Consider the following 144,179-nt stretch of genomic DNA (forward strand, 5'->3'; position numbering starts at 1 on the left):
TGTCAATGGCCGCTAGGGAAGGCAAGTTCACCTTAATGGTGTTGGAATGGCGATGAACGAAAAATCCACAGTAGTTCATAGAGCCCAGTGCGTGATTAATTGTAGCTTGGACATAACGCGGAGGGCGGCAGTTATGTCAAAGAGCAATGTAGGCTTTATGGTGACACGGAACTGGTTTGTGGTTGGTACTAGCACCTTTGAAGGGGTACTCAGGGCGCGTCTGTTGAGGCGGTAGAGACGCATTCGGCAGGGGTGTCTTAGGAAGGGTAGGCACAACTGGTGCAACAGGCGCAGTTCCTTGAGGCATTTGATGAGACGTCAAGACCTCAGTCGGTACTATTGATGTCGGAAGTGAAGGCGCTAATGGTGCCATCACGGGTCGCGTTTCTTGAGGCAGCGTGAGATGCATGGAGACGTTGGAGCAATCCATGTCAGTCGTAGCGTCGGGAGATGCTGTCAAGGGAGGGTCCATAGATGCCGAAGCTTCTATCGACGTCGTGGTTTGCGTGGCTGCTGCAGACGAAGCAGGATCTATGCCACAGACGCGTAGCAGGGACTCGCTCGGCAGTGCCGAGCTAAGCCTAACTTGCGCCTGGGATATTTGGCTTGTTTTCCTTACTTGACAATTCGCCCACCTTGTTGGAAACCTCTCCAGAGGGGTATCCTTAACTTCCGTTTGCACAGAAGGCAATTCGCATCATTCGAAAGCCAACAAAAAAGAGACTAAACAAGAATAAACACAGAGCTCAGGTCAGCACGTCTCAGCTTGGCGCTGCCTGGTGTACTCCCTTTTAATCTGGAGCATCTCACGTATACTTTGTCCTAAAATTATCAATCATAATCAAAATATTTTATCATTCACGAAATATCGTTTTAAACAACAATGCCATTTGCCAAATGATGAGCACTTCCAGAAAACATCATTTCATATATTTTCAAGAAAGAAAGCCCCGTGCGTAAATACGGGCAGCAAAGCAGAACAACCGCTGGAAATAATACTCCGTATTTCTTTCTCCTCTTGCTCGGCAAAGCGTCAGAACAGAAAGCTAGGGATCTATTGAAAAAGCACATCGCTTTTGGTGATCCATGCATGATCCTCAAGATAAAGGTCTGCAGGCAATAGCTGAGCTGAAGGATCTGCACAATCTAGTTAAGCTGCTGGCACTCGTGGAGTAAATGCTTAAGCGGAGAAGCTGGAAATAGGAGTGAATGATTTAAAATGAGGAAGTCATTGGATTAGTTTGGTTATACATGGCGTCCAGTTTTCTCAAATCGAAGATCTGATTTTAATGAAGTTCGTCAGACAAGAGAACTTCCCCACTTGAGTCTGAAATAAGCAGAAGCCTCTCATAGACTCCCTTCGTGGCCAGGCGAAATCCCGGGGATAATTGTCTGTTTTATTCATCTCCAGCAGACAGAAAAATGGCTTCACGAAAGCAACAAATTGACAGACTCGGCTGCGAGAGTATCTCTCACGGATACCCTTATTCAACTTAACAGGCTGCTTTCTCGACAAAGAATTGGGATAAAGACAATGGTTTCAATACTGCTGGCACCACAATGGTAAAGCCTCAATGCGGAGAGCTAATGGGGATCATGCATGTTATTAGTGCAGACGAGGACCTGGCAAAATTAGTCACCACAGTGTTAATTTTATATGGAGCAAACTTGAAATGCAGTGCTTTGCACATTTAGAGGTGCGCTGTAGAAGGCTTCTCCCAGCTAAACCGCGGAATCCTTGCATTTCAACTTTCGCACGGAAATGGCATTTTGTCGTTAGTATATTTTATTATCAAATTAGTTAGGGGTACTTACCTCCTTTAATTGAAAGAATTCGGATGTTTTTACTATATGCGGCGGCGATGACGCAAAATAAGCAATCGCCCCAACGCTAACACAAGATGCGATATCTTGTGCTGTTTCCCCCAACTCTGTCACAACAAAACAAAATGCGACGGAAGGTTGCTGCACAAGATGGCGCCACCGCTGTCGTTGGGGCAATAGTCTCTTTTGCTTCGTCGCCACCGCATATAGCAAAAACATCCGACTTCTTTTGATTGAATCAGGCTAACAATTTTGGTATTAAAAGGTACTCACGACAAAATGCCATTTCTGTGCGAAAGTTGAAATGCGATGATTCCTCGGTTTAGTTGGTAGAAGCATTCTACAGCATGCTTCTAATTGTGCAACACTCTTTTAGCATGATCGTTTTTTCACAACCACGTGAGTTATGTTACATTATTAGTCATCAGCATGAACTGTTGTGCATATGGCATTGAATTGTTCACATGTTTGTTCGTTCTCGAAAGCCGCCGGCATGCGGCTTTATCACTGCGAGTCTAGCGCCCAGATCGGTCCCCTATACGTTTTTATTCATGCTCGTTGTCACTAGACACAATTTCATCATTCTTTATCGCAGAAGATGCACGGATATTTTTCTCAAACATTCCAGCCACTCGTGTGTGTTTCTACAATGCCTCCGGTTATCCTAGTCCCCATTGTAGGCTTTATCTAGATGTTTCTTCGCCACCTTTAATAAAGCATTGATGAGGCAACGGTATTAGTGGATCGACGATCGCCGAGCGAGCTCTTTGCGATTGCCACCGGCGATTGTCCAGTTTTTTAGGGGGCGTAAGTTCGCCTAATAAAGAGATTATTGCAGCGGTTTTAAAATCCCCCTCGATTATGTCTACGGCCTTGTCACTACCACGTGACATCTGACGGAGGCGGTGGCCTTCATAATCTGGACACCTCCTACAAGCAGGGACAATCCTGCTCGTGCTGCCTCGGGAGACCTGCCCTCCGCTCACTGTGCCAGCCACCGACTTCTAGGGCTCCAACATGAACACTGGTTACCACCGGGCTCCCCTCCATCCAGGAAAGACGCCTGGACAACGACCGTGGCCCGGAGCAGAGCGTCGTCCCTGATATTCCAGCAGCTCCGGCAGCCGCCAAGTTTCCCTGACACTCAGGGAGAAGATCCGAAAAACTGGCTGGACCAGTACGAACAGGGTTGCTGCATTTAACAGCTGGGACGACGCCTTAATGATTCGAAACGAGTCCTTCGCACTGGATGGGGCTGCTTGATGAAAACCAAGAGTCCTCCCTAGTGACATGGGAGGTTTTCAAGGACCTAGTTAGGTATTTGCCAGCTTCGTGAGGAAGGAGAGTGCTGAAGTGTTCCTTCAGTCTAGAGTGCACTTCCTAATCAGCCATTACTTGCCTACGTTAAGGAAATAAACGCCTCTTCCGCCAGGTCAACCCAAACATGACTGAAGATCAGGAAGTCACATTTCTAATGCAAGGCGTCAAAAAAATGCCTGTTTGCATGCAGCCTGAGAAACCAACCGCAAACCGTGACTGAATTTAAAAGGGTAGCATCCTCAATAGAATGGACCCCAGACGGCTAATCTCCACAGTAATGCCGGCGTCTTCAAGTGTTCTCTGCAACTGCGACGCCACAGCTACAGGCGGAAGTACCCTCCATGACATCAATCGTGCTGTCGTAGGAGAACTGTGCCACTTTCTACCATCGTTCCTACAGCCCAAGGTAGTGAGGCTCGCACACATCGTCCGTGATGAAGTACAGCAGGCGCTTGAGAATCCTACCTTGATGGATACAATACAACAACCCCCAACTGTGAACTACGCCGCTTGCGCACGCCGTCCTGCACCAAGGCATGACCCAGAAAATTACCCTGGATGCGAAAAAGCTCCTCCTTAACGCCGCTTCTGGGCCCCCGTCCGCTAATCCTACGAGCACCCTTCTAACTTCAGAAATGCCACGCCTGGAGGACGTCCAAAAATTGCCCGCTGCGCTTCCAATGCAGTGAGGCCGGCCACATTTTACACCACTGCATCTACAGACGCATCGGCCCGTGCAGCTTCGCAATCGACGCCCCACAACCCTGTCCTAGCGAACGATCAGAAGAAATCGACAACTAGTTGCACAGAATAGAGTCACCAAACCGTCGTTAGCGCTGCCCATCATCGTACAGCACCCGATTTGCATCACCGGGCCGCAATCAGGTCTAAGGAGGGTCTCCTAGCCACCGTAGAGGAACCTAAAGACAGGAACCTTTCTATGTGGTTTTGCTCAACGGCGAAAAGACCAAGATCCTCCGCCATCGACTACGAGTGACGATGACGCAGCCGTTACACCATCGCTCCACACGACGACGTCAACCACCAACCTATCGGAGTTGCTTTCGACGCCGCCGTCAAAGAAAGTAACAACGGTGTGCCCCTGCCTCTACCACAGTTCACGACGGAGCAGAGATTGGTTACCCAGGCAGACACGAAACCTTGAAGGGGCTATAGATAGTCGCTCGGTTACTGTCGTGGACACCGCAGCTGGCTATTGTCATCAATAGATAGTATTACTCCCAGCTCAAGAAAGTGACGACCACTTGGGATGGCCCGGTAATCCGCACCGCCGGCAGTAACCTCATTACTCCGCCCGTTCGATGCACCGCAAGAGTAACATTAAATGATTTTACTTATCCTACCTACTTCATGATCTTACAGAACTTCTCGCGTGACGTGATTTTTGACATGCATTTTCTTAGCAAAGATAAGGCGACCACCGACATTCGATCAAGGCTCATCAAGGTTCCGGCGGACAATGCCATACCTAATACGACGAATTCTATGCAGCATTTTCCTCTAAACGTCCTCGACGGAAAATCGACCGTTAGTTAAATTGGCAAAAACGGACAGTGAGGAGCTTTTAGAGACATATAATATGAAGTTACTTACGAAACGTGAAAGGCATGTGACAGTTTTTGCTTCATTCGGAATAGTTAACGTGTTATTCGTTAGGATCTTAATTATACCCAGATCAATTACTACCTTGAAGAACTCAATTATTTCCGTACATGTGTATCGTAGACAGATATTATTCGGACGTTCTGCCATAGAAGTTAGGAAAACTAATGGATCTAAGAAAGACCTTTTGGCACATTAGAGATTTGGGACGAGTGATTCACATGAATTGTATGCTACATACTGAGCGCAGTCAGAAAGAAAAATAATATCTAATTAACCAAAGCTGGATTTTTATGGCAAGGTTTAATTTCTACAACGGCTTAGAAAGAATTACGGTTTCAAAGGCGAGATAGAAGTCAATAAACATGGCATAAATTTGGTAACCACTGTCTAGGTTACAAGCGATGTCATCAACTAATCCAGATAAAATTGTTACAGTGCTAAATCCTGGTATAAATCCAAGCTGAACGTTAGAAAAGATGGTATTTTTTTCCAAGAACTCTGTGATATGGTTGTAAATGATTTGTTCGAGCATTTTGCATGATAAGAAAGTTAACAAAATGGGATTGTAGTTGCCAAGATGTTATTGCCGGATGTGAATAAAGGAAGCTGTATTGTCAACTTTGAATAGGCAGGATCATTACTAGACACGAGAAATTTGCTGAATATATTATGCAAGTCGCGAGCTGTACATTGGAAATATCGAAATAAACATATTTGAAATGTCATCAGTGCCAGCTCATTCCTTATTATCCAAAGCTAGGATAGTATTTAAGATGCAAGCTATAGAAATATAGACAATAAATATTTCATAATGCTAAAACCATGGCAAATTATGACTACCATCTGGAAATCTTACGGTAAATTATGTTGAAGGCGACTGAAAGTTTGTTACGGAACTGAATTATTCAGTTTGGTTCAGGAATGTACTCAATAGAGTAACCTTTTGTAATTCTCCAGTCCAGAGCATTTTCAGTTTGAGGTGAAGCATTCTCTTTGCACTCCACGAAAAAAAAAAAAAGCCTTTTACACACTATGTTGAGGTACAAAGTTCTTTTATCCTTGTTTAAAGGCAATGAAACTTTCTGAATCTTTTACCGATATTGAACACCTACGCATTTTCGCCTGACGGAAGGAATATACAATATCAAGACTTATACATAACAACTTAGGGTTTTCAATTAGTTCTAGAAAGGGCAAACCGATCAATGCATGTTTTAACATTCTTTAAAAAACTGAAGAGGGCATCAGCTTCATTTGTAGTACTCGATATCAAGATTTAATTAAAGCTATCAGCCCGAAAGTTGACAATGAAAACGGGGTCCGCGTTTTTGAAGCAGCCAAAGGAAGAAAAAAAGCTGCATCAAAGATTGACATGCAAGAATAAGGCTCGACAAGTCATATAAATAAAGCAAAATTAGCAATATCGAAATGAAACTTTGATTTTAAAGAACTTTTTATAAGGACCTGATATACTGAGATCCCTGATATAAGAAAGCAGGAAAAACAAAGAAGCAAATAATATAGAACACTCACTCCACATGAAGTTCAAGCCGACAATTTGACTTCGACGCTCAAGCGCCTCCTCACAGATGCTATCATCTATGGTGCCAGTGCATAGGAAAAAAAGGAATTGTGCAAATTCCCTTAGTCCTCCTGTCCAAGTTAGAGCAGCGCGTTCGTTGCTGACAGCATTAGAGTGATATGCCAGTCGCGACCATAAGCAACCATGGGCGACAAAATGTAGGGTAACAAGATATTTTTTCCCTAATAGTTGGCACATGTTAGCGCGACCACTCAAATATAAACGCTAAAGACTGGTCTGTGCCAAAAGACACATAACAAAGCGGCTGCGTTTAACCAACATATAATATTTATGATGTTACTAACCAAGAATATCTCAGCGCAATAAACTTCGTTCGCCTTATTTAAATTTACAGCAATGTTTTCAAAGAAAGTTTCGTAAGAAATATCTTCACTCAAGGAACTGTATCATAAATAAACGGCGTGATTGCTCTGGATTTAGGGCACTAGACTACTAAGCCGGGCTACTCGTTTTTGTGATCGACCGTAGCCGCGCTTTTAGATGTAGGCCAAACGCAAAGCGCCCCGGTATTGTGTGATGCGAACAAGATTTAAGAACCATGGGTAGCGGAGGTTAAGTAAGTTGCAGCTTTCCACTACTCTTTTCTGACAGCCTGAGTCATTTTCGAACAAAATGGACACCAGACGAAGCTACTACAGGAAGGCCATAAAATATTATGTGCGCTGAAACCTCGCCTTCTCTTTCGTGTCCATCATTTCGGACGAGTCGTTTAGTTCTTTTTCGAATATTTCAGCCATATATCTGCCCGCGTATTACCGCCAGTGATCGCTTTGCCAAGTGACTGTATTTTGTTTTTCCAGCACTGCTGGCAATCCATATACTTTTCGTTTTCGAAGCGTTATCGCGCGTTAAGAAATAGCCGTTAACATAATCAGTTTTCGTTGGCCCGCAGCCTTTAACATTTAGCTGTCAGTGTCATTGGATGTGCTGCGAAGAGCGGACAACGCTCACCTGCGATCTTTGATTTGGGGACAAAGGCTAGCGAATTAATATTAGCGACTGGCTGCGGCGGTCGCTTTTCGATGGAGGCCAAATACAAGGCGCCCGTATATTGTACTGTGTCAATGCACGTCGAAATGCCCGGTGCCTCCACTGAAGCGGCTCTCATACCCTCAATTGTTTTGGGTGTTAGCCGCACAAACCAACCAACCGAATCTCTGAGAATGATTAATGTCTTGTGCAATATTGCGGAAAAGAGAACAGATTCATTTAGCGCACTAGAAAAATGATTTATAGTGTGAGATGTCCGAGAGGAAACAATGAGCAAAGATAACCTTATACATATTACAAATAAGTGCATTAGGGTAGTTGCCACGTGCTATGAAGAAATTAACATACTGCGCTGCTGCGTCGTGGAATTCAAAGATGAAGTAGGCAAGCTTCTAATTCGCTAACATCTTTTAGGCGACCGGAAAAAATGGTCATGGAGATATTTTCTGGAAGTGGTTGGAAATTTTTTATGTCACCGAATTCAGATTTGTACCCGAGCTTTCCCTACGTATGAGAGATCGTCTGTGGTCAGTAGAAGCCAGGCTGTTTATCCCGCCACTGCCGGAAGGAAGGCCGTTGTTTATTTGAAGATAAATCTGAACCGTTTTTCATATTTCTCCAACCTATTGCAGGATGGACGTAATAAATGACCAACTTAATAATGACTTTTTTCTGGCTGTTTAAGCGGTGCGAGAGGCGTATTCCACGTGAGCGTTTCAGGGGTGCCATGATCGGACTCGCAATTTGTGTCTCTTTTTTATTCGAAAACGTTGTAGCCTATGTCCTATTGTCGAAAATTCTCGGCAAAATTTACCGGTTAGAATACATTGCCGTATACGAATGAATGTGAAAATTTTAAGGGAGTTGTGCAGTAGACTAATATGTATGTGCTATGCAGAGTGAGATTGATCGCTTGTATTATTTATTATTTAAACTGTTTGATGAATTGTGCGTTTCGTTCCAAGCGGCGTCTTCTGTGAATGTTTCCGTGAAACATATTTTGTAGTATTGTACAAAAAGATGATTCGATGCATGTGACATTAAAAATAAGAACTGCGAATTATTGATTAGTTATCCAAGGATGTAAATACCACATGTAAATAAGTAGTTAATAATGTATTAATGCAGCGATCAACGTCAAAGGCGGACAACTGGAGCATAAAGAAATATTCGTAAATAATTGAAATATTTGAATTCCTTAAGTATTCAATAATTATTTCCTTCATGAATAGAATAATTTAATCAAATAATTTTCAATCGTAAGATATTTAAGTCAGACGACCTGGTCACGGGACAGTAAAGTTGGACGAGTATGACCCGTGACTATGAGAATATCTTGTGAGAAAGTTGTTTTACTGTCAAGCTGCATGAAAATGTCATGTGTCTGAGAGTATTGCGTGAGAAGGTCACGTGACAGTGAAATTTCATGAAAATGTCACATGGCTGTCAGAAAGCCACCCGACAGGAGCGGCGGCGCACCATCTATTTCCGCAAATGCAGGAGCACTGCAACGGACGCGAGCCAGGAAACATCACGCGTGAAAAGTGACGGTCCACCGTCTAATCCTATACTTGCAAGAGAACTGCGTTGACGAACGCGAAAAAAGGGAAATTTTGACTCTGTGGCATAGCCCTAACCTTGCTAATAAAAGTTAAGCAAGGATTGCGCGATGTACCGTGTTCCGCAGCAACGATAAGGGATTCGTATTTCTCCAGTGCAGATTCAGCAATCCCCTAGGATATTTTTCTCAAAGGCATCTTGACAGACAGTAAAAAGCTAATCTTAACCAGAATATAGAAGCAAGCGTTGACGTCATAAATGTCAGGCAAAACTTGCATCTAATCCGCAAATGTCGCCAATACATCTAAGCCACGTTTCGGAAACTGATGCGACTCCATTTCTCGCATATGCTCCTCACATACTAGCAACTCAATTTAAATTCAATATGTCGCAACACTAATGGCACGTAGTCTTATTTGCAAGGCGGGAAGGCATAGGAAGGCAAATTGCTCTCAAATTGTCGCAGCAAGTGTCACAGAATAATTCGGTTCGTGGAAACCGGTGCTGAGTTCTGACCACAGAAGCGTGATTAAAGCTTCCTCTTAAAGCAATTTGAAACATTGGAGATATCACTACATGATATTCCCAGCCATGTGCTTTTTTTATCAGGGTATATTCGTTGTCCTCGTTCTGGTGTCTTCACTTCCACATTTAACGGCATGTAAGTACGTTTGAAAATACCAGAAAATATGAAGTGATTTCTGAACACTGTGCATGAGATACTCTCTGTGGTTCAAACAGGCACTAGATCTATTCATGTAACATGACAATTATCGCTTCATCCGTAGCACTATTGACTGATTGTTTGAAAGAGGTTATCAGAGCTTCAATTTTCTTCTACCTCTCCTCAATCAAATCTCAGCGGCCGAGTAACTGAGTGAAATAATCTAATCGCAAAGAACTTAGCCTGTGAGCCTGCGACATGTGTGACATTACAAGAGCGTGGGGCATGGTCGCGTTGATAAGCACAGGGTTTGGGAATCTAAACCGGCACTGACAGATGGCGGGTACTGTGACGTCACGAATTATGCCATACATCGAAGTTGTAAAGAGCCCTTGCAGACTGAAGTTGACACTGCTGAGCACCGAATGGTTAGTGAAGAAAAAGACGTCATGAATCATAACGTGTCCACGTCAGCAAGCGCTGATTGCGGCAGCAACCTACGTTTGATATTCAACCTCCAGAAACTTTTAAGTGGGTCCTAGGACGTCACAAGACATCGCGATATATCTGAGCTGAATGTGACGTGGCTGAGCCCTATTGCTTGCCGAGGTATACTGTCAGAATGAAACATGTGGCATAGCTATGGTTGCAAATAATAAGCTTAGTGGCAGTTCACATTTGATCTCCAAGCTAAAGAAAGTAAAAATAAAACTACATCATAATCTCAGCTTTCAGCGCATTTCTGGAAAAACGCTGGCGTTCAATTCATCTGCACTCCCACGAGCGATTTCACTATGGAATAGTCTTCAAGATGCAATCGCCTCTGAAGTTGACTGGGCGTCGTTTCGAAACGCACTGTAAAAATTGCTCACGAACAAAAAAGGCTGTGTCCTTGCTTGTTATTCGTCTTTTCCATGACAGTACTGTATTTTGTATTATATATTATCTTGTATCTTGCCGTAGCCTGTGATTATTTGTTTGTTTCACTTTTCACGTGCCCACCTTAATCATTGCTCCGCTTTAGGACCCTGTAAGGTATATTGAATAAATAAATAAATATTAGGCGGGTACAGTGATGTCTCAAGACTATGCGATATATAAAGCTGGCAGGAGCCCTTGAAGACTGAAGGTGACGTTACTGCGTGCACCGATTGTTTGCTGATGAGGTATGTGACGCCATGGAATATGTAGCATGGCTATCTCTGGGGTCTCTGGTCTGTTCCGTGCACGATTGATCTCTATGCTGCAATTACTTTTAGAAGCAAAAACTGTTAGCTGAGTACTAGGACGTCACAAGACCATGCCATATATGTGTGCTGGCAGGAGCCTTTGCGGACTGCAGTTGACCTGGCTGAGAAACATTCGTAGCTGAGGTATGTGACGTCATGAAACAGATGGTAAGAACATGTCTGCAAGTGCTCAGGGCGATGGCAGTATGCGCTTGAAATCCAACCTTAAATAACTATTAAAAATTAGGCAAAGATTTCAACCTTCTAAATCTAAACCACCAAAGCGGAAGCAGTGGTACGTTTGGCTCGAACCACCACTCTGTGTCTTCCGTACGGCAACCTCTCGGTGAGCTACAGCCACTGCTTTGTCGAATTAGCCCAGTGATCTTCACAACCTCTGAGATGGAGACAGTTAACAAATTCTATCGTCTGGATGATCTATGACGACTGCTATCATCAAGTTATGGCGAGCGTTTGCGATCCCTTTGCACCGGCTAATGAAATTTAAGTTCAATTTAAACCGACATTAAAAGGTCCCTCGTTCATTGCCATGTTTCAGCCCCAACAGGCATGACATATTCATATAATGTAATCAGTCACCTTACCTATGCCAATCGGGGAAGCGTCTGACCACCGAGCTCATGCGCCAGACAAAGGCAACGCTGTATTTTCATTTACAACAGCAGCGAAAGCGCGAAAGCCACTTATCTAGCTTAGCTGCGGTTGAGTGATGTCATGTTTTTCATTCAAGTAGGCAGAGGTGAGCGCGCGGTTACCGGGGGTTCGGCGGCGGTGGCTAAGTGACGTCATAGCTACCACGTGGATTCTCTTCGGTTCAAGGCATATCCTCTATGTTCCATGCCTCGGCATCAGCTCCGAAATGGCCGTTCAAGCCAAATCAAGGCTACCAGCGCCCCTTGCGGGCGAAGTGCGATGTGGTTTCCCACTTTTTACGCATTCGAGGGCAGTTTCCTTAAAAATTATTTCTTTATTTAAGGGAAAGAATGTATGAAGCCACCAAGCAGCTGTAAGAGTTGAACGCGGTAGCCTTGAAAGACAAGATATTGAATAGGGCGTGCGCTGCGGTCCGCGTTCACTTCAATCTCTCTTCGCGCCGCGCGCGTACTTCGCGCGATCGCCGCGAGACGCTGCTCGCAGCCTTGACAAACAGTGGGATGGTCGGCAACCACTGACCTTGGCGCCGATAACCAGGAATGGGGAGCAGAGGAAAGTTCAAGGTAAAACACGCTCACTCGGAAAAAAAACTTTAGCTTTTACATACCATAATGTTTACTCTACAAAGATCACGTAAGGCAGCAAAGGAAGAAACCTATTCAATATCTTGTTCAAAATGACACGTCGTTGAATGCAAAAATAGCTGTAACAGAGCCATCAGTAAAGATGCGGCAATGTTGACTATAGCAAGAATGGATGTGCTCAAGGTTGAAGTATTTAAGTGCGGGTCCTGCGGTGTTGGATTTGGTTTTCATGCTAAATATAGTCGTCCAAATGTGCTATGAAGCAAACCTTCATAGTGGGAAAGGTAGCGGGACTGGGCGTTGATATTGCGCAGTCAGTAGATGGGAGAAGAGTGTTGTCATACTTTGCTCTGCTGAAAATGGATGGGTAGGTTCACGTGCAAGGCACAGCTGGGCACGTAGCAGCTCCTGCGGTATCAGCATGGCTAAAAGGTAGACGTCTGCTCTCCGCCAGAGCACCCACTGTGGAGGCGTTCTTTAAAAGACCAAGGAACACTCTCAAAGCTTTAACCTGCATGGCTTCAAGTAGTTGTTTGCGTGCCTGCTAGAGGCCTTGAAGAACAGGGAGGCTCTAACGCAGAAGGCCATGAAACGTCGTGAAAATAAAATTGCTGCGCACTTTTCGGGATATATAACAAGACTAGCTGGTTTTAGAGTAATACAATGCGCCCTATTGCTTACTATAATAGAGCATGCACAATGCACCTGTTTCTTCCGAAGCCCCATACAGAGATGGCATCTGCGTAGAGGAAGATTTCAACAGTAGGTGGAAACGAATTGTCCAGACCAAGAAGGGAGATATTGAAGAGGGTTGGACTTAATATCCCTCTCTGAGGCACGCCACGAGGCACACGATGTAGATAATTGTCACCTTGATCCGTTGACATTTAAACTTATCTATCACGAAGCTATATAGAGACTTAGTTCTACATTTGTCCACCAATACCAATCGAACGTAAGGCTGAAGGATCGCCTCATGCGTGACACTATCAAAAGCTCCTTGAACGTGAAGGAAGACAACCATGATTATAAACCGCTCTGCTTTGCTGGGCCTCACACATTTGGCAAGAGCAATAACGTTATCAATACTGGTTCAGCCTTTTCGGAAGCACACATTGATGACTGTAACTTCCCCTATTGGTCAGGGTTCAACTGAGGCGAGAATGAACTATTTTTTCCAATTTTCCCTACACAACATAACAGTGCGATAGGATGGTAACCGCTTAAGTGAACTGATAGCTTGCCAGATTTAAGGACTGATATGACGTGCGCAGTCTTTTAGCTCTCTACAAGGCTGTCGGCTATCCAAGAGTTGTAGACGGTAAGCAGCTGAGTTTTGGCATTTTTTGTAGGCGTGACAGCCAAAGGAACAGGATAAACGCACTAATCAGGGAGGCATACAAATTGGCTCTGAGATTGCCACCATATGTCTCATACATCACGTTTGACAATCTGGGAGTGAACTGTGCATACAAAGACAATCGCGAAGCTATGCTCGATTCGCAGATCAGAAGACTTAAACAGACGAAAACTCGGATATCCCTTTAAAGACGACAGTAGCGAACAAACCACAAACATCGCACCAGGAATTAGGGACAGTTTGATGGTCAGACCGCTGCCCAGGAATACAAAACCAGCCAGCCATGACGGCAGAAAGAATGCTAGAGCCAAAGGCCTTGGCAAAAACCAGAACAAAAAAAAATGTGATGCACGTCTCCGCAACAAGGCAGAGAGGCGACCGCAACCGCGGTCACTGACTTGCGAGGCATGCTCATATTTGAAAAACATTACGAACCACATGCATTCAGGCGGTGGAAGATGTGGTAATAGCGCTAACAATCCCAGAAGCAAACCGAAGACATCGCAGTTACTGGATAATCTCGCACTCACAAGCCGCTGTCGAAATTTAGTCACATAACAAACAAGTCCATTGTCGGGTGGCCGGAAGGAACAGACCCAAATAGGCAACACACGATTGCTTGAGTCCCCAGTGTTAAGATAGAGGGTAACATTATAGTAGGTGCCGTCGTCCGCGGTATCACTAGATGGGTGGCGGAGCCTTCTGCAGAGCCTTTCACAACACCAGAAACATGTAGAGGAACAAACAGAGAGCGTATAGAGAGACGTTGCACATAAATCGCCGATAGATTCGCAAAGTCAGGATCTTTCTTGTCAGCAAGCAGTGGGCGATCGGAGCTGTTCTTTGCTGTTCTGGTCAGAAGCTTTCTTTGCTTACTATTTGGCCCTTAAATAGCAGTTCCTCGTTGATAAAGCGGCACCTTTCTGATTTTACCATTAGCTGCGATGGCCTGACTGCATCCAGCCCTGATCGACGTGTTTTCAGGTGGTCGTCAAAATTAGAGGTGAATATAATGATGTCATCCAAGTATACCGGACAAATCGGCCACTTAATGACAGGAAGTATAGTATCCATTGTTCCCTGAAATGTTGCTGGTGGGGAGAAGAGGCCAAATTGCGTTACCTTCAACTCGAAGAAGCCATCTTGTATGATTAAAGTGGGAATCACATGTGAGCGAAAAAGTGAGCGACACGACAAGGCGGCGCGGCGAAAGTGATCATGGTTGGCTCCGTCGCCTACTGGGGAAGATGCATGCACGCGACAGCACGAACCTAGCGAAACGGCGACGACGCTCCGGTTAGGTTATGTGGCTCGCATAGTGGCTTAGTACACCGCAAAACTATTGCCAAATGCATCAACAGTCATGACAATTGCAAGTTATTTTGCGATAACATGTCAAAGTAAAAGGCATTCACAACAAACCGTATCGAATGTGTGTTAACTTGCGCTGTAGTCTGTTCGAGTAGTCATGTGACCCCTTGTTTCTTTTGTTTCGGTTGCGATTAGACGTTCTTTGAATCCTTAGCTATTCGTACAAATCGAAAAGTTTACGCGGTAATGCACAATCACGATGCAACACAGCAAAATAAAGAAAGCATGTGAAACGAGCGGCGGTGACGTACGGTTACTTTCGGGCGAACGAGCGAAAGTTTCTATTTCGGCAGATCCGAGCGACGAGCCACGCGACACATGCATATTTGTTCGCGCGAAGGTTTCGCGCGACGCGTGCAGCCGTCGCGTTCGCATGAGTTTTCGCGTACATGTGATTCAGCCTTAAAGCGGTCTTTTCGCAATATCTTTTATCCATTTCAAATTTAGAGTAGCCGCTCTTAGGATTCATCGATGAGAAAAACCTTGTGTTGCAAGCAGGTTCCATGTGTGATCGATGCTGGCGAGGAGCTAGATATCCTTCTTCGTTACATTGTTGAAGCGAAGTTTATATAGGCAGAAGCGCAGAAGCAAAGTGTCCCGTTTTTATTCTTCGCCACAACGACCGACTCCGCCTTGGGGATCTTTGATGGCTTAATGACACCATCATGAAACATTTAGTGTTTGCTCACGAATAGCTCGGTCTTCTTGCAAGGATACACTGTAGAGGTTTTGGCTCAGACGTCGGGTGTGTACGTCCATTATAAGGCGGTGCTTGGCAACTTGTATTTGTTGCACCTTCGATGCTGACGAGAAGCGTTCAATTTATCCTTGAAGAAGGACGCGTATCTGGTATTGTATGCTTTATCGACAGCGCTAAGTTTATGTTGATCATAGACCGGTTGCTTGGATTGAATGCACAATTTTGGAGTTGGAGTTAAAGTTTATTTCTTTCTTTTACAAGAAAGGGGAAGCCAAGGCAAAAGGCGACAAGCCTGACTGGGCCTTGGCTCCCAAAACAAATAACACATTTTCTGGTTAGTTGTAACAGCGAAGACGCCAGGGATGTCTTATTGGTGGTTGTGAAAAGGGATCGTCGTGCCCTTAGTAAGATGCCGCTATTTTGACGTTATGTTTGTTACATGACCTGAGCTTGTCCATGTCGCAAATGGGCATCCAATTGCGATTCGCCGTCCATGATCTAAGAGCAGGTCTGTGTTCCTTTCTATTGCAAGTACTGTGCCGCAAGTACTTCGCTCTTAACCGTACAGCCACTGCATCTTCATCGTACTTCTCGAGCTCCCTTGCAATATAGGTGCGAGGCAGTTCCTCCGGTGGGGCTTGGTCTTCATTTCGTCCAACAGATACCTGAGCAGGTTCCACGACTTCCCATTGTGTAGTTGGCCGACGACTGCATTGCATAACTCGTCCAATTGCTGGCTATTGAGCGTTCGGCAGTGCTCCTAGATGTTCTGGTTGACCTCCACTGTTTTATTTCTGAGTCTCCTATTGAGCTTGTGTGCCTTCCACCCGGTGAGAACCAAAATCTTCGCCTCGATGAGATGCGCCAGGTGGCTGTCCATCTTGTCAGTTTCAAACTCTATTTCGACGGTCTTGGTTGACGCTTTGTCGTCTGCAGCCGGCGAGCGGGTCCAGGCTTTGATGTCCGTGATGGTATCTCTTGAAGACCGTTTCTGGTCTCGTTTCGTTCTGAAATCTTTTCAGTCGGTCCGTTGGAATTTTCACCTACTGCCACGCGCCTTGCCCAGCATTTCAACGCCACGCGCCTTGACGTGCATTTCAACGATCATCTGGTCACTCCCCCAGGGCGGTCGATGTGTTTTTCTACGTAGTGGCCGTCACCGCGGTATTTCGGTTGAACGTCACGTCCAGGGTCGTGTCTTTGGTAGTGGAGATACCGATTCTTATCGGGTAAGCCGGGTCCGTAGGTAACATGAAGTCGAGTTCCTGCGTATCTTGCCCTAGTTGTCTTGCCTGGGTCATGATGTTGGGGCTGTAGGAAGAAGGAAAAGAAAAGGCACGGACCTGCTACTGGCTTAGCAGCTGAGCCAGAGAACTGTTTGCTTTATAGGAAGGGAAAGGCGCGGTAACTGTCTTACTTGTTTTCGGTGGGCACCTCAGCCGCGCCGTAAGGGAAGAGAGGAAGGTGAGAGTGAAAGGGAAAAAAGAGAAAGAGGAGCCCTAGTGGAGGGCTACTGAGTAATTTCGACCACCTGGGGATCTTTAACGTGTGCCCCGCACCTACTGGAATGCCGCTACATTCCTCCTCTTTTCTGTTGCAAGCCCCGCCGGGGTGGGGCAGTGGTAAGATGCCCGACTACTGTGGTGGTGGTGGTGACAAATGTTTATTGGTCAAAAACGGGAAGATGTATCCATCGGCCGGATCTATGAACATCCAGCCCTTACAGATACTGGGTGGGGTCCCTAGTACGGGACCCCAGTGGCGTCGGCCGCTGCCCGGGCGCGCTCGACCAAGGCCTTTTGGGCCTGCAAGTCATAGCAGCTACCCTGGTTCGAACCCGACCTCGGCGGCTGCGTTTCGATGGAGGCGAAACAAAGAGCCGTCCGTGTGCTGTGCGATGTCAGCGCATGTTAAAGATCCCCAGGTGGTCGAAATTACTCCGTAGTCCTCCACTACGACTCCTCTTTCTTTCTTTCCACTTTCACTCCCACCTTCCCACTTCCCTTACGGCGCGGTTGAGGTGTCCACAGAAACCAAGTGAGACTGTTATTGCGCCTTTCCCTTCCTATAAGTCGATCAGTTTTTTTTCTGTTGCAAGCGGAGTGGCGGAACAGCTCCGTGTCCGGTGCAACTGGTAGCCATAGCAAAGGCGCATGCGGAGTAGTGGCCTCTGCCATAATCCGCGAAATACGCTTCTATTAGCCTAGTGCAGCTTTCCTTACAAAAGCAAATACCAAACTACAGCTAAGCTGATTTAAGCCATTCTTTCGCACGTCTGACCAGGTTTAACCACAGTTGGATCTCTGCTAATGTTTCTTATACTTCGACATCAATTGCCACTGTGATTACAGTATAATGAGGAGGATAAGGCAGTTTGCACGACAATAAATTTAGTTTGATTTGGTTTGGTTTGTAAAGCAACATCCCAAAATGATTCAGGCAATGAGAGACGCCGTTGTGGAGGACTCCGGAAATTTTGACAATATAGGGTTCTTATCTTAACGTTGCTGCTGCCAAGGCCAGCACTCTTCAGCGAGAGCTCAAGCTTCTGCAGCTTCGCCGTTATTATAGCGTCGCCTTCGACAACGTCTTTTTCAGCTCTTCTTGCAGGTTTTCTAAAGGTTAAAGTATAATTTCTAAAAAATAATATATATTATTCAACAATATTTATGATTTATTATTATCTCCTTATTACTCCTTTGTGTAGCTGTTGGATGCATTAGAATAAAACAAAACTGGTGTTGAATATTTTCACTTGAATGCAAAAACAACTATTCTCATGCTCTTCATCTCCCTAGAGCACGCTTTAAATATATACAATTCCTTGAATAAATTATATTCAAGTCTCGCGTCATTGACAGGTGAAGTCTTCCCGAAACTGTATCAAGACAACAAATCTGAAGGCCTTGTAACACTTATCATTGATGACAACATGACCCTAAGCCTGGAAGAGACATCACCTATACTGAAGATAGTAAATGTTGTTGTCTACAACAACAATTCGAAGGTTTCGAGAGAGGTAAGAAAGCCAGCAATTTGAATTAAACAGCAATTATGTTGCATCAAACTTCAGTCTTTCTAACTATTCCGCGTCACGCATGCACGTAGCACTAATATAAAATCCTAAATGATGTCGACAAGATTTGTACTGTTGAGTTTTAATGCATTGTTCGAAATACTTTTTATTCTATGGGACACAATTCAGTATTTTATGCCTGCACGCACATAGTGCCGTAATACGATTTTTTGTTCAGAACGTGATGTATATTGAACATAAAAAAAATTGGGTCTATTTTTATAGGTGGTCGCACCAGGATAGCCTGGTGCTCCGCGCTATCCTCGGAGCAAAGACGAACAATGACGATGTTTGGCACGTATTCATCCCGCAAGAAAGCGGCCGCCGTGAACACTATTTAGATTGCAGAGGGGCGGCGTGCACATATATATGGCTTGTAAGTGCGGGAAAGGGACCATATCTTTCAAGTGTCGCACTGATCGATGAAGGTCTGCTAGTGAACGAGGCGGTACTTCATGTAAGACATTTTTTACAATACCGTGTAAGCTCAATAAAGCGTTGAAGAAACGTCTCGCACAAGCAGGTGTGCAGACTGGCGTACAGAGGACCTGAGATGAAAGGAAACGATCGTTTGGGCTGGTCAAACAGCATTCGCGTTCCTGTATTGAGACTTCAGTGTTGAGGTATGCTAATGCGGCAATTGACCAAGGGACAAGCAAAATATTCGCGAAGAGACGTATTTAGAGAGGCGTAAGAAAATAAAAGAATACATCCAATACTGAAAAGGCTTGATTGCCATATAAAATAGCTAGGAAAAAAGGGATATATTCAGTGGGGGGCTCAACTGCGTATTTTTTGGCAGAGGTGACGAAAGACAAAATGCTTTCCCAGCTATTCTCAGGACTGATGTACGTGGATATCGTGTCGCACAACGTGCTGTTAAAACGTTCGTTCCTTTACGGAAATGCCATATCTGGACTAATAAAAGAATCCCGATCAGGTATATGAGGAATTAGGCAGATATGGTATATTAGGAGAGATCTGGGCCAGATAAGGCATATCAGAACAATTCCTGATTTGGAGTACCAGATAAGCCTTATCTACCCAATTCCTGATTTAAAAATGTAGTCCGCCTGGCATGTAGGTTTTGAAGTATAGATCTATATGCATAACACTTTATTACAACATACACAGGACAGTTTCAGTATTCCAGCTAAATTTCCCGCACGCTCAATCAAGTTTTCCAAGGGAAACCTGAATTTCCCCTTTCATTTCAAACCTATAGGAAAACAGCTTTGAAACCACAGGTTTTCTTTCTTCCCTGCCTATATTGAATCGCTCAAAGACGGGCCTGAATTGCGCGGGTACTGAGGGCCAAAGACATGCTCAACCGTTAGTAAACAATGAGATCATACTTTTTTACGCGCGATACTATAACAAACTAATGAGGTATCTGAACAGAATAATGGACCTACCTGTCTACACGAGAAGCTAAAGTGAAAGACATTAACCTATTGAATTAGATATTACATTTTTAATCTACTCTTGTACACACAGAGCTTTAACCAGTAAATGCTTTTAGTTTGAGCTGGTTTACTTGCGAAGCTAAAGAAAATGAAAAACGGCGATTGAAACCGAACAAGACTATTGAAATCGAATTTAAAGGTTTGTCGATACCCGGAAAAGGTACCGCTAAACCATAGGGCGATAAACCACATACTGCTGGGACTGCTGCTAATACCTAAAACTTAGCAAAGTACATATAAGCTGTCAGGAAGTACTGATGTTACCTTAAGCAGACTGCAGTACAAAATGCACGAACGCGCCTAACTCGTGGTTGCTTTTGAAATTAAGAGAGAAAAAAAACATGCCCGGTGATATTTGTCATGACAGCGACAGCTCTGCCCCTAAACCAAATCAAGCACGAAGCTACGTAGGTAGTAAAAAAAATAATAATAATAATTAACAATGAAGGACCCTATCCACCCAATGAAATTTGTCAAAATCGCTAGCGCGAAAGACCAATTAGCAACGAAATGTACGGAGAAATATCGCAATCACATACTGGCAATTGCCATACAATTTACTGATTGGAAATATAATTTTCTATCAAAATAATAAAGTGAACAATATCATGATGCTAGCAAGTGCTAATTCCCGACAAGAAGTCTCATGCTCACGGTTTTGGTGATCTGGCATGAAGATGAGGCGACACAATGAGGGTGCGATCTGCTGGGAGTTTCTACACAATGGTGAAGATTAGGGCGGGGCCACCCAGGGCAGAAGGCCCGAAAAGCTCAAGCGACCACCAGGTTTGCTGCCGAGGCTAGGGAGGCAGCTTCCATCCGCACTGGGACACAGTAATTTCCTCTGTACCAGCGGTCAGACTGAAGCTCGTGTAGGTTTGCTGTCACATTTTTGTTACATGCACACAGCTGATAGCGAACAGTCGCTGCCACATACACACACACCAGCATACACAACATGCAGCACGCTTGCCAGCCGCACCGAAATACGATGTCTGCCACCGAAAAGGAACGAGACACCAAAAAGTGCTGACGCGCACGGAGTTGAAAGGGGGAGGGGACAGAAGCAAACACACACAAAACGGAGAGCTCGCGGCCTCAGCGGTAGAGCGTGGCATCTACGAGGAGAGATTAAATGCGAGCCTGCGACGCAGCGACCACTGCTGTCTGAGAAGGAAGAGGGGAACGCTGGAGAGGATGAGTCACTCTCTACCCAGCACGGCCTGCGACGCAGCGACCGCCAGCTGCCTCTTAGGATGAGTCACCGTCTAGACAGCGCGGAGGGGGCGGTATACTGAACTGCCATCACTTTCTTGATATTTTGAATCGCTCAACTTAACCGACCATGCTTTGTGCACCAGACTGCCGCCACATATTAAATGAAAATGCGAGTTAGTAGGCGGAAAGAGGAGCATTTAGCTATAACCCAGCGCACTCCTGGGTTAAGGAACAAATGGCATAATAATTACAATGCAGCCAAATATGCAGAATAATTGAAATATTGAGAGTCGTAGCTATTTTCTCAATTGGATGCAATCATGTCAAAACTAAGATGGCCACATGATGCAAATATTGGATATTTGCAGAAGGTAGAAGAAGCTGGGCCATATATTGCTAATATACAGTCATTATGGCACCTACATAATTAAGGCCCCAATGAGGCTGTATAAAGTCTTGTTGACGACATGCATATGGCCCTGGCCTGTCTATATAAGGTCATGATGACTCCCTATATGCCCTTTATCAGGCCACATAAGGTCCCGAGGATACCATATATGCCCCTGATCAAGCCATATAAGATCCCGTTACCCGTTTAGATATGGATTATATATTACATGATATGGCCAAATTTGAGTCATATAAGGACAACGTTTTGCACACATCATCATTATCATCAGCCTGATTATACCCACTGCAGGGCGAAGGCCTCTCCCATATTTCTCCACTTTGCACACATATGTGACCTTATCTGGCCTGATTTTTATTTGATTTGCCCAGATAAGGTCTTATTTGCTGCCCTATATATTTGTATATGGCAGCTGATGTTCCATATCTGCTCCAGATATGGAAGTTCCGTAAAGATTGACGCCATTGGTATAAAGGTGATAGCTGGAGGATTTCTTGCAGATGATGTTGACTGAGCGGAGTACTGTGTGACAGGCACATCCGAAAACTTGAGGTAGCCTAACGAGGCCGATAAAATCCCCGGCTAAAACGGCAAGAGTACGGAAAAAAGGAAGATGCGGATTTCTTTCTGTTGCTTGGGTCGAAGAAAAATGAAAACAGCTTCAAGTTTTTTGGGATCAGGGTGAACAACCAGGTTCACTGCTGGTTTTGGTGGCAATAGCGCTGCTTGGTAGTGCACTGATGCAGAGCTTATACAAGGGACGTGATAATTGTGGTGAATTTTGGTTGTACTTTGTTGGGCTGGGCGAAATTCGAAGAAAACATTAAATTGCTTAGACAGCAAATAAAAGCGTTCTATTTCAATCCGCAAATCCCTGTGTCGACCGGCACTAAAAGATGGCTTGAGCATCGCGGAGTTTGATAGGCGTCACAATTAATTTGTAGTCTGTGGAAGGCTGCAAGGTAGTCAGTTCTTCTCATGTTCATGCAAAATAACTTGCGAGTATCTCGTACATGAGCCGAGACTAAAGAAACGTTCATCTTCTTAGATGCAATCTAATGCTAATACAATGCTAGGGAAAGGGTAACCATTTTTGTGGGCTAACTTCTTAGGTGCCTGGGTAATCGATTCAGAAACAGACTCAGCTACCGGCGTTTCTAACAAAAACAGCGAGAGTACCAAGATCTTTTTGGCAGCCGGAAAATGTGCGAGGACATGTCAGCAACTTGACTTAAAATTACTTCGCATTATGATAACGAAACATAATACGGACATTGGTGAAGAATTGCATAGCAATTAGCTTGCATCCGATTGATCCAATTGAACGGTATAGATATCTGCTTATTCTAATTCAAAACCACGGCTACAAAGGCTGTCAAGTGCTCAGGTGTAATATCACTGTTGTTGGGGGCCGCCAGCACTGCATAAGTACGCCAAGTGGTCGAATCAGCTCGCGGTGAGAAACAGTGCAGCGCGTTAAAAACTATAGGGAACCGGTAAATCCAACAGTGGCGTCTTTCGTCAATAGTAGTGAATTTGGCAGTACTGCCTAATTTAATTCAAAGCGATGGCTACAAAGGCTGTCAAGTGCTCAGATGTAGTATCAATGTTGTTGGCGCTCGCGAGCAATGGGGAAGAAGGCCAAGTGGTCAGCTGGCGGTGACACAGAGAACAGTGCGTTAAGGACAGTAGGGTCCCGGTCAAAGAAAACGCCAACAGTGGCGTCTTTTGGCAATAGTAATGATTGGAGCAGTAGAGTTCTGCCGCATGACAATAATGCAACCACTGTTGAAACGCGCGCCAGTACAAGCAAGCTCTATGCCGTCGTATGTCCATTGTGAGGCAGGCATAACTAAGGATTCATCATCGAGATCTCTGTGGAAGGTAACAAAAATGCCCGCCTCACATCTACAGAGTACACTAAGTAAACTTCACCGAATACACATTGGACATGAATATCCCGTAATGCGGGGAGATTTTTATGGCAAGGCATGAAACAAGGCATAGCATACAAGTCCCAGGGCAAGTTCTTGCGATGCGCGCCCGAGCGGTGGACATCAAATGCAATATGATGCTGCTGGTACTGGACATGAACAAGCGCTGTGGATTGTCACGTTGGATTTACGAGTTTCTTTGACTCCATGCAGTAGTTAACCAATGTATGGAGTTAGGTAGAACGTCTTTGTCTTCGTGTTCGCGTTGTTTAAATTAATAATGAATAAGTACCAACTCGCCCAATAAAGTATCTTGGTAAGGAAAAAGATGGTTTGCACGGTATGAAGAAGACCTGAACAAGGGTAAATGGGGTACGCCTCAGTTCGCAGATGAGCTAAGGTTTCGACAAGTGGACTTGTCTTCGTCTGAGACAAGTCCACTTGTCGAAACGTTGGCTGATCTGCGAACTGAGGTGTACCCCAATTACCCTTGTCCAGTTCTTCTTCATATAATGTATGGAGTTGTAACTTCATATAGGCGAGGACAAGTGAGATGAATGACGGAATTAACAGAGCCCATGTCGATGATTGTATAAACACGCAGTTCTTCAATAGTAACTGTCAACATGCTCAAGGAGCATATGGAAATAATTTCAGAGTTCATACTAGAAGCAGTGTTCCTTTGGAAAAGTATTGGTTTTATTTTTCCGAACTGGGAGAGATTTCAGAGGTGGGAAGAAGCTGTTACGGTCGTTGAACTAGAGGGAGCAGTATTATATGCTTCCTGGGATGCCATAAGGAAGGCAAAACGACTGAACAATGAGGTAAATAGAGCGTAAGTCCATTCCCCATCATGCTAGTGGCGAGTATGAACACGGAAAATGTGTCCACCCATCCCCCAGTGCTAGAGGGCGAGTGGATGCCAGGGTGAAGCATAATGAGTCTGTTTAAAATGGGGTGCCATGGCCGCTACGTGACCGAATACAGGCGCGGAAGAACATGCAGACCCAAAATGGATGAGTGCGAAGTAATCCCCGCTTAGGTGGGGAGAGAAAGGTGAAGTTAGAATACACAGCAGCAGTTGGCGCAGGAGAATGCGGGCAGCTGGTAATATTCCATTATACTGTGCAAATACGTATCCCCTGGTGTTGCATTGCGGACTCCAATGATTTGGTGGTCTGCCCGTACAACACACCCGTATCCTGTCACGCTTAGTTCAATGTAGGGTCCGATCAACAAGGACACTATCATCAATTGGGTTTGTTGGAAGCGGCATGATGTAAGCTTTTGGATTCGTTGACAGTTTGAAGTCACTTCTTCGTTAAGTACACCCGAAGCAATATGTCATGCTGTATGGCTCTTTGGGGCATGTCTTCTTGAAATCAGAAGAGTATGGAATGATGATCACTAGGTGTTCCGCCAGGACGTTTCTAGACAAAATCAAATCCCGGGAACACTACTAAAGATAAAAAGGTGGCAAAGAAGGTGGGCCAGTAGTTTATATTTTACTCTTTGGCAGCATGTGGCGCCAATTTCCAACCGTCCCTATGTATAGTCACTTTATACATCTTAAAAGCGAAAGTCCATTGATACCAGAGATTTGGCTCAGGTTTCTATCATGGAAGTAACCTTGCAGCTGTTTATAGTTACTTCAATGTTCGCAGTACATATTCTTTCATTACTGGGCCGCTATTCTCTACAACTTCCCATTTTGTTCAAATTGCGATGTATATGAGACGTGTGCAGCAAGCCCGTGTTAGGTTCCACAAGCACACAATCCCGTTACTCAACCTGAAGAAAATAAAAAAAAGCGGTAAGCAGCGTTGTTTGCTTCCAGATGTTGGCGCCAATTAGGAAATATGAAGATGCTCCAGATACCAATCTACTGCAGGACACTCCGCGATGCGGACGCCTTCAGCGAGTGAGCTTTGTTGCGGCGTTGCGTTCTTAATGCATCCTGACGTACATGCGGTCGGACACTACTCAGCAGTTATGGATGGTGAGGCCGAGAGTGTTTACGAGAAAAAAATGCAGCGTTAAACCTGGAGAGCAAGAACACCATGTCATCCGTTCTACTATATCCTCCACAGCGCGAATTCCTCTTTCATATTCCTCGAATAACCCGATCCATGTACGAGCCGCATCCGCTTGACCCCTGCGATTGTATTACCTAATCCACCTAGCAAGCTCTCTGCCCGCCCCTGATGTGCATTCCTTCCCTTGGACTTCAAGTGTTACCCCCTGAGACCACTAGAATGGGTTTCACTAGAATGTCATTAGCCCTAGACATTTCTCTGATTCACTCTTCACGCTTTTTTTTCTTAACGTTAGCCCAACAATGTTCTCTTCCATAGCTATGTGCGTTGCCCTGAACTGCACTGCGTCCTTACCACTGATTCGTATCACCTGTCGGTGACAGCGCATTTGAAAGTGTAGAAGCCACGCGCTCCCATGTTCCCTTTCATATTTCTTTTAGCTGTACATTACAGTGCTTTTATATACGGATCATCTAGGCCATGATTTCGCAATGCTTTCATGACTGCTGAGGTTTAGATGGAGCCAAATGCTCTTGCGCAGTCAATGCACTTTATGCGTAAGGAGTGGATATGTTACGAGAATTTTTCTATCATCTGGTTGGCAGTGCGGATATGATCGACTGTAGAGTACCTTTTCTAAAACTTGCTTGATTCTTTAGTTAATGGAAGGTTATGTTACCCTTAATTTATTAGCGATTTTCTTAGTGAATACCTTCTACGCAATGACCAATAAGCTGACTGGTCTTTAATGGTTCAAGTCATGTGGGTCCCTTTATGATTTAGGATAAAAATAGCGTTCTTCCATGCTTCCTGTACCGTCGATGTCACCAGGAACTGTGTATGCAGGGTGGTCAGTGTTCTAGCGCTATATTTCCTCGTGCTCTAAGAAATCTCTAGTTACCTGATCCTCCCCAGCTATTTCCCTCCTTTCATATCTCCGAAAAGTTTCTTAACCCCGTTCTACGTCGTTGGTGGAACGTCTGATCGCTCTTAGCTATTGGCAATTGCATTATGGTCCTGACTACTTTAGCTATTTGTATGAGTCAGTATATAAACAGAACTCCTCAGCGACTTTGAGTATATTGTCCATATTATTGACGACAGAGCAAGAACGGCACAGTGATATTATCCGCGGGCACCCAGGATAGGCCTCTGTATTTTGTGGACCTCGTCGTTGTGCTTCCGGACTTCGACCCCTTGGACTCTGGAGGACTTTGCTCGCCCGTTCTCCCCCCCTCCCACCCGTCCCTAACCCAGTCCCCTGAATACTAAGAGTGCCGCCGTTCGTTCAGGCCGGCATAAGTCGTGTCCAGTAACCCATCTCCCTCATCATAGTCATCACCACCAGGTGGCTGGGTGCAGTATGGGAGCGGAAGGCTGCAAGGATCCTAATGAAAGTCGATGACATCTGCATTCATTTATCAGCGACATTTTAATGCAGCCACTAAAACTTATATTCCTTGTTGTTAAAACGGTAAAATTCAAGCAATGAAGCGAGATTGTTTTACGGCTGTGTTCAAAAGCAAGCACAAACTACGAAATATCAGTTAATAACATCATATGATTAGAACGTATCCTCAAACGTACTGTGGAGCCCTTACTTTTTGTTAGAAAAGTTATATAATGTTGAGCCGGCTTGCATACCTGAGCTAAATATTAATAAATTACATCTCATGTCGCAAGTAATGCTGTGCCAGGGAAATGACACACATTGGTTTATTGAAAAAAAAAGAGGCTATCCGCAATATTACTTGCTTATTCGATCCTAGGAAGGCCTTCATTCTCGTGAACATTGAAGTGATGCCATAGTGGTTGGCAAAATTCTGCAGCTACCATTCACGCGGGAGAAAAGCTCAGCCCAAGTATGATGCAATAAAATTTTGTCCTCTGCATTCAAAGACAGCCTCTCCACTAAGCACCATAGGCCAGGCGTAGCCCTGTAGTTGCTGTACGAAAGCACTTATGTATCTACACACTGGCAGCTCCTTTCAATTCGTGGAGAGTGAATTACAACATGGTTGTCCATAATAAAGCAAAGATTTATTGCCAGGATGCCAAGAAAGATGATGTCGGCAACACGAAAATGCCTTCACCTCCTGCTCTACATAAGGGACAGGAAGGAACCTAGATGTGAAATGACGGTGGGTGGCGATGCCAAACTACGGCGGGACATTTGTTGTAACACAAAACACTTGTATTATTTGCGTATTGCAAGTATAAAGGTTTTTTAATATATCCGTACCCATCAACTATAACATACAACATAATGCTTAAGCACATGTCTTGAAGCAAGAATTTCACAATGTCGTGCCATAGTATTTTTAGATACAACCAGGTGCGTGACTCGTTTTCATACTTCTCCTACTAGAACATTATGTTCTGTTTTCTCTTTCTCTACTGAGGGCACCTTTTTAACATATCATGATTCATCCACCAGTTGTCTTTCCAAGTGCGAATTCTAATCACTATGTTTTCAACATGTTAAATTCTAGGTAAACACCAATGAACTGAGAGCAAAAACTTACGTGGACTCTATAAAAGACGCTGTTGTCCTGATTTCGCTGGACAAGGGTCTGTGCGTGGTATGTGCACGTGTTGTTAAACCTTTATGTTTTATTTTTGTATTTACTCGTTTCTTAATGCCCTCACTGTGAGTAGTGCAATGGACAATTGAGTAGAGATACAGTGGGCATTTTGAAATGCATTCGAGCGTGTCGGAGTCCCGCATCAACTGAGAAACATTTTGTGTATAGTTTTGAGAATCACGGTCGTCTGTACGTAGCGGTGAGAATCCTTTAAACGTTAATTAGCTTGCACTTTTCATCAAACGTTCTGTATAGAAATGTGTATATTAGTGTAACTAAATAGGCGCTATGAGCGTGGTTCATATTTTTATTAAAACTTCAACTTGGGCTTGTTGAAATCATTTTGTTAACGGTCAAAACATACGGACATAAAGAATACGGTACAAAAGAGACACCCGCTAACATGTTGATATTTTTAAATGCATGTTAATTTTTTTGATGTTTTTGCAGGGATGTATTTGTACTTGTATGTGCTTACCTTTAATTTCGTATTGTATTGCAGTAATATTGATAGTTGGTTTTCCGTCGGAACTTCACTTTGATTTTCTATTCATCGCACTTATCTGCTCGCATTTATAGCGATAGTGTACGCGGGTCATATCAACCGTTCACTATCACAAGTCGCACTAGTAGAGGTACCACTCTGAAGACTAAATATTATCTGAGGAGGCATTTACTTTGCACCTTAAATCAGAAAACAGAAAAGAATACATGTCATAACGTGACGAATAGCAGGCGGCATATAGTCAACCATAAAATTAAAATACGGTTTCATACATTATGTTTGGAAGCTTCTTTTGTTCTCAAATTGATGGCGAGAAGGCCTTATGCCTGCAGGATCGCATGTTTGGGATTTAGAGGGAATGAGCATCAGGAATATGTCATATTATCTTTCCATTTGGACATAACCCATTTTTCTAGCTGATGCTAGCGCAAAGAAATGAGTACAAATAACTATCGTTTGGTTTCCATGCCAGAGTGGAACTCCTGCGGGATGGCTACACTTTGTCGATGTAGCCATTAGGGTTCAGATATGATGTAGCATGTCGCCTAATAGAACTCGTAACTGGCAACCGGGCGCTTCTCGGAGTATTGGCCCGGCCGCCGTAGGCACGCTTAAAATTAAAGGAGTAAGGAAACTGTTACTTAATTTCTCGAGAGCCTACACCAGCCAGTAGTTTTGACTGCCTATGCCCCTTCCCCGGAAGTGGGCGCCTGTGAGCTGTCCACCTTTCTCTCTTATATCCAAGACAGACTGCTCGGCCGATGCTGCAATCGTTGCACGACGCACCGGAAATGTTTTCGCGCATAAGCAGCAGTGCTCGCATCCCTATACGCATGGAGGAAGGAAAGAACTTAGGAGAGGCCCTGACGTCATTTTTGTGAAGCCGGCGCGGCCGCACCGTGACCGGACGCTGCAACGTCTTTCCTCCTCCTTTACGCTCCGCATTCTCTTTCTCCGCGACGCTCACGTACCTAGGGCCCTTAGCAACGCTGTTGCTAGTGGGCCAAGTTTTCAAAGCAACGCGTCGCCGTTGCTAATGGCCCGACTTGGCTAACCCTAAATTTTGACGTCACTTCCGCCACACTTTCTCGAATGCATTGGAAATAGCAAGGGTCTCTCCTATGTTCTTCTTTCCTCCATGCCTATACGCTTCGCCGGTTTTGAGGCGCCGAACTGAGATGCCATTTTGTACTCGGTAGTTTAAATGCTGAAGATGCAGCTTGACTGCACTTCGACTTCGACCTGGTGCAATGGGCGCGTGTAAGCCTCTCTTTGAAGCATCCGCAAGGCTTACGCCATTAACCACGTAGCTTTATTAAGCATTTAAGAATGCGTGCCGGTACCTTTATTATTATCCCAGAGTCCTCTTCAAAGTTCTGGGTTTTCTTGAATAATAGAAAAATGCGGCCAAAACATATTAGCCCATGCCCTATTCAGAAATTCGCATTGCACCAGGCTTCACTTCGGCTCAAACACACCCTAACCTAAACCAACGTCGGATTATTTAGAAAGGTTAACAACGTTAAAATTGTCATTTACTATGCCTCGTTATGCTCCCGTCCGCCAAAAGCATCCCTTGCGAACAAGATATTTAATAATTTTGTATTACCGCTTTACGGCACAGGCAGGGTAGCTGTCAGTACGAACCTAGAGCAGCAACAAAGTAGATATTGTAACACTGCTGCCAAAAAAAAACATTGGTGAAATTTTAGTGCCTAAATCGCTGTTGAACGTAGCGCGCGTCCGAACTTGGAAGGCCTCTTGCTGCCTAACTGCTGCAATTCTATAAACAGTTAATATAAGCTATACTGTATGGAACTTGTTAAAACGAATGCGTGGGCAAGTTAGTGTGCCGTTTCGAGAAAAATAGCGCGACTTAGAGGAGGGTGGAAGCAAGACGCACACAGAAGAGCGGATATTCGCAATGGAAGTTTTATGACTTCGAACGTGGGAATAAATCAGTCAGGCTCCAAACAACGAGCAGAAAACATAGGGAGGACCACACTTGTGCATCGACGTGAACATTTGAATAAACCAAAAAGTTTCATCCCTTGCTTGTAGCTGCAAATTCTGATTCTTTGGCTGACAATGCAACGACGCAGAGAACATGGAAGAAAATGAATCTTGTGTTACTATCTTAGGGTTCTGCTGACCTCTGAACGACCTGAGCAGCTAGGCACTTTCAGGACTCTATGTGCCTACAATCTGCGATGTTTATTACGAAAATAACTGTCTGCTGTTTTGTGTTTATTCAGTGGATTTCTGTGCCATGGAATGTGCAGACATTTTGCTGTACTTTAGGCCAACTTCGACGAAACTGAACTTATATTACAGGCCTGTCGTGATAGGTGTCTCTAAAACTAACTGTAATAAGGCTCTATGCTTGCTGGGAACGTGGTTCTGTAGCTATACATGTTTTATAAATTTTGTAGGAAACGGCGCGTGCAACCAGAGGGCGCCGTGTATATGCCATCATCGCCTAAAGCGTTGTCTCGGGCTCCCTGCCGTACACAAGCTTGAACGGGGTTGTTCTGGTTGTCTCCTGGATGGCCTTAGTACACACGAAGATCACGTAGGGCAAGATGACGTCCCAGTTCTTGTGTTCGGCGTTGTACATGAAGAGCATACACGCTATAATTTTATGCAGACGTTCCGTGAGTCCGTTCGTCTGCGGCTGGTAGGCGGTCGTCCTCCAGTGTCTTGTCTGGCTGCATTCCAAGATGGCCTGAGTAAGCCGCCCCGCTGTATATGATGTTCCCCTCTCCGTGATGAGCACTTCGGGACCGTCGTGTCGCGAAAGAATGCGCTCGACAAAAGCTTTGCTTTTTCTTCTGCGATATCATTAAGCAGTGCCGTTGCTTCAGCGTAATGGGCAAGGTAATCGATGGCAGCGATGACACACTTGTTGCCTGTATATGAAGTAAGGAAATGGCCGAGGAGATCCATTCTAATTAGCTTATACGGCTTTGTGTGTGTGTGGAGAGGGGGGGTATGGGTTCATAAGCCCAGCAGGTCTGACTTGCGTCGCTGATACTCATGGCATGTTTAGTGCGGCGTCAGCAGGTAACCGTGGTAAATAAAACTTCTCTAGGATTCGATGCAGCTTGCGAGCCATTCCGAAATGTCCTGCTGTCGGCTTATCGTGGAGGGCCAGCAAAATTTCTATTCTAAGTTCCTTCGGCACGACAAGGAGATATGTCGTTCTGTTGGGTGCGACTCTCTTCATTAGGACGTCGTTGCGCAGCGCGAAGGACGACAACTCACGTCCGAACACATTCGGGGAAGTGGTCTTGTCGTCTAGGTAATTAACTAGAGCTTTCAAGTCAGCGTCCGAGCGCTGCTACTGTACAAATGTGCTGGCGGGTACCAGTCCCAAGAAGGTGTCTGAGTCGTCTTCCTTCGGCGGCGCATCAATGGTGGCTCGTAACAAGCAGTCTGCATCGGAATGCTTGCAGCCAAAGTTACAGACGACTGTGATGTCAAATTCATGAATGCGCGGGCTTCATTGCCCGAGGTGGTCGGAGGGATATTTTAAGTTGGCGAGCCAGCACAGAGCATGGTGGTCGCTCACAATCCTGAATGATCGTGCGTACAGATAGGTGAGAAATTTTGATGTGGCCCAAATCCTGTCGACTGCGCCAGTAAAGTTCCGAATGGTGGTTCTCTGTGCACAAGCGGTGCGCCGTCAGAGACGGTAATGTGGTTCAGCGGATGTTGTTTTTTTTTGCCAGAGGCGTCCCGTCAGAGACGGTATGAGTGAAGACTTGAAGGCAGGGGTTGACGAGAAAAAAACTGAATATTTATACACACAGCAGATACTTACAACATTTACGACAGAGATCTAAGGTGGAACCGGCAAAAAGGGAAATATTCCCACCTCGGCATAGCCGACGATGCAGAGCATCAAAACCTCTCCCGGAACCCCGGACCGTGCCCTCGGGCTTGGTTTTAACCCCCTTAGGTCCAGCCCTAAATTCTGTCACAACCAATCACCACAAAACATCGACCGTATTGGTTGGTTCTGATGTCCAGCGCCCCCTTCAACTTTAGGATGACTAATCCCTCCCTCTCCTAAACAAAAAAAGGAAAGGTAAAACTCCTGGGGTCACGTCCTTCCATTGGGCGCTTCATGAATGAGCGTCTCACCTGCCCCCGCGCGGTCGAGACATCGCGTTCAACCCGGTGTATCAAAAAAAAGGAAAGAAAAGAACGGAGCGTTCTTGTCACGACCCACCTGTCGTCACGAGTGCGTTCGCCACAGCGTTCCATCGGGGCCCACGCTCATCTGGTGCCCGTCGGTCCCTTACAGATGGGACGGCATTCTTTCTCCGTCATCGAATACTTGGACTCAGCTTTCGAGAAGGGACGGCTGCGTACGCGATAACTTTTGTCTCTCTATTTTTTCTGACGCCAGCGGGCCATAATACGTGGCGTGTAAGCCGCATGGGCGATGAGCTTATTCAAAAAGACTTCTTGACTTCGGGTGAGGTGGGTTCTTCTCGTAAGAGAAAATTATTACGTGCCCCCACTGAACGACTCTAACCTGCGGCGGCATATCTCATTTACTTTGGAAATGCCCTGCTTTTTCTACTGGACGCCCCGAGATCGAACCCTACCGCCTGAACTACCGTTCCCTTCTAGAAACTGATGCAAACACACAGATGATATTTGCCAAGTATGGCTCGCTTAGTGGCCTGGTTAGAGCAATGTGATTCGAGTGACGACCTAAATAAACAATGAAGATTATGTCTACTCCCCTTTATCCCCATCCATGGCCATGAGCCTTCCCATTCAATAAAGGACATTCAATCAATCAATCAATTTTTTCTGATTAAGAACAGTGCCTAGGCCAATGCTACTTGTGTCGGTATGAATTTCTGTCTCCACATTTTCATCGAAGTGCCCAAGTACAGCAGAGGACTAAGCGGCGCTTAAGTTCCTTGAAAGTATTATATTGCGGCACTTACCATTTAAAAGGTATATCATCCTTTGTAAGCTGCGTCAATGGTTCGGCGATGTGTGAAAAATTCCTGACAAGTCGCCGATAGTAAGCGCACAACTGAAGGAGCCTGCGTACAGCTTTCTTGTTGGCTGGCTGTGGAAACTGTGCGATCGTAGCTGGTTTCTCCGGGTAGGGGCGAAAACCTTTCCTGCTAACGACGTGACCTAGGAATCGCCGTTCGTTGCAGGCAAAGTGGAATTTCTCTGGTTTCAACGTTAGGCCTGATGTCTTGATTGCTTCGAGCACTGTCCGAAGACTTTTCAAGTGTTCTTTTAAGCTTCAGGAAAAGACAAGGATCACCCAAGCACACCAGACAAATCCGCCACTTCAAGCTCTTGAGCACAGTGTCCATTACCCGTTGCAGCGTTGCTGGTGCGGAGCAGAGGGGAAATGGCACCACTTTAAACTCGAATAGGCCGTCCGGTGGGATGAATGCAGTTTTGTCTGGAACAGTTTTGTCGACTTCAATTAGCCAATAGCTGCTCTTAAGGTCTATCGACATGAAGTATTTAGCGTTGCATAACCGTACCAGTGTGCCGTTGATGCAGAGGAGGGGGTATACGTCTTTTTTCGCTGCGATATTCAAGGGCAGGGTTTCGATGCAGAAACGAATGGGGCCGTATTTCTTTACCAAAACCACTGGCGCCTCCCAGGAGCTCTTTTATGGCTGGATAACGTCGTCCTGAAGTATTTCTTCTACTTGATCACGGATATGACCTTTCATTCTAGCAAGGATACACGGTAGGGGCCTTGAAGCAGAGTTCATCCGTGACGATGCTGTGCTTGGCCAAAGGAGTTTGTCGCAGTTTCGAAGCTGACTAAAAGCATCCGCTGTAATTTTGAATAGCTCTAATCTGATCTTGGCTACATCAAGGTAGTGCTGCATTCACATTGAACCTGGGATGGTGGCTTTGCTCAGCTTTGTCATTCGCGGGCTCATGGGGGAGGGCGACGACATCGCTGACGTCTGCTAATTCGTCCAGGAAGGCGACCTTTATTCCCTTGCTGTGATGCCGGTATATAAACAATGTAAAAAGTGTCATTTACGAAGAATTCAACCCCGCAAAATGTATCAGTAATGTCCCTTTGTCGCGCGTAACATAACACAATGAAATATTACAGGCATATCGCGCGATTCCAAGCCACGTCCGTATATGTATCTGAATCATGCATACTGCCAGCTAGGTCAAGGAAGTCATTTGTTTCTTTGCTATATGGAAGTAAAACACTGACTAGCTTAACTTAACATGGCAGCATTTTAGAGCACGTCGTACAATGTCACATTAGATCTCGCTAACAACGTCTACAGATGCCGATATTTCGAGGGAAACACAAGCGCCACGAAAACGCAGTCAGTCAGGCCGTTAAACTCTGGCACCAAACAGAAAACATAAATCATAGCAGGAAAGCTACTACTCCTTGAAGACAAAGTTTTGAGAAAGGCAGCAGATTTGTGTTCATCCAACATGCCACCCTTGGATAGGCTAAAAATGTACTAGTTGCAAAAAAAAACCAGTTGCAACCATGGTATGCGAAAATATTTATGTGTTAGCACTCTGCTTGGTGTGCGACCAGATCTGGATTGCTGCTTGTTATACATCTTCTGACAAGGATAGATGTACCTTGCGACGATGGTTGGGAGGTTACATGCCTACGACAGGCATACTGCCGGGTTTCTGGAACGTCCCGTGCCGTTTAGTGGGCTTATGTTTCTTAAATAAAAATGTCACAGCATAGGGGAACCCAAATTGCTGTTCGTTGTGTGTATTGCGTGTTTCTTTTCTTTTCGTGCTCCTTCACAGCTAAAAGAACAAACAGGACATTTCGAATAAGTTTACGCTACTCTATGTTGTGTTTGCAAGGACGCCATTAATGCGCGCAAAAGAAGCAAAAAAGCTGCCGTCTGTTCCTTTCAGGCCTGTTATCAAAATAAGCTGCGCCAGATTCCTTTCAACCCCACCCCTCTTGAGAGCAAGGCTAAGTGTTGTTCCTTTTAAAAATACATGGTCCGCCTCAACGGGTACGCTCCAGCACTTGAAGCTATGCGCCCATTCACTCATTGAGCTGTATAAGACGCCGACACTGAGCAAAGGATTGATGCACGCTTATACGGACAAGATAGATATCTTCGGCGCCTTGGGATTGTGGAAAGGGCACAGAAGTCTCAAGAATAGGTTCTCATTTCACCTACACTAAGAATACTGCCTCCGCAGCTGTATTCGAACCGTTGCTCTTGCGTTGGATAGCGGAACGCCCCGGCCTCTCTACGGGCCAGCTCTAGGAGCAAAGGAAAACGTGTAATCCACCTGGTAATGTTTATTGAAGCATGTAGTGCATGTGACCCCATTATGGCTTCATCATGCTCTGACAGCAAAATCATTTACTCTGTCCTCGATTGTGTGGAGAATATCATTATCCCAAATAAAGGCCGGAGTGCACAACAAAGAAGGCATTGTGTTCCGTTTGATAGCACAAGGGCAACTGAGGTATTATGCATAGGAAAATATGAAATACGCGTCTCTAATAAAGGCTTTGTAACTTCAGCTTAAACGCATTGCAAGTGATACGCTAAAGTAACTGGTTTCTCTGAATAATATTCTTGTCGATATGCTTTACCGAGATATCGAATATAACAAAACGTTTAGTGCTACATATTTTGTCAACTTTGCTGGCATATCTTCCGCCGTCGATATACACATAACATGTAGCACCAATGCATGCAACAAGTGTGAACTCTTAATGCTCATGAGAACCCACATCGAAATGCTAGATGGCTACTGTGCCTGCTAAATTGTGTTGCACATCATCTGTTGCGCCGAAGGCCCACTCAGGTGTCTTCTATGTCACTTGTAGCCATGGTCCCACGGCTCAATTGTATTTTGCTACAAATTTCTATAAACAAACAATGTCTATTGCACTGGACCGACTGTGGTTTTCGAACAGCCAGAATAATTCAGAAATAAAGGAGGATCCGTGTTGCTTTAACTACGCCAAAATATTTTGTTCGCTATAATATGGAAATTCAGCTTTTTGCAACCGACATTATTTCAATCTCAAGACGCTTGGCAACTCACCTAAAAGATGCGGGAATAACTTCGGCTTTAGCGGCAGCGTTTCGATTTAGTTGAAGAGACGGTAGCACTGGTATATTAAACAATGTCAGCGCATAAGTTAGAACTGAAGATGATGCACGATAACACAAGCAGTCCACTGCAGTGTCTCTTATAGCAGACATTGCGCTTCTGAACGTCTAAGTGCGTCAAACATATTTTACGACGAAAGACACGAAGAATGACAAGTAGCATGACGTTAAGAATCCACCGACCCGAAACGCCACGAACACTCGAGAGCACATTCAAAAGACAAAGCGCACGACAGACCTTATCAAAGGACCCGACCGACCCGAGATGCTGACTAGACAACGAACCCACTGACCCAGTACAGCACTACACCTGAAGACATCACCCCAACCTGTGCCGTTTGATGCGCGCCTGGGACGCAGCTGTCAAATCCCGACGACTATTGCAGTGAAAACTTCCCGGGCCATGATTCATCGGTCATCATGGCGGCAAGCCATTACCTTCTTTCGCTCCTGTCTTCACCGATCCACACCTGATCGTCATGTCATAAACCTGATCGACTTGCACTTCTTCGTCCACCGATCGGGATGATCACTCGGTGGCCGCGCGTAGTGTTACGGGCTATGAAGAAGCGGGCACTGGTGTGGGCAGGCGCGCTCGCGATAGATCCGCCATTTTCATTAACGTCATCTGCCATCGCGATCTGCAATGTGCCGTCTCCTTTCTTCATCGGCTTCCCGCCCCCTAATATTTTGGTGGGAGGCGTGGGTACGTCATCATCGCTCATCACCTTTGCCTGGAGGAGGAAAACCTTTTATTTTATATTTCCTTATCTTTCTGAGTAAAGCCCTCAGTCCAGGGCCCATGTGCCGCCTTAATCTTGCAGGTCCGCCAGGACAGCTGTCGCTGGACTTGCGGGTTGGTGCTAATAAAATGGTCTCAGGTAGGAACAAATGCATGTTAGTTCATAAGTCCATCGGCCACTGCAATTTTCTCGGCCCGCTCGATTAGCCGGCGTTGTTCGGTCAGCTCCGTGCGGGACAAGGCATCTTCCAAAGAGAGGGTGGGGTGAGTTATAGGTGAAATGCCGCCGGGTGGTTTTGAGCAGGCCCACACAGAATGATATAGTGTTGGTCGGTGTTGTTGGCAGGTGGAACATTTTTCTGGGTAGCGGTTGAGGAAGAACAAATGTTTGCGGTTCAGATTTCTATACGTGTGACTCTGCAATTGTCACCATGCCAGAGCTTCGGCCTTGGTGAGTGCATGGTGTGACGGTGCCAGTGTTCTTATTTGTGTACAGCAATATAGTGCATAGTGGGTGTAAGACTGTAGAACTGTGCGGGCATCCTCTGTCTACTTCCCCTCCGCTTCCGTCGACAGAGCCCGGAAGGTTGCTGCTCGGGAGCTTCGGTGCCCTGTGTGTTCTTGCGCCGTCGACAGCGGGCTGCTGGGACGACGCATCGTATGGCGCGGTTTTCCAGCCAGCCGGACCCGACGCGACATCGCAGTTCCCCACCCACAGCCCAGTCTTCCACCTTGACCACAAGACACGAAGAATCAGAAGTAGCCCGAAGTTAAACCCCACCTACCCGAGATGCCACGAACACTCGAGAACACATCAAAAGATTTTGACACAGCACACGACAAACCTCACCAAAGGACCCGACCAACCCGAGACGCCGACCAGACGACGAACCCACTGACCCAGTGCAACACTACACGTGAGGACATCCCCCCCGCATGCGCGCCTATGGCCCAGCCGCCGAATCCCGACGGCCACTAAAGCAAAAGCTTCCCGGGCCATGAATCATCGGTCATCATGGCAGCAAGCCGTTACCTTCTTTATCTTCTGTCTTCGTCTACCGATCGCGATGATCGCTCGGTGGCCTTGAGTAGTGTTACGGGCGATGAAGAAGCGGACACTGGAGTGGGTACGTGCGCAGGCGCTAGAACAGCCATTTTTCATTAAAAGTCATATATTTTCAATAAAGGGCATATAAAGGGCACCGCAAATTAACTTTATAAAATGATTGTTTACCATAATCAGGAAAACAGGCAGCTTCTTGAAACGATTATAATTCGCAGGTAGGCCGCAACAACGTCCAACACATCAACAGCTACTAGGCTCATAGTTGAACGCAAACTATATCTGTGTCTGAGCTCTGACGTGGCAGGCAGCCAGTGTAAATCTATTAATGTTTGCGCCACGTCAAAAAAGGCTACGCACTTAACTCTAGGGAAGCACTTCACAGTGTAAAGAGATAAACGCCGAATCTTGTACTATACAGCAGAAATCCCCCTTCAACACTTTGGACACACGCAGCCGTTTATAATAATGTGGCGTGCTCTTTCACGTAAACTGGAAGTGAAAGTGCTGTGCTAAGGCTATGCGGGTAATCAGAGCTGAACACAAGCCACTATTGCGTCATATAACTGTATGCGGATCGTACGTGCCCCTAAATAAACTTCGAAAACATTACCTGGCTCATTAGCGTCGTGTCAAGAAACCCAGCAGAGCCTGACTACGGAGCTGATTAACTGAGCATGTCCGCACGAATTGACATTTTAGAAAGAACATCGTGCCACTGTTATAACAGAACCATCGTTCTTCCGTTCTCCAGCCAAACGCACGCACCACTCTTTCGTAATTTCGTATTTCTGTGCATCAGCGCCGAAATAAATCAGATAGCTTTTGGACGATTAGCAATAAGTACTCACGGGTACACAATGAGCGAGGCGATGATGTGCATTCGGCAGGTTTCTAAGCATAGGAAGTTAAGACTAAAGTAATATATCAGGATGCGTAAGGAAAACAGACAGAACAGGTGAGCAGGTCGATAAGGTCTATAACAAAAAATGGTTTACTGAAAATTGAGTAAAATTTTGGAATTGATCAAGTGAGTATACAGAGTACAAGGGCGGAAAACAAAAGGGCTTTAAACTGCACCTAAAAGACGCACAAGGTAAAAATTCGATAAATTTTATGTAACAGAAGAAGAGCACGGAAAGCGGCGAAGACAGGTCAAGAAGGAATCTACCATAACTAAATAGGCAGTGCCCTACTTGATTAAGCATTTTTGGGTGTTTGGTTTGCCTCCTGTACGGGCAGTATACAGAGAGCAAGGTGAGAGCATTGCGTCACAGTTTCCGAATGCGCATCGAGCCATCAGTTCAGGTTTTACCTTCCAAAGAACGCAGAGATATATTAGTTGTATATAAGGCTAGTACTTACTGAAGATCACAGCTTTTGGTTTTAGAGGACACGACGGGCATATGGCCTTCTCCCATATGACTCAGGTGATACAAATTTGGTCAAGAGGGGACTTGTTATCTCTTCTTTACGGCAGGCGCTGTGCAAGACCTGTCCACACTTGATGGGGGACAGCGTTTCCCTAGAGATGGATGGTTTCCATATAGCGGATACCATACAAGCCTTTTGGTATCTCCAGCTAAATGCTGTTTAAGGATCATGGGACATCGGGTAAGAGAGCGTAACGAGAGTGAAAACAGGAGACCGGTTGGGGCCCTGTCCTAAGTGTGCCGAATTACTCATCGTGTTAACAAGATCACGAGCCTATTTGATGTTAGGGTGGGGCTGTCTGCACATGGAAGTCAAACAGTTTGTGTTGGAAGGCGAGTGGAATGAGCGAGCCCAAGGAAGTCTGCGGCGTGCTGTGTAAGGAGCGCCTTGTCAACTGCTGCGAAGGAGTGGTGAAAAAGAGTAATATAACATGTGGGATGGCGTACGAGGGACAGACTGACCGATGCCTGAGCATAGACCGATGAAGTGAGCACAGGAATGCGTATGAAGCATTGTCGGCTCCAAGGAACTTGGGCACTTACTGCTCTCGTTGCTGAAAAGATGGCACAGAACAGGATCGAAGGATGAAGCTTTGTGCGGCCAGATTCATGCGCAGAAAGGTGAGGGTTTGGTGAAAAGAAACCTTGTAGAGAGAGATTATCTAAGCCTTAAAAATGATTTCGGCTCATTAAGGGGAGTGCACAGTGTGCAGTCAGTAACGCTCAGCTTGAAGCAAGTGCTAATTCTGCGTCTGGACAAAAGGAGGCGATAAGTTCATTTTTCCTTTTTTTAATTATTGTTTTCATATTATTGTTCCTTAAAAACTTAGTCTCCAAATTTTTTTTCCACTTTTCTTCCTTTTCATATGTTCCCTCGTTTCTTTTTCACTTAATATTTTCTTTTTCTCCATACTAGAAATAACGAGCCAGGCAGTAGTGTGCGCAGCTTCGGTATGGACGTCTTTTTGTTATCTCTCTTGTGTATGTGATGGACAATGCAGCATCAGAAGTCATCAAATTCGTTTAACCAACTAGCCCGTACCCAAGCTTTACTGAGTACTAGCGTGCTAGGAAAACTTGCCACTCTGTATGCGTAATGTCTGATGACATCGATGGTAGCGGAATCATAGATGAACGGTAACATTATCCTAATTCTTGAGAAAGGAGATATTAAGGATTTCAAAAATTACGGACAAACCAGCTTACGCGCTGTTACGTATAAGGTGTTTACTATGGTAATCGCTAGCAGAATCAGGATAATCTTAGAATCAATCAAGCAAAAGGTCAAGAGGGTTTTCAGATAGGGTACTCCACTATCTATCATAGCCATACCATCAGCCAGGTGATAGAAAATGCTCGGAATATAACCAGCCCTATATATAGCTTTCATTGATTAAGAAAAAGAATTTGACTCAGTCAAAACCTCGCTGGTCACGCAGGCACTGCGAAATCAGGGAGTTGACGAGCCATATGTGACAGTACTTGAAGATATATTAAGTGGCCCCACAGCAAACATTGTTCTGCATCAATAAAGTGACAAAGGTGTTAGGCAAGGAGACACGATCACCCCAGTACTACTCAGAGCTTACTTGAAGGATGTATTTGGACTTCTAATGTAAACAGTTCGGGATAACGTTTTTGGAGAATACCTCAGCAATCTGCGATTCGCTGATGCCATTGCACTACTATGTAACTCAGGGGATGAACTGCAAAAAAAATGATTTATGACCTATACAGGGATAGCAGAAAGTTAAGCTAGAAAATAATATGCAGAAGACAAAGGTAATGTTGAACATACTTGACAAAGAACGGCAGTTCACTATATGTAGCGAAGCACTGGAAGTTATATACGAATAAGTCTACTTAGTGTAGTAGTAAGTGCAGATCGAGACCATGAAATGAAAATAACTAGAATAATATTGTGATGGAGCGCACTTGGCACATACCTGCAGGTTATGACTAGCAGCCTACCGGTATCACTGAAGAGGAAAGTGTATAACAGTTGCATCCTTCTGGTACTGACATATGGGGCTGAAACATGGTGGTTACCGGATAGGCTTTTGCTTGAGTTTAGGTATGTAACGTTAAATTGTAGGTTAAAGTTAAGAGATAGGAAGCGTGCAGAGTGGTTAACAGAAATAACTCGAGTTAATGACATTCTAGTGGAAATCAAGAAGAAAAAAATGGCCATGTAGTGTGAAGAGAGGAGAACCGATGGTCGCTTAGTGTAACAAACTGAATTCCAAGGGAAGGAAAGCGTAGCAGGGGCGGCATAAATTTATTGGGCGGATGCGATGAAAAAATACGCAGGGTTCAAGTGGAATCAGCTAGCACAGGCTCATTGTTAGAGAAATATGAGAGAAGGTCATCGCTCTGCAGTGGGTATAATCCAGCTGGTGATCACAATATCGTAGAACATGTAGCTTCAAAAATAAATTTAACCTAGATTCGTAAACATAACTGAACATGTTATACTCGAAAGCGATGGTTCCAAGCGGATCTCAATGCAGTAGAAGTCAATCTCTCCGAGGACTAGGGATTTAGAGACACTAGTGATTAGGTGACTGAATCTGCGGTGCATGTTATCAAAAAGCAATTAGTAGATTACCGGTTGAAGCGAAGTAAGATTACTGTAGTATAGGGATAATAATTTAGTGCATGAAACATAGAAATAGCTGTTGGATGTATAACAACATTCCACATATGGGGAAGAATACCAGTATAGTGAAAACTACCGCCACCCATTTTCAAGGGTGACACTTTTATAATCCATTCATCCACAGAGGCAATAAGTGACAAGAAAGAATAAAATTTAAAAAAAAATGGATCCAAAATCCTCTTCCGGGGTACAATTAATGGAGAGCAAAGGACGCATTCTGGAAATCTTCGCATGTAACATTCTGAAGAAATTGACAAAGAATCTCCTGTTACACAGCTAATTAGAGTCATGTAGCTAGGTAGACACAAAGTACAACAGAACAGAAATCTCGTGCAGCTTTTGCAAAGAAGTAGCAAATGAACCTCGAGCGTCAAAATAGTTTGGTTTATAGGGTGAAACGGTTAGATACGCAAAAGGAATAAATAAACGAACATTTCGCAACACAATCGACAGCAGTACAATAAATATTTTCGCATTAAAACAAATATGCAGACTTAAGTTGCCCCCCCCCCCCTCCACACCTCCCAGAAAATTTTGTGCTACACGCATGGGACTTTGTATACGATCTCTATACACTTCTTTGTAAATGAATTGAAGTTCAAATTGTTCCAATGTATCTTGCCTCAATTGTCTTTTTTGAAACAGTTGCTACATTCATGTTGCTCAAGAATTTCAAATAGTCCGTTGCGTTTGATAGTCTCCTGCATACCGATCGCAAAAGAGAGGATGATGTTTGTTCGTAAATCTATGTGGAAAATATTTCTATCGAAACATATCTGCATTGCGAAATATGTATACCAATGGCTCACAAAAAGGTTTTTCGGCAATCAATCTTTACGTGACATGGGTTATTGTCTTTTAATTTGCGAGATGAACCAACGTTTTGGTGCTTCTGAGCTCCATATATATTCAATTTACAGAGAGGATACATTGGAATAGATTTGGAAATCGTATGCCACGACGACGGTACGCCCGATGAAGAAGGCGCCTTTCCTCATCGGCTAACTAGCAGAGAGCAAACTCCATTTTTACAGTTCGGATACGGCATTGCTGATGATGAAGCCGCAAATAATATCTTCGGTGAGTGCGATGTCGCTACTTTCATTTACGTTGTCTATAAGTTAGTAGTACGGAGCTCCGATATTTAAATTTGGTGCGAACGTGTGGACATATAACTGAAGCGTAGGCGGAGCTCACAGCCAGGAACTTTTACACCTACATCTCACAAACCCATAGCCATTGAGAGGATACAGTCATGACTTAACTAAAACAAAGAACAATTGTCATCAAAACGCCGAAAGGCTATTCCATGGTGCTAAATCCGAATTCATAATGATCAGATGACATGATGGAAAGGGATAATTTATTTATTAGCTTTAATTCTATCTACAGGTATATACTTATACGTATGCTCACCACTGTAACTGTGTCTAGGTGTCACCTCAGTGTGTAAAATATAAAAAAAAAATTAACTGTGCATTAGCATGTGGTAAAACCTTGAGTACGCGAGAGCAATCTGCATGGCTGTGCTTTGGTTCGGCTTGAAAGTCGAGGAGGAGGAATCAACATTTATTATGCCCGAAATAATTCGGTGGTGCATGCAGGCTGGGTGATTCCCTAGTTGCGGGACCCATATCTTCCCAGCAGCTCTTGGCTCCTGTCCGTCAGTGCGAGCTGGATGGGTAGGGCGGGGCTGGATAACAAGGTCTCCCATCGCTCAAGGAGTTGGGGGTATTGGCGGGAAGAGGAGGAGGGGTGGTCATGTGTTTTATGCATTCTGCCAAGACATGCGGCAGGGTGCCTTTTTCATTTTTGCAAAAAGGACGGAGCATATCGTGTTCCGCAGGGTACATGCGGTTCATCAGTACGGGATGCGCAAGCGATCCCGCCTGCGCTCGACGCAGGATCGTCTGTTGTTGCCTGGTGAGTTTGGGGTGTGGCTTTGGCAGTCTGCACCTTTCCTCTCGGTACATACGAGTTATCTCCCGAAAGCTGGTAACCGCATTGGGAAGCTCTTTCGGCTCGTGCTTGTCCCGGATTGACATTTCTCGGGCATGGTAGTCTGCGATGGTGTAGCCTGGTACCTGCGAGTGAGCGGGGACCCACACGAGCACTATGGCTCTTCCCAGAGGGTTGCACTTGGATAGAATGGCTCGGGCCGCGGAGTGAATTACCCCTGTGCGGAAGCTTCTGTAGGGAGTCTTTGAGTCGGAGAACATGGTGGCACGCTCGGCTCTGCGAGTGCGAGGGCCACGGCCGCTTGTTTGGCAACTGAGGAGTCTGTTGTTCCTCGGTTAGAGCTGAATATCTATTTTGTAGTGAGATCCTGAACTCTTCTGCCCTCCCCCTCACCGCTAATTCGTTGATGGGTTTCTTTCTTACTAATCTGTTGCCTGCCTTCTTCAGATTTAGGCTAATTCGGGACCTCACCATCCTGTGGTCACTGCATCGCCCTTTCCCGATTACCTCTACATCTTGCGTAATGGCGGGGTTTGAACACAGTATGAAGTCAATTTCATTTTTAGTCTCCCGTTAGAACTTTTCCATATACATTTCCGGTTCGTCCGTTTGCTGAAAAGGTGTTCATGATTCTTAACTCATTACGCTCTGCAAACTCAACTAGTAACTCCCCTGTGCTATTCCTAGCACCAATGCAATAGTCCCGTACTGCCTGGTCTCCTGCCTGCTTTTTCCCTACCTTGGCATTGAAGTCACCCATTAGTACAGTATAGCGAGTCTTTACTTTTCGCATTGCTGATTCTACATCTTCGTAGAAGCTTTCAACTGCCTGATCATCATAACTACATGTAGGTGCATAGGCCTGTACAGCCTTCAGTTCATACCGCTTATTAGGCCTAATTACGATGCCTGCCACCCTCTCATTGTTACTATAGGATTCATCTATATTACCCGCTATATACTTATTGACAAGGAAACTTACTCCTAGTTCTCGCCTCTCCGGAAAACCTCGATAACGCAGTACACTACAGTATATGCCTTATTCGGCCTCCTAACCTCACTATGCCCTATGACATCCCATTTCACACTCTTTAGTTCCTCTAACAGCGCTGCTAAACTGGCTTCTCTAGCTAGGGTTCTAGCGTTAAATGTTGCCAGGGTCAGTGTCCAATGGCGGCCTGTCCAGCGGAGCCAGGAATTCTTAGCACACCCTGCTGCGTCACGGGTCTGACCACCGCCGTGGTCAGTTGTTCCGTAGCCGCTGGTGACTGAGGGCCGGCGTTTTATTGGACTAATCATGGGAGGTATCGGCCAATTACTGCACCAGGGTGGCGAACTCCTGTTCTGGCGAGGGTTTGCATTGCCGGAGGTGTTCACCGCCATCAGGTCGCACCCCAAGCCTGTTAATGCAATTCCATCGACAGGCTGATTTTTTCTCTTTTCTTTTCCGGTGGAAAATTGCGCGGCATCGGGATTTGAGCCCCGGTCCTCTTGCATGTGAGGCGGATGTTCTACCGCTACGCCACCACGGCACTCCTATTCCTACAATGGGACAGAAAAGGAACTCCTTGAAGAATTACAGGCACGCTATGTGGGAACACCTACCCCTGAAGCACTCCCAGACGACCACGGACCGCCAAACTTGGACCTGGATAGACCCTTAGAAAAAACAGAAGTCAGGGCTAAAATTGCTCGCCTTAAAGCAAAGTCAGCAGTGGCACCAGATGGAGTGAGCAACGAAATGTTGCGAAATCGGGACGACGACTCAATCGCTGCCCTAGCAAGATACAAGCAAGATTGCTGGTAACTAGGACGACTTCAAACCATATGGAAAATAGGGCACATTGTTAGGATCCACAAACTCCGCAAAAAGCGACAGATTGTAAATCTAAGACAAATTTATTTGAAATCGTGTGCGGGGAAACTCACAGAACACGTCATCCTGAGAAGTCTACACAGATACATAGACGACAATGGAGTCTACCCAACCTCTATCATTGTCTTCAGACCTGGTCTGTCGACCCAGGACATTGTGCTGCAAATGCAACACCAGATCATCCAAGCGCATACTAAAGACACGCGAGTTTCCGGGGTCTGGAATTAGCAAAGGCCTTCGATAATGTCAAATACAAAGCAATACTTGAAAACCTACAAGATCTCTGCGTAGGTGAAAAAAACTTACAACTACGTAAGAAACTTCCTCTCAAAGTGAGAAGCGACCATCCAAATTGGAGAACTCAAATCGGAAAAATTTACACTGGACAGCAGAGGAACACCCCAGGGCTCACTCCTCTCACCCCTGTCCTTCAATTTTGCACTCATCAAACTTCATCAAAGCTACAAGACATTGAGGGGCTAAACCACAGCCTCTACGCAGACATCACACTCTGGACCACGGTGGTAGTGGTGGACAAATTGATGACATCCTTCAGGCAGCTGTAAAAACTGTTGAAGAATACATAACCCCTAGAGGCCTGAAACGCTCTCCCGAAACGTCCGAGGTTCTCGTGTACCAGACACCCCGCAGAAGATTGCACAAATAACAACCGAGAATCAAACTAAAAGCAGACGGAATTCCCAACCACATCCCCAGAGTGGACAAAATTAGAATCCTAAATATGTGGCTGCAGGAAAATGGTCGTCAAGGAGCAACTATAAAGAAACTCGAAGACTGCGTTCAACAAACTATACGTCTAATTACACGCATCGTAAGTCGCAAGTCGGGCATGAGAGAAGCGAACCTCCAATGACTTGTACATGTGTTTGTCATTACCAAGATCACCTACGCAGTCCCGTGCTTACACCTTGCGAGCTGCGAGAAGGCTAAGATTGAAACAGGCATCAGGAAGAGCATAAAAACAGCTTTTGGTCTCCCCATCAGTACGTCAATGAATCGAATAATGAGGCTGGGACCGCACAATACGCTAGAAGAGGTGACAAAGGCCAACCAAATCTCCCAGTACGGTCTCCCCATCAGCACGCCTACGAACCGAATAATGAAGCTGAGGGAGCACAATACACTGGAAGAGGTGATAAAGGCCAACAAAATCTCCCAGTACGAAAGACTATCGCCCCGCCGGGGCGGGGCAGTGGTAAGACGCCCGACGACTGTGCCAGAGTACCCTGGTTCGAACCCGATCTCGGCGGCTGCGTTTCGATGGAGGCGAAACGAAGAGGCGTCCGTGTGCTGTGCGATGTCAGCGCACGTTAAAGATCCCCAGGTGGTCGAAATGTCTCCATAGCCCTACACTAGGGCTCCTCTTTCTCTCTTTCGGCTTTCAATCCCGCCCTTCTCCTTTCCCTTACGGCACGGTTCAGGTGTCCACAGCAATAAGTGTGACAGATACTGCACCTTTTCCTTCCTCTGAACCAATTAATAAAAATAAGACTGTCAGAATCCCGGACAAGAACCATACTGCTGAAACTAGGTATTCGATACGTAAGCCAAGGGGACCAGAAGGCGGATGTCCCGATGGAAGTCAGGAAGCGACTAAAAATCCCCCCCTCCCGCTGCCACGAAGTCTACAGCCAGAGCATCACGTGGAAAAAGGAAGAAAAGGGGCGAACACGTTGCAGAAGATATAGCAAGAAAGACATTAACACTTCTTTTTGGGCGAGTTGGTACATATTTGGAAAACTTTGAAAGAGCGCAAACACACACGACCACTAAAGACAAGAGACGACACACAAGCGCCGACTGTCAACTGATTATTATTGGAGCAAGGCAACACCTATATACAAAGCAGCTTACATAAGATAAGAAGTTTCGGTAACGCACGTGCGAGCAAGAGACACTGGGAAAAACTCGAAAAACCAAAAATAACAAGATGCTCAAGGGGTGAACATATTAGTCGCATCTAAAAAACAGACCTCAGCGTTTCAAAGAGATATCGAAGGCTTGCTAATGCATCTGTTGCCATATTTCGTGATATGAAAGGCTTCCAAGCTGAGACGTGCTGTCTTATCAATGCTCTTGCCGAGAATCTTCGTCTCATTAAATCGGGCCACGCAACCATTGCAATCACTAATATGCGCAACTAAATATGCGTACTTGTCTTTAAAATTCTTAACATTTCTTGAATGGTCCCCTAATCGATCATTGATGCAACGGCCGGTTTGGCCGACATACACCTTCCCGCACGTCAAGGGAATAGCGTAGACCACTCCCGTGGAACAGGTCACAAACCGACGTTTATGAATAATTTGGCACCCACCCTTTTTTTGGCCACAGATGCGGGGGCATAGCCCTCCCAGCTTACTGGGTGCCGAAAACACAACCGGCACACCGTGCCTGTTGGCCACTTTTTTTAAGTTGTGAGTGGTCTTATGTAGGTACGGCACAACCAAAGGTTTTTTGGCCTTTTCCCGATTACAGCCGCTCTTTCCTGTTCCATGCTTGAACTTCTGGAGGAGGGTCTCACATACAGCAATCAAGATCGAAGAGGGGAACCCCGCCGCTAAAAGTCGGCTTATCTGATTAAGGAAGCTATTTTGCATTCGATGCGGGCACGATTTCTTGAGAGCAGATTCCATGCATTGCAATGCTATCCCTCTCTTCACAGTCTTGGAATGCGCCGAGTCATATGGCAGCAGATCTTTTTTCGCTCGAGGGCAATAAGAGTTTTCCTCAAAGTTTCAAAGTTTTCCAAATATGTACCAACTCGCCCAAAAAGAAGTGTTAATGAAGTATCTTTCTAGTACAGTGGGCCCTTCATTTTGTGTTCCTTCACCTTCTTCTTTCACGGATCTTCTGCTCACCCACATCGTCAACGCAACGTGCCGGGCAAGACGATACGTTTTCTGTCTCCGCCATGGACTCGTCCCGGAAGAAGTAAGTGCCCTTTTTGGACCTGTAAAACCGTCGCGGGGGCACGTGAAAAGACTGTGCAAACTATTACGCTCTGAACTTTGGCGGCAAGTTCGGCTTTTCCAAGATTGGCTTCATTTGACCTGCTACGCTGTGCACCCTGACTGGCTCGCCGCGAGGAAATTGGCGTTGCTAAGAAAAAGAGCTGCGCAACTGACAGAATACCACTGGAGATGCCTCCTGAACCTGTTGCTGCCATGTTTACACAACAAGAAGAGGACACTGGAAAGAAGAAAAAATAGTGTTACCGTGTTGGGGAATGTATGCTTGCCTGAGAACATTATGCGCCTGCTGCAGAAGGGCCCAAAACTTGGCTTAGAGCCCAGTGTTTCTGCGCACGAACTGATTGCTGCGAACAGGAAAATGGCCCTGAAAGTTAGAAATGAGGAGGATCAGGAGCGGTGTCTTCTTGAAGGCGTTGACTGTCTGAGAAGGTCTCCGCCAGCTGATCATGGCGTGCACAATGATAGAGGGCTGTTGAAAGGCGTAGTTTCACTATTTAAAAGAAATAACCTCATGCTTGTACAGGCTGATAAAGAGACTGGTTTTGTTGTTTTGCAAAAGGGTATGTACAGTCAGAAAGCGCAAGCTGCAATTAACAAGAATTTTATATCTGTCAAAAAAAGCGAGGATATTGGATTTGGTTTCTCTGTAGATGTAGAAGATTTGTTCTATTCCGTGCCTCAAGGCGAACTAATGCTGGCCGTAAAAGATTGTATTGAAGCTAACGGCGACGTGTGTTTCCAGAATGCGACAGGTTTGACTGTGGAGAGTTTTACTGATCTTTTACAGTTTTACTTGAGGTCAACTTTTATTGTTTTTGACAACCTGCCTTATTTGCAGCGCGATGGGATTTGTATTGGTGCCTGCGTGGCTCCCACCCTGTGTGACATTTTTTTATCTAAGGTTGACAAAGCTTTAGATAAGCATTTTAATGTGGGAAGGATTTTAAAGGTTTTTAGATATGTTGACGACTTTTAGTGCTTTTAAGAAAACAGACTACCTTCACCTACCCCTCTACAGTAGGTGAAGTTTTAATAGCTTTCAAAAAGCATGGACTTGGGCTAAAGTTTACCCATGAACTACCTGACTCATCTGTTTTACAGTTTTTAGATCTCGAACTAACATTATGCGAAACACACGTTTGTTGGTTTTACTGCCCTCGAGCGAAAAAAGATCTGCTGCCATATGTCTCAGCGCATTCCAAGACTGTGAAGAGAGGGATAGCATTGCAATGCATGGAATCTGCTCTCAAGAAATCGTGCCCGCATCGAATGCAAAATAGCTTCCTTAATCAGATAAGCCGACTTTTAGCGGCGGGGTTCCCCTCTTCGATCTTGATTGCTGTATGTGAGACCCTCCTCCAGAAGTTCAAGCATGGAACAGGAAAGAGCGGCTGTAATCGGGAAAAGGCCGAAAAACCTTTGGTTGTGCCGTACCTACATAAGACCACTCACAACTTAAAAAAAGTGGCCAACAGGCACTGTGTGCCGGTTGTGTTTTCGGCACCCAGTAAGCTGGGAGGGCTATGTCCCCGCATCTGTGGCCAAAAGAAGAGTGGGTGCCAAATTAATCATAAACGTCGGTTTGTGACCTGTTCCACGGGAGTGGTCTACGCTATTCCCTTGACGTGCGGGAAGGTGTATGTCGGCCAAACCGGCCGTTGCATCAATATTCGATTAGGGGACCATTCAAGAAATGTTAAGAATTTTAAAGACAAGTACGCACATTTAGGTGCGCATATTAGTGATTGCAGTGGTTGCGTGGCCCGATTTAATGAGACGAAGATTCTCGGCAAGAGCATTGATAAGACAGCACGTCTCAGCTTGGAAGCCTTTAATATAACGAAATATGGCAACAGATGCATTAGCAAGCCTTCGATATCTCTCTTAAACGCTGAGGTCTGTTTTTTAGATGCGACTAATATGTTCACCCCTTGAGCATCTTGCTTTTTTTGGTTTTTCGAGTTTTTCTCAGTGTCTCTTGCTCGCACGTGCGTTACCGAAACTTCTTATCTTATGTAAGCTGCTGTGTATATAGGTGTTGCCTTGCTCCAATAATAATCAGTTGACAGTCGGCGCTTGTGTCTCGTCCCTTGTCTTTAGTGGTCGTGTGTGTTTGCGCTCTTTCAAAGTTTTCCAAATAGCAAGAAAGACAGGACGTGGTCTATTTAGACGCCGCCGAGTATGAGGACAGGCATGCTATGGTCGCGGTAGTGCCAGGTGAACAAAAGCTAAAAATAAGTAGCTCGGTTAGAGCCTGCGATTGCCCTTGCAATAGCAGGGACAATGGCTACAACAATTATAAATGATTCGAAAACAGCATTATGCATATTGTGAGCGCAACGCGTGAACTTTCACCTCTTTCATCTGTATAGATCCATCATCATTATCATCATCATCACTGACTGCTGCTCGGAGCATCGCGCGCTGTGTGCCAGCTGGTTCTGGAATAGAACAGACGTTTTGTGCAAGTGTTGTCTCACAAGTGGCGGAGGTGCGATTCGTATTCCCCACCTCTTGCTTTAGACCCGCCTACCGTTCTCCCTGGAGCTCCGTTCAGGCCTTCGCTTGCGTCCACGGTCCTGTGCTATGGATGAGGGCAACGGTGCTCGCTCACCCCCGGCGTCTCCTCCTCCTACTGCGGCTGCCCCTGCCTGGACTGTCACCAGCCGCCAGCGCGATCCCCAAATCTTTGCTGGCCTTCGCGGTGTAGATGTCGACGACTGGCTCGACAACTACAACAGGGTCAGTGCATTTAACCGCTGGGATGACGCTCATAAACTGCTAAACGTCGTCTTCTACTTGGCTGATGTCGCCAAAACATGGTTCCTCAATCACGAGGATGACATCGCTGACTGGCCTACATTCACGGACCAGCTAAAGAAAATTTTCGGCACTCCGGCTGGTCGCTCAGAGCAGGCAAAGAAAAAACTTGAAGCTCGTCTCCAGCAGCCCGGCGAGTCCTATACGTCATATATCGAGGACGTTCTGGCCCTTTGTCGCCGTGTCAACGCTTCTATGCCTGAATCTGAGCGTGTCCGCCACTTAATTAAGGGCATCAACACTGCTGCTATCAATGCCTTCGTGTTTAAAAACCCGTCGTCCGTATCTGACATTACATCCACATGTCAACGTCTGGACCAGCTACAGTCCTGCCGCCTCGTGCAAGACCCCAGTGATGGTGGCTCCCTCATAGATGGAAATTTGCGGTCCCTAATCCGCACCATGATCCGGGAGGAGCTCTACGGCCTCACCAATCCATCTGCAGTATCTTCAACTCTTCCGCCAGCAACGGTGAATTTGCGCAGCATCATCAAAGATGAACTGACGAATTTCAACTGCACTGTGGCACCTGCCCCACCTCCCATTGCCTCCCAATCTCCCTCGCCGCCTCCCAACGCCCCCCAACATTCCTTGCCAACCTATGCCGAGATTACTTCACGGCAACCCACTCCGCCTTCCCCGACTTGCTCAGCACCCGTGTGCGGTCACGTCGCTGCCATGGCACCATATCCTACAGCACATCGTCCTGTTACAGCCTGGCGCCCCTCCCGCCCTTTGTGCTACTATTGTGGGATACGTGGCCACATTGCCCGTGTCTGTCGCCGCCGCCAACAAGACGAGCAACGGGGTTATGTTCCCTTTGAACGTGCCCGCGTGCGCCAGCCTGATGATTCTGCACTGCCCTACTCAGACTTTTACCGGCGTTCTTCCTCTCCTCCGAATTCCACGAATGTTTCACGGCCCTCGCGTCCTTCCCGACTCCGATCCCCTTCGCCTTTTCGCCGCACGTCACCGCTTCGTCCTGCCTCGCAACCCTTCCAACCTATAACGGAAAACTAACCGAAGCAGTTTTTGGAGGGAAAGCTGCTTCGAGTTCGAAATCTATAATTCCTCCGGGGCGACCGTCGAATATGTTAGTAGTGATTGTTGAAGGATTGTACGTTGAGGCCCTCATCGACACCGGCGCCGTTTATTCCGTCATGCATTTCTCTCTGTGTTCTCATCTGCGCAGTTATAACGCCATACATCGGTCCGCCATTTCGTGGAGCTAATGGAACTCTTATGAAACCCACCGGCCAATGCACAGCACGTGTCCTCATCGATAACCAGCGGCATCATATTGAATTTATTGTGCTCCCCACGTGCGTTCATCTCATGATCTTGGGGTGGGATTTCTTATCGTCGGCGTCCGCCCTCATCTCTTGCCGTGAGCGCCTTATTCATCTTGCGGACCCCGATATATTACCGACTTCTGATTGTTCACCACCACACGTCTTCGCAGCAGTTGATTTCGTTTTGCCCCCAGGACGCGAGCAGCTGATCATCGTGGCATTGGACTACCATCTCGATGGCGAAGCCTTCGTTATGCCCGCTCCTCGGTGGACCTCCGACGGCCTAGCTCTTGCCTCGTGCCTCACCTCCTTCACCCGCGGTTGCGCGGTCGTTGCGGCCCTTAATACAACCCTCCAGCCGTTCTTACTGCCCACAGGAGCCACAGTTGGGTTTATTTTTGACTGCGATCCCGTTCCCCTCAACACACTTTCCAGCGCACCACCGCCTCCTGCCAAGCCTCAATTTTCGACATCCTCTGCTCTCGCAGCCGCCATCAGCCCTGACCTTACATCCGAGCAGTCCACAGCTCTGCTAGACGTCCTCCTGCGGCCCCGAGAGTCTTTTGATGTGTGCGCCTCAGCGTTGGGGAAGACCTCCGTCACCTCTCATCGCATAGAGACGGACGGCTCTGCTATTGTTCGACGAAGGCCGTATCGCGTTTCAGAAGCAGAACGCAAAATCATTGAGGAGCAAGTTGCTGACATGCTTGCTCGAAATGTCATCCGACCATCCACGAGCTCTTGGTCCTCACCTGTGGTCCTCGTTCGCAAAAAAGATGGTTCAGTCCGCTTCTGCGTGGATTACCGGGCACTTAACAAGATCACGCGCAAGGATGTTTACCCTTTGCCTCGTATTGATGACGCATTAGACTGTGTCCAAGGCGCTGAGTATTTCTCCAGTCTCGACCTCCGCTCGGGATACTGGCAAATTCCTATGCACGATGCAGACAAGGACAAGACTGCCTTTTCTACCCCCGACGGTCTCTACGAATTTAACGTGATGCCTTTCGGACTCTGCAATGCGCCGGCCACCTTTGAGCGCATGATTGATACCGTGCTTCGAGGCATGAAATGGAAAACATGCCTATGTTATCGCGACGACATCATTGTCTTCTCGTCAAACTTCACTCAGCACTTGCAGCGTCTCACTGATGTCCTCACGTCCCTTGCCCAGGCGGGGCTTCAGCTGAATACCAAGAAGTGCCACTTTGCCAGTAAGACCATCAAAGTACTCGGCCATGTCGTCAGTAAGGCAGGAATCCAGCCTGATCCCGAAAAAATTGCGGCTGTCGTTAATTTTCCTCGGCCCCAACGTCAGAAAGATCTTCGCAGCTTCCTTGGCTTAGCCTCCTACTTCCGCCGTTTTATTCGGAACTTTGCAACAATTTCTGCCCCGCTACATACGCTCGTGTCTTCCCAAGTGTTTTACACCTGGTCCACTGAATGTGAAGACGCCTTCAAAGCTCTCAAGCAGGCACTCACTTCCACCCCTGTGCTTCGCCATTTTGATGCTGACGCGCCCACCATACTTCACACAGACGCCAGTGGCCACGGTATTGGCGCGGTTCTCTTGCAACGCAACGCAGTGTCTGAAGAGCAAGTCGTCGCATACGCCAGTCGTACGCTTACTGCAGCTGAGCGTAACTATACTATTACCGAGCAAGAGTGCCTCGCCGTTGTTTGGTCGGTTCAAAAATTTCGACCTTATTTGTATGGCCGCCACTTCACCATTGTCACAGACCATCACGCACTCTGTTGGCTGTCATCGCTGAAGAACTTATCGGGTCGACTGGGCCGCTGGGTACTACATCTTCAAGAATACACCTTCACCTTCACTTATAAATCTGGGCGAAAACACCTCGACGCTGACCCCTCTCCCGCTGCCAATTGCTACCTACTGACGCGGCCCCACATACGGTCTCCTCTCCCTGCTGCCATCCGAGTCAGCCTTCTGCTGGCCACCTGAATGTTGCACCCATCGCTATAGCTTCACTCGAGAACAATGCTGATTTCTCGTCCCTGCAGCTGACTGACCCTTACTGCCGCACAATCATCGCTCGCCTCCGTGGAGAATCAGTTGTCCCAAACAGTCGCTTGCGCCGTCAGCTTCGTCGGTTCCGATTTCACCATGGAACACTTTATCGCGACGTTTATCACCATACGGGTCAACGCTGGGTACCCGTTGCCCCTCGCTCCCTTCGTTTTAAAATTATGGAGGCTTACCACGACGACCCCACTGCTGGACATTTAGGCCACTTTAAAACTTACGACCGTATCAAGAGCCGCTACTTCTGGCCTGGGCTTTCTGCCAGCGTCACCAAATACATTTCATCATGTCCGTCTTGCCAGCATCGCAGGCGTTCAACATCCCTTCCTGCTGGCCTACTGCAACCTCTACCTTGCCCATCTGTGCCTTTTGACACGGTCGCCATTGACTTGTTTGGTCCTCTCCCTTTGACGTCAGACGGCAACCGTTTTGTTGTCACTGCCATCGACCATCTAACGCGGTACGCTGAAACCGCACTTCTTCGCTCCGGTGCCGCCTCTGAAGTCGCCGATTTTTTCCTGCGTGCGATAGTTTTGCATCATGGTGCTCCTCGTATTCTCATTAGCGACCGTGGAAAGACATTTCTTTCTCAAGTCCTTGAGGAAGTACTGCGCGCAGCCAACACCGTCCATAAGACTTCTTCTATCTACCACCCTCACACCAGCGGACTCATCGAGCGGTTTCATCGCACTTTGTCCGACATGATATCCATGTATATCGCTCCTGATCACCGGAACTGGGACAACGTTTTACCTTTCGTCACCTACGCCTACAATTCCGCTGTTTAGCGCACTACTGGTTATAGCCCTTTCTTTTTAGTTTATGGCCGTCAACCATCGACAGTACTGGACACTACTTTCTTCTCTGCTCCCTCTACGTCTGAATCTCTGGGCGAAGAGTTTGCCACTCGTATGGCCCAGTGTCGCCAACTTGCCCGTTTGAACACTGAAGATGCTCAACAAGAACGCAAAGCCCTCTATGATCAACGCCATCGAACTCCCTCCTTTTACCCCGGTGATGTTCTCCTATGGACACCAATCCGCATTCCTGGCTTGTGTGAGAAGTTTCTCCATCGTTACATTGGCCCTTATACAGTACTCCAACAAACGTCTCCGGTGAACTATCGCGTTATTCCCTCGCACACCGTCGCAGATCGACGTCGTCGCTCCGAAGAGATCGTCCACGTCTCGCGCATGAAGCCCTATGCCCGTCGTCCCTCATCCCTGTAATCAGCGACCAGGGTGGCCGCTCTTTTGTCGGGGGGATTTGTGTGAGCGGAACGCGTGAACTTTCACCTCTTTCATCTGTATAGATCCATCATCATTATCATCATCATCACTGACTGCTGCTCGGAGCATCGCGCGCTGTGTGCCAGCTGGTTCTGGAATAGAACAGACGTTTTGTGCAAGTGCTGTCTCACAATATTTATTAAGGGAAGGGTCTTTCCACAGGCAAAAAATATACTCATAACAAGTCAGGATGACAGAATAATCCGGCTAATATGGGCACCAGTACACTCCCAGCTTCAGCAAAATAAGGCAGCTTATAAGGTTGCCCGCAGTCTCACCTTCTGGGTAGGCTTTGATCCTCAGTACAGCCTTAGCAGGGACAGGCTAGGCAGCTACAAAGAGATTACTGAGCACTGTCTGCTAAACAGGTTAGGATACCCACCGGCAGATAGGACCCTAAATAAGATCCAAGAAAGCTTCTGGAAGGTGCTTAGAAATAAGGGCTTTACCGAACCTAGCTAAGCTAAGTCCGTGGTACCTGGAACAATGCTCAGATAGGTGCAAACTTTGTCAGGATAAAACAGATCTGGTACATATGATATGAACGTGTCCAGAAACAAAATATGTAAACAGACACTCAACAACCGGAGAATTTTGGGAAACTGCTGTTGAGCTCACACACTGAGACTCAGATGGGTGCAAACGGACTGGCTAAACACGCCGCCCGGGTCCAAAGACTCCAGGCATTCTTGTAGGCGGATAGGTTGACGCTGATCCTTTATCTGTTGGCGAAAAACGTTTTACCTCCAGCACCAAACATCCAGTATGAATTTTGAGTAGAGGAAGGTACCACAAGGCATGTTGGTCCGTGATAACAGTAAATGGTCACCCAAATAATAAGGGTGGAATTTCGCAATAGCCCAGACAAGAGCTAGGTACTCCCTCTCTGGTATAGAGTAATTTTGTTCCGCAGTAGATTGTAGGCGGCTGGCATGCGCAATCACTCTGGTGCGGTCGCGGTGTCGCAGAGCGACGATAGCTCCAATGCTGTGATCACTTCGTCAGGGTGGAGGCAGGTAGGGGTCGAAGGGTTAAAATGGGCCACGACGGGTGGATTAGTGAGAGCAGCAATACGTGCGGAGAAAGCGGCACCTTGGTCAGGGCGCCAAGAGGAATTTGCATCTTTTTTTTAGTATAGCGGTGAGAGCACGAGATAGGGTTGCCAAGTTCTGGACGAAACGACGAAAATACCAACACAAGACGAGAAAACTTCGAACATCACTTGATGAATGTGGAGTGGGAAAAGTACGAACGTCGCGAATCTTAAGGGGATCAGGCTGAACACCAGCAGCATTCAACAAGTGGCCAAGAACTTTGATTTCACGATGGTCAAAACCTCATTTCTTGCGGATGAGTTGAAGGCCGACGCTGCGAAATAGCTCGATAAGGATAGAAAGGTGAGAGAGGTGGCTGTATAAAGTGGACGGGAAAACAATGACGTCGTCTAAATAACCAAAACAAGTCGTTCACTTGAAGCCGCGCAGCAATGAGTCCATCATCCGTTTAAAAGTTGCAGGGGCGTTACATAGGCCAAAAGTTATGACTTTAAATTGGTAGAGGCCGTCAGGAGTGACAAATGCTGTTTTTTCGCGATCTTGTTATTCGATGGAGATTTTGCAGTATCCAGAGCGAAGGCTTATGAAGGAAAAGTAGCTGGTTCCATGTGAACAGTCAAGTGCATCGCCGATGTGCGGAAGAGGGTAGACGTCTTTTCTGGTCACCTTGTTGAGGAGGCGATAGTCGACACAGAATCTCCAGATCTGATATTTCTTCTTTTCTAGCACAACAAGTGACGCCCAGGGACTGCTCAAAAGCTCATTGATGTCAACGGCCAGCATCTTGTCGACTTCATGTTGAATCGCCTGACGCTCATAAAGATAAACATTGTACGGTGACTTGTGAATAGGAGCAGCTTTGCCAGTGTCGATGCGGTGGGTTACAACAGACGTTTGGCCAAGAGATCAGGGCCCAAAATAAGAAATCTCGTAGTAAGAAAGCAACAGCTTGTAGAGCGTGTCGACAGAATCGGGTTGCAGGTCGCCAGCAATTATGCCGTAAACGGGATCAGGCTTAGAAGGGGACGACTTCTGAGCGGCAGATGCCTTGGGAGGTGCAGAGTGAGTGTCGGGAGTTAGGGCTGAAACTTCACAGTCGAACAGCGGGGACAGTTCAGCGAGAGGAATTCCATCAAAGAGGACTTGGGGTGACAAACGGAAATTCAGGACTGGGAGAGTGGTATGACTCCAAGATACGTGTATAATAAGATGTGGGAGGATGACGTGACACTGCAGGACGACGTCTGTAATGTGGCACACAAGGCAGTATCCATCGGGAGCGGGCGGGAAAGGGCACATAAGAATGTAAACAACAGCTTCAGGACGGAGGCGGGAATACTTTGCTGAGAGGTGGCGTGGAGAGGTCTCTAGAGCAGAGGGGAATGTCCAGGCGTAGAATGCTGGTTGAGAAGTCAATAAGGGCTGAGCGAGCGGTCAAGAAGTCAAGGCCAAGGATCAGGTCATGGGGGCATTCTTGAAGGACAGGGAATAACACTGGTGTGTGACGACCAGCAATGGTTACGTGGGCAGTACACATGCAAAACACAGTAGCAGGGATACCATTCACAACGCGAACAGTGGGCGAAACTGCTGGCGTCAGAACTTTCTTCAGGCACTGACGAAACGAGGAACTGAGAACAGAGAGTTGGGAATGAGTGCCAATAAGGGCAGAGACAGGAACACCATCCACAAGGACTTCAATTAGGTTAGATTGTGGAGCAAAGGTCAACAGAGGTTTTTCAGTCCGGGTCGCAAATGCAGCGTTATCACCGGGAGCTGCAGTGGCTAGTCTTTCGAAAACCGGAAAGCGTAGGACGATGAAGAACTGCGACGATGAAGGAAAGCGGGAACGTCAGGTTTGCGTTGAAGGCGACAGGCTGGAAGCACGAACAGATGGAACAAAATGAGCACGGGGGCGGGCCAGATTGGGGCAAGGAACGGCGCGGTGCAGATACACCACTGCGATTAACAGAGTAAAATGGACATAACGGCAGGTACCAGTAGATACGGTAGTGACGAGAAATATGACTAACATCGGAACAAGTGAAGCAGATTGAGCGGTCGTCAGCGTTAGGCCAGTCAGTAGGATTGCAGGAACGGTATCGAGGCATGAGGCTGGGGTTGGAAGCAGCAGCTATCATAGGAGGGGCTCAGTCTGAGTCAATAGTGTCCCGAAGGTGGCCACTAGAGTTGCCCATATTAGCGGCCTCCTGGCAAACAACAGCAGGGATAAAGGATACCGTACGCAAGGTGTTGTCCGTTCAGCTGTGATAAGGACAAAGCGGGAGCCATGGCTTCGAGTTTGCGGCGGACTCTTGAGGTCGAGTTATTCTGGTTGCGAGGCTGACGGAGAGTGGGCAGGTGAGTACAGGGCGAGCTAGCAGCTGTTTTCGGCAGGTGGTCAAAACGGTTACACATGTGTTTGTGTTTTGTCTGCTCGAAGCGCGGCTCACCTGATGACCAGACTCCACAGTAGAGCAGTCCTAGCACAGTAGGAGGTGGTAAGTGTCATTGGCTATGCCCGTTAGTATGTGGGCCGATTTGTTCTTCTCAGTCATGGACGAGTCGGCTTTCCTGCACAGATATAGGTTGTCTCTTATGTAAGAAATATAGGATTCAGACGAAGTTTGGGCGCGAGATGCCAGGCCTTTCATGGCAGCAAGGCAGCGTACAATGGGTTTGCAGAGATCGTGAAGCTTCTGTTTGCATACATTCCAAGATGTCCGTTCGTCTTGATGCGTTTCGAACAAGACGCGCTCGGTGCCGATCAAATAAAATTGCATTTGCCAGCATGAGCATTGCATCCCAGTGGCTGTGTTTGTTTACTCGTTCGTAGAGGGCCAACCAGTCGTCCACATCAACGTCGTCGGTCCCGCAGAAGGGGCCCGAGTCCCGGGGTTGAGCCATGACGACTGTTGGGGCGGCGGCCGTAGAGGGGATGAGGTCTGTGAACATGGTGACTCTACCGGCGTGGCGTCCACTGCGGAGATCCAGCCTGTTGTACGGGATCGATGATTTTACCTCCACCAAAGATGTTACGAGTAGAAATCACGCAGCGATGGGTAATACCACTCTGAAATCGATGGGCACCATTTAGATGCACAACTCAACCCCGAGCGTCATCTTCGTCCACACACCCAGACAACTTGTTCATCACTTGCTGAATGCCAGCATGGTACACCATATAACAATAATATCCACATGGTATTCAATATGCAAACAATGTAACTGTTTTGTCTCAACATTACTACTACCGGAAAGAGTATGAATGATATTTCCCCCATTGGCAGTATTTTCGTGCACATCGTTGCGTACTGATTTTTCAATGATGTAATCATGCGGAGGTATTCAAAGCATGAGGAATATATTTTGTGCGTACAAACTGCAGGGGCCAATACACCCCAGATACACGGGCAGATTTAACCGCAGTTTGCACGAACGTGGTTGCGTGAAATCGTGGTTAGCACATGCAAAGCGGCGTACTGAACCACAGGTAGGCCACTAACCGCGTTTTTCATGAACCGAGTTTGACGACCTCAGTTTGCGTCGCCAACCGATGCCATGGCGGTTTTGGTTGACGGAAGCTGTTCGCCGCGAAGCGTACAACAAAGTGATCGAGCAGTCTGTTTCAGCAATCTATGTACTCATTCGATCGCTAATAACGTTTGAAGACCGCCACATAAAATAGTGTCTACTGTGCGGAGCGACGTTTTCGGTTTGAACCGTCGACGCAACGACTGCATACGCAGCCCCTTCCAGCAAGATGGTGTCCAATTGGTTTGCCGAAGCGGCCGTGAATCTTTTGCTTGCATATGTCCCGAGATGTCATCTCGTCTTCGTGAGTTTCAAACCAGACGTGCGAGGTGCCGGTCAAATGAACTATGACATGTTCGAGCATGAGCGTTGAAACCCAGTGGTTTTGCTTGCTTACTTGCTCGTAGAGGGCCAACCAGTCATCCACATCAACATTGTCGGTCCCGCGGATTGTGCCCGGGTCCCATGGTTGAGCCATGAGGACAGCTGGAGCGGCGGCCGTAGAGGGGAAGGCATCTGTGGACATGGTATAGGTACCGACGCGGCAGCCACTGTGGAGATCCAGCTTCTTGTACGGATTGATTATTTCACCTCCACCAAGATGTTACGAGTAGAGATCACACACCAGTGGGCAACACCACTCCGTAATCGATGTGCACCGCTTTACCACTCAAATACGCACTCAACACCGTCTTCGTCAACTGACCCAGGAACTTCGTTTTCATTTGCTGAATGCTAGCATGGGACGCCAGATAACAATATATTCAATTTGAAAAGCTCCAGAAACTTATCGACAGTCGCTGCATTAAAACTGAACATTTGATTTCATTTCATTGGTGCAATGCTTCTAGAAAACAAGTACAGCTAATAAAATTCCCGAAGCGTGAGAAGGCGTTTAGGAGCTCGGATTCCGGATTGGCTTCTATTGAAGATGGCTTCTGGTTTAACCTGAAATGAATCATGTAGAACTAAGTGCACGACATTTAAGCGAAACAGTATACATCGCATAGACAAGGAATGAAGGCCCGCGCGATGTACGTTTAGTGCCCGTCTGTTTCTGATGTAGATGAAGCGCGCGAACTTGAGCTACACACATTATATTGTGGTCACGCCGGTAAGTACATAAGGAAACCATGAAGTGTTAGTGTAGTCCAGTGTATGACTTATAAACCTTTGAGGAAGAACAGTTTTTTCACAACTTTTTTGCTATGCACTGCACGTGCGTTTCCCGGCAAAGTCAGAAGTGAATACAATGACCAGATATCTGTATTCAGAGACAGTCTGTAGCGCTGTGTTACTAAATTCCTCAGTGAAACAAACTGGATTTTTATTATTTGTTCCGGACATAGAAACATTATATTCTTTGTTCATGATCAAGTCCCAGTGAAAGAATCTAAGACACTGTTTATGTTGACCTACTCAGAATTAATTTTAATTTCGTGGTAAAGAGTGCTATCTTCCTCGAACGGTCACATTTCTACGTTAAGTAGGTCAGTTATACCACTAATATAAACCAAATATATAAGCAGCCAGATCATAGACCTTTCGAGGACATCACGTACTACATGAATAATACCGGAGGTACGCTCATTAAATTCTAATCCTTGATAACAGTCAGTTAAAAAATTCCTGATTCACTGTGTAACAGAACCATCTACAGTTAGTGTTCAGTCTGTATAGCAAGTTTCGATTCGGATCCCCAAAGGACCGCTTTGGAGAAGTCTAGAAAACTAATGTCAAGCACGATCGTCCTAGAATGAAAGTAGTTCTGTTATTGTGGATACCCCCTTCCAAATCCTGGCTGTCAAGGGTGCATCAGCTTCTCAACTTCTGTGTTTGAAAGTGAAATATTATGATAATGTGTTCCTACATTCAGCACATGTATACGTTAGAGGGATTGGTTTATAATATGTTTGGAAGTTTTTATCACCCGATATGTCTACAGATAATATTTTGACTATTTTCTACACTGACGGAATGCTGCATTCGCGAATTGTTTTTTTCTTTAAAACAATAGAACAAATTTTTATTGCAAGGCTATGGGTAACATTTCAGAAAACTATTAGGAATATCATCAGCGCGAGTACGTTTCTTTTGTCAAGATTTAATGCACAGCATAGTGCACCGGCCTCTGAGACTCCAGGATTACTGACACGTTTCTCGTGGTCATATTGTTGTGGCGGAAACTGGTTACAGGGAGATTATGAATTGTGAACATAGAGTAAAATATTAATTGAACAAATCTTCTCTAAGTTTGCCGTTTTCCGATATTATCGGAGTACTTGTATTTGCTTTGCGTTCAGATAAAGGTAAATGTTCCTTTGCAGTGTTATAATTAAGTTGCTGACTGTAGTGTTGCAGAAGTGTTCTTTTGCACGTCTTGTTGCATTTGCTAACTGCCCATGTATAAGTAAGGAGAATCATTTCTTTCACCAACAAGAGAACAAAAAATGACACCGAGGCCATGTTACTAGGTCTCTGTATAAGTCTTCTTTGCTTTGTATTTTGCCAAAAAGGTGGGTTTGTGTAACTCCCACAGAAAAGGCAAGTTCTGCCCTAGAACAAGACATAGTAGCTGCCTTTGGAAACTGAGAAGCATTTATATCCTCGGGTTTTCAATGTTTTCGCAAAGGCATCGTCTATTTTTTTTTGGTTTACCGCTCTCCTAATTTATCTGAAATCGATGGTAAATGTCATCATCATCGTCATCATCATCATCATCATCAGCCTGACTATACTCACTGCAGGGCGAAGGCCTCTCCCATATTTATCCACTTAACCCGGTTGTGTGCTAGCTGCATCCACTTGACCCCTGCGAACTTCTTAACCTCATCCGCCCACCTAACTTTCTGCCGCCCCCTGCTACGCTTTCCTTCCCTTGGAATCCAGTTTGTTACCCTAAGCGACGATCGGTTATTCTCTCTTCGCACTACATGCCCTGCCCATGTCCATTTCTTCTTCTTAATTTCCACTAGAATGTCGGTAACCTGAGTTATTTCTCTGACCCACTCTGCACGCTTCCTATCTCTTAATGTTACCCCTGCCATATTTCGTTCCATAGCCCTCTGGGTTGTCCTCAACCTAAGTAGAACTCTCTTGGTTAGCCTCCACGTTTCAGCGCCATAGGTGAGTACAGGTAAGATGCAACTGTTATATACTTTCCTCTTTAGCGATACCGGTAAGCTGCTAGACAAATGTAATCAACCCAATTCCTGTTTCCTCAATTCGAAATGCCACTGGCAGGTTACTCCGCGTACCTGCAGTACGCTGCTCGTAATTATTTAAACCAAACTTGAGGACTTCCATTTATCTCTCTTCTTTCCAGTCTGTGTCAGCAGCAATTCGATATTAGTAATATTATTGATTGCATGAGTCTTTTTGTTTTCAGGTAACATCGCCTCCAGTCTAAAGAAGCTTGGTACGCTTAAAAAACTTATTCTCCCAATAAGTGAGCGTACTTCAGAGACAAATGGTAAGCGCTGCTTTAGCACGCACTGTAAGGTAAATCAATCAGCTCTCACTGAATGTATGCATATGGGCTTCTGTATTATGCCAATAAATATGCTCCCATTACGCGTTTCCAGCAATTCTTAACCTGTTTCCAATCTGTCACCTATACCATAGGCAGTACCATGGTTGTCACCACTATTCTCCTCTGCAAAGTTTAATTTTATCTAAAATATCTACACCCGCAGACTGCTGCCTACGCAGGGATATCTGCGGAATCATGTTTTTGAGGAGTCATGCTCACGTAGCCCTTCACCTCTGCTTTCCCGTGCGTGGTAGAGTCATGTTCAGAGAATGGGAAAACGTAACTATTCAGCCAGAGAGGAGTGATTGGATTTTCAAGACCCCTCGTTTGAGGCAACACGTCACATGTCGTCACTTTCCTCACACAAAGATTCCTGCTGCACCGACCGGGCAAATCAGCAGTCACTCGCTTTCTTCAGGTTTAAAGTTATTCTTTTGCTCCCATTGCATTAATATCTTCCCAACTCCAATTTCGTTCTTTCTCCAGGATGCAAGGCTTAGCCGTGTGTCGGTAATCGCCCTGAGCGGAGCTGTTCTTGTCATATTCTGGAGTAAAACTGGTATGGATGGGACTGTGCTTTTATGTTGATATCATGTCTTCAAGTAGGGATGTGGGTATTGTGGCGGCCGCAGTGCTTAGCCTGAATTAAAACCTTTTTAATTTGTCCTCTGCTTTAACGACGATCTTCCTCGGGGATTAGAGTCCAACTGACTGACCGCAGCGTTTCGTCGAAGGAGAAAATGCTTCTCAAGTAGCATATTACACAGTGAACAAGAAGCAAATCCAGCAAGATATATCGCCATTCATTATTGCTAAAAGTAATAAAAGGCTAACCAAGAGAGTTCTACTTAAGTTGAGGACAACCCAGAGGGCTATGGAACGAAAAATGGTAGGGGTAACATTAAGAGATAGGAAGCGTGCAGAGTGGGTCAGAGAAATAACTCAAGTTACCGACATTCTAGTGGAAATTAAGAAGAGGAAATGGACATGGGCAGGACATGTAGGGCGAAGAGAGGATAACCGATGGTCGCTGAGGGTAACAAACTGGATTCCAAGGGAAGGAAAGCGTAGCAGGGGGCGGCAGAAAGTTGGGTGGGCGGTTGAGATTAAGAAGTTCGCAGGGGTCAAGTGGAAGCAGCTAGCACAGAACCGGGTTAAGTGGAGAAATATGGTAAAGGCCTTCACCCTGCAGTGGGTATAATCAGGCTGATGATGATGAATAAAGATTTACGGCCTAGTAACAAGATGACAGAGCTTCCCAGCCATGAAGTGCTTCAGAGATTCATGAATATTTCCATGTATTTAAACTTTGAAACATTACCTTATTCGGGGATATATTGTCATCCATCACACTTCAAAGGGGACTTAAAAAAGGTTTCGGCCACATGGTTATTTAAATTTCCGGATCTCAATTAGGCGTAATGGCCTTTGAAGCAGGGCGGTGGAAATATTTCGAAGGTTGTAATAAGATCAATTGTAAAGCATACTAAGCAGGCATCATATATCTAACTAAAATGTGCAATATTCTAGCCCCCTCAGTAAAAGAGCGTCAAAGATAGGTTCCAATCATTTTGCATATGAGAGTATTCAGTTGAGTTATCCGAAGGACAATTGAATGCACATTATAGAGCCTCTGTGGACCCCATGCCTGAATACAGTACGCTCTGACAGATAATGACATTAAAAAGATCAGAGCAACAACTAGATGTGCAAACTTTTCAAGAATCGAGTAAATTAGAGCTAGGCAAGACGGATACATGAAGGACAGACACATGCGCTGACTAGCATGCCAAATAGTTAATTTTTACAGGCGAGGCAGCAAGATAAAATAGACAGCAAGAGAAAACCACAAATGGAAAGCGCACAACCACATTACAACATGGAATGATGCAAAGTCATTAATTTAGATAGTCATGTTCTTTAGGAAATAAAGCTATTGCCGGGCTGCTGATGTATGTGTCCCTAGCCTGTCTATATTGGAAGCCTCAGAAATTAGCCTCGAGGTTTCATTTTTATATATGGTGATGAAATTAGCATCCTTGTGATGCGCTTCGTAGTGTTTACATTCTTCCCAGAAGAAAGAAAGATGGTTCCTCGGTGACTTGGTTTTTACATCTTTTGTATGTTCTCATAGTCTATCGTTGATGCAGCGTCCTGTCTTACCGATGTAAAAATGGCCACATGACGTCGGAATCTTGTAGACAGCATCAACGGAACAGTATACAAACGTCGTCTGGTGCTTCTTATGGCATCCTCTTCTAATGTTTCTTTCCTCGTTCACTCGTTTGCACAATCCGCACAATTTTTGACCTCAATACTGTCCCTAGCTACGTGAAACTTCAAATAATGCAATGCAGCACAGAATGCATGTCCTTGGCGTGCCCTTCATGCTCTGTGATGTAAGGGTGGAAAATAGCAGCGACTATGTTGTTCTCGTCGCATACCACTCTGTACCACACTGAGACTTGAGCACTCGGCTATCAGCAGTTTCTTATTTGTCCTCTGTTGCTTAGCCGTTGATACGTATTACAGATTTTCCCAATTTAGCCGAACTATATAGCAGATGTAGGGAGATCGTACAGTTACTGAAGGAGGGCAGTGCGAAGAGGTGCTTCGGTACAACAAGCAGGAGGTTTGGATCAGCAGGGTAAAGATTGCGGCAGTGTAATGTACCACCGCAGAGTATGAACTAAACCAGGAAAGTCTAAACCAAAGATGAAGTCATTGGCAGTTGTCCTCAGAAAAGTGAACTGTACCGGTATACTGTGGCCGGCAACTTGGCACCGAACGGCATACAGCCTGTCGACATCAGTCAGTCCACCATCCCCGAGATGCACATGGGTTGCCACAGTGTGCAAAATATGCGTTGACGGTGGCGAAGGGCAGCACTAACCACCGACATGTGCGAACCAGTCAACTATGTCGCGCACAGAATCACCATCGACAGCAACATCTAGTAAGTTCAGTAGAGGCGTCAATTGAAGATTTCTGTGCAGGGCGTCGATGCAGCGTCATTTCCGGGGCTAGACCGACTAGTTTCTGGATGTGTAGCCTTCGTACGAGGCAGCAGCCGAAAGTGGAGATGGCTGTGATGAGTAAGCACGGAAAACGTCCAGCTATGAGGAGCGTGACAAACACCGAGGTAGATGAAAGAAGGATCCGGGCGGGTCGGAGAGAAATCGGTGCTGTAAGGAGAATGCTATGAGCGGCGGAATTGTCGCGAAATATGGACAAAGCGGAAACATTTCAAGCAGATCGGTCGGTCATCTGGGGTACGCCCTTCTTACGGATTGCGGTAACGTTATAGTAGTAGGAGGGACGGAAAATGGCGATGAGGTAGATGAGCTTGGTTGGCTGATGATGGCGCGAACAGTGGAATTTAGATAAAATGTGGAAATTTTCTGCCTCACACGGCATGCATCAGTGACATCGCAGGGAGTATGGTGTCGTAGTACTCGAGGGGGGGGGGGGGGGGCTAGGTTCCTAACGGACGAGTATAGACACCATGTCCTGACGTGGCTCGAGTCCACGGGCTCTCGAGATGACGGTCGCTGTTCAACGTAGACAGATGTATCTTTTGTTCGGCAGGCGCGAGAGCCTTTGGGAAAAGCGGCAGCTTTTCAGGCGCTTAAAACCGCAGAACTTTTCAATGATAGCGTCAATATAGTGGATGAACCCTTGCAGACGACCAAGGGAAAAGGTGTATCTTTGAAGCCGTTGCGACACGCACAGCAATTTTTTGTTTCGATGAGCTGCCGATTTTGAGGCCTTCCAAGCATTGCTCACAGCCTTTTTTTGCAGATGTCTACAGTAGTTAGATGTACTTAGGGATTTCATACCATTTCCTTGAAGTGCCATTGAGTTGCGATTACGTTGGCTATTATAAAAGCGCAATCCCAGCGAATGTAAGTGCTTACTCTTTCGTACAGCCTCAACCAGTCGCCGACATCAGTGCCATCAGTGCCGAAAAAGGTGCCAGGGTCGCGAGACGGAGCCATTATCCGGAAAGGGGCGTTGTTGTTACTCCGTAACTCACCGGTTTGAGTGATGATGACCGTCCCGGTGTGGCAACCACTTCGAAGCATAGTTTTGCAATGATCGTGCCTAGAAACTATACCAAAATTTTATGCAGTTCCGAGCTATATACAAGACAAAAGACAATTCATGTAGTAAAAAACGACTGCCCACTACAGCAAAGCAGAGAGCGAGCATTGTGTTTTCTTCGCCTGCCTTCTTCGTCGCAGTATATAATGCTATTTTCTATATGTTTATCACAAAAATCTAAAGTGCCCTTACAAAATTTTGTTAGGCCCCAGAAGTTTTTAAAGCGTTTCGTAAATCTTTCTTTTTGAAAAATCGCCCTTCAAACAGACAAGGTAAACTTCAAACCTTGCGCGGGATTGATGTCTCATTTTCCGCAGGCCCTGTGAAAGGAACAATAGAATCTGCTGTAGTTGTCAGCGAAGAGCTGGCGTCTACTTTTAAGAACAATGGTGAAATCGACATCCCCGACATTCTTGTACACTTGAGCCTTGTTTTCATCAGAGTAAGTTTATTTCATGTGTTTCGCTTGTGCCGTGTTTAAACAAGTTTGCAAATTCAATTTTGTTCAAAAGTTCTTCAATAAAAATAATCTAGAGGCAAAGTGTGATGCGAGCAACTGCAGAGCGAATTTTTTTGCAATCTCAAATTAGTTCATATAAAAAACTATGCTAAGAAGTTTAAGCGATATTTTAGGATATTAAGCGTATTGTAAGAAAGCCGCTTAAGCCTTCAAATATTCCAGCGGCACCCCTATTCGGGGAAACGCCAGATAGCAAGCATGTAAAAACTAAACATGTTTAAAGAGCAGATAAAGCTACATGGTTCTGTACAATACAAATGATTTCAGTGATCGCTATTTTTCACAGAAATGTAAATGAGGTAGGCTACAAGAGTGTTCGGTTCTTTAAATAATTTGTTCCTCTAATAATTGTCACTAACATGCTGAAGATTCGAATAAAACGAAATAGTGCTCTTCGTCTAAGTGTTTTGCATGCAGTAGATTTTATTGCGAATCTCTTACCTGAAGTTTGCGCTGCCTATTCACGTTTGGTCATCCGTGTATCGCTCTATGCAGAACTCTCCCAACGTAATCACCGTAGTAAGGAATGGTAGTAATAGGCGTGAACAGTCAGCGTACAGACTAGTACACAAAGCTCTTTAGTATCCGCGCCGTTGTAAACAAGATCCTTGTAATCGGCGTATTCATAAGCTATATTGAAATATTATGCCACTGTTGCAAGTGGAATGTTATTTTCAACAGCAAGTAACAGCTTCAATGTTTTCCTACGCAGCGGACACACGATGTCAATTAGGGCGCACGATGTCAAAGAAGACGAGCAATGCTTTTCGGCCACAATCCTGTCTCGTTCTGTCTCGATTAGAAATAGAAACCTTGCCACTTGTCGTCATAAAGAGTTTTTTTTTTTTTAATTGCACCGCCGGTTGCAACGTGCAAGTTTTCAAAAAAAACAATGTACCTGATTGCGAGAAGAATGAATAGTTTACCATGAACATAACCCGAAGAAAGGAGCATTTGGTAAATAATAAAATTGCGGGGAAACATTCGATTTGATGATTTGATAGATTTCAATAATTACATTATGCTGATGCCTGCATCATATTTTCAAAATGTAACTCAGCACAAAGTTTTCCGGGTTGGAATTTGGCAGAGAAGCGGCAGCATTCGAGTCGGCATGCAGCATAGCCTACAAAACCAAAGATGCACTCTGCAAAACAATTGAGAGGCGCTTGACTACTCTCAAAGACAGATCCTTCTAGAAGTACCCTATCCCACAGCTATCATATCCGCCTTTATGTGTGGCCGACTTTGTTCCACGTGCGCTCATCAAGTGGTGCGCCTACGTTGCATCGATGTCAGCGCCGTTGCATCGAGGCAACCTACGTGCTCCTATGCCAGCCCGGCAACCTTTGTCAGGCACGGCAAAGCCACCCCTAATACAGGGCTCCTCACTTACTGCGGCACAGCTCTGTGGGGACTGCCTCAGCGCTCAGACTGATCAAGTTATGCACAAAAAAGAAGCATATAGTGGACTATTTCGTCATTCAGCGGAGCCTATAAGAAGTTAATTAAAGTGGCGTTGTCTATTGTGTTGTGTCGGGTTTGATGGTGCATAGCCGCTGATTACTACGAACCAAACACACGGTTTGGCACCTGATAGGTCTTGCTGTTGTAGCATTATCGGATTAAAATAATAAGAAGAATATATTTGGTAGAACGAAGGTTTTAAAACACGGCGACCACTTTTTTTGTACGGGTCACAAGGGGCGGGTAGTATGCGCCTACAGAAGGAATAATCATGCCCTCGTTCATAAACTGCCTACACTTTGCTAGCCATTTCGTGAAAGTGCAGTCAGGCCTCTTCAATACCTATAGGTGGCTGATAATTTTCTTGAGAATAACAGCACGACCTCTATTTGGCACGCAATATTAGGCATTAGTGCTGCACAGGGGGGGGGGGGGGGGGGGTCAGATCACTCATTGCATTACTCTAAAGGGCATGAGAGATGTGCTGCTGCGGCCTCTGCACGAGGATTGTACGGAACGGCGGATAACATTTTAAGATAATGGGCAGTAAAAGTACTACTAATTAGGAAAACGAAATAACGGACAAGCTTGCCTCTAGTGTTTTAGCAAAACGACTAATTGGGACAAGAAAGGCTTTCTACAATCAAAGTAACTCTACTGTACACAATATCTGGGTTGTATTCGTGTTTCCTATGTCGAACGAGAAGCAAATGCCTCTTATTGCACGCCAAGTTGATTCTGCCAAATTGTATACTTCTAACATGATTTCGCGGCCACTTTTGTCTTACATGGAGCACGTGGGTGATTTCTACGCGACATATGCCGTAATCAGCATCTGTATCTAGTTCAAGAAGCGCTAAGTTATCGACATGTACACTTGTTATTTGACGCTGTATATGGCGAGCATTGATGTCTATCATGAAAACTTAAATTTGGGCTCGCTAGACTTTTTGACACCGTTCAATTTTACATATACCGCTGTTCCCGGAAACCATAAATAAAAAGATAATTTTCGTTTTCTGATACTTTGTCCTGCTGTGCTCGGCATCACAATCGTGTCCGTCTTGCAATGCAGAACACTAGCACAGACTTCACCAATGTTTTAATGGTATTAAAAGAAGGTTATGAATGGAATAACTCGGAATAACTATTATATCTCCACGCATATGTCGACTACTTATTGCCAGTACCCAGTGATATTACCAGCGACGGTAAAGCAGCCACAGGGTCTGGCGCGAAAATGCGCAACAGGCAGTTTATTTATGAGGTGGGAGGCCGACTTTCTATGTCGCTATAATATCGTCAAATATTCTATATACAAGGTACGGCGTTTTTTAGAGAGGCTGTTTTTTGTTCATAAAACAGCTTCATTTTGGTCGGACAGCCCCTCTTAGAAATGAACAGCTGTGTAACGTTAGTATGTAAACTTAGTCTGTCATGAAGAGTAGGGTGTTCCAGGCAGCAATGAGCATTTTGTGCACATGAAAATGCGAAGCTAACTACTGAACCGCTCTTGCCACATCAGCATTGCCGCTATTAGCCCACAGACTAATAGGGTCCTAGAAATTGTTTTGGTAAGGTTACTACTCTAACAAAATAAGAGGTAAATGAATAATATCAATTTAAGAGACCCAATGGTAGATACACAAAAAAATTCGTTTCATCCTAAAGAAAATATATGAGCGAAATATACATTCTTTAGATTCATGCTCCTTTCTAGAGTTAGCCAAAAACTTAGAACCTGAGAGAATAGAATTCACACAGTGAATCACGCTGTAGCCAATATTTACGTGGCGCATTTACTGATAATCTATGTCAACCAGCAGGGAGCGACTCATGATTGCGGAAGCGCAAAATATTCTGCAGCTCTAGTGTCGAATGAATTTGGACAACCAGCACTATAGGTCAGTCGACTCATGGTCGCGAAGCTTTAAAGCATATGCTTTTCTAGGGTATATTTCATACCTGGCACGCAGTAGTCTGCGTTACCTGCTCAAATCAGCTGAAAAGTTTTTCATTTTGTTTCATACACCACATTCACTGTTAAGTGTTGAGGTAATGCTCACTCCAGAAGTACAAACAGTTTTGCAATGTTGTCACATTCCGTAGAAATGCTGGGGATGTTAATTAGCCATTAAAAATCAGAAACCTTTATCGTGCCATTCATTACTTACATGGGTAGGAAATATTTAAAGTCACCATGTTTAAATAAATAAAGAATTAGCAAAATTCATAACAAAATGAAAGGCAGTAGCTTGAATAGAGTAAGGAAAGTACTGTGGCCACGTTTACATGAATGTCTGATTTAACGTATAAACAGAAGTTGTCACTTTTTCTGCCAAGGTTAACCAAATATACTGGAAAGCTGATACGCACATTTTGGACTTACAAGTCGTCATCACTAACGTCTTGGTATTGCAGGTGAGTGCAACAGAGGCTCATTTATCTTTTTGAGGCTATAACAGAAGCAGGGTTTTAGCAGAAATGTAATATAAACCGCAATTCTCAAAATACAAACATCCTTGATTGGTCCCCGAGAGACCTGTGCTACTCTACACCGCGCATCACGTGATCAGACTATGCGACTGTTCGCGATAGCTGAGCGTTTAGGGGCTATAATACTAATAGTGAATAAGTGCGTCTCACCCTGGTCGAGGGAGGCTTGTTTTTAATGAAGGAAAAAAAATCACCACTTAACCATGCGATGCTCAGTGCATTTATACTTGCATTTTGACGGAAAAACCAGTGCGGTTTGCTGTAAGAGATCCACGGCAGGAGATGTTGAGAGCCGTTAGAGCGCCAATATCTCATCATACCATATTATACCATAAAATACTTTAGCTCATAAAGAGCCCTCCTCAAGAAGCCAGAAACGTTGGCCAGGGTGCGCGATTAATCAAAGTGCGAGGTACCTGAGTGGGACCAATGGCTTGAAATTATTCCGACAATTCGAACTGGTCAGAAGCCAGAATACAGTTTACCTCTAATAATTGTGCTTAAGGCGCCAGTTTCGTTGATCCTTGGGTTTTAGGTATGTGTTCGTCGTAGCTTCATTTTACAAGAGTACAATTATAGAGTACATTATTTGCTTTCAATGTTGAATCAAAAGTTTTTGGGCATTAACTGACCTCTGCAGGATACGTGCACAACATTTAGGTGATAGGTACAAGGATCCGATTATGTGGAAGCAACTACCACTCTGGTATGTCGAGAAATCCAGGTTACACTTCCATGCCTGGGATGAAAATGTTTGGATTAGAACTAAGGCGACGCTTTTTTCAAGGGTGAATAATGCTGGGAATAAAGTGAATAATGAATAAGGTAGTAATAATGTTGATTATGGCCACTCATGTTTTATAATGGAGACATTCCGTGAATTCGCGGTGGATTTTGCTGCAGTAGGGCGTGGTGGTAGACTAAGATAGATAAGCAGATAGGTGTGGTATAGGGATGGGAAATGTTGGAATAAGTAAAAGTGGAGATGAGTTGCGAGGTTCGTACTTCGGCACATTTTCGAAGTTTCTCGGTCCCTCTGGGAATTCAGAATAAGATGCAGCCGGTTGAATTTGGAAGAGATGTACAATTTTTTTACTTATTTACACTAAATCAAGATTGAGATCAATATGATGGCAGAGTATCTTAATGTCACATTTCAAGCTTTGGGAATTCTCCATGTACCTGGAATCCGGGTACCTGATTACCAATTGCGTTCGCTTGCGAAACGCGTCCACGATAAGGCGGCGCCTTACCACTCTTGCCTGTTTTTCCACAGCGACGCTTGTGGATTGATGGCTCTTTGGAATTTGCACAATCTTCGGAGTCGACGTAGGTGATGTATGCCCGTCCTTTGCTGGCCAGTTGTCAGTCTTGCGAGATCTAGAGTGTCCAAATGCCGCGTCATCACCAATTGACGATTTATGCGCCTTCGCCCCCGGTTCTGTCGCTACACTTCTTATGACGCAGCTGCCGTTTCCGAGGACAGAGGTCAGCAAGCAGTGTCTTCCGAACGCTAAAACTGGGGGGATGGTTTCTCGACCGCAAAAGGACGCAGGAGGCTTCTGGACCGCAGAGGGTTCGCAGGTGGCGGCTGGATTGAAAAGAAAGAGGAAACGGACGGACCGCCACCGGGAACACGTGCGCACGACCAAATCACTTCTCAGCACGACATGATAGCGATTAAACGTGAGAAAAAACACACACACAACCTGATCATCTCCAGCAATCAGCTGCGATTCACATAACTCCATCGGTTTGATGCGCACTGTCGGAGTAGCAGCAAGCCGAGCCCAGCACCTCCCCAACAAACGTGCTGCATAGTCTTCAAGCTTGCTGCACACAACAAATTACAAAAGCACGACGCGTTGCCACTTTTTCACTTGATGACAAGACCCCTCGTCTCCCCCCTCCCCCGACCCAGCGACCAACAGCTCCCTACCTCTTACGAACTCAGGTCGCAAAAATGGACAATGGATCGTACCTGATTCCGTCGTTGGAAACCAGACGTGACTTAGCGTCGGCATTTGCGTTCACAAACCGCTTTTTTTACTCCACTACCATGCTTTTTCTGGAGAGCCAGAGTGCCCAAATAGTGAGCGCATTTTCACAGCATTCTGTCTCTACTTCGGAAACGACTTCGCTTGAACTACTCTTTCTTCGAGAAGTTGTTTGTATTCTGTGGGAGTGTTGAGCCCATCTATTCCGGTCGATAGTTTGACGGTCAGTGCAAATACCAAAGCTGATTGTGCACTGTCGAATGAGACGAACGGTACTCCTGCTACTTTGAGAGGCACATATGCTAGCTCAGCATTTTCTCCATCATAGACAACTCTCCTTAGCTTTATTTGCGAGCCGGCTGCCTCATATTTAGGCCCTAGTTGCAGGCCTAATAACAGTCAGTTCTGAACCAGAATCAATAATAGCATTCAGTCTTTGGTCCGAATTTTGAGCATTACCTTTGTGAAGCAGCTCATACCTGCTCTCTCTTTCGTGGATTCCGACGTCGTTCACGGCAGTTATTTCCTACAAAAGAGCCATCACTTTAGCTAATACAGCGCGATATCTAGGATTGTTTTGGGCTCTGTTGCCAGCCAGATCGCCTGTCGTTTTGTGAGGACAATTCTTTGCGTAGTGATTTGTCTTTTTTTACATTCAAAGCAGCGTCCATTCCCTTTGTTTACAAAATAATTGTCCCCTTGACGAGGTCCTGCACCGTCCTGCTCTTTCTCGTTATCACTCGGCTTCTTGAGCAGCAGACACTGGTATGCCTCTTACGCTCTCGTCAAAACTTTTCGCCAGCTTGGCGACTTCACTTGGGGAACGGAACTTCTCACTCACTGACAACTATATGGGTCCTTGTCTCAGCTGTTAATTACTGTTTCAACCCGTATGTGATCAATAAATGCTTTCGTTCTGCAAACGCGGCAGCCTTTGAGGATGTTCAAAATAGTTTTCTAGCCGAATTTCGAATGACACCACGTCTCAATTGTTTCTTCTGTCGACCCCACACACATCCTTCTGTACTCTGCCGCTGATAACCATAACCCGTTTAAAATGCTTTGCCTCATTCTCTCATAGTCCTCTCTAGAGCTGTCAACGTTCAATAACACGGAAAGTTGAGCTAGTTGGTACATATTTTTAAGGAATAACAGCGCAGGTGTTGTCTTCTTCCTTGTCCTTCGTCTCCGCGCTGTTATTCCTTAAAAAAGGCTGCCAACGTAGAAAGCAATCAGCGTGCCCTTTCATTTAATTCTGGCAAGACAAGCCCAACTAGCCTCTTGGTTGGGACGTCATAAGAATCAAGAGTCATCTCCACATCCTCAAACCATCCGGCCAAAAGAACTCCCTACATGGGATCGATACTAGTACTCCCTTCATTAATGATGTATATTTTAGCCGTCTATCTACCTCCGACTAACTCGCAGCTAACGCTATATTGTTACGCTCCTCGGGGGAATCAGCATACTCTTCGGCTCTCAAAGTTTCACTTTCCTGAATTAGGCGCTGCTTTTCGTTTTCTACTCGTCCAATCAATTTTTAATCGAAGCTCCAGCGTTTTTATCTGCAGCTGCGACGCTGTTTGCACCGTGGTGCTATTCGGCCGCGTCAGTGGTACCCACCCGCGTCACTGGTCACAGCGAACTCCTGCAAGATTTAATCTCCGTTCGACTCCACATCTGTGCTATTAACCTCCCTGTCCTGCAGGTTGTATATGGCATTATCAACAACTGCGCCCGACAGAAAACCAAGAGGTACTCGCCTGATTTCTGAACGGTGGTTTCTCTACTTCCAGATTGTAGAAGGACTCACGATTTGCAGGCCATTAGCTTCTCAGTAACGTTCTTGGATTCGCCGTCTACGCCACCGATCCTGTCCTGTGTCTAACGCTACTGCTCTCATTCGGCCACTGTTGAAAAATACTGCTCGACTGCGCCGGGTGAGATGTGAGCTTCGTACTTCGAGATTGCCATCGATGTTTGTAGGTTCCCTACCGAAGTGCAGTATAAGACGCAACCGTTTGAAGCTGGAAGATATAGACAATTAATCTACTTAGAGTGAGCCAAGATCAAGATCGAGATAATAGGATCATCTCTTGAGGCCATATTTTAAGCCTTCGGAATTCTCCAGGTATATATCTGAGGAAACGTTATCCTTTCCTGATTACTAATCGCTTTCGATCACTAGACGCGCCCACGATAAGGCGGAGCGTTCACACTCTCGCAAGTCCTTGCACCGCAACGCTGTTCGGTTGATGTACACCATCACTCCTTGGAAGTGGAACATTTTTCTTAGCCAACGAATAGGGTGTATGCTCGTCCGCTGACAGCCCGCTCAGCTCTTGAGTGAAGTTGAGTGTCCAAATGGCCTTGAATCCGCCGACTGCCGATTTATGCGCCTCTGTCCCCCGTTACTGTCGCCACACTTCTTATGACACAGCCGCCGTTTCATAGCACATGGGTTAGCCAGCAGTGTCTACAGACCACTAAGGAGGGGGTGGCGGGGGTTTCCCGACGCAAAGGGGCCCCGGCGGCTTCTGGACCGCAGAGAGTGCACCGGTAGCGCATGGAATGCAAAAAAGTGGCAACTGGCAGTCGCTGGACACACGTGCGAACGACCAAAAGATTTCTCAGAACAAAATGTAGAAGACTAAACGCGGACACCAACAAGTACACAGCATCCTGACCAGCAGCAACCGGCTGCTATTCAAACAAATCATTCGTTTGGCGCCAATTGCCCGAGTCACAGACAAACCGAGCTCTACAGGCGCAATTGTATAGATTATTATGGATTATTATTTTGAGAACTTTAAGCGTTTTCTCGTTGAATAGAGTTAGGTTGCTGGGTTAGGTTGCTGCTTGACAGATCACAGGAAAATGGTTTAATTAATGTAAATAATTAGTAAAATTTAAGCAGAGAGCCTTATAATCAATTGAATGAGTATAAAAAATTACAAAATAATTTATATTATGGCTTATAAGGTGGTCGAATATCCGGGGCAGTAATACTAGTGTACAAATATATTTAGCTACAATCGGTTGTGATAAGTTCGATAAATATGATTAGGCTCATTTGGCCTTGAGTTATGGGTTGCAGGTTAAAGATGGGTATAACAGTGGAGTGTTTACCCAAAGATGGTTAGTGAAATTGTGGTTGACTACAAATTAAATTCTGTTAAATTGTGGTTGATTAAAATAAAGATAGCCACTGCTTTCGTCTTTACAGCATTCTATCAGCCTTGAGTTCCTTTCAATTTCACTCTATTTTACGGATCTTTTCAACTGTATATTGAGGACGCATCCTACAGACATATTTGTGTTTGTGGCTGTTTGTAATGGACATATTTTAAGAGCGATGTCTATCCGCAGATTGCTAGTAATTGTAAATATGGAGAACTAAATTATAAGGACAGCTGAATTTCTGTTACTTTAGGGTGTATCACTTACTCATAAGAAAAATATTTTCCCTTGTTACTTTCAAATCAATGCTCTTAATAACCTATGTCCTGATCCATTGACGAGGCGAAGAAACTGCTATATTTGCACCGTGGTGAATTTTACTGGTCACGCTTTTCAGGAGTGGACAGAAATTGTTTTGTATCGGCGATATGACAAGAAAATAATGGCAAGCACGTTATATCAGTTGAAAGATTTCATTCGGGAAAATCCTGTGCTGGAGAAGGATGACGTGGTTGTGTACTTAAGCAGGTATGTTCTCATTCTTCATCAATCGAGGTATTTAGTAAATGATTGATTAACCAATTTGTGCCCCATTATTTCGCCCTTTCTACATACGTTTGAAGAGGGCATTTCGGCTATCCTTTAAGAAATATTTAGTAAAACCCACATAACTATTTTTGCAGTACATTACGGGCATTTCTAACGAACCAATAACTTATGGTAAATGGCTCCAATATCTCACTTGTCCTACTTGCCGCTTTAAAGATACTCACCAGCAAATATAGTGAAAACAAATTAATTTCCTCAAATGGGCTGAGAGGATAAAAGCATTGTTCAGCCTGACATGGGAATCCTGAAATATGCTACCAATTCTGTAGCGCAAGTTACCCCGAAGAGATAGCTACAAGCAGATTTATCAGCAAACGAGAGACTCATATTTGTCCATATTTTAACACAGCCTATAAACATTAAACCTTCAATTATATTCTCATTAACTAGCATGTCCAAAATAACTACTTCATTTTTCCGGTGGATATGAGGAGTTTTAATTTATAAAGATACATTATGGAGCCTAAGTGTTTTCATGAGGTAATGCGATAGCACTAGAGGGTCGACCACTACCGCGCTAGAATCGTGTACTTTCATCAAAATGTATCTTTGCAAAATACTTCGTTTATCTTCGAGACAAGTCAGATATGCTAAACATTAACCTAAAATCATATACAGCGAAAATAAATTTACCTGGAATGTTCACATGTTGATGACGTCTTTTTATAAGTATTTTTAGATACAACGTAATAAATATGAAGTTGCAGAGGATGCGCCGATGCATGGCCTCGGCGTGCGGAGGCTGTAAGGACGAGCCAATATTTTCTGCGCTATTTGGCATGCGGCCAGAATATACGGACCGTTCAACCTCTCCTTGATCCGCGCCGCCTCGCTTGTCAGACAATCGAGACGTCCAGCTGGGTGCCCGAAGCGCGAGTCCCCAACAAGGCTAGCATCAACAAAGGCCGTAGACAGGCGCTTTTCTCTGGTTCCCTCTCTCCTCTAACGTTTGTTTACACTTGGTTAAAATATACTGTCAAATTCTAACCTCTGTCCTGTCCGGACACAATTTGGTCTCGCAGGATTATCGTGCTTCATACTATTGCATATTGGGTTCATACCAAAGGTTCTTCTCCAAGGATATTAGCGCAGACGTTTTTACTCGCAATAGAATTTACCAGCGAAAACAGTTGGTTGAATTTTTATGACGATAAATACTTATCTAAATGGTGACCCAATAAGTAGTCATATTTGCCTTATCCCCTAGGAAAAAAGCAGCGCACCAGCAAAAACTTGAGAGAGGAAGCAACGAGACAGCGCTGACCAGCAACTGATTGTTTATTCAGAGCGCACCATTTAGGCACAATATGGCCACTTTTGACAAACCAGAAAGGCAAAATATCAATGCTCTGAAATAAATGCTCTCAATCAATCTCTTTCTCGCTATCCCTTTATTTCCGCCGCCCCAGTTCAGATGCTTCAGATATCAGATAGCAGATACCGGGGTGGACAAAGACAGTTTCTTTCTTTTTGTATATATAATAAAATAACCACTACCACTCCCACCACCATTCATAATGGGTGTTCTTGGCATTTACGCGTATCCTTACGTTTTTGTGGCACAACAGTGGGAGTCTGCATAATTGAGAATGCAATATTTATTTTGGTTCCCTAACTCCTCCTATATGTTTCTTCGGCTTCAGTTTTGGACAACGCCTCTAAAGCTAAAATAATATGTATGCTTCAACTAGGTCATTAGAAAATATTTAGTACCTAATTTGAGATGTCTTAGCTAGATTTTATCTCTGAAGGCGAAGCGAGGCCTTAAAGTACCATCAACGATGTTATCAGACATTAGTCGTTCCCCCCAGAATTTAGTTCGAGCATTCCGTAATTTATTTATTTATTTATTCAGGTGACCCCTGAAGGCCCTCCAAAGGAGGATATTACATAGGAGAGGATACAATTATAAAAACCACAATGCAATTAGCAACCATTACAATAGGGAACATTAAATATAACATCAAAAGAGGAAAGAAAAACAACAGCAAAATATTCTAAACATGTCCATTACAGCGAACTAGCTCTTGATATTTTTTGTTAGTTTCTGTAGCAATGTGCGATGGAAATTTGTCCCATTCAATGATAGTATGAGGTATGAATGAATGGGCATAAGATGATAAATGACACTTTGCGCGTTTAACTTTGAAGGCATGACTTAGTCGCAGAAATATGACATCAGGTGACTGAAACAAATCACTGCGCAGTAGTAGATGGTGATAAAGCTTCTGGAAAAGTGTTAACCGGGCATGTTTAAGACATGATAAATCTTCCAGTTCAACACGTTGTTGTAATGCTCGAACGCTAGTGAAAGATGAGTAGTCTGAAAAAATAAAACGTACAGCATGGTTCTGCAAGGATTCGATGTAAGTGATAACATAGGCTTGATCAGGGTTCCAAATAGCCTCGGCATATTCAATGTTAGGGCGCATTAGAGTGATATAAGCAAGTTTTTTAACATGGATATGAGCGTGTTTGAGAGTACGTTTAAGAAGACCAAGCAAACGGTTAGCAGCAGCTTAGGTGAGGTCGATATGGTGATGTCATGTTAGATCAAACTGAAGGTGCACGCCAAGGTATTTGTAAGTGTTTGTGAGTTCTACAGCATTGTCATTGAGCATGTAAGTGGTTGAAATGCGAGCTGTACGAGTGAAAGATATATGTTTTCTTTTAGGAACGTTTAAATTCATTAACCAGGATGAGCACCATGAGCTTACTGCGTTCAGGTTAGATTGTAGGAATTGGCGGTCGCTGTCATAAATAATGTTATAGCAAATTACAAAGTCATCTGCGAAAAGACGAACTCTAGATGTTACACAGTCAAGTACATCATTAATATAGATTAGAAAAAGCAAAGAACTAAGCACGCTTCCTTGGGGAACACCAGATGTCATATAAGCCACAGAAAAGTTAGGATTATTAACTGAGGTATACTGAGATCTAGAAGAAACAACGCCCTTAATCCAGGCGAGCACATTAGGGTGGATGTCAAGCTGTGTTAGTTTTAGTAAAAGTCTGTGATGAGGGACCCGATCGAATGTTTTGAAAATACCAGAAAAACTGCATCGACCTGGAAGCCCGCGTTAAGTGATGATTGTAAGTCATTAACAAAGCCAGCTAGTTGAGTGTCACATGAAAAACCCTTGCGAAAACAGTGCTGATATTTGAAAATAATGTTATGGTCTTCGAGGTAGTGAATGGCTTGGCTACGAATGATATGCTCTATAAGTTTGCAAAAGTTGCTGGTTAACGAGATGGGTCGATACTTAGGTGGGGGGATGAATGTTGACCTGATTTGAGTATAGGTATTACCTTTGCTACATGCCAGTAATTAGGAATTAGTCCGTTCGATAACGACTGCGAGAATAAATAAGACAAGATAGCGGAGATACTTCTTGATGTATTTTTAGTATCTTATTGTTAAAACCAAGGTGATGCGAGCTACTGGTAATTTTGAGATTGTTAATTAAAGCTGAAATACCTGCTTCGCTAATAACTATGTCAGGCATGCAGATGCCTTGAAATCTATTTAAGACAGGAGATGAGCTAATGTCTTCGTTGGTAAAAACTGGTTAGAAGGTAACGTTAAGAACCTGAGCACAATCGAATTCATTGATTATGACGCCATTACTGTCGGAAAGCAAAACGTCAGGATGAAAGCTAGGATTTATGATGCGCCAAAATTTACGACGGTTGTTGGTTAACAGAGAGGACAAGTCATGATTGAAAAACTTACGTCGAGTGGATTTTAATAATGACTGGTATTCTCTGTCGCGTTTCTTATACTTTTCCCACGTCCCTAAACTACCTTTTTTTTTGGCCTGCCAGTAAAGTCGCTTTTTTTGTTGGTCATACTCCGCAGCTTGTGATTAAACCATGGTTTATTGCTGCTACATCTAATGGACCTAAGAGGCACAATGTTGTCGGTAAGGTTAGTAAGGGTAGTTTTGAATAAATCCCAATTTGCTCAACAGTGCGGAATAAATATTGATTTTTGAACTGGACAGCGAAATAATCTAATTCAGTGTTAATTCTTTCATAATTAGCTTTGTTGTAACATCTGATTTGTTTACCAGTAGTTTCCTTTTCGTTAAAAGAATCAGTAATGCGTCCTGTTATTACGTCGAGATCTGAAATGCCGTGTAAATGAATTATGTCTGAACAAATACCAAGATTATTTGTTAGTAATAAGTCAAGAATGTTGGCGGTGCTCGACGTGCGACGTGTGGGATTGGTGATAAGTTGCGACAGTGAAACATCAAGACATGATTGAAGAAACATATGAGCTTCGGTTTCACTCGCTGTGACGGATTGTGTGAACCAGTTTATGCTAGGGAAATTGAAGTCTCCAAATATGAGTAGTGTAGAGATAGGCAAACGGGGACAAATTTCACACAGGATTCGCTTAAATTCAGCAGAAAAGCAAACAGTCTTGTTAGGAGGACGGTAGATAGCACCAATGATTACATCAATTGTAAAGCACTTTAAAGAAACCCATACACATTCAAGAAAAGAACTAACCATCACAGGTACAGCCAACAAATCGTCTTTTAACGCCAAGAGCCTCTACAATTTTGTCTGTCGTTTCGGAAGATAATAAAACGGGTTTCGGTGACAAAAATGGTGTAATTAGGAAACTAAGTCAGTGAGCCATGTTTAAGTTAGTGCTAATACTGATGCGGAGCATGAGTCGATCAGCGAAGATATTTCTAAAACCCGCGATACAACACTTGTGATGTTAGTGTAAAGGAAAGCAGCGGTTTTATTGGTATTACATGATGACCTTTGTGAAGAATGGGAAGCTGGTGCTTTATCTGGGAGAAAAGAAGAACGTCACTCTTGCGTGCTGTTAATGCTGCTAACATTCAGTTATGTAGTGCAATGCTATGTCACTATTACGCCATATTCACACCCTAAAATCAAAATTGAATGCCGGCAGCGGCTGTCACTTTTTGATGGAGACGAAAAGCAAGAAGTCCACGGGCTGTGCGATACCACTGCACCTTAGAACCTCAGGTGGTGAAAATTTCTGGAGTCCTCCACTACGGCGTCACTCATAGGCTGAGTTCTTTTCGGAATTTAAACACATAAACCGAACCAAAGCAGATTTAGGAATGTTTGAACATGTTCTCTGCGATATTAGAAAATAAAAAGACAAACGATTGTTTTTTGTTGTTTCGAAAAAAAAAAAACGAAATCAAACAGTCTGCCGTGTACAGCTCATAAACCGACCCCCCCCCCCCCCCCCCGCATCACTCCCCTGTGAGCTGACAGGTACGTGACTGTACGAAGTGCACACCTCTACTACTTTTAACTAGGAAATTGAGGAATTTAGCTTGCTATCATAAAGACGGGGCAGTGCTGAGGCTTACAGGATGCATGCCACTTTCCGATAATGAATGTCTGAGCATGCCTACACTATATTGTGAACTGTAAGAAAGAAATGCCTTTAACACCATGTTCTTTTTAATAATCTGCCTCAAATTTACCATAAATTTGACGATCGAGCATTTGAAAGTATATTTGTATTCATTTTCAGGCAAGAAATTGCGAAGCCTGCATTCGGACGAGGTTTCGAGATATTGAGAGGTAAGTAAGTAGCGCAATCTCTCCACAGTCAGTTCGTTCCGGTCGAAACCGAAGTGCAAGTAATGGAGCATTATTGTGGGTTTTGATAAAGGAAAACGCCTAGATCTATACGTACCGCATGCTGAAAGAGAAAATACGCAGAATGTTCTCACCAACGAAAGCTGTGCATCCTTGTGTTGTGTGGCGTCAGTGCGCGTTAAATAGCCCAGATGAATGAAATTTCCGGACTCATTCACAACAGTGCCTGTCATAGCACGAACATCATAACCAAACCACACTCAATAAATTTGGAATGACTGTTCTTAAGCCCATACTTCCCCCATGATATTTGTGCCCATCATTACATAGAATTCCTATAAATAATAATTAACTCTAAAGTCTTATTATTGGTAGAGGTCCACAACACAACTGAGCCCGTGCATGTAATTTTTGGAAAGATATTCCGCTGGTGCAGCGACGTTTTGGCCTTGCGCTGCATGTTGTGCACGAAAGTTACCCCTTTTGATCAACATAAAAAAATTTCGAGCACGTTAGCGCTAGTTGTTGGACAACTCTTGGACGGACTAACGCCTCATGCCGGAAAGATTCCACGGGTAGCTTCTTGTGAGCCAGCACACTCTGGCATAGATGCGGAGCTTCTAGTGCAAAGCTCGTAATTTCGCTGTTCAATTCGGCACTTTTCGCGCACTGACAAGCATCCATCACTAATATTTGGCATTCGGAGAGACACGTGGCTGGGAATCCGCCATGCACCTCGGCACTTTAATCGGACATCGGTCTCAGCGTTTTACGCAAAGGGTATATTTGACGGGGTTTCGTCCTGCGCTAGGAAGCAAGAAATGCATAGTTGCGTTAGAGAGTCGCTCCTTCAGTAAGTCGGCGCACAATTATACGGCTACATGTCGGGGATGTCGGACAGTCGTTTCGCTACACCAAGTTTTCGTCTATGTTTTCAAGAAAGCCCGTTCACCGTCGCCACACAGGGGCATGCCTTGTGCTGGCTAAATGACATCGGAAATCTGTGTGGCCTCTTTGCCCGATAGCAATGCGGCTGGGAGCACATAACTTCACCTTCACATACAAACGTTGTCTCCAGCATGCTGACGCAGGGTGTCTTTCACATCATCCGCTTGTTGTGCTATAGTGTGGAGGAGATACTTTCGGCACCTATGCCGCTTCGGTTTCAGCGGATCTTGGCGTCATGACTGGCGTCAAGGAGGAAGTGCGAAGAGCTGAAGTCGTAAAGTCTTCATTTAAAGCAACTGAATTTTTCGCGCTGCACACTACCTATATGTGTGTAATGCTCTAGTCCGGGTCTTCCTCCTGGTAGTTGTATTAAGCCTTAACAGCAGATTCTATTAGGCTATGCCCGATTATCTACTTCCCAAAATTTCGAAACTGTTCGAAGGCTGCGTCGGCCCAGTAGTCCGCATTCTGGCTGGAACTGGGGGAAATTGCTGAGATTCGTCACCACTGCATTCATTTCCAGTGGTATAAACGTCCACAAACGTTGCTGCAGGGCTTCTTCACTCAGCGGCATTGCACCGTGCACCATTCAAGAGAGTGGATGTCCTTCTCAGCATACTTCCACTATCTCATAACGTGTACTCAATGAACGCTTGTTACATTGACTGCCTAAATCGGCCCTGTGAAAGGTCAACCCAAATCTCGTCCATTACATATCATCTCCTATTTCATGCTTTTAAGAGTATTTTTCCGCCAGGTACTTCCCAACTGGCTAATAGCGGTCTTCATCGAGAGTTTAACGTCGACGTCTTGGAGGAGGTTTTCTGCCCTTGCGCTTTCCATTTCCACCAATCATCGCTTTACCTTCCCGAATCTAACCATAGAACTTAACGCATGAACCATGATGTCATCAACCTGCTGTCCAAGTATGTTGACAGAAACCCTATGAACTGGGACACTCTCCTCGAGGTCAAAAAATACGCTATCAATACCGCACGTAATCAGATAAATGGGCGTCAGTCTATTCTTTCTGTGCGCTCGCAAGCAAGATATATCGCGTGCACTATCTGCCTCTTTCTTGCCAGTTGTGAACAAGACCCGTGGGTTGCCGACACACTCTGCATTGCCGAAGAGTTGCGGCGCCTTGAACGCTTTCGCATTGCTGCTGCTAAAGACTACCCAAAAGCACGAGAGGATGCTGACCACCTTCGCGTCATCATCACGGGGATTTTGCAGTGCAGCCAGGGCCGATTAGAAAAGCAGGGAGTTTTTCCAACGGGTGCTGTGCAAAAACAATGCATCCTAAGTCGTCACACACCAGCCCAGCAAGCTCAATTGTCGCTTCCTCAGAACACGTGGACGTAAATCTGCGAACCTGAAGTCGCTCACATCACTTGTTTAAAGCCCTTCCGTTCCGGCGATGTTTATTATTCCCCTACGGGCTTTCTCTGTCAAAGGCAAATTGTGAATCCCATGGAGATGAAGCGGAAGATAGTGTGACATAGAGATGGCTTATACGTGACTGCCAAGTCGACACAGCGGGCTTTACACGCTCGTTCTGAGGGCAGTAAATTAGTCTTTCCTCACAGTAAATGATACTGAAGAGAGTAAACTAGACGACAGGTGAAGAAATTAATGGACTGGTATTCAGTCCCATTTTAACAAGCATTAAGCATTCAAAACGTCAAATTTGTAATAGTCCTGAAGGCCTAGTCCACTCGATCTTGTTGGAACAAAAAGTTTTGATGAGATGTGCATTGTAACCACTCTGCATGTCTGTAGAAAATATGTGATTTCAAAATGCAAGTTTAAAATATAATAAACGAAAAACGATGTTACGTATTAGTGAATGCTGCAATACCAATGCAGTTGGTTCCTCTTTATCTCATATCAGTGATAATTCTAAATATTTGTGTCCAAAACATACTAATAATTACGGCGCAGATAGATTAAGGGATAAAGACTATATGTATGTAACTGCGAGTAGTTTTTCGCCAGTATTAAACAGTAAAGATTCCCTAAGTATTTAAACATGCATAACAAATTTCTTCCACTTTAAACTAGGTTGCCATAGAAACATTATGAAACAATATCTATACAAATATGCAGAATTTACTAAGCGCATAAAGCACTTTGCGCTGGCATAACACAGAGTGTAATGTTTACCTATTGCATCACGAGAAGCGTTCCAACGTCCATGATTGAGCAGGCCTTATTTCAGGGACTTTTCAAGGCATAATTGGAAAACATCTTTTGAGAATTCTTGACACTAACATCACGGATCATATTTTTGGTACCTTTAGGTAATTGAAAAAAATAGAACGACTGTTCTCGTCAGAAGTTTTATTTAAATATGAAGCCCATTAACACGCTACGAAACCTGATTTACAAAGATACACATCCAAGGTAGCAGCCAACTCGAAGCCAAAATCTAAATGTTTGACATTAAAAATTGGTATAAATCATTCCTGACGAAGGAGAATCAAAATTGGAACAATTTACAATTGAATGCTACGTTTAAGAGGATCCCGTAAATCAATTACAAATATCTGCCCACAGCTTGAAAAGAACTACAGTTTTCGCAATATTTAAGCAATACGGATTTTGAAGTCGTAATTTAAGATTCGTAAATTTAAGGTTTAAAGTGCTTCCAAAAAGTAGCATGACTACATTATTTAGAGAGGGTGTCAAGAAGACGAAGAAGAAACAACGCTGCGGCATCGCCATCACCATCGCTTGTCTCCGGTGCCCATCTCGCTCGCGCTGAAGCTGTGCCCTGCGGCTGGTAATTCGATCCTGCTGCACCCGATTTACTGCCAGCGCTAGACGTTCGCACCAACTATTAAATCCACAATTCAAGGGGAAATATAAAAAATCTCGACGCTGTGCATCAAATGCTCCCCGCAGGCTATCCATAGCGAGCAAAGAATATCAGTGATATTGACAGATATCGAGTCCCCATCTATCGTTCTTTTATCAAATATATTAAGTCTGTCTTATGTAGGAACGGCGATAGCGGTGATCTGAACAGACTCCGCAGTTTTTGCTTAAACGCATATGTGAAATAAGAAAATAATATACAGACATATCGCACTCTGCCAATCAATGCGTCATCAACCAGAGCCGGTTTGCTTGCATAACTTTTGTCGCTTGCTGCTTCGCCCCGGCTCACAGTAGAACAGGTGGGGAAGCGCGAGGGGAAAAGGAGGTAAATGCACTGCAATATCTGCCCACCGCAGATAATGCCTCTTTAATTTCGGCCTTTGGGAATCAAATAACAGCAGCTCCTTCCGGATATAGTCATGTGGGCATTATGATGCCCCGTGAAGGGGTTCGCAGGAACCCCAGCGGTGGTAGCTAGAAAAGAGGAGGATAAAGTTGTAAATATTAAGTGCAAGTATTTGGCACCTATCGGCGGAGTTATACACAGCATGCAGAGTCAGTGGCAATGGTTCAAAAACAATATAATAATTTGAAAGGATTTCTTTGGGCATGCTTCAGGGATTCTTCTACCAGCCAGTGATCAATTTTCAACACGTAGGCAGCAAGAAAACTGAACGAGATATTTATACTTTGCATTATCAGTTTTAAAACGCCGTGACGTCATTAGTACGATGACTAAACAAAGTCAGAATAAAGCGGGGTGGATCTAAAAGAGAGCTCGACAGGATAGAGCCCATTGTACAAAATATAAAAAAAAAGATAGCGCATTCTGATGGGCAAGTTAGTACGTTTTAGGAAAAGGCAGCGAACCATCACAAATCCGCGGGATGAAGCAACAATGCCCTAAGAAACATGCACATGAGTCATGGAATGAGGATGTGCAAGTTTATAAGATCATCACTGCCTTGTCCCTTCCTCTCTCGCGTTTGTGCTTGTGCACTGCCTTTTCCAACAATGTCGTACCAACCCGCTGATCAGTCTGTGCTATTCGTCTACCAACCTGCTTTACAACATAATTGGCTCTAGCCTGAAAACATTGAATAAGTGTCAGCCTTTGCTACCTTCAATGCAAGGGCGTCATGAAAGGAATGCCTTTTTTGGGGCGTTTACTTGTTAAATATCTTTTCGATTTTCATCGTCCCCACAAGTTTTCTTTGCAAGAAAATGTACTGTTTGTACAACGTTAGAATGACACTGAGTACACGCATACAGTATTCTGCCTTATAGCAGCTTCAAGCTAGGTCATCATTTGTTTGTTTCCCTTGGTGACTACCTTCCCTTGTGGAAAATACATCTGTTTATGCAAATGAGATGTCAAACACTCAAACAAAATGAATCACTTGCAATTCGGACTACTCATATACGTCACTGCTAAGACAAAATTAAGTGTCTGAGTTTTTCTATGGAATTAACTTTTGATTTCGGCACATGTGTCTTGTCTACTAAACGGGGTGGTAAAATATAGTCGAGGTATATTTTATTATGTATGGAGTGTCTATTTATTGAATAAAATTGCCCGTACTTTTTTTACAAAGCTCAACAAGGTAAGTTCTCTGTCTAGGCTTTGTGGCTTGCCGCTTCAGAAGGCGTTCAACAGTATATCTTGCTGGGCTAGTTGGGGTGACATTGTGTTTAACCAAAGGAAAAAAACAGCGCTAAATTTTCGTTACACATTTAGCGCTGTTTTTTCCTTCAGAAGGGGTCTTGTGAATACACCAGCGTGAGCCTGTATTTTGTACAAGGTTACCTTTCAACTCAAATTGCATTCCCGAAACTTAGATTGGTCTCTTTCCTAAGGATCATCACGCATTGGTGGAGCGTGTAGCGAATTTCGTGGTGCCTTGGTGTCTGACGACCGAAACGTTCTGGCTACTGCAATGACGACTGCCCATGAACTTCTTCATTTGTGAGTACGAGGTGAATGTTCGTGGAAAGTTTTGTGCGACACAGATAGAGCATAACCCTCGTTGTTTGCTATTCTTGTTTACTGCAATCGCGCAAGCGATGAGCAGTTTGAATCATGCATATCAAAATAGCATAAAGCTGGAGAAAGCATTCGAACTTGTACGTTTAAGCAGAGGACTAAAAGGAGTATATTCCTATTCAAACAAATGGACTCTTTCGGCTTTGTCAACCTCTAAGCTGGTGTGACCCGCGGAAAATTCAGAGGACTAGGTAGTGCGTTTCTGTACCTGAATAATGTTGCTGAGAGCCAAAATCTCCAGAATGCAGAGTCTAACTTCTGCATAGGGAGAGCAACTGTATTAGTTATATTGCTATGAATAGGAAGGTGGCGGAGCGTGCTTTGGAGTAGGGCGAAGCGCTTGCTTTCCGTTGGTCTTGGTTGTCGGCTGCGGCTTCTTGTGGTCAGTCGCCGGTTCACACATCGCCTTCACCTGGCGAGATCTGCCGCTCACGCCAGATCTGTTCTCAGTCATGATGACGCAAGGCGTCGAAGAAATCTAGAACGAGCGGATGAAACACATGACGAATTATTGATTCCACGACGTGTAGAATCAAGACAGCACCCACTCCAAGCCATTCGGCATCTCCGTGGGCTTCGACCTCCAGCAAATAACGAGCGCTACACTTAAAGCTCCGGGGTCAAGCATTTATTAATTTTTTCACTCATCCCAGTGAAATTTATTTCATATTCTATTCCTTCAACCCGTGCTCATTATTCATTAATACATTGTATTTCAAGAACTCGATTGGAACTCTCGGTTGGTAGGCTCTGGTCATGCTACAGATAAGAAAACTACGAAATGGGCAGCGGCGTGGGGTTGTGCGCTAGTGCCATGCCTGCTGTCTTAAACCATCATCCTCATCTGGAGGTTTGCTGACGGCATCTAGAATCATCGTACACAAAAAGTTATTCAGCGCTGGTTTAGTAATGTTTCTTTGTGTAGTGTTGTTGTTTGGTTTTTTACCTTCGTGTTGCGTTTTTATTTGCCAGTGCAAAGAATTTAGGCGAGAGAGACACTAAGAGATAATGCCAAATGATCTTTCGTTTAAGGTGAACTACTTCGCATCGTATCCAGGGATTATGTTTTGGCAACTTTAAAAATTGTATCTAGGTCGAAGTTTTCGATGCAATACATACCGTTATTCTTGAAATACAGCCAAACTGGGTCAATGCTTGATACGAGATATATTTAAATAGTGTCCGCTAACGAACATAGTTCCTACAGTTGTGACTTCTTTACTCATGTGTATGAGTCGGCATACATTTGATCATAGTAAGATGAAACGTAAATGATTCAATCATCATGCTATTTTTGTACTTCCGAGGTACAGTGATTTCCTTCTAACATCCTGTAGATTAAACACCCCCTGCCATGACAATCTCCCCGGCTGTTTGTATTTATTTTATTTATTTATTTATTTGCAAGTACTGTTAGCTCTTGCGGGCTGTTACAGGGTAGGCAATATACATTCAAGCAGTACAACAAATTTCCAACTCTTTCTCAAAAGTTTCTAAAGAACAAGTTTTTTCAAATACGCTTCGGTCAAGGTTGTTCTATTCAATGATTGTTTTAGGCAGAAACGAAAATTTAAATATATCAACTCTTGGCACATACGACATCACTGCAAAGGAATGATTAGTGCGAGATGACAGTCTCCCGAGCGGCCGCAAGTACAAGCCGGAATCCAAATTGAGTTTATTGTTATAAAGTTGATAAAGGAACTTGAGCCTAGCAATTTTTCTACGAATATCCATAAACATAAACGTACATACATAAACAAAATACATACATAAACATACATAAACAAATATACATAAATATACATAAACAAAAAGTCGAACAATGCATATGCAGTTACAGCTCTGTAGACAGCTTTAATGAGCACAAAGCCTCCCGTTAAATGGGGCATGTACAATACACGCTTAACACCTGTGGCTTGTGGAATGTCGGAGTACTATTTGTTTTGTTTAAGGAGTTTTGGTTAGGTTTGTGGGGTTCATCGTCTCAAAGCAACTCAGGCTAAGAGAGACGCCGTAGTGGAGGGCTCCGGAAATTTCGACCACCTAGGGTTCTTTAACGTGCGCTGAGATCGACAGCTCACGGGCACCTCTCTTTTCGCCTCCATCAAAAAGCGGCTGCCGAGACCTGGATTCCATCCCGCATCCCTCTGCAAAATTGTCAAGCGCCCGAACTACTATAGCACCCTGTCGGGGTTGTTTAAGGAGGATTTCTATTCTCCGCCCCTAGATTTTCAATGCCTTAGAATCACTGCAGAGACAGGTGAGACCAAGAAATGTGGCGCAACAAACACAATCACATGCGAAGAAACACAACACAGGCGCACAGGGGAGAAAATTTCATGGTCTGAAATTCCAGGATTCAGCCATGTCTCAGCGATGATCACATTGAAAGGTTCAGGAGACAACAATAGAACCTCGAGTGCAGATATCTAATTACTAACATGATGAACGGAAGATTAAAAAAGTTTGCGATTTTTGTTTCTAGTGATTCGCGACTTAGGTGTGGCCTTTTGGTTTTTGTTTCTGTTCTGACAATAGCTTTTCGTCTTTCTCAAAGCAAAGAGTTGTCTTTTTATCGGACATTATCGCAGGTTATGTATGCTATTTCATATCGGTGGCGATTTTCTTTGGTTCGATCTCAGATTTTTTTCTTATATGATGCACACCTATGTGAAATATATTCACTAATAGAAAAGTCAGAGCCTATACATTTAAGAACAGTGCTTCAACACGCGGACCTTACGCAATAATTGAGAAGTTTTATGATTACAGGTCTGCAGCTTACTGAATCGTCATTGTCTGGCTTTCGAAGTTTGCACCTCCTTTCTTTGCTTGAAATGTTAGGCCCTAGCAAGCGCTCAGGCAGATTCTCTTTTGTAGACTGTTGAACTGTTTTTGTAGATTCTTAAACTTTTCTTTTGCCGCATGCAATATCTTCAGATTACTGGCTTGTATTTTCAACTACATCCATTTTCTGTGTGATAGCTGCAAGATGTTTCACGATCTTAGGTATTCTCTCGGCGTAATCCAAGACATGATTTTGAGCGCCGTTAAGATTTTTTCGCATTACCTGTCATTTGCGATTAAAGTTTGATTAGTGACGTTATTCTTGACTTCTACATTTATTTTCTTCTGCAATGGATCTCAGCTGATAAGCAATCGTCGAGGCCCCAGGGCAATGATATATATATGTATCCACTGTCGCCTCCCAGCTAAACGAAATATTCGCATTGAAATACGAATTTTTAAACGCATATCCACCAGTGCATGTGCGCACGGCAGCAATACTAAGTAATCATTGTTAGTAAAAAATGGCGCACTAAATTTATAGCTGGCGCTATTTGGCCCGAGACGCATTTGCGCCAATAAAGTGCACCGTAATCACGTACTTTGTCTAGAATGGACGAGGACCAAGAAAGAATTAGTGAACTGCATCTTAACGTAGCTGCCGGGCCCAGTGCCACGGATATGATCGATGCCTTCATTTTTACAGCTAAATAGCAATGTCGCAGTGCTCTGTTTCCTGGTTCTGAGATTGTGCCGGGGACAGCGACAACACCGTTGTATAGAGTTAATCTGCAAGCTACATGGGATATCAAATTTTGATTTTCGCTGACCCACAGTTGAAGCCAGTCAGAGGGCGCATCATGAGCTGGTGTTAGCATTATCATTTTCACAACTAACCCAAGGGGTACGCGGTCGAGGAAGGCGAAAGAGTTGATGAAGTGCACTTTAACAGCAGCCGTGCGTTCGCTTGGGGCTAAGAGACCAGCGGAAAGCATCCAAATTCTCTTCACTTCCAAGGTAATAAACGAAGCCGAAGAAAGAGGAAAAGAGGGCCAGAGAAAAATGCCGCTGATAGAGAAAAATCGCTTAGTAATCCAAGTCTAGATTTAAAAGAGGTGGAAAGAGTTTAGTGGAAAGAGGTGCTAAGATTCACACTAAGATTTCTGCGTTCGGGAAGATTGGAAGCACGGATAAGGCTGCCACACGCCCATTGATAAATGAGAACGCGGCAACTACTGCTTACTGTGGCGCATGCATCGCATTCAACGTGTGTGACTTGATTTTATTGCATACTGCTCCTAATGAGTGTCTGCTCCACTGCGTGCATTGCTGCCTTATACTCTGGGATAAACTGCGTACAAAGGTCAATGCAAGATGCCCTCAGTACGTTTAAGCCCTTGCAATATGTTATCCGCATATTCTAAAGGTACTTCATTCATTGTTTAATTTCAGAGTGGGAGCAGTACATGATGGATCGCCAGCACCAGCCAATTTGCCCGGAAGCCCGGGTGCCTCAGAATGCCCTGATGATACAAAGCACGTGATGTCTACCTGGACCAATAAAACCATGCTGCCGATGTCCGCGTGTACTGTCCAACAAGTGCTGTCATTCCTGAAGTGAGCGGTTTTATTGAGACATATATATGTCGCCTATTACACTAGATCAAAAAAGGATAGTGCAACCATAACTTACTAAGAAACGTCCGAGAGAAACCAGTCTTTTACCTCCTAATATGAGAGAAAGGCTTCATTAAACACTTATATTCAGTGAATCTACTACATATATGTATATTCTCACACAAACTTTACTACTTAGTAGAGTTGCTGCCTCGCAATAACTTCCCTGTTATTGTACGAAGTGCTGTTGTAGGAGTCACCCATCTTGGGAACGCGTTATTATACAGAAAAACAGGTACATAGCAAACACTCATATTTGCTCCATTTGTCTTGTATAACAAGAAAAGTGAATCTTAAACATTTCACGACTTGCTTGTCAGCCTCACTCGTTGGCGATTCTGATGATATAGAATTGACAGTCGTTGTGCAACACTGTTGAACTACTAAGAAATCTTGTATATGTATTCCATTTTACTGAAAAAAATAATCATGACGTTTGAGTAAGGCACACATAATTTTTATGCACGCTTGGAATTAATAGCTGGCGAATCAAAACAGAACGCTTGTCCCGCAGTTTCAGAGTTGGCCGGGCATTTGTCATCACGCCAATTAGCGATGCGAAACGATCTAATTCAGTTGAGAGAATTACAGGTAGCTGGCTACCCCGCAACTGGAAATTCAGCGACAACACTTTTTCTTTGTGCGTTTTGGCATGGAGAGTTAATACGTTTTGAAGCTAGTTCCATGTATTTAAGGTATAAATAGAGCCTATTAGTTTTACATAATCAGTCGCCGTTTTACAGACGAAATAACGCTGTTGTTTGGATGAGCAGGTAGCCGAGATTTTAGGTTCACAGATTCTTTATTGTTCGGACAAAATAACACGATGGCATCGTGAGAGAGACGCCAGCCGAGCAAGTTAGGATTTTATACATGCCCTAGGGCAGAGGCTCCAGACTTAACAAGTATCCGACACAGCGGCGTTGCTGGCACTTTCTTCCTCTGCCTAATTTATCACTGTTAACGTAAACGCGCCGCAACTTGGCTGTTACATTGTTTTAAAGACCGACACTGAAACCACTAAGCGCGCGTCTTCGTTTGCCAGATTGAGCGTTTCTAGGGCTGCACTTTCAGTGTGAGCCTTATTCTTGCTTGCAGGTCGGTGAAAGGTGAATGCCTGCTGAACTCAGAGACGAGAGCTTTGGCACTGCCTACGAGCGCAAACATTAAATCTGTTGTTATAGATGGAAGCAAGTATTGTACATTTCTGCACAAAAATGCTAAAGAAGTGGAGTTCATCGAGGTAAGCTCTTTCACTCATCCCAATAGCAGGATAGAATACTCTGCTTATGTTTTCACCCTCTCGCATGCTATCTCTTAAGTGCATTTCCAGATGGTTAGTCATCGGTCATATTACTTGGGGAGATACATTCCTGTCTACTTTTATTTTAAAATATACAGTGCAACTGCTTGAATATAATGTGTGGTGGGCTTAGATAAAGATTGCATAAGTGAACGTCCACAGAGACAATAAGCATGAAATGCGTCTAAGCATGGCACGAACACTATCAACTATAAAAGGTGAACGAGTACAAAGCAACTTAACAATATTCATCTACTTTGAGGTAATCGCTTCATTTCTTGAATAACTGTCATTGTGTTTCGGTCATTTCTTCCAAAGTATGAAAGAGCAGTAAACAAGGGGAAAATGCTGGAAAGGAAAAAATGGTCACATTGCAAATATTTAAGAATACAAAGATAGCAAGCATTTTTAGAGGTGACAATCTTCTGTTCCCGAATAGTTCTGATGTTTCGCAGCGCATTTTCGCTTTAACCCTTAATATATGCACATTTTGGGTATCTACAAAAATGCAAAGGCATGAGCAGAGCACATCACTGTGATTTGAGATTCTTACATTCCAGCATAAAGCGATCTTGTATGTAATATAAATGAGGTGTAAAAAAATGACATATTGACAACAGTACAATTTTTTACTAAGAATGTAGATTCTTACATTCCAGCATAAAGCGATCTTGTATGTAATATAAATGAGGTGTAAAAAAATGACATATTGACAACAGTACAATTTTTTACTAAGAATGTTTTTGACGTACTTCGAATAATAAATGTTGAGCAGTGAAACTTTTGCAGAAGAGCAAATATATTGAAAAGTTACTGCATGCACACTGCTAACTGCAATCACTAATAGAAGGCAAAGGCGGCATTCAGTTTATTAAGCCACGAGCTAGAATTTGGTTTTAGTGCCCGGGTACACTTCCTCTAATTTTTTTACTTCCCTTTGTCTCAAGCTAAGTGGCTTCGGCTCACACGAGCTGAAGCAACCATATAATGATATCAGCTACAACGATCTCATCTCAATGTGACGACTTGCCCTTCTTCGATGCCACCCATGTGAACTATGGCAATGCTGCAAAGCACTGCTCTGTGAAGAGGGGTCCTGGCAGTGTCTGAGTTGTGTGGGTGTGGTTACTCTGATTGGTTCCTATGGCAGACACCATAATGGCGTGTGACAGTCAGGCTACAACAATATGCTGTCGTGGTAGTCTTGAGAGTGGCTTGGTGTGTTTTCCAGTGTTTGTTTTTTTTAATACAGATGGACGCTTGAAACTAAGTTTTAGGCTTGAATACTTTTCGGAGGAGGAGTACGCGCCTTCTTGAAAGTGGTGGTATACGTCAAGAGATTTTTTTGCTCATTCCCATCGGTTGGTTTGGTTAATAGGGTTTATCGTCCCAAAGCGACTCAAGATATGACTGACGCCATAGGGGAGGGTTTCTTAAATTTTGGCCGGCTAGTCCTTTACATGATATCGCACAGCGCGCGGGCGCCTTGCTTTTCCCCTCTATTGAAAAGCGACCGCCGCGGCCAGGGATAGATCGCGCATTCTTAGGTACAGCAGTCGGACACGCTAACCACTGCACCACAGCGGCGGAGCAGTTCATGCTGACGGCTGTCAATCAATTCACTTGTATTCTTTACCGTGAAGATGTTGGTCTGGAGCAATCGATATTAGTATGTGTTGCTCGCTTTTTGTTTGATTTTCCCAAAATTGTCCCCGCGGGTTTGTAGTAACGAGCGTATCGGGAATGATACTTATTTCGTCAATAACGTCAATATTTTTTGAAGCTTTCATATTGTGGTTGCTCCCCAATCTAAGGTAAAGCCTGTTGATAAAGCGTGGAACAAAGAGGAAGCTTTGATGAAGGCAATACACAGATTCTGGTTCTTTGCACAAAGTTTTATTTCAAATGCCACTCACTGCATAACTTTAGCTCATTTCATAAACAGGGTTTTCCGAATTTCAGCCCATTTATAATCAGGATGTCCAAATTTACACTACCGGAAATAGTAACTTTGAAACGTTCAACACTCGATGATTAAGTATAATGATTCTATTAGAATAATAATTGCGTTAAAATGGTTCTCTTGATACATACATGACTGTAAACTCGACAGCGATAAGGAACATAACCCTATTTCATAACCATAAATGTCATCCGATATATACTGGAGCCTGACTTGTGAGCTGCTGATTTATTTTCGGTGTAAAAGCTGCAAGATCTGCTAAAGCATCACAATACTATCTTTGCGTATGACCATAACAATTTCCTCAGAGTAGGGAATAAAACCTGATGCTAAACTGAGTTTTGTGGCACCTTCGCAATCGTTTTCACGGTCGCTGAACATCCTGAACATGCCGTCATTGGTGTCCAAGACAGTTCCTCAAAACAAACAACATGTTAAGTACACTCTCGATTTAAATTTCATAAAATTTCTGTATTAAGTATTCATGAGGCAATAAATGAAAAGCTTTTCCGCAATCCAAAAATATGACCTGTTCACTGCTGTTAGCGTGTGTAAAGTACTTGCATAAGTTAGCAGCTCTACCAAGGTTGATAAACCACGGCGAGACCCGCGGTGGCGATCTCAAAAAAGTTTCAGTTATTTTCAGAAAATATATTATGAATAAGCGGCCTTTACCTTTATTGTTTATTGGCTGGTAAAAAACAAATCTCTGTGTTTTGTAAAACACAACATATAAGTTTACTTGAGAAATGAAATGATACGAAAAGAAGCCTAATCTATCGAGAAAAAAAAAACAATCTGCTCACGGCGCCTTATAAATTGTAATGAAATACTATGAATCAGTCAGTATATCAGCGGAAGAAAACTGAAGTATCTCACTGGGCCATCGGTCTGTTAGCGTCAAAGAAAAAGAGGAAATTTAGAAGAATCATTTTGCACACCATGTTTGGCTTCAAAGAGAACCTATCCGCGCAAAACGCACTGCTGCAGCTGAAGATGGAAGTTATTCACCCATCCACCAAAAGAGCAATCTTAGCCTTGGATCTCAAGCGCGCGTTCGATATTGGGAAGCACCCGTACTCCTGCATATCTCACAGTACGCTACAAGGCGCAATTCTCTCTCCCCTGCTCCTCACCATAGATGGAATTTGTCACGCCCTCTATGCAGGTAACGTCGCTGTATGAGCGTACAGGGGAAGTCTAGTGTAAAGGAAAAATGTGCTCTAAGAGGCTGCTAAGACTGCTTCCTATTTCCAGAAATATGGGGAAGGGTGAGGGCTGTGCTGCTCTCCAGAAAAATCAGAGGTCATCATGCGCAGGAGAAGAGATCAGGGCCCTTTAGAAATTTAGGTGCGCGATGGTTTGTCTCCTGGGGTAAATGCAATGCATATTCTTGGGCTACTCGTCAGAGCAAGGGTGTCAACGCATCAATGACAACTACTCCACGTACAGTATTTAAGCCATTAATGGACATGACGAGCCTTATTACCACAAGAAAGAATAAGATGATAGACACTGCTCGGCGGTTAGTGCCTTTTTATTCTACGGAATTGTTTTCGGATGAAGAAATGCGACCTAAATTTTTTGGATGCACACAAGAACGCATTGTGATTGTTGCTGAAACATATACAGAGCGCTTTCTAAAGTTGGGGGTGTACAATACGACAGACGTACAGATTGAGCCCCACATCTCAAGTCAGTATGACACATTGTCATGAGCAAAAGCTGGGGAAAACGTGGAGGAATACTTATTTGCCCTTGATTCGTGAAAGGCAGACAAGAAATTCTGAAGTAAGGCAGGAGCAAGTTTCGGCTACTGCCCTTCCCTAAATTCAGGCAAGGAGGAGTGCGAGCGCCAAGAGTATCCCGACCAGCTACTTTAAAATAGATGGACCCTTTTTTTGTGAATGCTACGGATCCTGTAAGAGGCGTGTCGACAATATCGAAGGTGCATCAGAAGCAGACGATTAATGAATTTTCTGTTCGGCGCAGAAAAAATTGCAGAGTTGGAAGAGACGGCGATCGCCATGGCTGCTTCGCAATCTAATTTCGAATATATCAATACGGATTCGGAGACTACGCTCAGATTTTCTAGGCGAAGGACGATTGCGGCGATTTCCTGCAGTATCTTCAAACAGTCTGTAGTTTGTGCACGCACAAAGAGCTTCTTTTGGCACCAGGCTCTGTGGCTGTAGAGGGAAAGGAGCGCGCTCACGCCTCTGCCCGACCTTATCTCCCCCGGGATTCCTACTCTCTCCTTGAAGTTTCAGACTACATACAGCCATTGTTGACGTATGCAGACGGATTACAGAACTTTTGTCTATAAAGACAGAAGTTCTCGTGCCCAACCAAGGGATTAGATAAAGTAGAGCATTTTAATTTACGCCGATTACAAACCATATTGCCAAATGGTTTGTGGCAGGGGAACAAGCCAGAGTTTCGGGACTTTCGTTGCAAGAAGAAAATAAGAGGGCGATGCTGGAGTGCATTGATAGATTTTATGCTGAGCTCTGCACAAGATCCAAAAGCGATTCGAGATGTGGCAGCTCTGTTTGGACCTGTCTAAGCGAATCTTCTTTATTCAACTAGAGCTCAAAGTTTCTATTCTGAAACTTACCGAATTCTATGACGGGCTGTCTGATACCGCTCTCCTTATCGAAATTCCTAGGATGAGAAGACACTTCAAAGCAGCCGGAATTGCCCTCGAAGTCGCCAACAGCTGGGCAGCATTGGACTTCTTGACATTCACTACGAAGTGAGATTTTGTAGACTCCCTTCTCAACCTTTCATTAGGGCTGTAGCTATTCCTCACGGTATGTGTGTCTGTGGCATCGTGTGCGAGAAGGTTTTCTGAGCTGCACAACTGCAGCGCCCAGAGCAGCGCCCATGACACAACTGAAGAGTCTGGGAGTGCACTGAAGAAACACTTTAATGGGCTGACTTGCGCCCGTGAAAGAACTAAGTGATTCGGCAGGAGCGATAGCAACAGTCATGCTCAGCGGTCGTCAAACAAAGAATGCCCGTCGCATTCGTGAACGCTCAATTTAAAGGCTTCGAAGAAACATCGAGATAAAGCCGCCAACGGTGACTAGCACAACATGGAAAAATGCAGAAACACTCGCGAGTGGTTGGAATCTTCGAGAAACATCTCGGCGCATCTTGCGTGACATAGAAACTCAAAACGCTGCGCCTCGCGGCGCCAAGCATGAGAAAAGAAAGAATACAGGATTTATTTGCGTACAGAACTAGAGTGATGAGGCCGTATGCCGGCGACTGCTAAAATAACAACAAAAAGTGCTTTGAATGCTTCGTGGCAGCACTCCGCCATTAAAAAATCCTCGCCTTGATGCTAAAAAATTAAGAAAGCAAACAAAACATAAACATTACAAAGGTTAAACACTACGAATTATTTAACGCGCGTCATATGGCTTCAGGCGTACATGTATAATCTCCGGGCGTGCGCATCACCGTTATGATCCTGTCGTACCGTCAGGAATGACTTTATAGTCCAGTTGTCCGAAGCGCCGAATGATTTTGTATGGCCTAAAATATCGACTCAAAAACGTTTTACTTAGTCCTCGACTGCGAATTGGTGTTCATACCCATGCTTGGTCTCCGGGATTGTACTCAGCGTGGTGGCGTTGCAAGTTGCATCGCCGGGTGTCGGTGCGTTATTGGTCTTTATTGCGCAGACTTGCAAGTCGTCGATCTTCCTCTGAACGCTGAAGGTAGGGGGCGACGTCCAGTTTCCCCTCGTCTGTTAAGTGCAGCAGCATTGCATCGAGCGTGGTCTTTTGATTCCTGCTATACACAAGCAGGAACAGGATCGCCCTGGTCGCCTCCTGAACAGCCTTGTTATACGAGATCACGTACGGCAAGATGGTGTCCCTGGTCTTGTGTTCGGCATCGATGTACTACATGGCGATCATATCCGGGATTGTTTTGTTGAGGCCCTCCATAAGTCCATTGGTCTGGAGATGTCAGGCAGCTGTCCTACGGTGGCTCGTTCGAATATAGTTCAAGATCGCCCGCGTGGGCTCAGCAGTAAATGCAGTTCATCTGTCCGTGATGAGCACAGAGTACGGTTGACGAAAAACTTAGCAACCTCTGCAGCGGTACTTTTGGGCAGGGCTTTCGCTTCCGCATAACGGACTATGTAATCGGTTGCCACGAATATTTATTTGTTCCCCGCTGATGAAGTTACGAAGGGGCCGAGAAGGTCTATTCCAATTTTTTGAAATGGCGTAATCGTGGGCGGTATTGCGCTCAGTAGACCAGCTGGTCTCATCGGGGGTGTCTTGCGTCGCTGGTAATCATGGCACGTTTTCTCATAATGAGCAACGTCGGAAGACAAACGTGGCCAGTAATGTTATCCTGTATCTTATGCAACGTGGGCGCAAACCCAAGACGTTCTGTGGTCGGCTCATTGTGCAGCGCCCGTAGAAACTCTTGTCTGAGGTTTCTGGGCACAAGAAGCAGCGCGGTTCTGCTGACTGCGAAGTTCTTAGGCGAATGACGATAAATGATGCCGGAACACAGTAGGAGGAAAAGCGATCTTTCCTTCTAAGCAATCAGCCAGGGTTCGAGCGCTGCTGCAGTGTGAAGATGCTAGCGCTTGCCGGTACCAAGAAGGCATCTTCGTAGTCGTTTTACGGCAGCGCATCAACGGGGGATCGTTGATGCATCGGAGTGCTTGAGACTGGACTTGTAGACGAATGGGATGTGAATTCTTGAAGATGCAGACACCATCGCGTAAAGCGGCCGGAAGGATCTTTTAAGTTGGCGAACCAGCAGAGAGGATGGTGATCACTCACAGCACTGAATGATCATCCATACAAATGGGGCCAAAATTACGATGTGGCCCACAATATGGCAAGGCATTCGGTCTACGTCATCGAATAATTGGCTTCAGATTTCGACAGGGAACGGCTAGCGTATGCGATAACTTTCTCCAGTCCCGCACTCTTTTCAACGATAACACCACCAAGGCCCAGACTGTTTTCGTCGGTATAAATTTCAGTATAGACTTTTTCAATAAAGTGGCCCAGAACAGGAGGGGACTATAGGTGACGCTGAAGTTTGGCGAAGGCTTGTTCTTGCGGCGCTTCCCAATGAGCGTCTACGTCACACTTTGTAAGCTGCGTCAACATTTCGGCGATGTGCGAAAAGGTCCTGAAAAATCATCGATAAAATGGCACATCCCAAGGAACCTGCGCACAACTTTCTATTCGGCGGGTGGTGGAAACTGCGTGATCGCAGCCGATTTATCAGGGTCAGGGCGAACACCATCCTTGCCAACGATATGACTCAGGAAACGAAGCTCCTCGTTTGCAAAGCGGCATTTCTCTGGTTTCAAAGTTAGCCCTAATGACGTAATAACTTCTGATACTGTCCGAAGCCTTTCAGGTGGTCTTCAAAGCTAGAGAAGAAAACAACGACATCATCCAATTATACCAGGCAAATCTGTCCCTTTACGCACGCCAGCACAGTGTCCACTACTCGTTGAAGCGTCGCTGGTGCGATGCAGAGGCCGCAGCACCTTTAACTCGAAAAGGCCGTCTGGTGTGATGAATGCGGTCTTCTCGTATCTCCTTCGTCGACCTCAATTTGCCAACAGCCGCTTTTCAGGTCCATCGATGAGAAGTACCTTGCATTGCAGAGCTGGTAGAGTGTGTCGTCGATGCGAGGAAGAGGGTAAACATCTTTCTTCGTTAGGCTGTTTAGGCGGCGGTAATCGACAGAAAAGCGAAATGTCCCATCTTTCTCCACTAGAACGACTGGTGCCACCCAAGGGCTTTTTGATGGCCGGATAACATCATCTTGAAGCGTTTCATCGACTTGCTCGCGGATGGCATAGCGTACTCGTGACGATACGCAGTAGGGCTTTGGCGCAGAGGCCGGGCGTATTCGTCCGTTATAATGCGGTGCTTGGCCAGTAGCGTTTATCGCACCTTCAGTGATGATGAGAAGCGCTCACTGTAGTATCGAAGAAGACTGCGATTCTTGTCTTTTCTGCTGTAGGTTATTGCTGGGTTAATATGAAAAATAGGCTGACGAACTTAGTCAGGTGCGCATTTCAAGGGTTGGTGTGGAGGGGGAATAGATCTCGGATGTCCGCCAATTCGTCGAGAAAATCTATCGTCGTTTCCTTCTTGAGATGCCGGTAAACGAAACTCTTAAACGCCTCGCATTAAACATTTCACATTCGCACCTTTGGTCATCTTAGGATCGGAGACTGGAAAGAGGCGTTTCATCTCCACAACTTAAACCAGGACGAGCTCGTTTCGGAGTTGAAGTCTTGATTGAAGGAGGGCCTTGGCCTTTCCTTCCGAACGACACTTGCAAAGGCAATCAAAAACACTCTCTTGAAAATCTTCGAATTCTTCAAAGCTGTTTCGTGATTTTCGAACCAAATATGGTAAGATCCTTCAAGAGCAAAATAGGCTTGTTTAACTTTGCTGAATACTCCTCCGGTCGACCTTGGAGACAGGGGGGCTCACAAGGTTGGACGAAAACCAAATGTGCTTTCTGCTCGACGGGTGCCACCTTTGAGGTACGTCACGGTGTCGGAATTCCGCACCATCCCCTGATGTCACGTTTGGGTAACAAGGCCGATGACACAAATCAGGAGTCTGGGAGGGCACTGAAGAAACTTTATTATTGCACTAACTTGCGCCCATGAAAGAACACAGTGATTCAGCAGCTGCGATACCTACAGTCATGCTCAGCGCTCGTCGAACAAAGAATGCCCGTCGCACCCATCAACGCTCAATGTAAAGGCTTCGAAGAAACATCGAGATACAGCCGCCAATGGTGACTAGCACAACCTGGAAAAATGTAGAAACACTCGCGAGTGGTCGGAATCTTCGAGAAACATCTCGGCGAATCTTGCGCGAATAGAAACTGATAAAACTGCGCCTCGCGGCAACAAGCATTAACAAAGAAAGAATACAGGATTTATTCGCGTCCAGAACTAGAGTGATAACACCGTAGGCCGGCCGCTGCTAAAAAAAAACAATAAAAAGAGCTTTGAATGTTTCGCGACTACATCAAACATCATTCCGATAACGCTCAGCGCTATTGAGCAGGAATTTACCTGAGCGTAATGCAAATTTCGCGGGCAAAAAGCAGATCTCTACCATATAAAATGGGCCTGCCAAGCAAATAAAGTCCTAGTCACCGCACACAACCAACGTGGGAAGAATGGGAGGTGGTCATTTATAGCTAGCTCGGTCCTCGAGTACTAGCGAGCCTTTGTGGATAGAGCGAGGGCGGTAGCTTTAGCGAACAGAATCTCGGACTGAGGACCTGACCATCCTTCCCATAAATCGCCCTCTCTTTTTTCTTTCAATAAAACGTTTTCTTCATATTCATCCCTAGCCCTTAGCTGCTGCTTCAATCCCATAAGGCAAAACCCTCCTAACTCAGCATTAATATAGCTGCCGTATTTTCAGCTATAATAGGATTACTTCGCTGACTATTAGGTAGTTCCCGCTTAAGAAAAGAAAACCAAACAACTCAAACCAACTCGCCACCAATCCAGACACCATGGGTTGACAGGTGCTCACAAGAAATCACTTTAAATGTCTCGTAAAGTGTAGAAGTATTTGTAGTGTTCTGCTCCAGAAAGACGACCTATTCTTGCCGCCTCCTGATCCTTTATATATTTTCTCGAATATTATTTGTTCGCTCTATCACTTTATGCTGCATCCTGATATATGAATCTGTATATGTAATAATCGTTCAACATATATTGGTGCAGCTTTAATGCTTTAATGCTTCTTTCAGAACTACCATGACCACCACAGTATTGAGGGTTGCATTTTAGTTTGTAAGACAACTGATGAGGAGGGTGAAAAAATACATCACATTCATATTGCACCCGACTACACAGCTTGCGGAGTTACATCTGACGGCCGAACAAAGGTCAGTATGCGAAAAATGCAATGTCCTTTGTGATTACAACACTTCATCGTATATGTTCACGGGCGATCAGGAGATCAAGCTCTGGAGATGAAGCCGTGGAGATGAAGCTCAAATTCTCTGCAACATAATATCAAACTGAAAATAAACAACGCTGCAATGGTGTCATTTGGCATAATATATTTAAATCTGCTATTGCTGTCTTAGGATTGTTGTACCTTTTTACGAGCAATCCCCCACATTTCACTACACCACAAACATAAAAGCTTGTCTGTATTTGACACTGTGAAAAACCTTTAAAAATGACTTCTTTTAATTAGGGCACGACATATTTCGCATTCAGGCAAACTGACGGATTGATTGTTTTGAGAGCTAAGCAGAACATTCAACAACAAATGAGTCGCAGCACGATTCGAATTAACCCGTATATATCGAACGTATTCCCAATCATTGAAAGCCTCGCAACATTCAACACCGTTTTATCTCTATTTCCTCTAGACGATTACCATCACCTTCCCTAGGTTCCCTATCTTCGTTATCGCAAAGTGTCACCTATTGTAATAACTCTCGAAGGCATCGTGTGTCCCCTTAGTAAGAATAAGGTGTCTACATCAGCCGAGACGGGTGGTATGGTTTTTAAAATTTAGAACATCTTCGTTGCAAATATATATTACAAGTTAATTCCTTATTGTGGTGTAATTTCCAGCTATAAAATTAGTGCCCTCAAAGAGAGGGCAGCTAAGCTAATTAATGATCCTTTTTAAAAATGAATAGAAAAACCCAGTACTTTGCACATGCCTCTGCAGAACAACTTTCATCTTGAACACGAGAACTTATTGGGGTGGCTAGCACGGATTAGAAAGTTGTCACTAAAAAAGAGGCAATCATTCTAAATAACTACTGCGTTGCGTTTTATTATGCGCGATATTCCTCAGACGGATTCTATAATAATCGACTTCGCCAAAGATTTCGATCACGTAATCAACTGCTGTATGATTTCGAAAACATCAGCATTTCTATCATACCCTTTAACGTTACCATGGCTTCATAACTTCCTCTTGCATCGCCTACAGTTTGCACTTGCTATTAGTCTGTCTTCGAATGTTTTCTTTGTTTCCTCTAGTGAGCGGCAGGGGAGCCTGTTTGGTCATTGATTATTACTCATCACTTCAATGATTTACTTAATAATATATCTTCTACTATGAGAATTTTTATGCACGTTGCATTATCTGTATGCCTATTAAATGTACAAATGATCATCAGGGGCCCAAATTAAATATTTCCATGTTTTGAAGATTGGTGCGCCGGATGGTCAGTAATAGTAAAAGTTCGAATGCTGCCATCCCATTCAGGCGCAAATGTAAACAATCTTACAACAGATACCACATTCAAGGAAATTTACTCTCATGTATTCCAATACAAAAAGCTCGCTGTTAACTTTCGCTCACATCATACATAGATCTTCCGCAATGCATAGATATGAGCTTTCAACTGAAACACTTTGGGGTATCTAGACTGTAACTTCAGAAATTTTCCTGCTAATAATCGTGTAAAGCTTACAATACTTTTGTTCGTCCCAAAAATCACGAAGAGTCCTAGCTGGACACCCTACCATAATAGCTTGATCACAGATATAGAATCTAAAATATGCATCTAAAATAGAACCAGCATGATTTATTTTATAAAATATAACTACCATTCCCATGTCACGCAGATTGAAACTGACCTCTTTATATATTGCAGGCGTACTTCACACGACCTCTCACCTTATACTTTACGCGAGCATATACAATTCAATATATTAGGCCCATTCTTCTCACGTCTCGACGCACGGGTCCACCAATTTGCGCAATCAAATCAGTTTTCAAGGTCATATGCAGCTTGTAATTCTTCAGGACGTAGACGGAGTAATCAGATTACGGAATACCGTGCCAGGCAACGTCGCTTCTCGGTCTAATCTTGATGCATTCCATCAAGGCAACACACGGTTCGCTCATGTAGCTGTTAAGAATGTCTCCGTTCTCTTTTTTATTTGTTTTCTTTTCTGCAACTGATGGCTATGTACTTGTTCTGCTTTTCTTCCTTTCGCTTTTTCTCTTATCCATTTTCCTTAACAGGTCTACATGCGGAGTGAAACGCGTGCCAGATGCAGTATATTATTTTTATTTTTTTTTTTCATTTTGGTTCTGTATTCGTTGCTACGTACTTTCTTTTCTTATTATTTCTATTCTCTTTCATCAGAATTTCCTTGCAGTTTTTTATGTTCATATATTTTACTGTGCCTTGTAATTCTGTCTTTTTACTTAATTATCTAGCGTGTTTAATGCATTGTGCAGACTTTTACAGCCATGTACCAACCTTCCACAATGACGAACGAATCTGTATTATGTATCAGATAAATAAATAATGTAAGAATAGATATCGTAGCCATTCTATATTATATAGCGGTCCACAGACTGCATGAGGCTGTCTCAAAAATCACTACCAGATTCCCGTTGATGAATTATTATTACGAGATCTACACATTATCATAGTGGCCAAAAGCCGAGAGAAGATAGGCAGCTTTTTCTGCTACATTTTAGTTAACGGTAGTTTCATTAGTTTAGTGAAGGCTTGTCCCTCGCAAAACACACGCCTTAAATATTATGTAAAATATAAAGAGCAAATTTTACATGCTCTCACTCGTGCTGAGCTTTTGTTCAAACAAAGCCAACTATCTACATACTCCACACACTTTCGGTAGTTTGAAGCCAGAATTCTTGTTTTTAGCTTGAATAAAGATGGAGAGGCTTCCGACGTGATAGCTTCTTTTCTACAAAGCCCGTCAGGAAGGTAGTACATCATTTGCCCCGTTGTCTGTTCTTGGTGAATTATTCAAAATGTTCATTACAGCAACATTAGACGGAATATAAATGCCTGGATCTTGTGTCAATACATAAAATATACTAAAAAGGTTATTTATTTTTCCTTTCACAGGCTGAGTCTTTTTTTCTGCAAGAAGGTACCAGCGCAAAGCTATTTCCCAAACTGAGCCTTGTTAACAGCGAATATTATATACCAGTTGCGTATTTAGGGAGCAGCGGTTTACGGAAATATACACTTTCAATCATCATTAGTGAAGCGCATACGGCTAGGTAGAGAAGAGACACAGACACAATCTTCTCTCTTCCTCGTCGCATGCGCGACAGCTATAATGTCTAATCAATATGCCCAAGCTTCTGCTTCTACATTGCACTTTAAGGACGCGACTGAACTCCAAAACGTCTTTTTCTGCCCAAAGTCGACGACAATAGAGAGTCTATGAATTCAAAGACCATTTTGTCCTTATACCAATGTGCTTTGTTGTAAAAACACCACCAATATTTATTTTATTTCCGTAGCATTGCTGCACAGTTCCACGCTGCTCGCAAATACAGCTTCCTCGCTCAGGGGAATCCGCTTTCCTCACGACTGCGCGGTCAATCGTTTGAACAATAATTGTTTGCGGCCCAAATTACTTTTATTTCAAGCCTTGCGTTTCCAGAATACCCAGCCTGCTTCTGGCAGAGAGGGATTAGAGAGGCGTATATTTAGTCGAATCTCTGCAGCTAGAATGTACTGCATTTGTTACGCTGCTACAAATATGTGATGTAATGAGCAGATAGAGCTGCCCTTAACTTTCGTCGCTAGTGTAAATGAAGGCAGGAATTCTGCACTGTACGAAGTCTGGTTTTTGTCTCTCCGAACATCACCTTGTGAAGTGAGCGTGTACATTTCGGCCAGCAAAAATGGTTTTGAGTGCTTGAAAAGTAGGCCAGACATTTGTTTTTTTTAAGGGAAAGGTGTTATAGGCTCCGTTTTCTTGAAAGACAGATGACGGCGTTGTGAGCTAATTTACCCCTTCACTTTTGTCAGTTTTTACATGACTGGTGACATAGCTGAGCACAGTCTGGTCATTAGACAGGGTGACGTCATGGGCCCAGATGGCATGGAAGACTGGAGACAACCTGGCAATGCCACGTAGCTCCTTTTAGCTGGGATCGAGCCCTCTGAAGTTGCTGGATCATAGAGCCGTGCTATTTCTTGACAACGCCAGAACGACCATACTACTTGGCCAGCTATATCGACTGGTCTTGCATATAATATTGCATCCTACGAGAGGATGTTGAGTATTGTGTGGCAGGTAAAACAGGCGCGCAATAAGCCACAAGCATAGTTAATACACGCGAACGATAAACATCAATCACCCCCGTCGAGATAAGCCATTAGCAGCGTAGAGTCATATTCGCTATAGGCAGAGCTGAAGCGCCCACAGCCAATCTTCTTCAGAGGGCAGTTTTAATAAATACCCTCCTGACTTCATATCACACAGTTGATTCTGGATAGAACATAGACGAAGTGAGGGGTGATAAACGCAGCTGAATTGTTGGTCTGGTAGAAAAACTATTTCTTTGGGCCACATTATTCAGCTGTCAAAAAACAAGATAGGCTGCAGCAATAACTGCAAGTTTATAGGAAGGTTGGATTTGAAGTATATTCAGTTCAGCAGGCGTATGTTAAAGCCGGCGAAACAACTTGAATTTAAATTTTCTATTTGCAGTTTAGCCTAAAAGCTGGAACCGAAATAAAATCTTTCGATGAAATGTTTTTTTAAGTTCGAAATAGGATGCGTTATTATTTTCTGTAAACTTAACTTTTAACTTTGCTAGTTGCGTGGTTAGTGAAAAAATAGTTGCTTTGAATGCTAAGTGAAGGCTGAAATACTTCTTGTTTACAAAAGTTTCATCTTAGACGTTGCGATCAATACAGTTGTAAATTTTGGGGGTGTCTCATTTTTCAGATAAATAAAGTATTTCAGCTATGGCTGCCCTTTTATTAGGAATTGTTATGAAACATGAGCACTCAAACTAAAAGGATTGCTTTGTTTTATCCGCAGATCTGCCTGAACAGCATGTGCTTACCGCATCCAGCCGCACCAAAACCTATTCATACCATTCCTGAGAAAATAACTCAATAAATTATCTGCTGAATTTATTTTAAATATCAATCACTTGCTGGTTTCGGTTACAGCAGTGCATGTCGCCATAAAGTTTAAGGCTCACTGCAGTAGAGTCAATAAATGCCACGAGACCTGAGCGTAAATGCTGAATACCGACTTTATGGTAGCTGCCGAAGCTTTGCAGTCTCAACTTGCCCATTGTCAGGGAGGGAACAAGGAGGTTTGGGCATAATATTGTAAAACAGGTTACACACAAGGATATCACCGATTAACTACTGCAAAAGCTGAACGAGGGCCCCAAGCAGGGGCCTACACTTCTACATACTCTACCTCAACCGCCTGTGCTGCCTTTCCTATTCTACACATATAACATACTTGTCACCGCAACCTCCTCTGTAGCATCGCCTAAATGCGGTGTTACAACCGGACAGAAGAGCGGAGAGAATGAGCGTTCAAGCGTTACAACACGAGTAACACACCAACTAATGGCCGCAGCCAGCATGAAAATCAGTCGCGAGGTCGCTCGTAATAGCGTTTCATTCGCACAACATCGTTGCGCTTGGTGCTCTGCAATGCGCGAGCAGGTGAGGCTTGTGCAACTTTGTACGTTACGTCACTGAGGCGGCAGACAGCCCAGTTCGTGCCTAAATATGGCCGCAGTAATTTTTCTGGCAGCCCGCAGCGCCGAACGGGCGTCCAGGCCCACACATAGCAGCCTAGTGTGTAGGTAACGAAGCGGCGTCCAAGGTTGTAGCGGTAAGCATGGATCTGCTACTAATGGGGTGTTCGTTGTCTGTCTAGTTGTCGCACTCCTTCCGCGCGCTAAACATAAGCGGCACCATCAAAGTCAAGCTTGGTCTCACTGTCAGGTTCAGCTGATGGCATAGCTTCCAGCGGAGTGGTAACCTGGCAACAGAAGTGTAACTCGATTGGCGAGAGCGCGCCATCTATTGCGGCGCCAATTTACGCCAGTGTTGCGTATGGAATAATTCTGTCCCACATTTTATGTTCGACATCAAAATACAGGAAAAGCATATCGGTCAGGATTCTGTAATTGAGGCGTTCCACCAACGCATTTGTCTGCTTCTGGTAGGCTGTTTTAATTCTATGGCTGGTGTGTATTCTTCAACACAGCATGAGCGAGGCAGACCGTAAACGGAGTTCCACGGTCGGTAATCATAACTGCAGGGGAGCCATGACGCAGGACCATGTTGTGCAAAACGAACCCGGCGATTTCTCAAGCAGTACCGGTTTAAATTGGCGTGGTCTCGACCTTCCGTGTTAAGTAATCCGTCGCGACTCCATTCCATCGTTTTAAAATGGACGACTTCGGGAAAGGGCCGAAGAGGTACATGCCAACATGCTGGAAAGGGGTCTTTGGCGGCGCTATGGACTGCAGAAAGTCGGCTGGAATCAGAGGAGGTGACTTGCACCATTCGCAATCGCTGTATCTTTTAATGTGATGACGCATGGATTGCAGTAATCTGGGCCAATAATACTTCAGCTGAATCTTTGCCAGCATACGACTGACCCCCAAATAGTCAGCGGATGGTTCAATTTCACAAGCGCTCAAAATGTCAGAGCGTCACATGGTTGGTAGAACAAGCAGAAGCGTCTTCTTATTGCTGTGAAATTGCGCTTGCATCGGATTCTCCATCATAGAATGAGTGACAGCAGCAAACAGCAAAACACGGGTGCAAAGTAGCATTCAAGCCCTCTAGGTGTATTCAATAAGTGGCGCCAACTTGATATCGTTCCTTTGAAGTTGTCGCATACAGGATATATAGATGGCAAAAAAGAAGAGGGCAATCTTTAGTAGTGCGTTGCGAAGCCGATGCCAAGGGCGCTTGTAATAAACAGTCCGCATCTTGGTGCTGTCGGTCCGACCTGTAGACGAACGTCACGCCATATGCTTGCAACCGAAGGCTACATCTGGCCAACGGACCACAAGGGTCTTAAAGCTGGCTAGCCAGCTTATCGAGTTGTGATCGCTGACAACAACGGTCAGCAGTAATAATTGGACAGAACATTCTGAGAGCCCAGATGAGAGCAAGGCATTTTTTTATGTCGTAGAATAGTGCCTTTCTAATCGAGAGTGCGTGCGGCTCGAGTAGGCGATGACTCATTCTCCACCACCCTGCCGGTGTATGAGGATCACCCTGAGGCCGACGTTGCTGGCGGCAGTGTTGACATCCATTTCTGCACTCATCAAAATTAGCTATATTTAAAGGACCTTGGAATTGGCGGCGGAGCTCCTTGAATGCTTCATTAATGGCACTCCCTCAGAATGAGGGTGCATCATGTTGAGTCAAGGCTGTCAATGGATCAGTTCAGCGAGAGAAATCTTGAATAAAGTGTTGGTTATACGAATAGAGGCCAAAAAGTAGTGGAGGATCTTCATGTCGATTGGTCGTGGTAAACTGAAGAGGGTAGCAGTCTTGTCGGGATCTTGAAGAACATCTTGTGCAATAACATGTCCTGTGAAACAGAGCTCCTCGAAAGCCATATGACATTTCTCTAGTTTAATGGTTAGTTGCACAGATAGGAGATCTTGAAGGACAATGCGCAATTGCCGTAAGGGACGGTCGAAGCTAGACGAAAATTTACCAAGTCGTCCAGGTACACAAGGCACGACTTCCGCTTCACACCATCTAAAACGGTGTACACCATGCGTAAGCTCAAACAGCAGTGCCTTGAATTCGGAGAGGCCGTTGGATATCAGGAACGAGGTTTTCTCGCAGTCTCGCTCTTCCACCTCAATCTCCCAATATCCGCTTTCGAAATGTAAGGAAGATAACGTATCGTCGTGAAGTCGTTCAAATGCATGATTGACCATGGGAATTGGGTATATGTCCTGTGGTAACATTATCCAGTTTGTAGTAATCAACATAGAACCGCAACGCATCGTCTTTTTTTTCAGCAGGAACATCGACGACGACCACGGGCTTGTTGCTGGCTGTAAAACGTCATCTGCAAGCATTTCGTATACTTGTGTTCTAAGGCCCTCACGTATGGACGGTGACAAACTATGGCTGACAAACTGATGGCTTGGCCGCATAAGTGAAGGCGCGTTGCTTTGCTACAGGCGTATGTCCGACCTAGGAGTTCGTCGCGAAGCAATGTTCAAAATCAGCTAGCAGGGACGATAGAAGATTCTTCTGATGAGAGGACAAGCCAGGAATAATTTTAACCCTCTGATGGGCGTTGGATAGCGCGACCATGTCGTCAAGATTCGACTCCACGGGGCGCAGATTCGACAACCGATCCATATCCTAAAGGTAGGATACAGCCGTTTTCTTGGAGATGTGATTAATCTCATTGGTGAAGTTCTTCAGTAAAACAGAAAAACACTCGCACAATCATCATTCAGTTCGACAAGAACGCGGGCTATAGAGACTCCCTTCTTGAGCAACAGCGAATGGTAACTGCACTCAAAACCTTGGTATTGGTAAATTACAGTCGTTCATCACTAAGACCAGCACAGTGGGCCATAGTGGCAGCATAAGGTTGTTTTGGACAATACAAAGAACACTAATTACTTGATATTCTGTGCTACTCTGCGCCATGGCCTGTTTTGTAAAGAACGTGACTCGTACTTCCTGTGGGTCGATGACAACACTGTTCGCCTGCAAAGCGTCGAGGCCCAGGGTCGGATTCCTCGAACACTCACACAAGAGGACGATTTCGCCGACGCAAACGAAACCGTGGATGCCGATTCAGGCTTTGCACCTTTCTTCCAGGGTAATAAAGATACCTGAAGCCGTTCGAATGCTAAAACACTACCATAGCGTTACAACTGCTCAGATCTAGGGTGAGGGTGTGGCTCATCACTGAATAGTCTGTACCAATATGAAGTAAACCGATTGCGTAAGCTACATCAACTGTGACACACAAATCAGAGGTAACGCATGGGATGCTGTCGCTCTCCTGCCCCTGCAAATAATCAACTTGCAGGTGTATCGGAAGTGGAGGAGCTTCAATTTGCCCAATGTCAGTATCCCTGCATCCGGAGGCCGATGGAATTAGCTTTCCCGGCGTAGATTGGCAAAGTGCCGCTGAGGATAGCTGGCGGCTCGACGAAGGTTGGGGAGCCGTAGCATAGAGGAGATGGATATTGACAATCATATTGTTACCTGGAAACGCGGGGACCAAAGTAATGTGCTCACTGACGAAGACGACGACCGAGGAACACGGGCACGACAAAGCGTTGAAAAAAAGAGGACGACGCTGACAGAGTGAACACTGCACGGCTACTGAAGTCTCAGCGTCAAGTCCAACCCATCGCAGTGTTGTTACATTAAGTACATCCCCGTAACATCTTGGTGGAGGTCGCGGGTTCGACGCAATCTGACGCTGGATCTCCGCAGTGGCCGTCACCTCGGAACCGTCACGATGACAACCGACACGGCTCCATCTAACTCCTCAACTCGAACTGTCGTCGTAGCCCACCCCCGTGACCCTGGCCCATTCTGCGGTACAGATGAAGTCGATGTCGAAGACTGGCTTTCGCTTTATGAGCGTGTTAGCCAGCACAACAGGTGGGACGCCACGCTGATGCTGGCCAATGTCATCTTCTACCTTACTGGCACGGCACGCGTGTGGTTCGAAACGCATGAGGCAGAAATACCCTCCTGGGAGATTTGCAAACAAAAACTACGTGACCTGTTCGGAAAACCGGTTGGCCGTCAACTCGCCGCCAAGAGGGACCTCGCCAAACGTGCTCAGACATCTACCGAGCCTTATATTACGTATATACAAGACGTTCTGGCCCTGTGCCGAAAAGTTGATAAAGACATGCCAGAACCTGATAAGGTGGGCCACATCCTCAAAGGCATAGCCGACGATGCCTTCAATCTTCTACTTTGTCGGGACTGTGCTACGGTTGACTCCGTTTTGCAGGTTTGTCGACATTTTGAGCAGGCCAAACACAGACGCATTGCACATCGCTTCGATCGGCTCCCCAACACTGCCCCTACCTCCACGTGCGAGGATCTGCCGACCCTACGGCAACCTTCCAATACTGAAAATGTGACACGCATCGTGCGTCGTGAACTGGAAGCGCTCGCTCCTGCTGCATCCAACCCGCCCTCCTCGGACAGTAACCTAGCGACGATATCCCTCATTCAAGCCGTCGTTCGTCAAGAGGTTGCCAACTTGGGCGTCCCCTGTAGCCACACCGTGCAACACCACAGTTCGAGCCCCGTCCCTCCCATGGTCGCCGCCGCTACACCCCGCAATACCTACGCGCCACGCTACCAATACCGCAATCCTGATGAATGGCGCACCCCTGACGACAGGCCGATCTGCGTCACGTGCTCGCGTATTGGCCACATCGCTCGCCACTGCCGCAGCCGCTGGACATCACCACCTCGACGTTTTCCTTACGTTCACCGCTACTCCAATTACGGTCACCCCCGTTTCACGCCTCGTTATGAGCCGCCCCGCACCGATACTACTCCGCCTCCTCCTGTGTCCAGTCGGTCTCCTTCCCCGCCAGCCCGCCGTTCCCGTTCACCTCTTCCTAGCCGCAGTTCCTCGCCGTCCGCTGCCGGCCGCTTCACGGGAAACTAGCCAATGCAGCTCCCAGAGGTGACGCTGCATTGGTACCCCGACCTGGAAATCCTCTACTGCCCATTTCTTCGCCCTGTAACCTCCTCTCCTTGTTCGTGCATGGTGTTCCCGTCTCTGCCCTCATTGACACTGGTGCCCAAGTCTCGATAATGAGCTCATCGTTTTGCCGCCGCCTCAAGAAAGTACAGACCCCCGCCGCTTCGCCCACCATTCGTGTTGCCGATGGCAGTACTGCTGCCGTCACTGGGCAGTGCACTGCCCGAGTCACCCTTGCCGGTCATCACATCCCTGTTTTGTTCACCGTCCTCAACCAGTGCCCTCACAATGTGATCCTCGGCCTTGACTTTTTAACGGCCCACTCTGCCCTTATCGACTGCTCCAGCGGCCTTCTTCGTTTGGACCTACCTGTCTGCTCAGAACACCCTCCATCTGCACCCCGCCTTCGCTCCACTGAGTTCGCTCGCCTGCCCCCTGACTCTGCTGTTTACCTACCTCTGTCACCTTTCCCGCCTGTGCCTGACGGTGACTATCTTGCTTGCCCTATCACCGAGGTCTTTCTTGACCGCAACGTCGTTCTTCCTCATCTAATCGTACGCGTTACACAGAACAGCACCTACCTTCCTATCCTGAACTTCAGTCTGTCACCCCAAGTTCTTCCCGAAGGAATATCCCTTGCTACCTTGTCCCCTCTCACAGACTGCACCATTTGTGCACTCACTCCTGGCCCACATTCAAGCGTCCTTCCAACACCCGTACTCTCCACCACAATTACCGACCCTATTTCCGCAATGATTGCCTCTGACCTCAGCCCCGAACACGCTCAGGACCTGCACAACCTTTTGTTATCCTTCTCCGACATTTTTGACTTTGCTGCCGGTTCTCTGGGCCTAACATCAGTTGTGACTCACCGCATTGACACCGGCGATGCAAAGCCTGTACATCGGAGGCCTTATCGTGTGTCCCTTTCTGAGCGCCAAGTCATCCAGCAGGAGGTCGACAAGATGTTGGGCAACGATATCATCGAACCTTCGAACAGCCCCTGGGCCTCTCCTGTCGTGCTCGTTAGAAAGAAAGACAACAGTTGGCGCTTTTGTGTCGACTATCGACATCTGAACAAGATTACAAGGAAAGATGTTTACCCGCTGCCGCGAATAGACGATGCCTTGGACTGCTTACATGGAGCCCGGTACTTTTCCTCCATCGACCTTCGTAGCGGCTACTGGCAGATCTCTGTTGACGAACAGGACCGCGAGAAGACAGCTTTTGTCACACCCGATGGACTTTACCAATTTAAGGTTATGCCTTTCGGACTTTGCAACGCCCCTGCTACTTTTGAACGAATGATGGACTCCTTACTCCGCGGCTTCAAATGGACGACTTGTCTCTGTTACTTGGATGACGTGATTGTCTTCTGACGTGATTGCTACTTGGATGACGTGATTGTCTCGTTCGAAAGCCATCTTCGTCGCCTTTCTTCCATCTTGGCACTTTTCCGCCGTGCCGGACTTCAACTGAACTCAAAGAAGTGCAGTTTTGGTCGCCGCGAACTTAAAGTGCTTGGCCATTTGGTGAATGCCACCGGCGTGCAACCTGATCCCGACAAAGTTCGCGCTGTCAGTGCGTTTCCATGTCCCCGGTCACCCCGTGATGTCCGCAGCTTTATAGGACTGTGTTCTTATTTTCGCCGGTTTGTCCCAAACTTTGCCGCTGTTGCTCGTCCTCTCACCGATCTGCTGAAGAAAGGCGTTCCTTTCTCATGGGGACCAGAGCAGGCTAACGCATTCTCCATCCTCATCGCTATTCTCACCAATCCTCCTGTGTTGGCCCATTTCAACCCATCTGCCCCAACAGAACTTCGCACCGACGCCAGTGGCCACGGGATTGGTGCCATTCTTGCACAGCGACAACGCGGCCAACATTGCGTTATTGCCTACGCCAGTCGTCTCCTGTCATCAGCAGAGCAGAACTATTCTATTACGGAACGGGAGTGCCTGGCTCTCGTTTGGGCCGTTGGAAAATTCAGACCCTACTTGTTCGGCCGACCCTTCACTGTAATTACCGATCACCACGCCTTATGTTGGCTCTCTTCCCTCAAAGATCCTGCTGGCCGCCTCGGCCGCTGGGCACTGCGCTTGCAGGAGTATACCTTTTCCGTTATATACAAATCCGGTCGGCTTCACCAGGACGCAGACTGTCTGTCCCGTTATCCCGTCGATCCCCCTTCCTCTACTGACCATGAGTCGGACCCCTGTGTTTTCTCTATATCGGACTTTTCCCACATAGCCGACGAACAGCGGTTGGACCCAACCCTCAGTTCTCTTATCGACCGCCTCCGCACACACAGCCGTGACTCTTCCCTCGCCCTGTTCTTCCTTCATGGGAATACGCTATACCGCCGCAACATGCGACCTGATGGCGCTGAGCACTTTCTGGTCGTTCCCCAACACCTACGCTCTGCCGTTCTCGAACAAATGCACGACGCCCCTACAGCTGGTCATCTTGGCCTCTCACGCACATACGACCGCGTGCGCCGGCGTTTCTTCTGGCCTGGACTCTACCGCTCTGTCCAACGTTATGTAGCCGCTTGCGACCTCTGTCAACGCCGGAAGAAACCCCCTGTGCTACCACCTGGACACCTGCAGCCGATTGCTATCCCGACTGAGCCATTTTCTCGTGTTGGCCTTGACCTCCTAGGGCCCTTCCCCGAGTCCTTGTCAGGAAACAAATGGATCGCTGTGGCCACCGATTATGCCACGCGGTACGTGATCACTCGCGCCATTCCAACCAGCTGCGCCACAGACGTTGCTGACTTCCTTTTGTACGCCACATACTACACCATGGTGCTCCCCGTCAACTACTTACCGACCGTGGCCGCTGTTTCCTTTCCCGAGTTGTTGAAGAAATACTTCGTTCTTGCTCCGTTCGGCACAAGTTCACCACTGCGTATCACCCTCAGACGAACGGCCTTACGGAGCGTCTTAACCGCACACTCACCGACATGCTCGCAATGTACGTATCCGACAGTCATCGCGACTGGGATATTAGTCTGCCATTTGTCACCTTTGCATATAACTCTTCGCGTCATGAAACTGCTGGATACTCTCCTTTCTATCTTCTCTTTGGAAGAGACCCGTTACTGCCTTTCGACACTTTGCTTCCCGCCGCTGGCCCCGTCACAACCTATGCCCGCGATACCATCGCCCGAGCCGACGCTGCTCGCCAGATTGCTCGTCACCATCTCACCATCTCTCAAGAAGCTCAAAAACGCCGCTACGACGCTCACCACCGCGATGTGCACTATCCTCCCGGATCTCTGGTGTTGCTCTGGCTTCCGTGCCGTCGTGTGGGGTTGTGTCAAAAGCTTCTGCCCCACTACACAGGTCCTTACCGTGTACTACGCCCAGTGACCGACGTGACCTATGAGATTTCACCGCTCCACCCAAAGGCACCGACTGCTACACCCACTTCCGAAATCGTACATGTCGCCCGCCTAAAGCCATATTACTCCCCCTCCACATCGCACGCCTAATACGCACCGGGACGTTGCCTTTTGCCGAGGGGGGGGGTAGTGTTACCTGGAAACGCGGGGACCAAAGTAATGTGCTCACTGACGAAGACGACGACCGAGGAACACGGGCACGACAAAGCGTTGAAAAAAAGAGGACGACGCTGACAGAGTGAACACTGCACGGCTACTGAAGTCTCAGCGTCAAGTCCAGCCCATCGCAGTGTTGTTACATTAAGTACATCCCCGTAACAATATTATTCTGGCGTGCTGACAGATATGGGCTGCAATCTCAAGCAGTCATTCATCATTCGGTGGGAGAGGTTCATCGGACGCAAAACCACGCAGACCCACTTGGCAGTATGGGCATGCTCTGTAAAGACGACCCGCTTCACCACTGTGGTAGCTGTAAATATGAAGGGGCGGGCCACTGCCCCGCCGCCACTCCGCGTTCTCGCTAGGGACCCGCGGAGGGAGAAAGATCAGGGCGATGCAGCATTAGGAGCACAGTGTCAATGAACCGCCATCAGCCCAATATTGGGAGAAACCGGCCCCAATATTGGGGCCAATAATGATGTTTCATTAGGGCGCTACCCGTACCAAGATTTAATCCCGTCTTCTAGACTGGCTTTCCTACAATTGGCACCAATGGCAGAGTAGGTTTATTGGCATGCAGCCTCACTCAACGGCTACCCAATATCTACCGCCCAAGCATACCCACTGGCTCCTATACAAGGTACATCCAGCCACTCTCACTGGCTATCCAATCAAGCTTACTCACTGGTTTTCAAGAACTGCTATCCAGCTAGGCTAGTCGGCTGCCCAATTGTCCCCTGACTTCGCATCATTGGCACCCAGGCAATCCCATTATGGCTGAATGTTGTTTTTTGTGACTATTTTTGATTTAATGGATGTTGCGGCGCAGAGGCAGCTAAGGCCACCATGCACCAAACACACGGCTTAATTTGTTTTTGGGCAGGTATTTTACACGTAGTTAATAATATATAAACAGCATCCTAAAAATATACATGCATCCACTCAAAAACGCAGAATTGTATGTTTTATGGATATTTATTAGGGGCGCATGCGGTACATAGTGAAAACAAATATAGGCAGAATTCTTTCAAACTTCCAGGGTTTACCTCTGGTTAGGTTCATTGACAATTTGTCGACAGATTCCGGGTTGTAAGAAGACACACAATAAAGGCAGCGTCAGGTGTCTGCCTAGCCAGCATCTCTAATATGTGCCTTTTGCTCTCGGTTATAAGGACAGTAGCTTTCAGGAGCCCTTGGCGATGTAGGCTAGAACAGCTTGCATGCCACCATATTTTCTTTTGTTCAAACATCTGCAAGCGAAAACAAAAATAGTAGACAATAATATGCAGAATTGTTTTTTTTACTACAATTTGATCAAACTGCTCATGAGTAGTAAAATTTTCCACTGCTACAAAATTAGTTTGTCCAAGTCAGTGTGCTGATATTGGAATTAATAACGAATGCATATTTTCTGTTTGGTGCAATAGAGTGGAATCAAAAGCTTTTCTTACTATCGGCGTAAATAAACTGCAGATAAGGATATTCTGTTAATCTTAATTATCAGGTGCCAATGACTGACAAAATGAATAATTTCCAGTAATTTCCAGTTCCACTGTATACAAAAAATCGATATCTTACCAGTCGAAAACACAGCCTTGCATGCTGCTTCATGTGAAGCAGTCCAAGAGCAAATTGATACGCAAAGGTCAGTCCTTGCAATCCCGAGTCTTTACCCCTGCAGGGAAGTGTAGCAACAAGCCAAGCAAATAAAGCAGCAAATGCTCCCCAACACCTACACCATTCAGTTCAGTTCAGTTCAGTCGTTCAGTCGTGTCCGACTCTTCATGATCCTATTGACCATTTCACGCCACGCTTTACGGTCTCTCACTATCTTCCTAACATCACATACCTTCATCTGCAGTGCCTCGAGGATGCCATCTAACCATCGCGTTCGCTGCCTACCCCTTCTCCGGCGACCCTCAACCTTTCCCAACATCAAACCTTTCTCCAGCGACTCCTCTCTTCTCATCAGATGACCAAAGTAGCTGAGCTTTAACTTTAGAATTTGACCCTCCAATGAGCAGTCAAGGTTTATGGTCGTCAATATTGACTGATTTGATCTTCTGGCAGTCCAAGGAACTCTCAAGAGTCTTCGCCAGCACCACAATTCAAGCGCGTCAATTCTTCGGCAGTCAGCCTTTTTCACAGTCCAACTCTCGCATCCATACATCACAACTGGAAAGACCATAGCACGAGTTATACGGATCTTGGTTGGCAGACTAATGTCTCTGCTCTTTACTAGGTGGTCAAGGCTAACCATTGCTCTCTTTCCCAGAAGCAGGCGTCTCCTAATTTCATGGCTGCAGTCTCCTTCCGAGGTAATCTTGGAGCCCAAGAATAGAAAATCTGTCACAGCTTCCACTTCTTGTCCCTTGATGCTCCAGGACTTGATAGGGCAAGACGCCATGATCTTTGTCTTTTTAATGTTCAGTTTAAGCCCAAACTTCCCACTCTCTTCTTGTACGCGCATCAGAAGTCTCTTGAGTTCCGCTTCACTTTCTGCCATTAAAGTGGTATCATCCGCATATCTAAGGTTGTTGATACGCTTTCCAGCAATCTTCACTCCAGCTGAAGACTCGTCCAGACCGGACTTCCTCATGATGCACTCTGCATATAGGTTAAATAGGCAGGGCGACAGTATGCAGCCTTGCCTCACTCCTTTCTCAATCGGAAACCAATCAGTAAGACCGTGCCCAGTTCTGACTGGCCTCTTGCCCTTCATACAGGTTCCTGAGGAGACAGATGAGGTGAATTGGAACTCCCATTTCTTGGAGAGCTTGCCACAATCTGCTGTGATCTACGCAGTCAAACGCTTTCGCATAATCAATAAAGCAGAAGTAGATGGGTTTCTGGAACTCTCTTGCTTTTTCCATGATCCAGCGAAGGTTGGCAACTTGGTCTCTAGTTCCTCTGCCCTTGCGAAACCCAGCTTGCACGTCCGGAAGCTCCCGATCCACATACTGCTGCAGCCTACCTTGGAGGATTTTCTACATCACCTTGCTAGCATGCTAAATAAGCGCGATCGTGCGGTAGTTGGAACAATCTTTGGCACTGCCTTTCTTTGGAATGGGGATGTAAACTGACCTCCTCCAATCCTGTGGCCACTGCAGGGTTGTCAAAATCTTCTGACATAATGTATGCAGAATGTTAACAGCGTCATGGTTGAGGTTTTGAAGCAACTCAACTGGAATGCTATCAATTCCGCTAGCTTTGTTCTTAGCAAGGCTGGCTAAGGCCCATTCAACTTCACTCTTCAGGATGCCCGGCTCGAGATCAGTGATCACAACCTTCTTATGTTGGGTTTGCACATTCGGGTCCTTCTTGTACAGTTCTTCTGTGTATTCCTGCCACCTCTTCTTTATCTCTGAGGCTTCAGTGAGGTCCTTGCCTCGTTTGTCCTTTATCACGCCCAGCTTAGCACAGAAGCTTCCTTTGATATCTTTGATTGTCTTATACAGAGCTCTTGTGTTCCTTAATTGGCTGTTGTCCTCAACTGCTTGGCACTGTATATTCAGGAAGGCATTCTTATCTCTCCTTGCTATTTTCTGAAAATCCGCATTGAGAACCTTGTATCTTTTTCTTTCCCCCATAACTTTTGCCATCCTCCTTTCCTCAGCTATTTGCAAAGCCTCTTCAGATAACCAGTTTGCTTTCTCGCATTTCTTTTGCTTTGGAACTACCTTAGTAGCAACTTGTGTTATATCACGAACATCAGTCCACATCTCTTCGGGCTCTTCGTCTTCTAGATCTAATTCTTTAAATCGATTCCTCACTTCCACAGCATATTCTAAAGGAACTTGATCCAGATTATACCTGAAAGGCGTTCTAGTTTTCTGCGTTTTCCTCAATCGAAGCCTAATCTTGGCAACAAGAAGCTGATGATCGGTGCCACAATCGGCCCCAGGCCTTGTTTTTACTGCTTGTATAGCGCTTCTCCATCTCTGTCGGCAAATATTATAATCGATCTGATTCCTGTACAGACCATCCGGCGAAGGCGATGTGTACAGGCGCCTCTTGTGCGGTTGAAAATGAGTATTCGCTGTGGTCAGGTTGTTTTCTTGACAAAACTCTACTAGCCTCTGCCCAGCTTCATATAATATGTTCATATTATATGTTCGTAACCAACACCGTTACGAACATATAATTTAAAATAAAAGATTAGTAGTACTGATACTGAGTTGGAGACTGTCCTAAGATCCGCGAGACAGGACGATGCATATTGTGGTTCTACTGTTTAGTCTCCAAGTGCGAGCTGAGCTGCAGCATCCAGCGCGAAGCGCGCATCTGCGCTGCTAGAGAGAAGGAAGAGCGGAGAGAGAGCGCTCCGGGGAGTTAGCGGCGCCAGTGGAGCGAGCGCGACAGGGCTGTCCGCATGGTTTCTTTTGACACCCCAAGTTGAAATTCCACCCGCGTTCACTGCCCGCTCCTGAGACGTAGGAACGAAGAACACGTATGCTGCCATGGCGAAGGCTCGCGCCGCTTCGTTGGCTGCCTCGCAAATAGCCGCGTGTCTATTACTGCTTGTAAGGACATACGTTTTCTCTAAACTGTTAGAGCGAATGAACGTAAGTTCTAAATTGAAATACCTTCGGTCTGGTCGCAATATGTTTCGATAATACTGCCATAATAGCATGGAGCATCTCCTCAGAATACTGCATAGGAAATAGTCTTTAAATGCGAGATGTTAAGCCGACTTTACAAAAATATTCGAAGGAAGGACATGAGTCATAAACGCGCTTATACAGCTTTCGGACAAAAATGATTTTCTAAAGAGTGGCATGACCAGGCAACAATAATTTTATGGCAAATATTTCGATGATGAGAATGCATTCATGTTTTTTTTTTGTTTCTGGAAATCAAAATATTCATTGACACTTATTTCCAGTCCCCAATTGAGGGGTTGCTATGCTTCAAGCTTCTTAAATATTTTCTCTTTTAAGTCTTTACCAGCAAATGTTAAGTCCGAACTAGTTAAACAGCTGCCACAGTAAGTACACTACTTGTAATAAAACGTTAGGCAGCAAACAATGCTATTAAATGCAATACACTTCATTTTTCGCTTCACTTCATTTGTGCATCATTCATCCCTTGCGGAAGCACTCAAAGCAGAGCACACCGGCATATAGGAATCAAGTTTAAGTTTATGGCTGATGTAAATTACAGTACAAAATATGCTGCAGCTAGCCCGTCTTCTGTGCTTGCAGACTACCTACGGCGCAATACAGTCATGCTGGCACCTCGTTGAGGAGAAAGTACATGACGAAACGGTGCAGCATTTGCCTTCACTAGCACAACCTCCTCGACCTCTGTTTTCCAGCATTTGCTCTTTTCTTTCACAACGCAAATGAAATAGTACATAAATAAAGCATTTATATGTTTATTTCCAGTCATGCCCAAAAGTTTTCAGGGTGCGGATGTAAAACCTCATCGCTACGAATTAAGCCGTGCTGACAGCCTGTAGTATATATGGTTTTGAAGGTGCGACGTCTTAGAGGCCTACTGCAGATTGCAGAAGTGTGTATGCTTGTAAACAGCACCGTATTGTGCTTCTATACATAGGCAGCCACAGTTGTCAGCCTAAAAAAATTATGCGTATATTTTGTGCGATTTTATCGAGGAGGACGACGAAGTATTTTTGAAATTTTGTTGTATGAGTAGTCTTACGCATTACACTGAAGACGTATAAAAGGAATGGTAGGGCTGTAACTGCTGCTCGTTCCATCGCTGTACCAAACTTCTTCACAGTTGAGAAAAGCGCAACAGTCGGGCATTTCTATGCGTTTCGCAGACGCCTCAAGCCACGCGTGCGACTCGATGGCAACATTGTACAAACCATGCACTGCTTTCATGCGAGGTGCCAGTCAATCATTCATTTCGGGGCTTTATAAATGTTTTCGCTCAAGAATCTCTGCCTTTATCTCATGGAATGGGTCTGTCAAGAAAATGAAGCCTTACGCCGGCAGGGGTTCAGCGACTGGAGCAATGGGGGAGGACTCTATACCAACCATGCCCATACAGCCTAAGCCATTTTTCTTGAATAAATGTTATCTACTACTATATCGTTGGCGATGAATAAAACATACTTTAAAGCCATCGCGAAGGATACGACAGTATTGTTCGGGGCATTCCAAGTATATCAGGATATACAGGTTGAGAATTGATCGGTAATATCTGCAAGTCAATTCCGACCAGCACGTCATGATATGTGCAATGTTTCTTCAACCATCAAAACTCAGTGGACAATATCAATCGCTATAACCCAGTAATATTCATAGTTGTAAAGTCCTCAAAACTGGCGGAGCCACATCGACCAGTGTATGCCAAAATGAATTAAATATAGACAAGCCAGCTACACTAGCAGAATCATATCAATCAATGCATACAATGATGTGTGCAATGTTGGCAAGCCATTGCAGCTGCCTATAAAATATCGACCACTATCACCCATGATGGATACATTATTGGGAAGCAATTTCAACTAGTAGAAAAATATTGGCAATCCATGTTAATATATATTTCGAGTTTACAGGCCATCAATGATGGCAAGAGAATGTTGATTAACCTATGTAAAGATGCATGGTTTTTGGCAAGCCATTACACTTCGTCAGACAATATCGACCACTGTAATTGCAGATGTATAAGGTTGGCAAGCCATGATGACCGGCGGGAGGATATTGACCAATGTATGCCAAGATACATTCGATGCTGACAAGCAATCAGCATTGGCATTGCAATTTTGCCAAGGTATGCCATGTTGCGTTCAATGCTGGCCAGTCGCCAGAGCTCATTGGGCAATATTGCCCATTAGAACCAGCAAGTATACTATGTTTGGAAGCCACTATGAGAAGTGGAATAGCAATAACCAATATATGCCAAGATAAAATAAGTTGCGACAAGCCAGCTATACTGGCAAGACAATATTGACCATTGTATGCCATCATCGACCATTTTATCTACGCATATGCACAATGTTGGGAAGCCATCACAATTGGCAGAGGGATATTGACCAATGTATGCCAAGATTTATTTGAGCCATCAATACTGACTGGACAATATTTACCAATGATGCCATGATATGTCCAATGTAGGCCAGTGGCCACCACTCGTTGGGCAATATTGGCCGATGTAACTGAAGATGAATAAAATGTTGGCAAGCCACTAAGACTGGCAGGATGATATTGACCAATAAATGCCAAGCTATATTCAATGTCGTCCAGCCTTATATACTGGCAGGAAAATATTTACCAATGTATGCCATGATTCGCGAATTATGGGCAAGACATTGCCGATGGCTGGGGGTTCGCATTCATATATTATTCTGTAAACAATTTTGGCAAGCAATTCTATATGCAAGGTCATTATTGCCCATTGATAGCCCGTGAATTCCAATCATGGGGGCAACATGAAAATCACTGGTCCAAGAGTGGTCAATGTTATCGCATTGCTGTACCTTTATTGGTACTGCATTGGCACCACCGGGCCACTGGCTTACCAGACGTCGCCAATTAATTTCCAATATGGGGCCGGTCGTATATGCTACCTGGATACTCCAATGCTATTTATTGCACTTGCGAATAGTACAGAGCATGCCCGGCTAGCTATACATCAACAAGGTTTTCCTTGGAAGTGTAAGGCTTTGTAAGAAGGACTTTTGACTCACGGACTGGAGAAGGGGATGCAACTTCGACAGCGGACATTTGCACGCATCGTGAACACGGCGGCCGGGATCTCTCGTGCGCGCTGCATTCTTAGGACAGTGATACCACAGCATCTGCAATGGGAGGTAGCGAGAGCATGCAATATTTATCCGTCGCTTCGCTGTTGGTATCCAGAAGACAGGCGGTCATGCACTATGGTTCTTCTAGTGTGCGCAGCATACTCCATGCTGCTATCCCCCGGAGTTTGCCAGGAGAGGCGGCGGCAGACAGCCGCTCTCCTTGCGGGCTAGATCCAGAAGCTCTCTCTTTCGTCTTCTCGCGGGAGCCTGTGTAGACGTCTTGGTGGCGCACCCATCGCTGGTCTCCTTCCTCCAAGGGGAGGTATTTACCTCCTCTCCCAGCCGGCGCTGCTACGACGCTCGCCGGAGTGGTGGCAATCGGTCACGGCAAAGGGAGAAGGAACTGGTTTTCCTAAATAGCAAAGGGGCCGCCAGCCACGTGTACACCACACTTAACAATTCTGTGGCCGCTGGTAGGCCCACGGAGCAGGAACACGGGCAGATTGGGCTGCAGCTCTGCTTATGACGCGGACATACGGGTAGAGGGCATACGGGTAGGTAGGTCTTGCATCAAGCTTGTCAGGAACCTCAGAGGTATTGCTGCTGCGCTGTCAGGCGCAAATCGTCCCGGACGACTTCAGACATCGAATGCATCTTGGCATACATTGTTCAATATCATCCCGCCTATCGTCATGACTACCAATATTGTGTATATATGCATTACAGTGATCGATGTTGCCTGGCGAACTGTAATGGCTTGCCAAAATACCATACATCTTTACTTAGGTTAGTCAATATTTTCCTGCCGTCATTGATAGCCTGTCAACTCAGATTATAGACTGCCATACAATGGTCAATATTTTATTACTAGTTGAGATGGTTTCCTAGTATTGTATCCATCAAGGGTTATTGTGACTGATATTTTGGGGGCAGCTGCGGTGGTTTACCAGCATTGCACGCATCATTGTGTGCATTGGTCGATATGATCCTTTTAGTATGGATGGCTTATCTATATTGAATACTTTGGTCGATGTGGTCCCGCCAGTTATGGGGATTTTCCAACAATGTATATGATTTTGGGTTATCGTGGTCGATATTGTCCATTGAGTTTTGATGGCTGAAAAAACATTGCACATATCATGATTTGTGTTCACCGATACTGGCATGCAGAATGATCAATTCTTAACGTGTGTATCCTGATATAAAGTTAATGTCCCTAACAATACTGTCGTGTCCTTCGCGATGGCTTTCAATCATGGTTATACGTCGTTAACGATATGGTTACAGTAGTAGAGGTCATATATTCAAGAAACATGGCTTAGGCGGTAAGGAGCGGTTGGTATAGGTTTCTCCCCCCATTGCACCGGTGGCTGAACCCCTGCGGGTATAAGGCTTCATTTTCTGACAAACCCGTGCCATGACATAACGGCAGACATTCTTGAGCCAACACATTTAGAAAGCACCGAAATGCATGATTGTGTGGCTCTACGCATGCACCCAGGGCATGTCTCGTGCAATGTGCGCGTCATTGCCATCGAGTCGCACGCATGGCTTATGCCGTCTACTAAGCGCTTAGAAATGCCCGACGGTTGTGCCGTTCTCAAATGTGAAGGAGATTAGTACTGAGGTGGAACGCGCAGCAGTTACAGACCCTACCATTCCTTTTATACGTATTCAGCGTGATGCGTGGGGCCACTCATATGTCAAAATTTAAGAATACTTCGTCGCCCTCCTCAATAAAATCGCAAGAAAACAGACGCATAACTTTTTTTCAAGCTGACAACTTTCGCTGCCTACATATAAAAACAAAATACGGCGCACTATACAATCATATACATTTCTGCAATCTGCAATAGAGTGGTGAGGCTTATCACCTTTAAAACCCTATATACTATAGGCTGCCAGCCACACCTAATTCGCAGCGATGAGGTTTTACATCCGCATTCTGAAACTTTTATCCATGACTGAAAGGAGACGCATAAATGCTTTATTTATGCGCTTTTATTTGCGTGGTGAAAGAAAACTGAATATGATCAAATGCTGGAAAACTAAGGTCGAAGAGATTGTGCCACTGAATGCAAATGCTGCATCATTTCTCCGTGACTCTGCAACTCGGAGCTAACACCGATGGTATTGCGCTGTAGGTGGTCTTGTAGCACAGAAGACGGGCTAACTGCAGCATATTCCGTACTGTCATTTTCATCGGCCATAAACTTGCACTTGACTTCTACATGCCGGCATGCTCTGCTTTTCAGTTTTTCAGTGCTTCAGCAAGGTACGTATGATGAACAAACGCTTTAGGCTGTTGATGTAGCACAGCTTATAATCAAAAGCTATATCCTCCAAAGTAAAATAGTAAAACCAATATTTTCTATACGTTCTCTACCTTTGCCTGGCAGAGAAAAAATCTAGCTTTAATTCTCAGATGTTCTGTAATGAAGTGTATTGAATTCAATAGCATTGTTTGCTGAAGAACTTTTTATTACAAGTAGTGTACATGTTGTGGCAGCTGTTTAAGTAGTTCGGACATAACATTTGCAGGTACAGATTTCAAAGAGAAAACATTGAAGAAGCTTGAAGAATAGCAACCCCATAATTGGGGACGGTAAGTAATTGTCAGTGATTTTGTTTGTTTTTCAGAAACAAAAACATAATACAATGAATCCGTGCTAACCACCGAAATATTGGTCATACAAGTATTGCTGCCTGGTGCAAGGAAATTATTTTTGTTCGAAACTGTGTAAGCACGTGTATACCCTTACGGAAATCCCATATCTGCTCCAGATATGGAAAATATGCTGCCAGATACAAATATATAAGGCAGCAAATAAGACCTTATCTGGGCCAGATGAGGTCATATATGGGCAAAATGTCGCACTTATATGGCTGATTTGGCAATATCATGCAACATATAATCCATATCTGAACGGGTAACGGGACCTTATATGGCTTGATCAGGGGCATATATGGTACCCTACCGACCTTATGTGGCCTGATAAAGGGAATATATGGCATCGTCATGACCTTATATGGACAGACCAGGGCCATATGCCTGGCGTCAACAGGACTTTATATAACCTCATCGGGGCCTTAATTATGTAGGCCTCATAGTGATTGTATATTAGCAATATATGGCCTTCGTCTACCTTCTGCAAATATCCAATATTGGCATTATGTGGTCGAGCTTCAATGTTTCTACACTCAACATGGCCTGCATGCTTAGTTGTTAATTGTATCCAATTTAGAAAATAGCTGTTACTCCTAATATTTCAAATATTCTGCAGATTTCGCTGCACTATAATTATTACACCATGTATTCCTTAATCCAGGAGGGCGCTGGGTTATGGCTAGATGTACCTCTTTTCGCCTACTAATCGCATTTTAATTTAAAATGCGGCGGCAGTCCGGTGCACAAAAGCATGGTCGGTTAAGTTAAGCGATTCAAAATATCAAGAAAATGATGGCAGTTCAGTATACGGCCCCCTCCGCGCTGTCTAGACAGTGACTCACCCTCAGAGACAGCAGGCGGTTGCGGCGTCGAGGGCTGGCTATACAGTGACTCCTCCTCTCCGGCATTCCCCTCTTCCCTCTCAGAGAGCGGCGGCCCCTGCGTCGCGCTCGCATTTCATCTCTCTTCCTCGCTGCCACGCTCTATACCGCGTAGGCCGCGAGCTCTCCGTTTTTTGCGTGCTTGCTTCTTTCCCCTCCCCCTTTCAACTCCGTGCGCCTAAGCACTTGCTGTCTCGTTCCTTTCCGGTGGCAGACATCGCAGTTTGGTGCGGCTGGCGGGCGGGCTGCATGTTGTGTATGCTGGTGTGTGTGTGTGTTTGAGCCAGCGCCTGTTCGCTTTTAGATGTGTGCATGTAGCAAATATGCGACAGCAAACCTACAAGAGCTTCAGTCTGACCGTCGGCACAGAGGAAATTACTGTGTCCCACTGCGGGTGGAAGCTGCCTCCCCAGCCTTTGCAGCAAACCTGATAGTCGATTGAGCTTTTCGGGGCTTCTTCCCTGGGTGGACCGGCCAAATCTTCACCATTGTGTCGGATCGCACCCTGATCATGCCGCGTAATCTTCACGCCCAATCACCAAAACCGTGAGCGTGAGACTTCTTGTCGGAAACTAGCACTTGCCAGCCTCAGGATGTTGTTCAGTTTACTATTTTGATGGAAAATTAATTTTCCAATCAGTAAATTGGATGGTAATTGCCAGTATGTGATATTTTTCCGTACATTTCGTTTCTAATTTGTCTTTCGCTCCTGCAATTTTGACAAATTTCAGAGGATGGATAGGGTCCCTCATTGTTTATTATCATTATCATTATTATTTGCACTACCTAAGTAGCTTCATGCTTGATTTGGTTTAGGGTTAGAGCTGTCACTGTCATGAGAAATGCCATCGGACATGCTTTTTTCTGTTTTCTCTCCTAATTTCAAAAGCAACCACGAGTTAGGCGCGTTCGCTCATTTTGCACTGCAGTCTCTGCTTAAGGTAACACCAGTGCTTCCTGACAGCCTATATGTACTTTGCTAATGATTAGGTATTATCAGCAGTCTCTACAGAGTGTGTTTTATCGCCCTACGGTTTAGCGGTACCTTTTCCGGGTATCGACAAATCTTTAAATTCCATTTCAATAGTCTAGTTCGATTAATAGCCATTTATTTTATTTAGCTTCGCAAATAAACCAGCTCAAACTAAAAGCATTTACTGGTTAAAGCTCTGTGTGTAAAAGAGTAAAATAAAAATGTAATATCTAATTTAATAGGTTAATGTCTTTCACTTCAGCTTCTCGTGTAGACAATATTCTGTTCAGATATCTCATTACTTTGTTATAGTATCGCACGTAAATAAGTATGATCTGAATGTTTACGAACCGAAGAGCATGTCTTTGACCCTCAGTACCCACGTAATTCAGGCCCGTCTTTGAGCGATTCTATATAGGCAGGGAAGAAAGAAAACCTGTGGTTTCAAAGCTATTTTCCTGTAAGGTTTGAAATAAAAGGGGAATTTCAGGTTTCAATTGGCAAACTTGATTGAGCAGGCGTTTAGCTGGAATACTGAAATTGTCTTGTGTGTGGTGTAATAAAGTGTTATGATGATATTATAGATCTATTGTTCAAAACCTACATGCCATGCGGGCTAGACCTTTAAATCAGGAATTGGGTAGATAAGGCATATCTGACCAGATATGTCTTATCTGGTACTCGAAATCAGGAATTGGACAGATCAGGCATATACAACCAGATATGCCTTATCTGGTACTCGAAATCAGGAATTGGGCAGATATGCCTTATCTGGCCTAGATCTGTCCTAATATACCATATCTGCCCCATTCCTGATATACCTGATCTGGTTTTTTTATATGTCCAGATATGGCATTTTCGTAAGGGTAACGCCTATGGCATTTCCGTAAGGGTAACGCCTATGACCTGCCTTCGATATTTTTTAAGTGTAGGCTTAACATGTCGCGTTTAAAGGCTTGGTATTGTTCAGTCCCCTTCATGGATCACTGCCTTGTCGCGGCGGAGGGGCTTGCGAAACTCGGTGAAGTCGTGAGCTCTACTGTGTAGGGCCACCCAAGATAGACAGGTCACGGCAGAGTTCTGACAAAATGTGATTCACTGGAGAAGGTAATGGCAACCCACTCCAGTATTTCCTGCCAAGAAAACCCTATGGCCAGTCACAATACCATTAAAGATATGGCGCCGGAAGATGAGCCCCCCAGGTTGGAAGGCGTCCCACATGTTACTGGGGATGAACAAAGGGCGATTCCTAGTAGCTCCAGGGCGAATGAAGCGGCTGGGCTAAAGCCAAAAGGACGCTCAGTTGTGGATGTGTCGGGAAGCGACCGGAAAGTCCGATGTTGCAAGGAGATATATCAAATAGCAACATGGAATGTAAGATCTATGACGCAAGGTAAACTGGATGTCGTCAAGCGAGAAATGAACAGATTGAACATTGATATCTTGGGTATCAGCGAGCTCAAGTGGACCGGAATGGGAGAATTTAACTCCTGCGACCATTATGTCTTTTATTGTGGGCACGAATCCAAGAGAAGGAATGGGGTCGCTCTCATAGTAAACAGAAGAATGGGTAAAGCAGTGCTAGGGTACAACCCCAAAAACGACCGAATGATTTCACTTCGGATCCAAGGTCATCCTTTCAACATAACAGTTATCCAAGTCTATGCACTGACCACTACTGCTGAAGAAGCTGATGTTGAGAGATTTTATGCGGACCTACAATGCCTTTTAAGCCGCACCCCATCATCTGACGTCGTTTTTCTCATAGGAGACTGGAATGCTAAGGTCGGGAGTGAAGAAATATCCGGAATTATAGGCAAGTTCGGTCTTAGCGAGCCAAATGAAGCTGGGCAGAGGCTAGTAGAGTTGTGTCAAGAAAACAACCTGACCATAGCGAATACTCATTTTCAACAACACAAGAGGCGCCTGTACACATGGACTTCACCGGACGGTCTGTACAGGAATCAGATTGATTATATTCGTTGCCGGCAGAGATGGAGAAGCGCTATACAAGCAGTTAAAACAAGGCCTGGGGCCGATTGTGGCACCGATCATCAGCTTCTTGTTGCCAAAATTAAGCTTCGATTGAGGAAAACGCAGAAAAGTAGAAGGCCTTTCAGGCATGATTTGGATCAAATTCCATCAGAATATGCCGTGGAAGTAAGGAATCGATTTCAAGAATTAGATCTAGAAGACAGAGAGCCCGAGGCGATGTGGACCGATGTTGGTGATATAATACAAGAAGTTGCTACTAAGGTAGTTCCAAAGCAAAAGAAATGCAAGAAAGCAAACTGGTTATCTGAGGAGGCTTTGCAAATAGCTGAGGAAAGGAGGATGGCAAATGTTATGGGGGAAAGAGAAAGATACAAAGTTCTCAATGCGGATTTTCAGAAAATAGCAAGGAGAGATAAGAATGCCTTCCTGAACATACAGTGCCAAGCAGTTGAGGACAATAGCCAATTAAGGAACACAAGAGCTATGTATAAGACAATCAAAGATATCAAAGGAAGCTTCTGTGCTAAGCTGGGCGTGATGAAGGACAAACGAGGCAAGGACCTCACTGAAGTGTCAGATATAAAGAAGAGATAGCAGGAATACACAGAAGAACTGTACAAGAAGGACCCGAAAGTGCAAACCCAACATAAGACAGTTATGATTACTGATCTCGAGCCGGGCATCCTGAAGAGTGAAGTTGAATGGACCTTAGCCAGCCTTGCTAAGAATAATGCTAGCGGAATTGATGGCATTCCAGCTGAGTTGCTTCAAAACCTCAACCATGACGCTGTTAACATTCTGCATACATTATGTCAGAAGATTTGGACAACCCTGCAGTTGCCACAGGATTGGAGGAGGTCAGTTTACATCCCCATCCCAAAGAAAGGCAGTGCCAAAGATTGTTCAAACTACCGCACGATCACGCTTATTTCGCATGCTAGCAAGGTGATGTTGAAAATCCTCCAAGGAAGGCTGCAGCAGTATGTGGATCGGGAGCTTCGCGACGTGCAAGCTGGGTTTCGCAAGGGCAGAGGAACTAGAGACCAAATTGCCAACCTTCGCTGGATCATGGAAAAAGCAAGAGAGTTCCAGAAACCCATCTACTTCTGCTTTATTGATTATGCAAAAGCATTTGACTGCGTAGATCACAGCAGATTGTGGCAAGCTCTCCAAGAGATGGGAGTTCCAATTCACCTCATCTGTCTCCTCAGGAACCTGTATGAAGGGCAAGAGGCCACAGTCAGAACTAGGCATTGTGTTACTGATTGCTTTCCGATCGAGAAAGGAGTGAGGCAAGGCTGCATACTGTCGCCCTGCCAATTTAACCTATATGCAGAGTGCATCATGAGGAAGGCCGGTCTGGACGAGTCTTCAGCTGGAGTGAAGATTGCTGGAAAACGTATCAACAACCTTAGATATGCAGATGATACCACTTTAATGGCAGAAAGTGAAGTGGAACTCAAGAGACTTATGATGTGCGTACAAGAAGAGAGTGAGAAGTTTGGGCTTAAACTGAACATTAAAAAGACAAAGATCATGGTGTCTTGCCCTATCAAGTCCTGGAGCATCAATGGACAAGAAGTAGAAGCTGTGACAGATTTCTCTTCTTGGGCTCCAAGATTACCTCGGAAGGAGACTGCAGCCATGAAATTAGGAGACGCCTGCTTCTGGGAAAGAGAGCAATGGTTAGCCTTGACCGCCTAGTAAAGAGCAGAGACATTAGTCTGCCAACTAATATCCGTATAACTCGTGCTATGATCTTTCCAGTTGTGATGTATGGATGCGAGAGTTGGACTTTGGAAAAGGGTGACCGCCGAAGAATTGACGCATTTGAATTGTGGTGCTGGCGAAGACTCTTGAGAGTTCCTTGGACTGCCAAAAGATCAAATCAGTCGATATTGTCGACCATAAACCCTGACTGCTCATTGGAGGGTCAAATTCTAAAGTTAAAGCTCAGCTACTTTGGTCATCTTATGAGAAGAGAGGAGTCGCTGGAGAAAGATTTGATGTTGGGAAAGGTTGACGGTCGCCGGAGAAGGGGTAGGCAGCGAGCGCGATGGTTATATGGCATCCTCGAGGCACTGCAGATGAAGTTATGTGATGTTATGAAGATGGTGAAAGACCGGAAAGCGTGGCGTGACATGGTCCATAGGGTCAAGAAGAGTCGTACACAACTGAACGACTGAACTCAACTGATTATGCAGTATTCTGGGAAAATTCTTCAAGCTTTTATGGGAATATTATCAAAGTATATAGTGACTAGACCGAGGGTATATCTCAATCCAGAAATACTTTCGCTCGCTCTGACAGTTAGAAAAAAACGTAACATCTTTCTCGGCTATTTGCGACGCAGCGGTGCCGGCCTTCGCCACGGCAGCGTACTCGTTCTTCGTTCCCACACCTCAGCAGCATGCATTGAACGTCACGTCGATGGAATTCAAACTTGCGGTGTCATATGAAACCATGCGGACAGCACTCCGCCCTCTCAGACTGGCGCCGGCGCGCTCTCTCTTCGCTCTTCCGTCTTCTCTAGCAGCGCAGGTGCGCGTCTTGGGGGTTGTTTGCTGCGAGCTCTGCTCACACACGGATAATACACAGTAGAACCACCACATGCCTCGTTCTGTATCGTGGATCTTATAACTGTCTGCAACGCAGAGTGAGTACTCTTAACCCTTTATTTTAAAATATATGTTCGCAACGAAGTAGATTTTGTGGATTATTTGTTGCTTTATATGCTTGCCATGTTCCTACACTTCTTTGCAGGAGTAAAGACTCAGGATCACAAGGACGGAACTTTGCGTGCCAATTTTCCCTTGGACTGCTTTGGTTGACGCTGCAAGCAAGGCGGTGCTGGACGACCGCTGAGATATCCATTTTTATAAAGTGCGGTGTATTAACTAGAAATTAATCACTTTGTCAGTCATTCCCTTACGGAAATGCCATATCTGGATGTTAAAAAAAGTTCAGATCAGGTGTATCAAGAATTGGGAAGATATAGTATATTAAGATAGTTCTGGGCCAAATAAGGCATATCTGCCTAATCCTGATTTCGAGTACCAGATAAGGCATATCTTGTTATATATGGCTGATCTGCCCAATTCCTGATTTCGAGTGCCAAATAAGGCATATCTCCCCAATTCCTGATTTCGAGTACCAGATAAGGCATATCTGGTTATACATGTCTGATCTGCCCAATTCCCGATTTCGAGTACCAGATAAGGCATATCTGGTCAGATATGCCTTATCTACCTAATTCCTGATTTAAGGATCTAGCCCGCATGGCATGTAGTTTTTGAACTATAGATCTATATATCTGCATATCAACATGACACTATTACAACACACACAAGACAATTTCAGTATTCCAGCTAAACATCCCGCATGCTCAATCAAGTTTGCCAAGGGAAACCTGAATTTCCCCTTTTATTTCAAACCTTACAGGAAAACAGCTTTGAAACCTCAGGTTTTCTTTTCTCCCTGCCTATATGGAATTGTTTAAAGACGGGCCTGAATTACGTGGGTGTACTGAGGGTCAAAGATATGCTCATCCGTTAGTAAATATTGAGATTCTACTCATTTACGCGCGATGCTATAAGAAACTAATGAGGTATCTGAACAGAATAATGAACCTACCTGCCTACACGAGAAGCTAAAGTGAAAGACATTAAACTATTAAATTAGATATTATATTTTTATTCTACTCTTTTACACACTGAGCTTCAAACAATGAATGCTTTTAGTTTGAGCTGGTTTACTTGGAAAGCTAAAGAAAATAGAGAATGGCTATTAATCGAACAAGACTATTGAAATCGAATTTAAAGGTTTGTCGATATCCGGAAAAGGTACCTCTAAACCGTACGGCGATAAACCACACACTGCTAGGACTGCTGATAATACTTAAACCTTAGCAAAGTACATATAGTCTGTCAGGAAGTACTGGTGTTACCTTAAGCAGCGGCGGCAGGCCAAAACGAGCGAACGCGCCTAACTCGTAGTTGCTTTTGAAATTAACAGAGAAAACAAAGAAAAAAAGCATGTACGCTGGCATTTGTCATGACAGCAACAGCTCTGCCCCTAAACCAAATCAAGCATGAAGCTGCTTATGTAGTGCAAATAATAGTAATAATAATAATAATAATAATAATAATAACGATGTTAAACAATGAAGAACCCTGTTGACCCACAAAAATTTGTCAAAATTGCTGGAGCGAAAGACAAATTAGCAACAAATTTTACAAAAAACTATCACATACTGGCAATTACCATCCAATATACGAATTGAAAATTATTTTTTATCAAAATAATAAAGTGAACAATATCCTGAGGCTGGCAAGTGCTAGTTCCCGACTAGAAGTCTCACACTCACGGTTTTGGTGATTGGGCGTGAAGATGAGGCGGCACGATCAGGGTGCGATCCGCCTAGTTTCTACACAATGGTGAAGATTTGGCCAGGGCCACCCAGGGCAGATGCCCCGAAAGGCTCAATCGACTATTAGGTTCGCTGCCAAGGCTGGGGAGGCAGCTTCCAGCCGCAGTGAGACATAGTAATTTCATCGGTGCCGACGGTCAGACTGATGCTCTTGTAGGTTTGCTGTTGCATTTTTGTTACATGCACACAGCTAATTGCGAACAGGCGCTGGCACACACACACACACCAGCATACACAACATGCAGCACACCCGCCAGCCGCACCGAACTCCGATGTCTGTCACCGAAAAGGAACGAGACACCAAGTGCTGAGGCGCATGGAGTTAAAAGGGGGAGGGAAACGAAGCAAACACACAAAAAACGGAGAACTCGCGGCCTACGCAGTAAATCGTGGCAGCTAGGAGGAGAGATGAAATGCGAGCCCGCGACATAGGAACTACCGCTGTCTGAGAGGGAAGAGGGGAACGCGGGAGAGGAGAAATCACTGTCTAGCCAGTGTGGACCTCACGCAGCAACCGCCAGTTGTCTCTGAGGATGAGTCACCGTCTAGACAGCGCGGAGGGGGCCGTATATCGGACTGCCATCACTTTCTTGATATTCTGAATCGCTCAACTTAACCGGCCATGTTTTTGCCCACCGGACTACTGCCGCATTGTAAATGAAATTGCGAGTTAGTAGGCGGAAAGTTGAACATGTAGCCATAACCCTGCGTCCTCCTGAATTAAGGAACACATGGTATAATAATTATAGTGCAGCGAAATCTGCTGAATGTTTGAAATATTAAGAGTCGTAGCTATTTTCTAAATTGGATACAATTATTGCTAAGTCTGCAGGTCATGCTGAGTGCTGAAAAATTGAAGCTCGGCCACATGATGCCAATATTGAATATTTGCAGAAGGTAGACGAAGGCCATATATTGCTAATATACAGTCACTATGGCGCCTATATAATTAAGGCCCCGATGAGGCAAAGTCCTGTTGATTCCAGGCATATGCCTCTGGTCTGTCTATATAAGGTCATGATGACGCCATATATGCCTTTTATCAGGCCACGCAAGCTCGCGAGGATACCATATATACCCGTCATAAAGCCATATAAGGTCCTGTTACCCGTTCAGATATGGGTTATATGTTGAATGATATGGCCAAATGTGAGCCATATAGGGCAACGTTTTGCACATATATGATCTTATCTGGCCTGAGGTTCGATTTGATTTGCGCCAATAAGGTCTCATTTGCTGCCTTATATATTTGTATCTGGCAGCATATGTTCCATACCTGGAGCAGATATGGAATTTCCATAATCTCCTGAGACCCGGAGTGCATTGGGTGCACAGATTTTTCTTTAACTTTCAGAATAAGTCAGTATGGTTATGAAGGTAAAAAGTGTTAAACGTTTTTTGAATAGCCCTGATAGTATCGGCTCAGTGCGATGTCCAATATATTGGACACTGGGATTCTACCCGTTCTTTTTTCACCAAACGCGTATGTATTTACATGCCGCAAATAATGCTCTCAAACTCTTGTGCAATTTTTTTATTAACTTCTAAAGTAAAATGGTGAAAAAGAACGTAAAAGCGAGCCTTCGTCTGCTCAAAAAAAAAAAAAAGCTTTCGCTTGCTTCTTTACTTTCTGTGGGCAATTTCAAAACATCTTCTGTCCTTTGTAATGCAGAAGAAGAGCGGGCATTTGGTGCAAAAAACATTGTTTTATATTACAAAATTATAAAATTTTAAATTTATATTTATGCATAAATTATAGTATAATTTATAAATTTTAATTTTTAACTAAAATTTTAAATTATAAAATTATAAACTTGCGTCAGCTGTCTCATCAGACATGCGAGGCCGGTCTGCTACACAACAAATAGAGGCGATTTTGTCCGCAAGCCGCTAAATAGCTACAATACTCGTCTGCTATTCATAACAAGGCCGTGGCCAAAGCGCGGTCAAAATGACCGGGTTGAGTCCCAGCGTCCAACACAGTGGACACGCGAAATCAAAGGACGCATGAATAAAAGTAAGCGCTTGAACAGAGTAAATTTCTTATTCTGCACATTCGTTGTTGTATTACCTTTAATATAAAATCAAAGATATGCTATGAAAGCAGGTAGAAATACGAGAAAAATGACTTACTTCGCCGACAGGTGCCATCAAACGCCGCGCCGCTGAATGTCGCCCTTTTGAAAAGTTTTGGCGGGAATTTGAACAATGCGTTTTCATCTATGTTGCATAGATGGCGCTAGCAGGTGTCCAATATATTGGACTGCAGGGTTTTATGAGGCTGAATGCCTTGGCATAGGAGTACTGTCTGATTACTTAGTGTCCAATATATTGGACAAATCCCCATAGCCGGGTCTCAGGAGGATAATGGTTGGCACCTGATAAGATTATCAGATGTGCTTATCTGCTGTTTACGCACGCCGAGAGACAGGAGTTTGCTTCAACTCAATTGCACCGAAGAGAAAAAACAGAAAATATGTGTTCGCCATGAATTCCAATTTCAGCACAGTGACTTTTTCTATATGCGGGAGCGTTTTGTTGAAAAGCTAACTCTCATAATGTAAGAATAATATGCTTCTTATTGTAGGCCTAAATAATACAGCATAAGGCCATTCATTTCGGCCTCCCCGACAATCTCTAGACGAAGCAAAAAACAAGTCAGTGGATCACTACGGCGGCCTATTGTAGTGAAGGCTTGTGAAATGAAAAATAACATACGAATACAATATATTTGCTGAAGAAAAAATAAAAGCTCTCAGTGACCACCGTCCACGGCATGCATGCAAGAGCGTAGCCGACACCGCGAATAGCAGACGACACAGGGATGAGATCTCGTTGTTACGGGAGTGGCTAATGGTTGCCAGACCAGGAAGCTGCTCTCGATATTATTAATAACAGCTCATTTTAGAACTATCTACAGAAACGAATGAATTCGAATTTCAAAAGTTTCTAATTTAACGTGTGTGGAGTGAAACTCAATAATCTGCTTATGCTCAATTATTAGCTGTCATGACCCCTTTAAGTGATAGGTAATACAAATAGAACTTTACGGAAAACTTTCTACCACATCCGAATATAAAAGCCAGTTCACATATGGCATAGTCAAGAAAGAAACCCATAATGAAGTGAAGAAACAACATAATGCAAATGTGAGTGCTGAGACTTGAAGATAATTTAATACTGAGGCATTTTGGTTATACATGCAAGTATTGAACACAAATGGTATTTTCCATACTTTCCTCTACTGACAATTTAAAGACAGAGTGCAGCATATTTGCTCGACAACATCTCTCAGATTTATTTTCAAAGTAAAATATTAGTACAAGACTGGGGTTTTTTTTATGACTATGATGCTAAAACTTTTTTTTACCTGCAATGCAGAAGCCGTAAGCAGGTTCAGCATCTACGACTGACTAGAATGCACACCAACACTGCCAACTCATGAGCCAAATATTTATATGTATATATTTTTAACAGCTTCATATGCTTTCAAGAAGCTGAACTCAATTCTGAAGAACTCCCGGTTTTTGAAGAACGTGTGATAACTGTCTCCAAATGCCCAAACATTTTTAATTTAAATTTTTTTACAACTTGGTCTTCAGGTTTGCTCCCAAATCAATTGCGAACTCGAATGACGGCATGCAAGTAAGTTGAATGAAAGATGTTATTGCAACATTATTTTTATCTCCGGTGTCAGTATGCAGGCCAATTTTTCTGCATGGCACGAGAAAACAATAAATCTTTCCAGGAAGCTTTTATAGTATGTATATAATATTGTCGTTACAAAAGCAACAAAGGCCAGACTAAATAGAACGCAGTGACAAAACAACAGAAGTTCATCTATGAAAGCTTGTGCTTTGTTTGCTCCATTTCATTTGGCTCTTTTTGATTCTTGAAATTGCTAAGCAGCCCAAAGGAACTTGCGACTAAGCAGATCGCTTTTAGGTTACCTTGGAGAGGCTGAAAAATTGCGCAATGACCAATTTCAAACCCCTCGAAAAAGTCTTTCTCATGGTGTAGTGCTGATGTCTGGGTAAAAAGAGAAAACGATAGCAAGTGTTTTTTTAATGTGAGGAGGGAGCAGCTGCTATGTTACTGGACTTTGCCTTCTTTTTATCCAAGTTGGCCTTGACTTCAGTTTCCTTAGTGGAGTGCTTTATCTGCAGTTATTAAGTTATCAGGCTAAGTAATACGAGACCCTACAATCCTGATTCGCAGAAGTCGGCCCTGGCATCTGCCCAAAATGTCCCACCACGTAATTCAAGCCCAACTTCTGCATCAAGTAGGCGCCCAATGCACCTGATGAGCCAGCTGCCACAATTCTTTCATCCTGACAGTAAATACACTGCTGTAAAATTAGAGGAACTTGTGTCTTGCTTTTCGAAACTTTCAACACTGCCATGTCAAAGGTAGTTTTCATACAATTGGTGGAGATTGTGGTGCACACTTCTGCCATTATAAGGATTCTTAATATAATGTAGTAAAAGCATATTTGCTAGAATGTTAGTGCAAGCCATTCTGTAATCCTATTCAATAGAAAAAAGGCAGACAAGAGGCTATACAATGCACAGGCGAACTAACTTCGCGCGGAGTTCCACAGGGTGGAGTGCTAAGCCCACCTCTATTCAACCATATTTCCTAGGTCTCGCAGACTTATTACCACAATCTGCTCAAATCTC

General features: G+C 44.9%; 1 protein-coding gene across 1 annotated transcript; it reads left to right on the forward strand.

The window, feature by feature from the left end:
• The first annotated feature begins 9,356 nt into the window (after nucleotides 1-9,356).
• On the forward strand, nucleotides 9,357-111,700 carry LOC146174540 (venom metalloproteinase Antarease-like). The gene is made up of 14 exons (XM_084584947.1): nucleotides 9,357-9,584; nucleotides 18,368-18,525; nucleotides 28,138-28,227; nucleotides 43,697-43,856; nucleotides 65,033-65,116; nucleotides 69,598-69,722; nucleotides 73,611-73,688; nucleotides 79,338-79,468; nucleotides 85,089-85,138; nucleotides 90,845-90,953; nucleotides 95,274-95,438; nucleotides 96,597-96,741; nucleotides 106,553-106,690; nucleotides 111,603-111,700. Exons 1-14 carry the CDS (start codon nucleotides 9,500-9,502, stop codon nucleotides 111,681-111,683), a joined length of 1,599 nt encoding a protein of 532 aa, XP_084441073.1. The 5' UTR covers nucleotides 9,357-9,499; the 3' UTR covers nucleotides 111,684-111,700.
• Nucleotides 111,701-144,179: the final 32,479 nt, after the last annotated feature.

The sequence above is a fragment of the Amblyomma maculatum genome, chromosome 11, assembly GCF_055883805.1.
Source record: "Amblyomma maculatum isolate TAMU_Amacu chromosome 11, ASM5588380v1, whole genome shotgun sequence".
NCBI lineage: Eukaryota > Metazoa > Arthropoda > Arachnida > Ixodida > Ixodidae > Amblyomma > Amblyomma maculatum.

Excerpts from the sequence above, each read along its gene's own strand:
- LOC146174540 (XM_084584947.1), top strand. The coding sequence starts at position 9,500 with ATGATATTCCCAGCCATGTGCTTTTTTTATCAGGGTATATTCGTTGTC. Across the intron at positions 96,742-106,552 it reads AAGAAGTGGAGTTCATCGAG|AACTACCATGACCACCACAG; the intron begins GTAAGCTCTTTC and ends TGCTTCTTTCAG. Across the intron at positions 106,691-111,602 it reads CATCTGACGGCCGAACAAAG|ATCTGCCTGAACAGCATGTG; the intron begins GTCAGTATGCGA and ends TTTTATCCGCAG.